This window comes from Spea bombifrons, chromosome 13 (genome assembly GCF_027358695.1).
Source record: "Spea bombifrons isolate aSpeBom1 chromosome 13, aSpeBom1.2.pri, whole genome shotgun sequence".
In the NCBI taxonomy this organism is placed as follows: domain Eukaryota; kingdom Metazoa; phylum Chordata; class Amphibia; order Anura; family Pelobatidae; genus Spea; species Spea bombifrons.
In genome coordinates this window covers 11,514,122-11,634,657 of record NC_071099.1, presented here as the reverse complement: position 1 = coordinate 11,634,657, position 120,536 = coordinate 11,514,122, and the positions used below count along the sequence as shown (strand labels likewise).

The 120,536-nt window shown below is 41.5% G+C and overlaps 5 protein-coding genes and 1 long non-coding RNA gene across 6 annotated transcripts in view; 2 read left to right on the top strand and 4 right to left on the bottom strand.

Annotated features, from left to right (window-relative positions):
- Nucleotides 1–2,365, bottom strand: part of PRELID3B (PRELI domain containing 3B) — a 3,454-nt gene extending 1,089 nt beyond the window's left edge. Inside the window, exons 1-3 of the mRNA XM_053453572.1 lie at nt 2,250–2,365; nt 127–295; nt 1–43 (exon numbers count right to left, since the gene is read on the bottom strand). The exon at nt 1–43 is cut by the window's left edge and continues 47 nt beyond it. Of these exons, the coding sequence (XP_053309547.1) occupies nt 1–43; nt 127–295; nt 2,250–2,281 (244 nt within the window). The 5' untranslated portion in view covers nt 2,282–2,365. The remainder of the gene's footprint in view (nt 44–126; nt 296–2,249) is intronic.
- A 7,273-nt stretch (nt 2,366–9,638) lies between these two features.
- LOC128471160 (androgen-induced gene 1 protein-like) lies at nt 9,639–13,612 on the bottom strand. Its single transcript, XM_053453029.1, has 6 exons — nt 13,348–13,612; nt 11,050–11,190; nt 10,840–10,941; nt 10,432–10,547; nt 9,956–10,107; nt 9,639–9,679 (listed from the first exon to the last, which is right to left on the bottom strand). Exons 1-6 carry the CDS (start codon nt 13,495–13,497, stop codon nt 9,642–9,644), a joined length of 699 nt encoding a protein of 232 aa, XP_053309004.1. The 5' UTR covers nt 13,498–13,612; the 3' UTR covers nt 9,639–9,641.
- An 11,420-nt stretch (nt 13,613–25,032) lies between these two features.
- On the top strand, nt 25,033–37,937 carry ZNF831 (zinc finger protein 831). The gene is made up of 6 exons (XM_053452746.1): nt 25,033–28,683; nt 29,066–29,089; nt 29,799–29,929; nt 30,612–30,763; nt 34,739–34,845; nt 35,641–37,937. The coding sequence occupies exons 1-6, from the start codon at nt 25,042–25,044 to the stop codon at nt 36,868–36,870; spliced, it is 5,286 nt and encodes a 1,761-aa protein (XP_053308721.1). The 5' UTR covers nt 25,033–25,041; the 3' UTR covers nt 36,871–37,937.
- A 9,577-nt stretch (nt 37,938–47,514) lies between these two features.
- Nucleotides 47,515–70,385, top strand: EDN3 (endothelin 3). The gene is made up of 5 exons (XM_053453826.1): nt 47,515–47,603; nt 48,354–48,681; nt 66,058–66,195; nt 68,129–68,227; nt 69,002–70,385. Exons 1-4 carry the CDS (start codon nt 47,552–47,554, stop codon nt 68,211–68,213), a joined length of 603 nt encoding a protein of 200 aa, XP_053309801.1. The 5' UTR covers nt 47,515–47,551; the 3' UTR covers nt 68,214–68,227; nt 69,002–70,385.
- A 7,098-nt stretch (nt 70,386–77,483) lies between these two features.
- Nucleotides 77,484–105,836, bottom strand: LOC128470887 (chloride channel CLIC-like protein 1). The gene is made up of 3 exons (XM_053452745.1): nt 105,405–105,836; nt 91,556–91,708; nt 77,484–77,747 (listed from the first exon to the last, which is right to left on the bottom strand). The coding sequence occupies exons 1-3, from the start codon at nt 105,810–105,812 to the stop codon at nt 77,484–77,486; spliced, it is 825 nt and encodes a 274-aa protein (XP_053308720.1). The 5' UTR covers nt 105,813–105,836.
- Nucleotides 105,837–109,506: 3,670 nt separating this feature from the next.
- Nucleotides 109,507–111,546, bottom strand: LOC128471115 (uncharacterized). Its single transcript, XR_008346094.1, has 2 exons — nt 111,269–111,546; nt 109,507–111,219 (listed from the first exon to the last, which is right to left on the bottom strand). It is a non-coding gene; the product is annotated as an uncharacterized LOC128471115 (long non-coding RNA).
- Nucleotides 111,547–120,536: the final 8,990 nt, after the last annotated feature.

Below are 120,536 nucleotides of genomic sequence, written 5' to 3'. Positions count from 1 at the left end.
AATGTTCCTGGATGTAGGTATTTGTTCTGGTGGCTCCAATAATCTGTTTCAAACACAAACATAATTAGGTTTAGATGTCCGCCGCTGACCACCGAGCTGCACGCCAGACCTCCAGCACATACTCACCGATCTAACGAGAGAGGGCATCCCCCACTCGGTGCTCAGGAGCCGGTCGCTGTGTAGCCTGCCGTTCGAATCCACGGTCCGGTTCAACACATCCACGCCCACCACGTTCGGATTCATGGGGTTGGGGTATTTCTGCATGGCGGCCGTTGTCACGGTTTCCCACGGGTGGCTGAAAATCAACAGGGAAAATTACCAGAAACGGTAACTGCGGCCAAAAAAAAAACCAAAAAAAGTTTAGAGCTGCATTTATTACATAACACCATTTAATAAAAGATCTGTCCCTTTAACTGCAAATCCCTAAAGCTGCCAAAGGGTGGAAGAGGACAGACCGGTGCCGGCAGCAAGGAGCGAGCCAGGTACTTAATTACCCCGACACGCTGGTTACATAACAACCAGCGCCTGAACATCGTGTACTGTTACTGTATATGCTCACGGCTACGGAACAGGGCGACGATGCCGCACTGAATGGATCTTTTACGGAAAAAATGCGCAGAAACAAAAGTGACATTAAAAAAAAGGTTGTAAAAAAATTTCTACCAACCACGATGTCCCGAAACCACATACCAGGAGCCCGACCCAAAACCACATCCCAAGACTCCCACCCAATACTGCGCCCCCAAGATGCACATCGGACAGCTGTACGTAAGTTCCGTGGAGATCCTTTGATTCCGCCGTCATTACTTTACGTGAAAGCTCTGTCCGCTGGGGACTCGGAGTCACACGCAGATACCGATCACACACCAAGGACGTCACGCTGTGACCTTCCACATTCCAACAGGACATGAATGAACGAAGCAGACATTCTCTCGCCCTGCAGAGGTTACAGTCTCCGATTGCCCCGACTCCGGAATGGGAGAAAGGAAGGGGCTTCATGGGAACGTTACAAGCCCCCCCTGGTCTATTTCTGGGGTTGAAACCCGAGACCCTCACTAGACGTCCTTGCTGCCCTGCCGCTGGCAACCCCGGGAGCTAACGAAATGTCCTCAAAGAGACAAAAACAAACAGCCCTGGCTGAACCTGCTTTTACACAGGTGGCTGTGATCAGGACACAATGGTGAGAATATTAAATACCAGCGCAAACCAGTGACGGCCACAAATCCCTGCTTAGCCAGGCTGGCTAGCTAGCTAAACGCGCGGTGCCACCTTACTGTGCCCAGAGCCACAACACCCGTTACCGTACACTGCACCGTTACATAACACTCGGCACCTTCACACGCGTGGCCCCTGCTACCCCCATTTCCGATCCCGGGACCCACGCAGAAGGACACAGAGACCTGGCGAGGCGTAACGCGAGCCGCTCTGTGCTGCGCGTGATCTCTGGGGAGAGGAATGCGGCTCGGCCACCCCTGCTGGCGGTAGATCTTTAACCACCGACTCTGATTTACAAGGCCAAGCCACGGAAGTACACAGCACAGAGTAGAGGATGGGCACTCATAAAGTACATGTCAGCACAATGCCAGGGGTTACCCCGGGGCAGATAGGGCAACTTCCCACCCATTTCTAGAGGTGGGGAACCCCTCTGTCTCTAGGATCGAGGCGTGTGCCCCTCTATGCCCCCATGCAGAACCCCATGGCCCCCAGTTACAGGAGGTCAGGGTAGTTATGGCACGGCAGAGCCGGATATCGGGGTCCGCGCGCTCCTCCTCCAGCACCCCCATTGAATCAGACCATTTCACCCAGTGACGCCCCACTGAACACACCAAGGGCAATAGATATAAAGCCACGAATGGAGCAATAAGTGACAGTCACCATGGAAACCAGCGCACTGGCACTGCTGATAGCTCCACAGTTCAGTTTTGCCCTGGTACATAAGGCGGGGGGGGGCATCTGTATAACAGCCCTGGTATAAAAGGGGCTACCTCTGGCGCAGTCACCATGGAAACTAATGGAATAGTCCAGAAAACTACCCCACATTGGGCTTTGTACCCCAATTCTACCCTGTCAAATGCCCCACTGCCCTGCCCCTCCTCCTCAGTGAAGGATCCCCGGCCTCTCCATAATCCCTGTGGCCCCCCCGGACCATTCTCTGGGCCCTGTGGCCCCATCATACAGCCTAAATCCCTCCGCCCCGGTATCAGGGGCACTCCCTATGCTTCCGCCCCCCGAGGGCCCCCGGTACCCACTCGAACACGTGCTCCGACGTCCAGATCTTCATGTTCTCTCCGTTTTGGCCAAACCCCGAGTGACAGCGGCGCCCGCAGCGCACAGACTCATGGGAACCGGCCTGGCCAATAGCCGAGCGCGACGTCAGGAAGTGCGTCACTGGCTTGCCACACCTCCTTCCCACCTTCCTTAAAGAAACAGGCAGTGACCTTCAGGATGGGGCCACTTGTCAGTGTGTGCAGGCTCTGACTCCCAGCAGAGGTGGAAATACAGCATACAGGGCCTGTATTACTCCAACCCATAACATTCCCCCCTCCACAGACCAACTTGGGGGCTATAATAACTCAAACATGCCCCCTAAGCCCCTCTGGGTCTAAATAGCGTGTGAATTATGATTAAGGGCAGGTCAGGGAGAGTACGGGGTGAGTGACACGGAGCCGGCGGCTGAGTACCGAAGTTACTGGTATTTATTATATCCACCAACCCACAGAAACCCTTACCAGGCGCCCCGACCCGTGACCTCATCACAGCCCCCTCAATGTCCTTTCCACCGACCGTCTCAGCCACGTTTTTCCTTTTTAAACCAGCTAAAGATTCCCACGAGCTCCTCGGCACGCGGGTGACGTTACGGCGTGTGGGTCGCCAGCGACCCGGCAGAGCCCAAAATAGGACGACCCCATTACTTTTCACTATGGGAACCGCCATAGCTCCTGCGCCCCTGATGACGCAAATCATTGCGGACCGCGATGCGTCACTTCTAACTGCATCATCAGGCGGCGAGAAAAGTGACCTGAAACTTTGATTTTAGATCATTTTCTTTTATTTGGCACTAAAAAATAAATTTCTTGGTTCTTCCACCATAGACATTGCATATAGTGTCTGCGAAGGGTTAAACGTGAAGGTTATTTAATACTGTGCGCTAGGAGGCGGTTCCCGTTAAAAAGCATTCGGCCCTGAGTGCCGAGGACGGACCGGTCCTGCTCATGATGCAACTGAGCCGGCGGGATTGCGTAACTAGGCTAAAGGTAATTGTCTGCCCTCCCTGGTATCGCAGAGGACGCGGCCTCCACGCTGCCCTCCGAACACACGCGACTCGTGACTCCGCCGGCACGAAAACACAAATGGCTTTTATTCTGTGTTTTTATTTTAAAACACGAAAAAAAATAATACAATAAATAAAATGACATAAAAAATTCATACAAAAAAAATTGCATCCATTATTCTACTCATAACAAAATATTATATGGATAACGTAGCAAAGATCTGTTACAAATGTGTCATTTTCTCTGAGGTTCTGTATATATACACTGTATATACGCGATTTATATATAGATATACACTGTATACACGTGATTTATATATATATACACTGTATATACGCGATTTATATATATATATACACTGTATATACGCGATTTATATATATATATATATATACACTGTATATACGTGATTTATATATAGATATACACTGTATACACGTGATTTATAGATATATATATATACACTGTATATACGCGATTTATATATATACACTGTATATACGCGATTTATATATATATATACACTGTATATACGTGATTTATATATAGATATACACTGTATACACGTGATTTATATATATATATATATATATACACTGTATATACGTGATTTATATATAGATATACACTGTATACACATGATTTATATATATACACTGTAAATATGTGATTTATATATAGATATACACTGTATATACGTGATTTATATATATTGATATACACGGTATATATGTGATTTATATATAGATATACACTGTATATACGTGATTTATATATAGATATACACTGTATACATGTGATTTATAGATATATATATATACACTGTATATACGCGATTTATATATATACACTGTATATACGCGATTTATATATATATATATATACACTGTATATACGTGATTTATATATAGATATACACTGTATACACGTGATTTATATATATATATATATATACACTGTATATACGTGATTTATATATAGATATACACTGTATACACATGATTTATATATATACACTGTAAATATGTGATTTATATATAGATATACACTGTATATACGTGATTTATATATATTGATATACACGGTATATATGTGATTTATATATAGATATACACTGTATATACGTGATTTATATATAGATATACACTGTATACACATGATTTATATATATACACTGTAAATATGTGATTTATATATAGATATACACTGTATATACGTGATTTATATATATAGATATACACGGTATATATGTGATTTATATATAGATATACACTGTATATATGTGATTTATATATAGATATACACTGTATACACATGATTTATATATATACACTGTAAATATGTGATTTATATATAGATATACACTGTATATACGTGATTTATATATATAGATATACACGGTATATATGTGATTTATATATAGATATACACTGTATATATGTGATTTATATATAGATATACACTGTATACACATGATTTATATATATACACTGTAAATATGTGATTTATATATAGATATACACTGTATATACGTGATTTATATATATTGATATACACGGTATATATGTGATTTATATATATATATATACACTGTAAATATGTGATTTATATATAGATATACACTGTATATACGTGATTTATATATTATTATTATTTATTGTTTTATTTGGCGCCATCAAATTCCGTAGCGCTATATATTTATATACACTGTATATACGTGATTTATATATAGCTATACACTGTATGTATGTGATATATGTCCTGTCCAGCATCACATGATGATTGCTTTCCGTGTTCCATCACTGCTTCATCTAACGCGGTGTTAGAAACTAGAGTTGTGCATCGGATTCACACCAATTTTAGCTTTTCCACTCTCACTCACGCTTACTCTATCTCTCTCACGCTCTTATTCACACTCATGTGGAAGGGATGTGCAGAAGCACTTGACTTTTGCAAACTTACAACACTCTGACCACCCTCAGCCACCCTGTTGCACACTTACAACACTCTGACCACCCTCAGCCACCCTGATGTAAACTTATAACACTCTGACCACCCTCAGCCACCCCGATGCAAACTTACAACACTCCGACCACCCTCAGCCACCCGAATGCAAACTTACAACACTCTGACCACCCTTAGCCACCATGATGCAAACTTATAACACTCTGACCACCCCTAGCCACCATGATGCAAACTTACAACACTCTGACCACCCTCAGCCACCCTGATGTAAACTTATAACACTCTGACCACCCTCAGCCACCCCGATGCAAGTTTACAACACTCCGACCACCCTCAGCCACCCCAATGCAAACTTACAACACTCTGACCACCCTTAGCCACCATGATGCAAACTTACAACACTCTGACCACCCTCAGCCACCCAGATGCAAACTGGAATCACTTACTGCTCTCAGCCACACACAAACACACACACCTCTCCACAATAAACAAATAAAAAAGCGCAAACAGTGTCCTAAACAAAGTGACGTGCACTCAAGCATATACATCAACACCACCACACCCAGACACACGCACCACACTCAGCCATCCAGATACACACTCACTCAGACATACACACCACATACAACTACCCAAAAAACAATCACTACACTCAGACACACTCACTACTTTACTGAGCTACACACACGCCACCTGAACACACTACAAAATCTATGCACCTTCTATAGAGATTTGGACAAAGGAAACTTATAGTTACAGAGGGCCTCTCCCATGATATATATACAGATAAAGTGGGTTTCTAATAAATTTTAATCTATAAATACTATTCCGAAGGTTTATTTAGTGTATAGAACTGTGACGTGTAATATAGGGGAAAGCGGCAGATCCGGATTAATGACGTAGGTGTTAGGTGTATGGAAAATTATTTGTTTTGTAATTGTCTCTCTATTTTGTATCGTCAGAAGAGTGTCTAATGGAAATTTACAGCCTTGTGATGACGTTATATAATATTCGACATAACAGCTGAATAAAAGAAAGAAGTGTTGTTTTTACAGTGGCCACTAGGGGGAGACAAATTGCTGCAATTCCCTCTACCCTTATCACTGCAGTTCCACTAAGTACATATTCTGGCTGTATTATTAGTATTATTATTATCATCATTATTATTATATTATTTTTTGACAAAGTAAGACAAATGGATACATTGGGTAAAGAAGGCCCTGCTTGCTGTATGAGGTTCATCTCCCATGCTGGAGGGGGTTTAAATCTCATTTATCTGATCAGGGTTTGGAAAACTCCGTCAAGGGAATAAGGAAATAATAACCGGCCCCTTGGTGAATAATCCCAGCTTTTTAATATGCAAGATGATGCAAAAAAAAATACGTTCTGCAACACCCATTTTCCCAAAGTGTGACACTTTTTAGGGGGTCACCGGTGGTTTGCCGTTTCATTTTATAATGCCTTTTTATTTAGTTTTTATAATAACTATACTATTTCGGATCAAAAAAAAAAAAAACACAGGAAGACAACTGTATATTTAGGAGATTTTCTTTAATTTCCATAGAAAGTCCCCACAGATCTTTGCCCGGGGGGGCGGGTGGGGGGAATAATAATCAAATCCTCTTGATCCTTGTTCAAAGCATTACATCATCTGAAAGGGTTAATTAGGCAGGCTATAAGCAGCTGCCAAATCAAATTTTTCACCCTCTTTTCCGTGAGCTCATAGCTCCATTGAGAAAAAAATAAAAGTTCGGAGGTTCTGCTTACACCAAGCGGCACGTGAAAGGCCCAAAGTACGCATCCCTGTCACGGGGTCCCAGTTTCCCACAGGGACTCAATTGGAAAGGGTGACGTATTTCAACTGTGACCGAGGACCACCCAGAGAGACGCCGGGCGAAGGGACAGAGCTTGAGACTACAGCCTTCAATCCAAAACAACTGAATCCACGGAGCTTTGCCGAAATCCTCAAGAAAGACAGGATGTCCGGCTACAGACTCATCATATAGGATTCTGAGCTTTATCCCGAGCCTAAGAGCTTACAATTTAATATCGACATTAAGTAACTATAGGGTTTGGGGTTCATAAACTCGTTTCTTTAAATGAGGTTCACTCTGACCCATTAGATTTCTACAATAACACGACCGGTGGGGGGGGGTAATTATAATGTAGAACGTTCATGTAACTAATAAAGCTTTAAAGGTCCCATTCAAAAAGAAATTATTTTCCTAGAACATTAAATACAGCGTGGTATAGAGAGAATCCATTATTTATAACCTGGAGGCTGCCACTTTGGGAAATCACATGTCATTAGGAGGCCACACCCACTCACAAACGACACGGTTTGTGCGGTTTGCTTTACAGTAGACCTAATGAAGTCCTTTCTCAAAGCTCATTCTCTATGGACCATCATCAGATGATCCAATTGGATGTTCCATGTACTGAAGACACAAATTCCACCGGCAAAAAAAGTTTTCCCAAACATCTACTTTTTTTTATCAGGTCCGGATGCCCTGGCAGCTTTGGAACTACCCCATGGTAGTAAATGACCCGAGCTAAGGAATTTTTTTTTTTATTAGAACAATGGGAAAAAATATCAGACGTAATGTAGAAAAGATGAGGATTACCGTGAATACTAATAAGGGTAAGTCTGGCATTAAGTGTCTTCAGAGCGGATGGGAGCTGCCCTCGAGTGAGAAGTTCCTCCAGACTGTAGTGATGTTGATGCTCCCAGACGCTCCGCGGGAACAGACTTCAGCCAGAAGCCACCTCAACAATTCCAAAAATATCAACAAAGGAACGATTATCCCTGCAACTCCACTGGTTTATATCCAGACCGGCAGCGGCTGTGTAAATGTTAAACGCTGCTAGGATCCTAATCATCTCCTGATATACAAGAAGCCTTAGAGCCAAATCCCGCCGTGCGCATCAACAATGACTTAAAACATGCCTTATAGACTAAGAAACACAAGTCCTGGGTGCAGCCAGGCGAGGAGATCCTTCTGACCCTTGGCAAGGTCTAGACTAGAGTGTTTCATCACCAGTGATCCGTCGGAGACATCAATACTTTACTTTCCTCCAATCCTCTAACACTGATAGTGAAGGCGATAAGGAGACTTCGTACAACAAAAATAACATTAAAAACTAAACTATGCATCTAGAAAAAACTGAATTTATAAAGCCGCTTCCTGCTGTTTCTATAGACATTATCGGGGCATTAGGGGGGGAGAGAGGTATCAGGAGAGGAGAGAGGGGCATCGAAGGTTTGAGTCCTGAAGAGGCAATAGTCCTGTTCTTTAATAAGCTGTCATTTGATCTCAGGACCCCACACCACCATGGGTTGTGTGACCTCAGATGGACACATGGTTCAGAATGATAAAAGACGCTAATTATTCCAGGAGATCCTGAAGGTCTTACATGATGGAAGAGCCTCTGCCCCACCGGATTAACGTTCATCGTTCAGGTGGCAGCCCATGGTGTTGAAGGCTCTGAGACCTTCTCTCATGAAGATTACCGGGTGGAATGGGAACGGACCTCTTCAAAAGCCGATTATAAAGTTGTGTGTTAGATATCACGAGAGGTTCTAGACATTAGTTCACATCGGGACGTTGATATAATTTGGCACGATGGGGTACGGGCGATACTGCAGAAATAGCACGCCCTGTGTTACACTTAAAGAATCACAAACACGCTCTACAGACAATTTGGTTTATTTTATTTTTTTTAAATTATTAACCGTGAAGAATTAGGTTGACGAGCCCAGTGGCTGGTCGCGACTTCGAAACTTTCTGATTACAATTGTTACAATGTATCACCGCCTGCAACGTCACCTAATGGGCTCACCAGGGGACCCAGGAGACCTTCCACTGCAGAAGATGCTGGTGGGTCTGGAATGGTTTAGCGTCTCGCATTGTCGGATTATTAAATAGGATGCTGGGTCCTATTTCATTCATTCCTGAATTGTGAAGGCTACAAGCTGGTGTCGTTCTTGCAAAGCATGCTGGGTGGTCCCAGATATTTAAAGGGGATTTTGGGGCCATCCTATCTTTACAGGGGATGCTGGGCAGGTCCATAGTAAGAACTAGGGGGAGGGGCGTTTGAGGTATATGATGGAAGTTGAGTACGAGGCATATTTGCATATCATTACCCAGAATGCCCTTCTGATAGTGATCATGGGGGGGGGGGGGGGGTTGAAGCATGTCCCTCTCTCCTCCAACTTGGTGGGAACAGACATTTGACAATAAAAAATCCCACATTAATTAAACTCAAAATAATTAAAAAACCTAGTTATTAAAAACGGTAAACAATTTTGATTTTATCCTTTTCCCTCCGCCAGCAAAGGGGGAAAAAATAAAACAAAGTTTGTATCTTTGTTTTGTTCTAAGTGGAACTGGATCCGACTGCTTTTTACTTCACCTTCTTTTTCTTGGTATTTTTCGCGCCGCCTGTATAAAAAAAAATATATATATATTAAAAAAAAAAAAAAGGCGATGGAAACAAATTGTTTATTTCTTGTTGAAAACTCTCATATTTCCCATGATTAATCACACAGACCTGCGATACACGAAGCTGCCGGGCGTGATATGAATGAACGCAACGCAATAAATGCTTCATTGCTCAGAAAACGATGTGATTCCAGTCGGGAGGATCAACCCCCCCCCACAACGACTCTTTCATTTGGCATAAAAATACCTTTCAGGTGTATTAAATGGACAACTTACCCCAACGTAACCTAGTCAAAGACTCCCCCATCTGGTAAAAAGGGACGGTGATGATAACGGACGCTGCAAGAAAAACCATCAATCCCACTGCATCCAGCTTTTGTAGGATTGGATAAACCCAGATACCGGACGCGTGATGCACCCACAGAATCCTGTAGACATGGAGGGCAAGAGTTAGTGTCCCCAAAGAGGCAAATCCAACCACTGTCTCTGACGTTTGGGGAGTAAGGAGCTCCTTAGATACACAACGGCCTTTAGGTTAAAACTCTGGCCAGTAATGCGGAATCCTCTCGCACGTCGCACTCCGTCAGAGATGGCAGATATGTACGGAATTTTGGGTAATATATATATATTGTTTAGTCAATTTGACAAGGTGAAGGGGGGAGACCAAACAAGCTTTCAAAAAAACTGTCTACACTACAATGTTTTTAAACAACAAGTTATAATTCATCTTAATAGCTGCGGGATGTTCTTACCACGATAAGTATGCAAGACAACAAATGCCAAGACCTAGAAGCCCCCGTTTCTTGCTGGGATACTGGTGGGAACAGACAAACAGCTCGACCAGAAGCAGCGGAAGGACAAACGTGTGCTGAAAACAGAGACGCTCATTAGTCCACCCATCGGAGACACCGTCTTCTTTACGTCCCGCTCCTTTCGGGAACAGAACATTCAACAGGAATCACATTTTCCGAGAAATAGGTGTAGAAAACCATCACACGTGGGACCTGTGCACCTCCAAGTACAACCCAAGATGAGGTCTGTACAGGTGACACACGTGGACATCGGAGAAAACGGCCAGAAGACTTAGCCTCGGCGTCATCTACAAAATATAAAAGTGTAACCCTGGGATGTGAAGCCAACGTGGGCGAATCCATACTTACCATGATGTGATTGAGCCAAGGGGGAATGAAACTGTCCAGCACCTTGGGGTAAACGAGTTCCCGATCATAAGCATAAATACTCCAGAAGGAGAACACTACAAACTAGAGAAGAAGAAGCAGCATTAGAATGTCTGGTGAAGGCCGGGTGATTGTATGTTAGGTATATGCGCAAATGCCAATGGAATATGTATTAAATATGGCGGTACCTACCACGCCAATGGGGAACGCCAGCACGGCAAACAGGTAATCTCTGATCTTCACCAGGCCGGAACACATTCCGTTCTTACTGGACAGAAATAATTGGCCCAGGTCGGCAAGAACACACACCCCAAAAAACACGGTCTGCAGCACCTAGAGAGAGGTTTTGGATGGTCAGTGAAAGGTCCCCGTTACCCATACATTCGGTGCGAGGGCCCCGTTACCCGTACATTCGGTGCGAGGGCCCCGTTACCCGTACATTCGGTGCGAGGGCCCCGTTAGCCGTACATTCGGTGCGAGGGGCCCCGTTACCCGTACATTCGGTGCGAGGGGCCCCGTTACCCATATATTTAGTGTGAGGTCCAAAACTACTAAAAAGTAAAGAACGGCGGACCTTTCTCTGTACAATGACACCATTAAAGGTGCTTTCATTAAACTTTTGCACCTAAACTCAGCATTAAAAGAATTATTTCTAGCACCGCGAAATGCTCAAACCATGCCGAGAACAGTTTGACTCATTTGAATGTTTTATTGACATGTGATGCAAAACCCGAACGGGCCTCTCAGATACATAATCAGCAGCGGCTGCGTTATCTGACGCGACGGAGACATAACTTCTCACAATGTGAACCGGCGGCAGGACGCGCTCGGCTCTGTTCGTCCCGAAGCTGTCAGAGGTCTCTGTCGCTGCAGCACCCCCAGAGTCACTTCTCGGATGGGTACGAAGCACGGCGCGGACGGGAAAGCGTTTCTGAAGAGCACGAGCTGGAATATCTGGTGATTTATAACGTGCTGGGCCGAGGAGGAATCCGGTAACTCGATACTTTCACACCGCAACAACACATCGATCACTTCTAGAGCTGCGTGTCTTTGGGAGCTCCTGAAACATCATATATCATAAAAAATGCCGATTTATCAGCCTCTTTCCAGTCCTGCAGACTGGGATCCAGTTATATACACGCAGGCACCTAACTGGTTTGATTGGTTTTACTTGGGGCACACAAGCTATTGGTGATCAAGTATCGGGGCGGATCGCTGGGTACCGAGAAGGACCTCAGTAGAGATTCCAAATCCTTATATTGCGCAGAATACATCTCCCATCATCCTTCTTCATCCGCTTGATGGTTGGATTTGGAGTCCAGCCATCCGTGACCCAAGGTTCTCATGTCTGTTCTTGGAGTCTTCATTCTAGAATACTCTACGTTATAGAATATAAAGAAGATGAAAGTATTCCACAAATTCTGCACGAAGAAGATAACAGAGCGGAGACGGGCTAAGAGTCCCCCCCACTTACGAGAGTGAACGCAGGAGATAAGATCCGGCTCGTATATAAATAATAAGAAATGTCTCAGATTCGGAGCCACGATACGCTGTAAATCTTTGAATGTAACGATGGGTTAAATGCTATAAATCCCAGAAGCTGCCGTCGGATCTAAACTCCCCGATGTAATCAGAACGAACCCTCTGGCACCGGCTGCATAACACTTCGTGCTGACCAAGGAGCGGCTTATATAATAATCTGATGCGGTTTCTACACCGCGCTGCATGCGATAAGCTTCCATTACAGATGAATGACGTCACTTGATTGGGGTGTTCTTGTGTGACATCATCAAAAGAAGGTGATCGGATAATGCGCTTAGCCGTTCCCCATGACCCAGCTGATCGCATGAAACGCACCAGCAATGTGATGTAATGACGTGATAACTACTTATTACATATTAAAGTGTAAATCTGAGCAAAACACTTTTTCACATTATATATATATATATATATATAAAAATATAAAAATAAAAATATAAAGAGTGATGTCACAGGGGTCATTAATGATGTCATAGGACAGCACTCAGTATGACCTATTATGGCATTATTATGATGCCTTAGAGGTCAGCGGTGCTCAGCATGCTGTCCCAGGAGATGGGGAACATCTGTGATGTCATAGGGAAAAGGTGATCGGTGTGATGTCAGAAGACATGGGTGTGATATCGCAGCACTCAGTGTTAGCATAAATTCAGTGTGATGTCGCAGGTGTCTGAGGCGGTCAGTCAGTGTGATGTCACAGGTGTCTGAGGCGGTTAGTCAGTCTGATGTCACAGGGGTCAGTGAAGGTCAGCATGATGTCACTGCTGTTGGGTTCCTACCTGGTTAATGAAAGTATCGCAGTGCTCAGTGTTAGTACAAATTCAATGTGATGTCACAGGTGTCTGAGGCAGTCAATCAGTCTGATGTCACAGGTGTCTGAGGCGGTTAGTCAGTCTGATGTCACAGGGGTCAGTGAAGGTCAGCATGATGTCACTGCTGTTGGGTTCCTACCTGGTTAATGAAAGTGAGGTATTTCCACCTGCCTCCATAGGTGTGGGCCCCATGGCTCAGCTCTGAGCCTGTCACCTCCAGATTTTGCCAGACCCCAAACACATTCCATGCTAGAAAGGCCAGGTGAAGGACAGTCTGAGCAGCCGCCATCTTGGTGCTCTCACTACTGCCCAGGTCGTACCACCTCCAGGCAGCTGAAGGGGAAGTCCTGATCTAAGTGCCTTCCTCCTCCTTCCGAGCGAGCTGCGGGGTAAATGTGACCCGGCCCGGGGATCAGCCTCACACGAGATGTTAGAAACGTCGCTCTTTTCCAGAGCTAGAGTTCTAAACACAAAAAACCGCAAGCCACTTCCTACCAGAGCCATACTGTTGGATCGTGCAGTCTGGCCACCATATAATTATGCGCTTCGGAAAGGCGACACTTCCTAAACCAGAACACAGCACCTTCCTCTAGTGTTTAAAACTCTGCACCCAGGACATGAAAAATAGCTTTTCAATACACAGCTTTTATTGAATAACTTTATTAGTAAATACAACACAGACATTAACAATAATTATTATATAAGTCACTGCAGTTCCATTAAGAAAAGCCACAGTAATGCATTGTTGCTGAATACCCCAAGGAATCTAAAGTGCCTGCATGACCACAGGTGACTCAGTTAGTGAACCCATTCTCATGGTTACAATGTCCAAGACCTAAATGGTGTCAATTCAAACAGCAAAATAAAAGGCACTATTGTAGTAGGGTGACCATAGAGCTACATATAAGAGTTATAGATTCTGATGCTTTTTGTACTAAGAAAAGTGATCATTTTGCTTAATCTCCTGTAAGCACTTTATATATATATATATTGTTTGGAACTGGAAAATAAAGTTGCTGTATATTTTTGGCCGTAAATTGGTATTATTGATTTCTAGCAGCTAAGTGGCAATTCTAACTATATGCCCCCCCCCCCCGGGCTGCTTTTTGTAAGACGCCCAATGGCTGCCACTTGGATTCAGGGCATGTTCTGGATTTCTGCGATGTGTCCTTGTACATTTCACAGTCATAAATCCTATCATTGTGTCTCTGCTCCTGCAGCCCAGCGGAGAAACAATGGGGGGTTTAAGTGAGTTTGATATGCCCCATGTGGGGTGGGGGGGACCTCAGACAATACCAACTTTATACGAATACACTAACGTTAAAGCACGGCGTGGCTCAGAGCGAGCTGCTAGATAGACTGGTAAAAAAAACCCTGCTGCCCCTCTCTCCTCCACTGATACCCCTCTTTCCTCCCCTGATGCACCTCTCTGCTCCCCTGATGCCCCTCTCTCCTACCCTGATACCCCTCTTTCCTCCCCTGATGCCCCTCTCTCCTCCCCTGATGCCTGATGATTCTAGATCATTCTAGTGCCAATCTTTATTTTTTTGTCTGGGTTTCTAATTCTCCTTTATGCATTGTAATGCCTGAGCATCTCTAATATCGCTACCACGGGGACAGCACAAACATTGCATCGTCATGGAAACGACAGTCACAGAAGATTTCCTAATATTAGACTTGGCAATGAGTGAGACGTTGCGTCATCCGCACGCCGTGATGTGTCTGCTCCGGAACGTGTTCGAGAACAATAAAAGTGCAAACGAACGGGTCAAGAACCCGGCTGTGTGTGATGTCACAATAGGATTGCCAAGGTTACAGTATCGTTGTGTCCTTAATAATGATGAAATCCACCCATAAGGATTTCTTTACCCACGTGGCCACCTCTAACCTTTCCATTCATCCATTTGGCAGGAACCGTATACCGATCAGAAAAGTAACCCTTGATAAATATTCTGCCTGCCGATAGATGCGGGATTAGGAATTTGCCCTCTTTGTTGGATACTTTGTAACTTGTCCTGTAACCATGTAGGAATCAAAAGAAAGAAGACAAGTTTGATTTTATTTGCCCAAATGTCCCTCAAATAATTGGTTCTATGATCTTGGAAGCTGTTATTAAAAATATCTAAAAACAACCCCCTGATCTGTTTTAAGAATCGTTAACCCGATACTATGATTGATCAGCCACACCGGACACGTTCCCAAACAAATCACACTTCTCTGTTTGGCTGTCTGATGGCGGGTCTGGGTTTAGCGGATGCCAGGAGAACTTTACCTTCCTGACTCCATTGCACCAACTGTAAAGTTTGGTGGAGGAGAGATGATGGGCTGGGGCTGTTCGGGCCGCTTACTTCAAGTGAATGTTAATGCTTCAGCATCAAGTCATCTTGGACGATGCTCGGCTTCCAGCTTTGTGGGGACAGTTTGGGGAAGGGCCTTTTCTATTCCAGCATGACTGCGCCCCGGCACACAAAGCAAGGTCCACAAAGACATGGTTGGATGAGGTGGTGTGGAAGAACTTGACCGGCCGCACAGAGCCCCAACCTCAATCCCATTGAAACACCTTTGGGATGAACTGGAACAGAGATTGTGAGCCGGGCGTCTCGTCCAACATCAGCGCCTGACCTCACAAATGCTCTGCTGGATGAACGGGCAAAAATTTCCACAGAAACTCCCCAAAATCTTGTGGAAATCCTTCCCAGAAGAGCGGAATGGTTACAGCTGCAAAGGGGGGACCAACTACATATTAATGTCTATGTATTTAGAATGTGATGTCATCAAAGTCGCTGTTGGTGTAATGGGCAGGTGTCCATATTGTGCACTTTGATGACATCACATTCTATACACACAGTATATATGCTACAGTATACATTCTACACGGACCCTATATAACATATGCAGACTGCTCTGGTGTCCCCTGAAATTCTCTAAAGTTACTGTCCCCGATAATTGTCACTTATACATTCTTCGGTTGTCTTGTAACTATGGCTACAGGAATGTTAGACATTCAGCAGCAAGAGGAAAAATCCAGCGTTTCCGTGACAACTGATGAAAGCAGAAAAAAAACCCACAATAATAATAAAGCAAGTAGGGCATCGTTTTAGATCTAAACCGCGCAGGAGAAGTGACATCTCCAGGAGCTGGAATGAAAGCCACGCAGGTAAGCCACCAGGTGCGCACAGTCTGAACCAGTTAATGTATAATGATGCTGCTTTAGCCGACTGATGCTGGGGCAGAGGGATATATCTGGCTGCCAGGCACCATGGGGTATAAGTTTAATTGCTCTACAGAAGACATGTGATCAGAAAAGGGGCAGAGTTTGACACCCTTCTGACAGCTTGCTTGTTCCAAATGCAATGGGCCTTATTTATAATGACCGATTGTGCAGCAAGGTTCTGACAGTTAGCAGTTGGTGAGAACATTCCAAATTTAGAACTTTACTCCAGAACTTTACCCCCCTGACCTCACCTCTATATAGGGCCATCGGGGTTATACATTATACGAGTCTGAAATGATTACGGAATCCAAGGCAGAGAATGGCTGGCCTGTATCAATGACATGTACCTAGGTGGCACGTTCCATGGCTGGCTTTGGCTTTTGAGGTCTCACCTTGAGAAACTGGAAAACATGGTGAAACAGGGGACAACGGAGGACTTCACTGGCGTTGGGCACAAAATAAAAACAATGCTTGACTTAGCAGGTCAACATTTTTAAACTTGGTCACAATAGTGTCTTGTAGACCAATGTTACAGAAAGTAGAGTTGATGGTATTTGTCTAGAATTCCCGAATGTGCCCACCGATGGTCCAACTCAACTTCTAGGTTATTATCTTCCTAAAGGCATTGACACAATTACTATGTTATGCAACGGACTAAACAATACAATCCAGAATTGTTACAAGGCAACTCAACTGTTAATACTGAAGCCCCATTACATGAACCTGTCGTTTCATCAATAAAACAGACTTAACCCCCCCCCGAGGTTAAACCCCATCCTTTGGAATCTCGCATCTCACCCTCCAAACTGAATATAAATGTATCAAAAACATTCAAACCAAATAGCTCAGAAATGCCTAGAATTTCAGCACATGAAGTATATGTTATTAATTCAGAAAAAAATGATGATAGCGGAGGATCTGTCCAACCTGGAATGTGTGATACAAAGTAATAAGGATCTAAGGGATTCTAAAGGCATGATTTATTGTTTATACTTTTTATTCGGCTTTTAATGTTTCATATCATATTTTATGAGAAGTTTGTGGCTTCCATTACATAAAGTTTTTACTAGTTCCTTCTAGTTTAAATGAATAAATGTATATGTTACACAGGTCTTCAAGTTGAATTTACTATAACATATATTTTGCTGGCAGATCATGCCCATATCCTATATGCCTATCCCATGCATGTTTATAATCCCTCACTGTATTACCCTCTACCACTTCTGCTGGGAGTCACCTTCATCCATTGATATTTGTTTATCATAGACCTTAACCCAAACCCTAGGACTGTATTATGATGTTATCTCTTTATTTTTACCCAACATCATAATTCTAACCCCAGATCTCTACTCAAACCCCAGATCAATATGGCGTGCTTATTTGTCACCACCGATGGTGTTTTCTTTTTTTAAAATCTGTTTATTTGGGGTTTTTTTGGCATATAAAAGGTATGTTGACAAAAATACAAGGTTGATACAGCAGTAAACAGGTAGAAATAATCGTGTTCACCGTTAGCTTATGTCGCACCCTGTTGCAAAGATGCCCAGAGCAGATGTGGTTGTGGCAAACTATCCCTTAGAAGTCAGATATTCTTCTCAGTGTGCGCATCCACCAAATTGTGTGAATTGGCAAAAAATGTATAAGAAATTGTAAAGAAACAGAAGAAAGAAGAGGTAAGAAAAGCAAAGTGAGGAAGAAAGCCAGCAAGAACACGAAGCCCCCCCCCCACACACAAAGCGCATTCTACAGCCGGAGTATTGCCTGGCCATATCCATGGATCTCATATAGCCTCAAATTGGGATAAATATAAATTTTGGCTGTGATTTTTTCCGTCGTTATCGGTTCCCACATAGTGGCTTGAATTCCAGGCAGAGTAGGAGCAGCTTCCTTCCAGCGCTTGGCCATCACACTCTATGGATTATCTTCTGGTTAGTCCTGGTTAGTTTTAGGGTGTCTAGTAGGAGTATGGCTCTTGCTGGGGAGAGTTGAATGCCGGTGGAAAGAGCCCTTGAGAGCTTCTCGAATAGTTTGTCCGAGATACGTTTGATTTCTTTGCACTCCCACCAGGCGTGTAGGTACGTTCCTACCTCTCCACAGCCATGAAAGCATGAGTCTTCTGCCTGAGGAGATATACTATGTTTCAGCTTCACCGGTACCATCTGGCAATTCTCTAATAGGCTCTCTCTTTCACCGGGATAAATGTATGTTGAGAAGCTCATCTCTGTGATGTAACTGAGGTTTGGTGCTAGCCAGTAAAATATGCTGATATCTGTTTCCCTTTTAGGAGCTACCGATGGTATTTTCTTCGATAACTGTGTCACCAAAATGAATAGATCAAAACATATATGGATCTAATTCTCTTTGTGAATTCTCCCGAGCCATGTTTGGTCTTCAGTGACTTTATGGGCCACGTTGCTCCGTAGTCAGTGGCCGAACTGCGATGGGACGCAGTTTTTCTTGCCGGTGCGCCAAGAACTTAGAATGCAGAACAGTAGACACTTGGCCCCATGGTCCAAAAAATCGACGTACTCCTCACGAAGAAAACAGCATCGTCTCATGTCGGTGCAAACATTCCGTAAAGCGTTTGCAAGTCTGACTGTGGCTATTGTTGGGTTAATATTTAAGACATTGTGTGTTCCAGATGCCTAGGTGGTGTTCTAGACATGTTCCTCTCGTCCCATGATTCCCAAAGGAGGATAATGCAGTCCTACTTTTTGATCCAAGGATTTTATATCATGCTTAGCTTCACAGGGCCAGATATTCCAGTTTTCGATGACGTTAACGTGGTAGACAATGCTAAGAAGTGATGGGAGCCCACCTTATTAAATAAACTGTATTTAACAGTAACCTGTGGCATCTGGTCTTCCAACACAGCCAATGTGGACATGTCTTAGAGACACAAGGTGCGTCACTCTGATTCTTAACATGCGGTTTAGTGCTTTTTCTGATCCACAACGCCTATCATGCTGTGTCATGTGACCTGAGGCATTCCATGACATAAATGACCATTGTGTTCGTTTGAAAAAGAATGATCAGACTGGAGAAAAAACGGCTTTGGTTGTCGATTTTTTATATGCGCAGACGTGGAAACGGAAAAAAGATGAGAAGTGAAACCTTTTGCCGTTCTATCAGCTCTGCGTTTTAAATGCCAAGGCGTTAACACTTTGATAGCCAGAGGATGGCACGGCACATGCTTTTAATTCCGACAGATCTAATGTGCGTGTAAATTAGGCAAGAATGTTAACTCTTTTGTGACTGTGCTCCCTGTGATGATGTACTCTGTGGATCTCTGCTGGTTTGGCTAACAATTAAAGGGTTAAGGACCTTTATTGGGGCTTAACCACCAACTCGCACCCTCTCACCGAGCGGCAATTCCCTTTAAACCAATAATAATCATTTTGTGGAGGGTCACAAGCTGTTCTTCAATAACCGCACAAGGATTCCGCCTTCATGAAATTAGCTGTTTCTGCCTGTTTCCTGTGGGGATAAAATGTGCGTAAGCATCTGACGGGCAGGCAAAATAATTTCAGGGGATGCCGGCAGATATGCCAATTTTCTCCACATGGCAGAGCTGGAAATAATTTTTAACCTGGTTCTGCGCAGGCTAATGAAGTGGGAGAAACATTTTCGCTGGGTAGCTCTGGAAAGAATTCCCTAATTGGTAATATTTTGGAAAATATTTTTCTCTCCATGTTTTGTCCGGGTGAGATTCGCCTCTGCAATGACCTTTAAAAAAAAGTTAACATGGTAGAGTGAGTTAATGTTGGCCCCCAACTAAACATGAATTATCATTAGGAGATGGTGGTTGGGGAGGCAAAAACTAATTTAGAGACCCCAGAAGACCCCTTTGTTTAAGTGTCCACTGTATGTTTGACAGTTCCTTATGGGAAACCCACCAAGTTCTTTCTTAGAACCTTTACACTTATTAAGTATGGCTCAACATTCCTAGAATCCAATGATCGAAACCTTCTTGAGGTGCAGATAGATTTAGCTTCCATCTCCTGATATTTAATACAAAGGTTAACCTCGGCACAAATTGGGCAACTGCTGAGGCTCAGTGGCAATGTGTGGGTTCCTTTCTGGAACCACGGATTCTCAATGTGGTCTTCTTATGCTGTGAATTTATTGTAATTTGGCATCCGGTCCCACTGAATATTGTTCTAGATGTTCTAAGAAAACTGATACTTGCGGTTCAGAACATCCATGTAGGGTGTCTCGTAGGAAGTGAAATATAGGTTAACATTCAGTTGCGTGACGCTTCGTATGCCCACGCAGAGCTTTAGTGGCAAACGTACCAAGCAGGGAAACCAGAGCTAGTTAGTTACGGTCATTAAACTCTACCCACACTATGCAAACTGGGGCCACTAATTAGTCTGACAAGGGCAGGGATCATGAAGAGGAGCTGTATTTCCAGGTGCCAGTCTCCAAGCCATGGGTGCGGGTTAACAAGAGCTTTAAAGGCTAATTAATACCCTTGACAGAAATCAAAGGTAAATGTAATCCCTGAAAACCGTGCAGGGTTTAATCTCATCCCTGAGAGCCCTGAAGGGTTTAATCTCATCCCTGAGAGCCCTGAAGGTCTTAATGTCATCCCAGGAGTTGTGCAGAATTTAATCTCATACCTATGAGCCCTGAAGGGTTTAATCTCATCCCTGAGAGCCCTGAAGGGTTTAATCTCATCCCAGAGAGCCATGCAGGGTTTAATCTCATCCTCGAGAGCCATGCTGGTTTAATGCTTTAATAGGAAGAGTTAATGGGAGATGGTTATTTGGAGTAATAGGGGTTAATCTCATCCCTGGGAGCCCTGAAGGGTCTAATCTCATCCCCGAGAGCCGTGCAGGGTTTAATCTCATCCCTGAGAGCCGTGCAGGGTTTAATCTCATCCATGAGAGCCGTGCAGGGTTTAATCTCATCCCTGAGAGCCGTGCAGGGTTTAATCTCATCCTTGACAGCCGTGCAGGGTTTAATCTCATCCATGAGAGCCGTGCAGGGTTTAATCTCATCCCTGAGAGCCGTGCAGGGTTTAATCTCATCCTTGACAGCCGTGCAGGGTTTAATCTCATCCCTGAGAGCCGTGCAGGGTTTAATCTCATCCATGAGAGCCGTGCAGGGTTTAATCTCATCCCTGAGAGCCGTGCAGGGTTTAATCTCATCCTTGACAGCCGTGCAGGGTTTGATCTCATCCCTGAGAGCCGTGCAGGATTTAGTCTCATCCCTGAGAGCCGTGCAGGGTTTAATCTCATCCTCGAGAGCCGTGCATGGTTTAATCTCATCCTTGACAGCCGTGCGGGGTTTGATCTCATCCCTGAGAGACGTGCAGGATTTAGTCTCATCCCTGAGAGCCGTGCAGGGTTTAATCTCATCCCTGAGAGCCGTGCAGGGTTTAATCTCATCCCTGAGAGCCGTGCAGGGTTTGATCTCATCCCTGAGAGCCGTGCAGGGTTTGCACGTGACTGAGTAGTGACTCACTTATTCAGTGCTGCTTTTTTACAGATGGATTTCATCCTCGTTGGAAACGGTTTCTTTGTTGTGAGTCAGCTTGTTACTCATAAGGAGAGTTGCCTCCCTCCGCTGCTTGTCGCAAGCTCACGTTTGGGGTTTGTGACTCATTGCTATGATCTGCATGAAAATATGAACAGTAGAGAGAGATACAGGGGAAAGGGAGGATCAACAAGATGGGAAAAACGATTACCTCCAGAGCACAACGAGGAGGTACATGGAGCCACGAGAGGAACCAAAGCAGATCTATGTAGGAAGCAGCAAGAGGAGGCATTATATGGAGGGGATATTTGGAACAGTGGGAGGAGCTATATGGGGTTATATGCTGTAATAGGAAGAGTTAATGGGAGATGGTTATTTGGAGTAACAGGGGTTACAGGGAGTTTTATAAAGAGTAATAAGATGTGTTATAGGGAGGGCTATATGGAGTAATAAGAGGGGTTATAGGGAGGGCTATATGGAGTAATAAGAGGGATTATAGGGAGGGTCATATGTAGTAAAAGGCAGAGTTTTAAGGAGAGGTTATGTGGAGTAATAGGAGGAGTTATATGGAGTAATAGGAGGGGTTATAGGAGGGGTTTTATGAGTAATAGGAGGGGTTATAGAGATGGTTATATGGAGTAATAGGATGGGTTATGGGCTGGCTTATTTGGAGTAATAGGAGGGGTAATAAGGAGTAATATGAGGCGTTATAGGTAGGGCTATATGGAGTAATAGGAGGAGTTATAGGGAGGGTTTTATGGAGTAATAGGAGGAGTTATAGGGAGGGTTATATGGAGTAATAGGAGGAGTAATAGGAGGGGTTATATGGAGTAATAGGAGGGTTATATGGCATAATAGGAGGGGTAATAGGGAGGGTTATATGGAGTAATAGGAGGACCTATAGAGAGGGTTATACAAAACTAAGTTACCAAATGCATCATATGAGTTTATTGCAATGGTTTGCCAGTATTGTTTGCCTGATTATTTTAGGGGTTAATTGAAAGAGCGGTTTCTGTTACTAAGTTACAAGGCTGTAAAAGCTGAAACTGAATTTAGTTTCCTCCGGCTTCCTCTTTTTACCACCGTGTCATTTTGCTGTCTTTTCGCGGCCTTGCAGGTGCTCGCTACTTCACCGCAGCAAACTTTTTGACGTCTCTGTTGATTTTTTATCAGATCGTTTTCCTGCGCTCTTCAGAAAAGCCGAATAAGGGAACCTTTGCCTAATCCCGGCACGTTCGGTGCCGCACGGCAGTATGGTGTGGGATGGATGGTCCAAGGTATAACTATATCAGATACAGACCCTGCGCCCGAACCGACAATGAGAATCCATTGTCAGACTTCATCTCAAAGGCCATCCGTAGGTGAGTAGATCGACCCCAGCATCTGTATACCAACAACCTATCAGCACTTGCTTTTGTGTCACATGACAAATTAAGCATTCCTGGCACAAATGAGGAATGAAGCACATTTTGCTTTGATTATTTCTTTCCGAAGAGTTTTTGGACAGGACTTAGTTACAAAAGTCTTAAATTCAGCAGAGCAAGTGGAACAGTGAATTTAAAATCCCCAAACCCTTGGATAAGAGCCCATCCCACAAAAAAAATAAAGGTTTCATAATCGGAAATCTGACCTTTTACATTAAATGTTGACCTCTACATAATGTTTTACATACATTCCTGGCTTCCTACGTATAACTGCCTTTATAAGCTTTCCAAAAATTAGCATTTGAGTGTTTTTTTTATATTCCCAGTTTCACAATCCAGGTGTTCCGTCGCATAAACCCCGAGATCCATTTATTTTTTACATTACTACATTTCCACAAACCTGCAAATATAATGGTTTTAGGGCTTTGAACTATAACTCACGATAACAGGAAGAGACGGAACATGAAGATTACCATCTGATATGTATTAAATGAGAATTTAGCACAAAACCGTCTTTTTGTTCTTGTAACCGTGAACAGATCTTATCTAAGTGTCTCCCTGTGCGCTTGGCGATGATTTACAAGTATAGAGGGCTGGAAACAACATTTAAAACGCGTCTTCAGAGCAGATGTGTTGCTCAAATAGAGCCATTCATAAACTATTCGCTTGCTTGGGCCAAGCAGAACAGTTGTTCCGCCAATTTCGAATTCTGAGTCGATGTCAAAACACCGCATAGCGGCTAATATGTTGACAACGTCAAGAGCAAAATATGGAACCCGTGGTGGAAAGTTATTGGTTCTCCGGGGTACATGGGTTTAATTGAGGAAGAAAGGTCTGTAACAATATTATCGGAGGGCTTGAAATTACCTGGAACCTTTCCCCCGCTGTGAATAGTAATATCTACTAATAACACATAGCTCATTCTTTTTGGTCACTCTACATGTTATGTTTAGCATATATCCTTTATATCAATGGAATGTTAAAGAACCATCTGATGGCCCCTAGCACTAAATATGTTAAGAAATATAAAAAAATGTAAAAAAAAACATTATCGACCCCCACCCTTTTCATCAAATTCAGAGCATTTCTATGAGAAACACTCTGCAGCCTGTCCAGCCCGAGAACCTCTGGGTTCATTATAGGGGATACAGGACATATATCATATGCATACATCTGTTTCATTTGTTTCTTTATTTAAGTGTCCACAATTTGAAAGTATATTTCCGGTGTATCAATGACGGCACAAATGAGTTTGTTGGGGTTCCAAATCGAGATTCCAAATCTTTACAGTTGCCCATCTCAGTTGTGTATGGAGTGTGTTGTGATTATCCACTGGTTTGTCCTTTCTGAGATATGTTCTCGAAGAAAACTTGCCTACTCCTTGTCCAGTTTGTGTTAGTAATACAAGCTTTACTAGCTGATAACATTTATTTTTAGTAGATGGGGGAGGTAGTTTACTGATGCGCTTCTTACATTAACTTCCTTCCCAGGAAGTGTTTGAGAAGGTTAACTACAATTTGGGAAATAAGTATGGATACTTCCCCAGACACTATTGTGGTTTCCAACTGTGTTAAAATGTCTATGGCTTTGGTTAAGAGTTTATTTTATACCTATGATAAACTCTTCTTTTTGCCTCCCAACAGGTCGGTAATTTCGATTTGCCCCAGAAGCATCATTCTTGCCATATGAATATCCGTGGCCTATGTGGTTGACCATGGCTGTATCTGGGGTCCATGAGAGTCCACCCAATGCAAAAACATGCCGAGTATCCCCCACAACTGGGCACATGAAAGCAGTTCCAATCCCCCTCTATCAGCTCCCCCAAGTGGATAGCTTACAGTCTGTGGTCAACTTGGGAACAGCTGCTCTGACGACAACCGTGGACAGCGTCAACTTATCTGTAGTGATAAGTTCTCCTCTGCCAACTAATATCCAGAAAAATTCCATCCAGACACTCACGCTGAACCTCGTCAACACTTTACCAATTCTGTCTCCTGGTTACTCTCCCAGCATTGCCAGTGCCAACCTGGCCAAATCGAAGAATGTAGGTAAACATGTGTGTTCGCATTGTGGTCGAGATTGCTTGAAGCCAAGCGTCTTGGAGAAGCACATCCGCTCACACACTGGGGAAAGGCCGTTTCCATGTACGACCTGTGGCATTTCTTTTAAAACTCAGAGCAACTTGTATAAGCACAGAAGAACTCAGACGCATGTGAACAACACCAAACTAAGTTTAGACTCAGATGTTGGCCGGTGTCTGGAGGACAACGTGACATGTAGTCTTCATGAGAAAAAAGAGGGGCATGTTTGTATAGATACAGGACAAAGCACACAATGTGAAATGACAAACACCAGCTCTAAACAAGAAAACAATTTAAAAGTCTTTATAAGTGAAGACATATCTTCTCAAGCAAACAGTTTGCAACCTAGTCACGGGAGTTGTGGTAAGACACAAGGGGAGCATGTCCCAGTGGCCATTATCTCTCCGACTGTACTCAACCAAAGGAGGATGCTAAAAGACCAAAGGTCCCCCACTGCCGGCCGACAGATTCAGTTGCAGCGACAGTACGAGACCTGCGTGGAGTATACACCCTCCGATCGCAAACTGAAGAAGTGTGAAAGCACCGACTCTGGATACCTGTCACACTCAGACAGTGCTGATCTACAAATGTTTTCGGGGAGCCCCCTTCACAGCCTAAGCGAGTGCAGCATTGAGTCTGAGCATGTACTCAGCAGAAGCTCCCTGCACGTAACAAGTGAGGACTATGATGATAAATCAGTGACCGGGAAAAAAAGATTGGAAGAGCATATAGCCATGCTGATATCCCAAAATCAAGCAGTGGTTGAAGACACGCACTTGGACAACGTTCGGCCACGGAAGACGGCTCTGTCCAAGCAGGGGAGCATCGACCTTCCAATGCCCTACACTTTCAAGGATTCCTTTCATTTTGATATCAGATCACTGGACATGAACAGGAAGAAGGTATCTCTGTGTTCTGCCAAGTCGACATTCGCTCCCATGGAAAAAACAAGGCCCCTCTTTTTTCATTCAGTGCCCACGCAGTTCTCGACGACCACAGAGCACATGACAGTGACACGTTGTAACTCTTTGCCATTTGCAGAGAACTGTAGGTTTACTCAAGAAAGGCAAACATCGACATCGCTCTCCCCAGTCAAACAGCCTTTGGACACAACTTTAGCAAAGGCTTCGGCGTTGACGTTGGATCTTTCAAGCAGCCACCCACGAGGGCTCGTTAGACAGACCGCTGTGGATGAGATACCAACTAACCATTTGTCTGAAGGTCATATTCCAGAGGAGATGAAAAGCAAGAAGAAGCTAGCTGATGATCGGACCACATCGAAGTGTAAAACTACTAGTAAGAGAGGTGGCCCTAAAAAGATGTTTTCTCATGAAAAGTGGCAAATGTATGGGGATGAGACATTCAAGAAACTTTATCAAAAAATGCAAAAAAATGAGAATGCCAGAAAGGCGAAGCAAGGGGTTGCGGAACAAAAGATCTTGGGCAAGAACCAAAAACATCCAACGGCAGTGGGTGGCACCGTGAATTTCAGTGACAATCGTCATTCTTCTGTGAAAGTCTCACCATTAAGTTCTCAAGAAACAGCTTCAGTTGAAATCAGCCAAGAACCCATCAAGAACATGGAAACACAGACACAAAGTGAAAACCTCCATGACTCTTCAGATTGTATCAAAAAAACTAGCACAATGCGATCTGGAATTGATTGTGATGTTACCCAAAAGGATGTGCAGGAGTGTGGCTTGGAAATCAAACTCGCTACCAGCGTATCATCTATACAGACTGAATTTCCGCAAGCTCTTCTAACAGATCAGGGCGGTGACAGTGACTTAAAACATGTGGGCATCATTTCACCCGAGGTACAAAGCAAAGTCTCTTCTGTTTCATATACAGATAAGAACACAGCGTCTTTCCGTAAGGAATCCTTTAACAACTCTAAAAGAATTTACTCGGAGAGGAAAAAGTTAAAGGTTACAGAGGTGAAAGACATGTTTTCTGTGGTTAATTCAGAGCACTTTGTAACAGATAATAATGATGGCAATGACCAGGTGCTCTCTTATAAAAGTTCTGTGGATCCTTTGCAAAAAGAAGAGGTACATTCTGAAAGTATTGAAGATGGGAGGTATGGTCATCATGACAACATGACACCCTTGTTAGGTGACCCACAACTGTTGAAGGAGAATAAACCAAGCTCTTCTTCTCAGCCTAATCTGAAATATATCGCCTGGAGGTCTTTTGGTAGACTGTCAGCCAAGAACCAGATTATGGAAAAAGACACTCAACAGTCTACTGAGGTCTCACCAACAATGGAAGAAAATATTTTTTCTCCAAGGTATCTAATAAAGCTACCCTGTGTTGGACAACCTGTTGAGGTATCTCAGGAGAGTGACCACAATCTGTCTTTCGAAGAGACTATGGTCGGCTCTGTGAATTCTGTACATACTGAAGACGGTCCACCATCCATGTCTATATTCCCATGTCAAGTAGATCCACTGTATACATTGCCTTCAGAAGACAATATCATCATGATGTATCCCTGTGGCATTAATTCCCATTCTCTGAAGGCCCGTCTGAGCCAACTGACTGTTTCTGTAAACCAAGGACAAGAATTGACACCGGATTACCAGAAAGGTAATAACCACCATGACACATTGGACAAGACCCAAAGCACAAACATGGAGCAGAATGAAGTCCAATTAGTAAATTTTGATCCTTCCTTTAGTAGAAGCTTTTTAATATCGTCTGAACTTCATTGCCCAGATGACATATTACAGCAGCCCAGAGGTAGTAACCATATGATACATTCAACGATGACACAGAGCATTAATTCAGGAGAAAAATATGAAATGGCATCTAGAAGTGGTGACCATGAGTTGATCAGTCTGGTTACGGAACATTCTCGGGAGATAAGGTTACATAGTGTAGACAATCTGAAATCCGACCAGGCTTCCATGAGCCAACAAACCAAACTGACGGGCGCTCAGGGAATGGAAAGCTTAAAAAACGCTACAAAGCCTCTGACTGTGGCCTCTGGAAAATACAATGGGCAAGCTTCCCAGGTCAGCTTCTCGCTTTTAAACACAGAAGCATATCCTACTTGGTGCTGGCTGAACAAAAGGGTCCCACTTCCAGCCGAGCAAAAAGAAAAGACCTTTTCAGTTTATGCTTCTTTAACAAAGGAGACTTTGAAGGAGAAGAGTCTGAGATCAAGAATTCATACGCCTTCTCAGGAAGAAACACTCAGTGTCACTTTGACCACAACTGGTAACGTGGAACCTCTTGTGTCCTCAATTCCATGGAGGTCACAAAAACACAAGGTACTATGATGATTTGGTTCTTCGGTTACTTAACGCTGTCGGTGTCCATCACACATTGCCCATGTGTTCTTCAGTATATCTTATAAACATTAAGTAGTATGGTTAAGTACAGAACACGTGTAATGGACTGTAATACAATGTAGAATGTTCACTCAAATTATGTTGATGTCACATATTCTGAAACGTTCCATTTAGATACTTAGAATGTTTGTCTTGGTACATGGGCATCATTTACTAAACAGAGATGGCACAGGGATTTCTCCGGTTTATTCGGCTTAAATGTATATTTCATTCCATACAGAACCAGATGATCGAGTTATAGCTCTTAAAGTACACAGCTCGGTATTATTATTTACCACGCTTGTTTTATTTGCCCTTATAGGAAAATGTTAGCACTGTTTTCCAGGTGAGTGGAGACATCTTTCAGACGAGATCCTTTGATCAGAACAGCAGTACACGATCACATCACACAATTCCAACTACTTTTATCTCTCTGTTTCTTTTTTCTCTGTGAATTCACGACTCATCTCTCTCTGTCTCGTCATATTATCCGCCCTCAGCTCGGTCGCTTAGAAATTAATGCCATTTTCGTAGGCGGATGTTTAATTTCAACAGCTTTAGATCCAAGAAAAGAAAATCATGAAAATGCTTAGTGTTTAAGGCTTGAATATCTTCCCTTAATACTCTTTTGTGCATTCAAATCAAGAAACCAAGATGACAGTATAATTCTAATCCAAAATCCAAATTTATTAAGGTAACATATCATAAAGAAAGAAATCCCTACAAAGCAGACACCTGCATTTGAGATATATCATCTACCAGAGAAGGGGATGGGATGGGGGGCGCCAGAGGAGTAGTCCGCACAGGGCGCCAGAACACTTAAGGCTGGCTCTGGTCATAACATATAGGTTTATAAATTATATTGGATTTTTATTACTTTATTTAGCTGTTTTTCATTGTTACCATGCATTAAAGTTATTATTTTTGACTGCCACAAGTCAGTGGCCTTATATTTTCAAACCTTTCCAGGTTTCACAGTCTGTTCTAAATGCGATATCATGTTCCCTAGGTCATAGATACATTTAACGTTCATGTGTATCTTATGCTTCTTCCAGGATCCTTGGGAGGGAGAAGTCCAGACGCCTCATTCCACAAAGTATTTGGCCCCAGAGCGGGTAAAAGAAATGGATGTTGCCAGCCGATTTAGCAGTACGGAAGCCCAAATGAAGATGAAGGCCCAGAAAAGGCATGCTGCTTGCTTAATATAGGAATGTAGGAGCCCCAATAGAGCCTCCAAAAGTGAGGAAGAATTTATGTATCTGAATATCGGTTTCAGAGAACTTGAAATCTCTTCCAATACATTCATAGCTAGTTAAAGGGACACTCCAGGCGTCGTACGCACTTTAATTTCCTTTTAGTGATTGGCTGTTTTGAGCAGCCAAACTGGCTGAAAAATTGGACAATTAGAGGGGCAGAGCACGGAGGCTTCTCCTTAAAATAAGTCTTTTTCCCTTCGGTTAAAGAATGTGTATTCAAGTGCTTTAATATGCATTCTTTGTTGGTGAAGCTGTATGGGGCACTGCAGTGGCAATTAACACAACCACCTAATTGCTGATAGCTAATACGCAACCTTGTTCCTAACACAGCCATCTGTCCGACTGTAACCAGCTCACAGACACCGTTGGCTACCACCAAGTAATTGGGCCCTATCATTAAGACAAGTGTCCTAAATGGTCACTCATATGTTGACCACGCGCTGGATTCACATGGCCAATGGTACATTTAGACAAAATTTTAGGGTATAGAGGATTATCATCTTTGCAGGCAACACTCAATTTTAGACACAAGAAACTGAATCGGATACAATCAATTCAAAGAACCTCTTCTAGAAAAGCTCTAGAATAAAGTCTGGCTTGTGTTTCATGCAGGTGTGATGCGTTTCGCCAAGAAATTTCCAACACTGGGGCTGAGAACAAACCGGCGGGGGTCGAAATCCTTCACTATAAAACAATTTACCAAGTGACCAGCTGCGATCAGGATGACCATTATCGACCATGCAAACCTCCCGAGTCAGGTACAGGTTAGTCACTAACATCCCCCCCATTTCTGTCCAGAAGATTTCCTCCTATGCGAAACGAGAGGGTCAACAAGTCAGCATTTCAGATATTGCAATAATTCTAGTTATTTACAGTAACCCATGGTTGGTCAGAGGAACATCGGTTATGAAAGACCTCCTGTCTGTTTGGCTCCAGAATCTCTACATAAACACTTCCCTCTTCATTATCACATCCAACAAGTTGACAGAGGGATTATGCTCAAAGATTTGCTAAATACCTTAAATTTCATAATCCCTCCAAAAATCCTCTGTTATTTAAAAAAACAACAAAAGTATCTCAGCAACTCAGTTTTTAAAACGCGATACAATGTTACATCTTAAGAGTTAGTAAGGAAATATAGTAACTTATAAATTGCATTTCAGCATTGTCTCTTAAATGTTTTTTGAAAGAACCGGAGTGGAGAAAAAAAAAGTTTTTACTATGTTTTTGCTTGTTATGGAAGCAAGGAGATTGAAAAACGGAAGGGTGCCAGGTTATGTGTACGATAAGCAGGAACAGATTGTATGACGAGGAATGCTTTCCATTAGTAGATCGACTAGCGTCTGGAGTTGCCACGAAGGAATCATTCCTCTGGGCATTTTCTCCTCTACATTGAAACTTCCTACAAAGACAGCCAGGTTCTGATAATCTTCCTTTTTTTTTTTTACGTGAATGGAATTTCTCTTTTTGGTGAGAAATGTAGAGGTTGGACCCATTATGTCCTTCATCATGGCCAAAAGGATAAAGCGACTGGCCATCTGATTACTTATCATGTCCCGGACACAAACTGTGGGTTTGGTCGATGACCAAAATACGTTCTGCACTGAAAGACCCAAAATAGTAATTAAGCACAAACCTGGGTGATCTCCAGATTGATAAAGGTCTTGAATAACAATGGTAGTCCATTGGTGTGCTCACTGTTGTGTATTCGATCCTGTCTCCAAGCCACAATAGCCGTATCCTGCTGGATTGTGTTACTCTCCATTCTGATTTGGAATACTGAGGTTTCAAAATCAACACCAGTTGTACCGTTCGCGAGATTATTGCCTTCTCACAAACATACATACACATTCTTAAGCATACATACATTTTATATTAATCATTTTAATGGATTAATACCAAATTACTAGAATAAGTACATTCATTACTTCATATGGTTCTAGACCTGCGATAGATTGATTTGGCTAAGGACACTGAATTCTTTAAGATGAAACACGGGAAATGTTTGATAGAAATAGAATATGATTGTTTCACTGGAAGGCGGGTGAATGAGATGTTGTTCAGTCTGGGTCCAAAGCCGAGCCAGATGCCCTAGTAATGTAAAGCACAAGGTATATAACGCATAGTCCCGTAAAGGATTGCTTACAAAATCAGCACAGAAAGGATACAGTCAGGGATCATTGTTACTGCAGACACCCTAGTGGTTATATGTGGAATTGCTATTACAATTAAACATTAAATCTTGCCTCCCCATCAATACAGCTCTGTGATTGAACAGCCCTGTTGGTTTCAATATACTTCAGGGTCGTTTCTAGCCTTTTAGTAAAGGTTATATATGCTTATACAACACAGTAGCCCAGACACAGATAAAGGCGTAAGGTTCATATATCACCAGCCTAGGCTGGAATTTTCCCACCAGCAGCAGCAGCAGAGTACAGCACAGCAGGCATGCCTGAGATATATACGTTCCAGACAGTATAGATACGGGGGGGATGATCATCTCTAACAGACGATGAAATAATGCAGTGGAAACCATGTAAAATACGCCTCTATGGTGTCTCTTTTATCTACGGATTGAATGCCAGTTTTACTGTAAAATATCCAACTGGGTTTCCCATCTGCGGAATTTTAAGTACTTTAGAGAGAATCCTGCTTTGGTTTATTGCGAGATGCAACCTGCACCTTCGCTGCTGGGTGTCGGTAATGGGACTGGTAACATGTGCTGGGATTTCCAACAAAGCCTCGGATTTCAGACACCTGTAACATGACAACAACATTCTTTATAACCTCTGCTATTATCGGGGTCATTCATATATATGGGTCAGAGGAAGTGAGAAAAGCAGTTAGGAATCTCTTCTCCTTGGGAAAGAGACATGTGCTAGAAATTAGTGGTTATTACACTAAAAACACATTCTGTGCACCGATAAATATGTGCTTTATGGAATGCCATGATATACAGCAAAAATCAGGAATCAAAAATACACGTTTTATAGTGAATTAGATGCATATATTCTCTAGCAGATAATCAATAATAATAATAATAATAATAATAATAATATTCTTAACAATTCAATCTTAAATAAAAAAGGCTTAAGCATTGGTACTATGGCAACAAATTCTATCACACAATCAGCACCTGCCCCCAATGTACAGCCTAAGAATTAAGGAGAAAACGTGAATGAAGTGACATTTTAACAAAAATATTTCAAATAACGTTTTTTTGGGCAAAATTTCCTTGGGCACATAATGATCCTGTATTTAATTATAAATGTGTAAAAAGTGAGAACTGACAGAATAGCACCTCCAGGTTCACTTAAATTCTTGGAAGCAAAATGATGTCATAAAGGCTGCCTGTCTGGATACCAGTCTGTCTCTCTTTGACTGGGGTAACCAACTGGTAATCATTTAGCCGTAGAAACTATAAATACCACAATACATTATTGCATAAAAAAAAGAAACTAAGCCCCAAAAAATTATGTTGAGAGTTCTATTGGAAAATGATACCTACAGATACATCTGGTATTTATTTGTATGATATGGGGGCCTTTTGACCCAAAATGTTGGTTTTTTAGGCTTGTTAGTAGAATCAGGACCATACGTGGCTTGTGGGAGCTCAGTAAATAGGCGCAACAATTTTACGAACAGTCTGGAGCAATATTACATATCTCTGCCAATACCGTTAATGTGGACCTGGCCCAATTATAAAGCCACAAAGCTGCTGAGGGTATCGGGTCACGATATAGAGCGCATACAGTACAACAAATAATATTAAAACAAGATGGGAGGCTTGCAGTGGATATCAGCCTGGTCAAGCTCTAGCTATACAAATTAGCCGATTTCTATGGGAACATATGTAACGTGATTACAAACACTGTTCTTTAGAATGATCCTAACCAGTTCAGACAGAGGGTCCATTCCGTGGATTTCTGTCGGCGGCATAAAACATCTGGATGGCTTGGCCTCTCTCCAGCGGGAAACGTGCTGAGAAGGAAAAGAGGCCGGTGCATCTGCTTTGAGTCTTGAAAATACAGGGGGGCTCAAGTGTCACTGTTCTATGACTTTCTCTCCAAAACGAATGATCCTAGTCCTACTCTCGTCATGAAAAGAAGGGGCCATATAGAGCAACTGGATACATTTGTACTTAAATGATCGTCGAACCTTCAGTGGGGGTACCAACACTGACATCGTGGATTGGATCACAGATAATGATCATGTTGGCATTCTAGATTAATTAGTAGTAAGATCGTTATCTTTCATGTTCTTTAAAGGACTTCTCTGAGTGTAGAAGATCCCAAACAAATTATTGAAGCCTACTGGTTCTACTGGTGGAACGTCTTCATGTTCCATTTCGCTATGGTGGTATAGATACAAAAAAATGTGACCACAGATAGTGTACAGTTGGGAAGCCCTGAAATGGTCTTGAACCTTGTTAATGATCTACCAAAGGTCAAGTGAGGCCTCTGGTTAAAAGAGGTAGACCGAGCTTCCAGAAGAATATGCATTGAAGCATGGTCTCTCTGGTTAGCTAAAGTCTTGATTGGGGTTGGATTTGGGCCGTGGCTGGGCTTATAACTATCGTAGTTACTCTTATTTTGTTTTGGTTAGCTGTACATTGGAGGCTATATCTAGGCCTGAGCTTTGGTAATGTTACTGTGTACCTCACCGTGAGGACTTAACGCTAAAGTACTTCTGCTTTACTGGAATCCTATGATCCAAACCTAATTTTTATTTATTTTCAGAAGAAGCTACCCTTGAGCAGACAATGGCCAAGCAAAGTGCAGGAGACACGAGCCCTCAGGTCGTGGGTTCTGGGACAGTAAGACCCTTCTCAGTCAAAATGGAAGAGGTAACACATCTCCACGCATTTCTATATAAAATGCTACACACTGGGAAATTTACTGACCTCATATCATTATCACAATTTACAACGTCACACAAGCATTGAAAGATGAGTCTGTGAAGCCATGTGTTACGTAAATTTGTAGTAGGAGCCCCTTGGTCATCCTCGCTCACTCCTGCGGAACCCTTACGACCCGGTATCCATGCTCATGGCGCCTGACCGATGTTAGATTAAACTCCAAAAAGAGATATATTTGTAAAGAGATGTAACATTTCACATCTTTCATTGCCTCTCCTGCGACCTTAATTCCTCCCCCATTACGTCCCACGCCTGACCTGCTTCCTCATTGTCGGCCGTCAGAAACAGGAAGCTGTGGTTACATTTCCATGTTCTGTATCAACAAATATCTATTTTAATTAACAAATGCATTTCTCACATTGTGTTCATCAGCACGCAGGTTGTTTTTAATTTTTTTAATTATTTTATGCTGTCAAATATATTTGGATTTATCAGATTGAACCAGTTGAGGCTGTACCTAATTACGAGAATGATCTGAATTTTAGGTCAAATGCAATTTTATCACGTCCAAAGTCCTCTGTTGTTTTAAAATAATTGTTTTAAATAGATATGTTGCTGAAAAACTTTGCCAAAAAGTGCAATAATAATTCACTCTAATCATTAGGTCGCAGGCAGGGTACAGAACCGTTTTTTATAGAGTTTTAACTAATTTACAATATAAGTAGTTTAATAGTAGTGTTATTGTGTTGACATTGGATATTGAATAATGTGTTATTTTTTTAGGGTGGTTCCAGGGATAAAAAAGAAGATGAAAGGATAAGTGAAGATATTGTAATAAAAGCTTCATTATCGGCCTCTATCCGTAATGACCAGTCTGCTCGGAGTGACCGTCTGGTCAGAACAGAAACCATTTCTGAGCTAGAAAATCCGGAATTCCTCCAGGAAGCTTCCTTTAACCTACAGAAATCAACATCTTATACGCAGTCCAAGGAAATAAATCTTCCAGAACGTTCTTTAGACTCCCACGATCTGCCCACCTCAGATGTAAAACGCGTTTACCCAAAACAGGGCCTCAGAGACTCCCCGCCTCAGAAGCACATACGGAGGGTACTGCAGAGGTCGAAAACCATGGAAGCGGGGTTAATTGACCATACCTTCAGTGATAGTTCTTTATTTCAAACCGAACACATTACAGTTAGGCCTACCCTTCCACGCTTGAACTCTTTGGCTACAACCGTAGCTCCCATGGTCACACCGTGCTTGAAGCCTTTTACGGTACCTGCATCACCTATGGACACATTGTGCTTGAAGCCCTTATCTGTACCTCCACCATCCATGGTCACACCATGTTTGGAGCCTTTAGGGATAGTAACTACATCTGTGGTGGCTCAGAGCATGGACTACCTAGTGGTACCTACCACACCTAAGACTATCCCATGCTTGGACCCATTACAGATTCCTAAAGCAACCATGGCCACACTAGGCTTGAAACCCTTTACTAAAACTACAGCACCCCTGGCCGCACCATGTGCTAGATCTTTTTCTGGACATGAAGGACCTATGACTACACCCTGTTTGGAGTCTTTGGGAAGATCCGCAGGACCTGTGGCCACTTTGTGTCCAGAAGCCTTCATTAAAACCACAACATCAATGACCACACAAAATTTCCCCATGACCATTCCTAAAAAAGATGTGGTCTCGGCTTGTCCAGAACCGGCATCGAAACTCCATACTGTTCCCGTGGAAGGAATTGGCAGACCGACTTCCTCCGGCTCGCATGATCCACAAGGGGCTACAATTTCACAGCAGACTTGCGTGCATCCTCAGAGATCTGCAAACTTACCCCAAATGGGGCATCCTCCAGCGCCCAACCTTATGCATCCAACTGTCTTGCAGTCGGTAAATTTTAAATCTCAGAGGAAGCTTAGCCTTCAGGTGATGAAGAAACACACGCGCGTCGAGTACAGCGACACCAGCAGCGATGATGAAGATCGCCTGGTCATAGAAATGTAAGGACAAATTTTGTCAGAACACCTTTTTCCGCTGGCACCCGCTGTCGACACAGTCAAGCGTTACCTATCAAAGCGACATCCTATATTTCTTCCCTCTGTCATCAAATCAGAGATTACCAGCAGGATTTATTTCCTAATTCAGAATCCCCAGTTGGAGAACAGCTGCTTACATTCTGAGTTTTATAAAATGCTCGTGGATCGCGTCCAATCTCCAAAGGTGGGATTTCTTCCGGCCCGTTCCCAATCATATTTCACCTTATTTTGACTCGTATATCCAGCTCTGAACAATGTGACCAAAAAAAAGGCGCATAGTTTATAGTCTAATGATATAATTATTTTCCTGATGTATCTTTAAACCCAAAAGTCATTCCCGAAGGACTCGCAGAACCGGTGATATTACAGGCGTACTGGGGCAGGACCAGATGAATTTGCTGTATCATGATTTTATGTGTGATATACTGTCAAATATTTTAAGCATTTGTGAACTTTAACCGCTGCATATTAACCCCCTAATTGCTGCCTATTACTGCAGAATGTACAATGTACTCTCTCCCGATGTTGTGAAACGTGAGTGTGGTTGGTCGGGTTAATGACTTTCAGAACCCTGCACGCATTCCTGTATTTTTCAGCTGAATAATAATTTATTTGTTTATATTTGTAAGAAAACAATGGGTTTTGGAGAGAAAAAAGTCAGTGATATTTAAGTAAGATAGTGGTTCCCAACCCAATCGGCAAGGCATTCCGAAATATTACCATCGGAAAACGTCTGAATGCCTGGCTGGAACCCACTGAGGTAAATGACACAACACTTCTTAGTTGCTTAATATATATGTTTAGGACCACGGCACTTTCTCAAAGTGTTATTAAGTGTCGTATCTATAGTTATGATATACTGTACTTTTGTGGTCATAATATACATTGTTTCCTTTCTTTCGATTGAGTTCATCAGAATGGAGTGTTCTTGATAAGTGGTTTTATCAACTACATGGATTATATTGGGTTTAAAGGGGCATTGTGGTAACGCCAGCATAGGTTACATCGTGTAAAATTTTTTTGCGGAATCAAGGATCGTGGATTTAGTAGGCCAGGTCAGTTTAATCTTGTTCGGCTTGAAAGTATTGATTAGTAATTTATTTCCAAAAACTAAACATGCCCCACTATGGCTTTATCAATATCCAGTATTGGTTTCCAATCAATAGATCTCTCTCTCTCTATATATATATATATATATATATGGAAGTTAAGTCAAATCTGTCCTTCTATGGGAATTCTTTGGATAATCAAATTGCCCCAAATTTATTTTAGCACATCAATTAATCATATCCACAGCTTCCTAGTTCCATTCCTTAAGGTCTTAAACGTGTTTAAAGGTACTATAAATGGGGCTTTGCAATGCATTCATTGACCTAATTAATTGAACCATGAACGTTCTAATCTCTAATCTACTACAGTCTATTACAGTCTACAGGTTATTCTGGAGAGCAGGTGCGGAGGGACACTTTACAGATAGAACATGTAACAGGAAGGAGTGATGTCACTTCCTGCGAGCATTGAATCCTGATGCCTTATTCCTTTTTGATAGTGGAATTACCCCTGCTATGAATTGATATTTACTAATGAAATGGAATTGTGTACAAAGAAAACCCCATAAAAACGCGAAAACAAATCTATAAACTAGAAAAATAAATGTTTGATACAGGATTTCCAATAAACATTTATGACCTGTAAAGCAGCCTCAATCCCCTTCATTCTGTTCGAGGCAGACAAGGCATTGACACTCCTTTCCTATATAGATAATAATTATAATAATAATAATAATAATAATAATCCCCTTTATGTATTGAAATGTTTCCATCCCATCCCCTCTCTCTTCTCTCCTCTAATCTCTGTTGAGATCCCCTGGTTTTTCCTCCTATCCCAAGAGGCGACCTTACGTAAGATTTATAGCCCTTGGGATACAGCACTCTCCAAGACAGACATTTGTACGTCTGTGGATTATATTTGTATAAATTAGTGACATCCAACCCCACTAAAGGTGTCTTTTTTATGTAAACATGCATCATTTGCCTTGAAGGTTTGTAGACGTCTGCCAGCGACTCCTCCAGGAAGCATCAGGGAGGTCTTCATTATTCTGAACGGAGGGTATCCCGTGATATTTCTGTGCTGCCCGTCACATCAAGACCCAATTACATTCTGTCCATGGCTAAAATACAAATAAATTAAACATTGGTCGCAAATCCAAAAACAAAGTGAAGCCATGGACATTTAGTCCTTGATGCTACCCGAAAGGCAAAGCTTGGCAAATAGTTTGCCTCCTGCAGGAATCATAAAACGCAGTTTTAATATTGCGTTATTAACTCCAACGCGCAAAGAGTGTTGGCCAAGAGACACATTTGATGTGTGCGCTTTAGACACGAAGTTGGCCAAGTGACAAGTGAAGTCACTGGGATATAAAAATTTGAGAACAATTATCTGTGTTACAATGTATCACTTGGGTCCTGTTCGTTATTCTTTATGGTGGCCTTCTGGACTCGCGTGAAAAGGATACGTGCAGGATTGTTTTATAAAATTCCAATCTCGGATTATTATAACCAATGGGATGAAATATCTTTGACCCAACTATAGTAAAACTTTGTAGAAAGTAGGTCTCTAATAGCAAAAGGACTGTGTCATTGTGCAAGAATGTTAGTGGCCAAATCCACATTCCCGTCTTTTCCCACACTATCCATCCGAAGTTCATAATTGCGCTGGGAAATAGATGAGAATCGCTGAAATACGAGTTAAGGTCCGTAGGGTTCCTCATACCAAAGAAATGACACGTCTGTAGCCTTGACGATGTAATTATTCTGACTATCACATTCCATATATCGAGCATACTCAGCTGAGTGTTCCCTTGATCATCATTAAAGGTCTGTGTATTATGGGGCATAGACCTCTGCAATGGCTGTAGAGCTTCTGAAAGCTGGTCCGTAGTTAAGTATTTTTAAAAAGGTGGTGGACAATTCCATTGGATTAGTCCACATTTTAGGACACTTTAATGAATTACCTCCTTCTGTCACAGTACGAGTTGAAATTTCATGATTTTTATAAAATGTTCCTGAAAATAAAAAATATAAGGAGCTGCTCAGACCCGTATAAACTAAACGATATGTCGAAAGGCAATAGTGTTGCACGTCTGTGTTCTAACACCTATGAATCCCAGCTCACCTCTTTTCGTGATACACTTGAGGGAAATTGTAAGCAGTAAATTGTACTAAGAGGGACTTTCCCTACCGAATAGAGATAGCTGAGATGTATGCTTTACTGAATAAAGGGGGGGGTATTAAATGAGAACGTTCTATCACCCTCATACTCAAGCAGAATACTTTTGTTTCAATCCATAGACTGCTATAGAATATTCACGCAAGTCAGTGGGAAGAATCCTGACTGCTGTTTTTTTCCACCCCAAGTGGAATGTCACCCTGTAGTCACCCCTCGTCCGGGGGGCCAAGTGCCAAAACATATACAGTTCTTCCAAGCTCTAAGGTTTGTTCTTTTCCTTAGAAGACTTGACTGGAGCACCAGCTTTGTGGATACAATAAGGTCACAGTATCCTCTTTCACACAGTAAAATATCATATTTGCCTCTCGCAGGGTCTACGAATCCTGCCGACAGGAGGCTGAGAGTATCAAAGCTTCGAGTCCTGCTGTGTTCAGAGCTGGTATGGCTACAATAAGCAGCCTGCAGCCACGTGGAGAGCCGAGTTGTGTAAGGAGTCACCTGACGCGGGGGTCATGGGGGCCAGAGCTTGGCGGAGACCCTCGCTCATATCTCAGGAATGCCAGAAAGTAGCACTGTTGAAACTTGCGTCATTTGTGTCGTGTTGTGACAGCGCTTCAGGAAATGTCACATGGTTTGTGGCATCGGGGGAAAGAAACTTTTTTAGCAGGTTTAATGGGCACTACTGTTCTCATGGGGGTTGCCGCAGAACAGGCTGAAAACAATTTTTTTCCCAGTAGGAATGGTAACTATGGGGAAATGTAGGGTACATTTCGATGTTTTTGCAGGAAAACCATCAGGAAATGGGTAGTGACTTTTGTTTCCATCTTTCTCTGGAGCTTGTAACACCATAAAAAAAATGAATAGCTATTTAACGTATCAAATCTCTGAATATGGTCTTTATGGTAAGGCGCAAGGCAACTATGGCGCCTCTTGAAGAACCAGAACGACAGATACTTTGTAACAAAATTATTGAAGGAAGCTGGGGAGAGGAAACATCGTCCTGGCTACTGTCTATTGTAAGCGCAATGATCTTTTACATATCCTTACCCCTGAAAAAAAACTATTAAGGCTTAAAAAAGACTGGGAGACATTAATTATGAGAGGATTCATCCACAGGAAATTAAGAAGACCCACGCAAGGGGATGTCCTTCAAAGCTTGTGTGGTCCCACCATGCGAGAAAGCAAGTGGCCGTAAAGCAAGCCCACTCTGGGCTTCTTAGAACAGACTGGCATTTTGTACAAAGCAGGGGAAGGGGATTTATCTTTTGGGCAAACTGTGCAGAGAAAAACAAATTATACAATATGGAAAATGATAGCCAGCGATCTGCAAAACGTTGGCCCCTCTCCAATACTCATTCAAAGCAGATGTGGACAGGCAGAAGGGAATCGATGGAGACTATACAGAGAATGAAGGCATTGGGTTCATGTGTAATTATTCATCTTGGTCTCTGGGAAGCTGCTTATTGTCCAGATGAAAGATAGCGAGGGGAGCCTGTCCTAGTCCACGTGCATACTCCATCAAATTCAGGGGCTGTCTATCTGTCCGGCTGGATAATTACTACCTTGCATATAATTGATGCACTCGGATGGAATGCACAGGGATCTTCCATTCCATTAGAAGATAGGTTTAATCCGGTGGAAACTCATTCATTTGTGGTGTGTGACAAGCTTATTTTGACCAAAATGGAGGTTTCTTTAAGTCAGACACTGATACAGTTGAAGTTAACTTTGAAATGATCATTACCGTTGTTTTTTTTTGATAATTCAGACACCAAGCTAGGATTCCATCATCGTCTGTTTCCCAGGCCACATATACACTATAAGAGAACCTTCTAAAGTATCTGACCCCATCACACAGATTCCATTGTAGCGACTCTTGAATGGTGGCATTCGAATGGTTCTGATAACGGTCCTTATGGAAGCCATGACTTGTCAGGAGGTAAATGAAGTCACCTGAATTGAAGCAGAGGACAATATGAAAGAGTTGGCTCCGGACTGTGTGATCCGGGGTATCTGCCCATCCACCCTGAGACCGGAGTAAAAATGCTAAGACTGGGGGCGAACCCTGACATTTCCAAGACAAAGTCAGCAAGTATAAAGTCCAATACCATGCGTGTGTGTGTGAAATGCATGGGCATCATTCACTGATGCATTGGAGCTGCATGACATGCAACGTTCATCATTACAGAATAAATGGGACACAAATTCTTAAGATTCATCTTCAATTCATTCAAGTTGCTAAAAAATAATAATAAAATTAGTTTATATTTCTTTAATAATTCCCTCTCATTGGTATAGCACACAACCCCTTTGCAAGGGTGTAAAAGAAGAATCATACTGGGCCACCGGGGGGCGCACTTTACAGGCATTTATGAGCGATGTATTACACTGCCTAGCTACAAGTGTAACTATAAAAATATATCAATATATTATAATAATTAGTAATATATGTATATATATATATATATATATATATATATATATAAATGTACACATACATATCCAAAACTATAAATGATATTTTTTAATATCTCATGAAAAATCCTAATATTTCTCCCCATTTTTAGACATTCATATATTTGTAATATTCCCCAAATTATTTGTAATATTCCTTTTTTTTTTTTTTTTAAAGTCAGGTTTAAGAGAAACATAAACAAGGTTCCTGACCGGTTTCATAAGTTCATTTATGTAACGTGTAGAGTCATCGTAGTTATATAACATTCCAGATGTTTTGCAGAGAAAAGATGGTGAGCAAACAGCTCCATATATCACCCGATAAGAAATAAGGTTTCATTTAGTCCGTGTCAGATATGGTTTTTTTGGTTTATGGTTTTTACAAACAGCAGCTAGCGATATAAGGGTTAAAGGGCAAGACATTTATCTGCCAGCCTGCCCGGTCCATGCACTACAGAGGTGCTGACAGATCGCGGATTCCATCTGGCAGTCATTCTGCAGACATCTCACTCTCGACATTATCAGCTGATGCTAATGTTGCGTCTGATTGTCCGTCCGGATTAGGCGATAATTAGCTCTAGAAAGTGTTTACGCTTTCACTAAAGTAGCAGTGGTGATGTGGTGAGAGATACGGGCAAGCCGCCTGGCCGAGGGGGTGCGGACGCCATTAGGCTGAATGGTCCTGTTGCATTGGACGGTCTTCTTCAAGCCTGGTTTTGGGTTTCATAATCTCATGTGTCTCCGGGTGGAACCGGCCAAAATATTTTTTTTCTTAGTTGTGAATTCCTAACGATTTTTCTACTTCGAAAACCTCCCATTGAATTGCCGACACCTGCCAAAGTAATGCAGAAACTTCTGCTCACTGACGTCACGACGCATATGACGACGTCACGACGCGCCTTGTGTAACGGGGCTCCAGAAACCCTGAACAGACGTGTCTTCTGCAGAATATTGGCTGGGTGAAAGTGGCATTTTCTGCTGTGTTGGGAACGTGGGTGATAATGTTCACCCACCTCTTTTCCCAATTATGTATTTCATACGAACGTTGGTTGACAAGAGGCATTTACAGGTCCCTACATAGTGGCGAGTTAAAGGAGGGCGGCTTCTGATGTAGTCTAATAAGCCCCTTAAGCTTTACTTTAAGTTTTACATTCCTATACAGCAAAACCTCATGAAACCCATCAATGAGCCCGTCACATAGTGATGTCTACAGACAATAAAATACAGAGCAAGACAGAGTCCTTGATACAATTATAACAAACTGCGAGGATGCTTCCTATGACCTGTTTTGTACCCAGTTAATAGTTTCAAAACCTGAAACTTATTAGAATGATCTATTGGAACCATTAGGCAATCGGCGAAGATGACAACTCATGGTCTTATATGATTTCAAAGTAGTAAATCCCCATTGTGTCTTGCAGGTAAATGGCCTAAACCCATCAATAATCTATTATCTTCATGTTTCCATTAGAAGAAACTAGTGGTGTCAGACTTACTGGTTTGTAGTTACCCGACTCACTTTTGCAACTCGGAATTCTAAAAAATGTAAATCCAGGTACTTTATAAGATGTTATTGCAGGATATGTATAGCTTTATGTAAGAAATCTCATATACATGCTTCATATATGTCTTTCTTGTGTCGTGCCTTGTAGAAGGCCAGTAGGTCGATTTTCTTTGTATACTCAAGGATCGATGGGATGAAGAAACACGTGGGATTTTGGGAGTAGTGACAAGGATTGCCAAACATCTCATAGGGAAGCATTATGTAAACAAAATGTAACTTTTTCCCCCCAAATGTGTATTTTCTTAGTGATCTCTGTGGGGTGTGAACAGGAGGTTAAAGGTCTAAGAAAACCACATGCAGTTTAAAGTTACTGTCCTTTACTGACCCGAGACCAAGGGGACAATTTTTTTTTCCGGCTGACACATTGAATCAATACTTCAGGCAGTGTATAGCAGAAAATAATTAAAAGGAGACCTGACACTCAACAAAAACACACACTAATGATAATTACATTACACTAATGAGCATTACAAAAATTGTCCAAATATAGCGGGATTATTTTAATTGATGCTATTCTGGATCTTCTAATGTGGGGTTCTAGTAACACAGCAGCTTGGGCTTGCCATGGGATGCACATGGTACCCTGATGTGTGGGTCAGTGGACGGTATGATACATTGTTGCAAACGTTCTGAGTTGATCCACCAAGGCATACTTTGGAGAGGACATCACAGGCGGTCGACAGCATCTTGTTACATCGCGTTGTGTCCGTATATTGGTCCTGCTCATTCGTGGAATGCGTATTCATTGTCTATGGGTGATTGTGACTCCCATTGGATACAATTCCCTTGTATTTGGACCAGTTTGCAACATTTAGTCACATTTAGTCACACGGCAGCAGAAGCGCTCTTTGTTGGTTTAGAACGATGGTGAAACATCTCCCCCCAAGCTATTTCTTGGTACCAGCTCAGCCGCGCACAGTAGGGTGTCTCTGGACTGTGATCAATGACTATCCCCTTCTGACACCAGTTGTAGGCAAAGAATTGCAGCTTGTTATAAGACCCACCACATGAAATAGAAGAATGTGTGCGGTGCAGTGTGTTCCCATTGTGTTGTCGTTACAGACTTTGCATGAAAGCGTTCTTGGATTCCATTCTATCGACCCCCCCTCCAGAGTGCAATAAATATGTTGTTTAAGAAGACAAACCATCTGCCCCATGTTTGAAACATTAGAGAATCAGCTGGGGAGGAAGCGACACAGCTAGTGCAATTCTCAAATTAAAGGGATAAACTGATCCCACTGGTTTTTGCTTAAACAGGTAATTCAAGGTGCCAACTATCCGGCGAATGAATGAAATTCATGCATTGAACGGAGCGAACGGACATTACAATAAGACTTGGTTATGTTATTAATTTAATTGCCATACCCTTTAATTCTTTGGTTTCACATAGCCCATTTGGAAGTCAGGAGCATACCCTGGCTAACTGACCCACTGAGTTACAATGTATTGACCCCACCTGGGATTGCTCTACTGAGCCTATTTGCTGCAGGAAAACGTGAATGAATGTATTACAGCTTTGCACATTTTGTTTGAATGAATTCTACAATATCAGGTTGTATATCAGGTGAGTTAATCTGTCCCACTTTCATACATGACCCACCTTAATTCAAGCAGGGATTATCATTAGAATCTGACCTCCCCATAGTGACCTGGGAATGGTTTGGGTTACATGAAATACTAGAATGGCCTCACAGCAGGGTCCTGGGTATTTAATACACCCCCAGGCTGTATGTGTCTGGTTGTGATTTCAGATGAAGGAGTGTGATGCTCTTCCCTGGCACACCGAGAGTTAAATACCTATTACACAGACAGAATGATTTTTTTTTACACAGCCCCCCAGACTCGTAGGATATTAACGGTGAGTACAGTGTCTCCAGTCTCAGTCACAATGCCAGGAATGGTGTATTTCACACCTGTGATTAATGCCTTAGCTGCTTGTTCACACCTTTGCATTCCACAGCCTGCAAGGGCTTGGCTCGCTGACAAACGGTAGCCCAGGGATCCTGATCGCAACATGTTTCAGACGGTGCTGTTGTTAACCAATGGAATAAAAATGCTGCTAAACCTTAATGCCTCCATGATACAGAACAAGTAGGGTATGTTCTGTGGTGTGAATGGTACTAAAGCTAAGGGGCAGGTATAATAAATCAGTACTGTGTGAAGATAGGGGTGAGAACTTAGCACTGTGAGAAGGTAGGGCTGGAACCCCAGTGCTGTGTGAAGCAAGGGGTGAGGACCTGACACTATGTAAAACTAGGGGTATTCACTCAACACTGTGGAAGGGTAGGTGTGATAACCCAGCACTGTGTGAGGAACCCAGCACCGTGTGAAGCTAGAGGAGAAAACCCAGCACCGTGTGAAGCTAGAGGAGAAAACCCAGCACTGTGTGAAATTAAGAGAGAAAACCCAGCACTGTGAGAAGCTAGGGGAGATAACCCAGCACTGTGTGAAGCTAGAGGAGAAAACCCAGCACCGTGTGAAGCTAGAGGAGAAAACCCAGCACCGTGTGAAATTAAGAGAGAAAACCCAGCACTGTGTGAAGCTAAGGGAGAGAACCCAGCACTGTGTGAAGCTAAGGGAGAGAACCCAGCACTGTGTGAAATTAAGGGAGAAAACCCAGCACTGTTTGAAGCTAGGGGAGATAACTCAGCACTCTGTGAAGTTAAGGAAAATAACTCAGCACTGTGTGGGGTTAAGGAAAGAACTCAGCAGTGTGTAAAGCTAAGGGGAATATCTCAGCCGTGTGTAAAACTAGGGGACAGAACTCAGAACCCAATGCAATATATATATTTCCATTTAATTTACATCAATCCTTAGCGTGAAAAATAGTAAAATATGTTAATCCCTGGAGGTAATATATAGTCAGAAATCCTAATATGTACAATGAAGTCATTTCAAAGGGGGTCACATCCTCAACTAGTTCCAGAAGAGAAGGGGTTAATGTGCACCTGCAAGCCTCCAGTCAGAAAAGTGAACATTTATTTTTCTGTAAAAAAAAAAAAAAAGTAAAACAAAGGGGGAAAAATGCATGTGAGTCTTCCGATTGCTGCTATTCTATTCCAAGCATTTGAGAGGCTTTGCTTTTTTTTGTCCCATCCTCCTTGGGATTATTCTCCTGTGGGAGGTGTCTGAGTCCAGGCAGCTTTTAAATGAGGTCTCTTCTTACACACAGCTGCAGGACATCCCCACTTCTCCTTTGACAAGTCTTCTCCCTCCAGGACTCAAGGGGAAGGAGTGTAGAAGAGATCTCAGAAGTAGTCTGATCTAACAGCTCCAAGTTCTGGAATATCCATCCACCCAGGCATTATCTGAACACGCATCTTCCAAGAAGGGGATTTTTTTTGGGGAGGGGGAGATCTTCCCATTTGGTTTTTGTAGAGGGATCTTATTCACACCTGACCTCATGGAGCCCAGAATACTGATCTTACTGGGGATGCTGGTTACCTCCAACACAGGTAAAAATTATCTAATACAAAGCGACCGTTTCTATATAAAGCGTGTGGGGTGACAACTCTTGGGCAGTATAGTTTTTAAGTCATTCTATTTAGAATCTTGGTGTTTGCGATATCATTGGGGGGATTTTACTTTAAGGGGAGGCATAGGAAGGATCATGCTTCCACGTTATAGAGGTAACTTTTTGGGAACCAATATAGGAGAATCAGTCTTTTTTCTTTACATATTATAGATATTTCCGATAGGATGCAGGCTAGTGATATTCATAAAGGAATTAAAGGGAATGAAACAATGGGATATTTTTGATGATAAATAATGTTTCTTTGTTGTGTCAGGTAGACGGGGGTCTTTCCATCGTGTTAAAGGCTCTATGAATTTGGATTTAAGTGAGTTAGTCCTATAGAACATTGGGGTGTGTTTGTATATTGAGGTCGTAAGGTTGACTGTGACCCCCAAAACTCAGCTGTTAAGGAAGTTTGATACCTCTGGAATTATTGCGTCATTCACAAAGATTGCTGAATGTTTAATTTTTTTTATTTATAGTAACAAGATTATAAGACAGGGTCAATGGAGAGCATGTGGGCGAAGGCATGACGCGCAGGTTTGAGTTAAAGTCTGGTTTTTATCAAGGACCTACCTAATTGTATTAAATAATAATGCGTAAAGTCGAGTACCAGGCAGGGCAAATATGGATTCAATAAAACTAGCTATGACCTAATACAGAGATTTTGCCTTTTGCCTCTGTATTACAGGCTTCGCGCTCACATCTCACATCTCCCGGTTGCCAACCACTAAACTCATCCTACACTTAAAGGAAGGGGCAAGAAAGGGAAGCCGGGGTGAGAAAGCGCCAGGAGCCCCCTCTGTACAGCCTGGCGTGCCCCTATCGCTCGCCACAGCTTCACCAGGACCCCAAGGTACCCCCATCTCTGGATATGAGCAAAGAAGGAGCAGTTTCCACCTGGAGCCCGATTCTGGTGGAGCCCACAGGAGGGCACGGAGGTGCACATGTTACACGTATAAGGACAAGGAGTGTGTGTACTACTGCCACTTGGACATTATATGGATTAACACGCCTGAGTGAGTAACCTATATCTATCTAGTGTCTGTCTATACATCCGCTAACCCACACACCAAGGTGGACATTCTGGGTGATTCCACCATTGCTCTTTGTTCCGTCCCCTCTTGTACCCCTACTCTATTTTCTCACAACCATCTATATAAGTTACCCGGCCAGCATCCAACAGCAAATCATGTGAAATGTTGGCGTAAAAGGCCTTTTTGTATCAATACTGTATTATTTAACCACCGTCCTCATCGTAAAAAGAATGCAGAAACTCAATGTTTAAAAAAAAAAAAAAAAAAAAAAAAAGGAAATTAATAATTTATGGCGTGATATTCAATATGATCAAATCATATCAAAGTGATGACAGGGCAGGTGGAGGGGGTTATTGTGATTCGTTGGCTACGGTAAAAGATTTTATCCAATAACCTGCGGCGTGGTCGCTTTTTTTTTTGTGGCTTTTTTCAGGGAGCCGCACAGCTGTGATAACTTTTTAACAAAAATATTTTCCTTAAGTGTATGTTTTTGTTGTTTCTGGAAACACAATGTTTATCTTTGGAAGCTCTTATTCCAAAAAAGGAATAATTACAAAATTTGTCCATGTATCCGTGTATTTAACCAGTTAAGGGGTAAGTCACATTTTGGCTGACTCGCTATATAGTGCCGCAAAGCCTCAGAAGGCTATTTTAAATGACACTTTGTTTCACAGACTATGTTCTTAGCCTTTGTTACATATGTCTCCGTAGAATGGGATATCTGTCTGTCTGTTTTTACATGTGTTTAGCACTCCACAGGTATGTGGGCTGTCATATCTGTTACACATTAACCACACGGTGTGGCCTGTAAAGGGTCAGGGGCCTATCTGCTAATTAAAGAGATGGATGTTGCTTAGCAATAGAGGGAATTAGAGTGCCAGAAAAAAATGAATAAAAAAAAATAATAATGAATATGGTTGTCTTGTCAACTTATTATTGCTCCCTTTTTTTCAAGAAAAACCCCTAGCTAGCATTTTTTACTTTGTTAATATAATTTTTGTGTCGAATTGTCATGATCTGGGGGTCTTTAGGAGACTTCTGTGTCCTCCACGACCCACCTTAGTTACAAACACTTACTTAACTAATGTACATATCGCTAATATGTGCCTCGTCACATATGTACCAAAACCACGACTCGTGTTTAACCCCCTAGACTGCAGATTACTGCGCTCCATGTACAGGTTGGCACATGAATTGGTTTATGTTCCGAATGGATTCCCCCGGTGAGAATACAAAGTCGAGATTTGTGAAAATGATACATTTCATTCCCCGTTTATAGATTTCTCTCCTCTAAGCGTGGGAATTAGGAGCCCGCGTGTTTATTGCAGACCGTGAGATAAGATTTTAGCAACTCGACAAAGTAAACCACATTGCGACATTGCTTATGGGTTATTAAATGGTGAAAGGGAACGGAAGGGTTCTGAAAATTTAACCTTTTCAGTGCTTGTCCACTTCATTAATTCGGCTTAGTCGATATTGTCCCTGGAAGCATAGTTCCCATATGCAAAACCTCTCTTATTGTTAAATAAAGTTTAGATTTGGTTGCCTGATCTGCTGGTTGCATCTTGCTTATACGCCGCTGAAAGCTAATAGGGGTGCTTAATCTCAGCATATAATTGGAGCTGATCTGAGCTCATTCATAGTCTGTGGGTTTAGACGGTTAACATAGACGTGCTTCAAAAACTAGGCTTCACCGAAATATGAACCGGGGTGGGTGGTCCATAGACAACTCTAGCCACGGCCAATGGGCTCTTCTGGAGCGTGGATAAATCAGGACATTTTTGTTTTCCATGGTTTGCGATAAAACTTTTTTTATTTGACAATTTCTTCACTAGTTGATCTTTTAAACCGTTTGTAACAAGCGACTTGGCCGATACTTTATCTTAATGTCTGATATTACCTACTCCTTGGAGCCATTAGTTTAATCTCATATGTGCAGTTTCTGGCCAATAGCCATTATTTCACGGCTAAAAACACCAACAAGCCAATCAGCATTCAGCTTTAGGATTTAAATGTATCATTCTTTTGTCTTCTGCATTCCTTGAACAAACTTATTGTTTTGGACATTGTTACATTTATATACTTTATATGTGTGCTATTTTTTACTTAAAAACGCATTTGTGGTAGGGCATCTATTAAAAAAAGATTAATTACCCACCATCACCCACCTTAAATAGCCTTTATCACAGCAGATGTGCGGGGTTGGTATTTGGGGCGATTTCATCCCAGGACTACAATATGTTTTCTGCGTTGCCAAGATTCTAATTCGTTTAATCCTGGTCTTTTAACGCCTGTTGTGGGAACGATTTTAGGAATGAGAGCAGGGATTGAGCAATCGATGTTGGAAGTCTTATCTGTTCTTCCTACAGTGAAAATTAACAGCCAGTGGTTTAATACTTCCCCAGGTGACTTAATCTTTCAAGAGTCCATGGAGGGGGTCGGGTTAACAGCCCGAGAGCTACGGAGAGACTGACAATTCTCTGCCTTAGTACATTCCTACAGAAGGAAGCTGCTTTATATGATAACCATACTGTAGGGCATGTAATTTCATTTGATGGGATTAGCTGTTTAGTTATCAGTAATGTGTTACTCACCCCCAGGCAAATATTTGCTATATAGGGTCAAACAGATTTCATTATCACAGTTGTTTCCAACCTGTGGTCGTTGGACTACTAGTGGTGGCCAAGACCTTTCAAGATGTCTTCAGGATGAAAGATGTCTTCAGGATGAACATAGATTGTACCTTTTTAAAAATAGTGCTGTTAGATTATAAGTGCAGTCCCTTTATACCATCTGTAGGGATTTGTATTAAGGAGACCAAGTAATAGCTTAAAGCTATTTTATCTTTTGTGATCATGTAAGCACCTGGGATCCACTGACCTTCTAAAGTAGCTACAAAGATGGTGGTGCCAGCTTGGTTGACGTGGCAGCCTAAGTGCAGCACAAGATGTTATCCAAGTACTGACCGAGTTAACTGGTCGACGCAGGTGTGTCTTAAGATGGTTTAGGGTCAGTCCTATTGATGAAGGTACCAACGGGAGATGCTATGTAAGTCGGCCGGTCAGCTCTAAATAGAACCTGAGCCCTCAGTTATGGCTGAGTGTGTTAATAGGACTGTGAATGGGACAAAACTGCGAATGGTTATCCTGTTTTTTGACATACAGACCAGGAACATAAGATTACTGGATTATTGTGTCAGATATCCCTGTTTTTCTTTTAATATGAATTCATTTTTGATGATGTATGTCCTTTTCACAGACTCCCCAGGGTATGATTAAATTGCTGTTAATTTCTCACCAGGCTGTTTCCCACCATACATTATGTATTTTTGTCACAGTAAATCAGAAGTTTGGAATTTCATCTATTGTCAGATGCTGTAAACATTCTTGGCTCTCTGAGAGGATCCGAATTAACCAGGACTGGTAGTTACTCAGCATAAATTCATAGAAGAATTAACCACCTACAGGCCGTATGATTTTAAAGCACGTCCAAACTTCGTACTGGTGGATAATTCACTACTTAGGCAGATGGAAACATCAAATGTTGTCTTTCCTAAGTCACAGGGGGTTGAGAATACAATTATCCCATTTACTTCAACACTTAGCAAAGTTCTAAGTTATTTGGTGGCATGTTCGTATGCTGGAACAGTTGACATGGTTGCGTTTTCCATCTTTGGTTGGCCATAAAAGCTGAAGTCTTCATTCAAAGTCAAAAAGCTTCATAATAGAATTCGAGGCACCAGTTAGATCATTCTCATATTGGAAATATTTTTGTTCTGAGCAGTATAAGGAGCAGTATAAGGCTAACGTGTGTTTTTTTTTGTGGGTGCATCTGGTTATTTAGGCTTCAGTATATTAAATCCATGTAAAGGCTAAAGTGATCCCATTGTATTCCTCAATGGGACTCCATAAAGCTGTTCTTGTCTCTTGTACTCCGTGGGAGAGAAGCTTTATTGGAACGTGTGGAAGGAGCTTTCTCTTTGTTGTTGGAAGGGGTCCAACGTGAAAGTCAAGGGAAGCTCCATAAAATTTTCTAAAATTGGTGGGGCTTCGTTCTGAAAAGCTGAAATTGTCCTTAAAGATGTATCCATCTCATGATTCTCGCAAAGAGGTCTAGGCTGAAAAGTACATTTTTGTACGTAGTCAATAGTAAATGGTCTTTACGTCTTCCTTTTAGTTGAATGGTAGTCAAACCACAAGTTGGCCAACTGCGGTGGTTCGGAGAAGTCATTCCTTTCTTTTCTAACAAATGCTTGAAATATAAAATAATTTTATCTTATCATCTGAAATGAATAACATGGATTATTATGAAAATTATTTTCAGAATTTGTTTGGATCAGGCTCAGCAGCTAAAGATGGCCACCTTTTTTGCAGGCTTAATTGTCTAAATTATGGGTCAACAACCCTTAAATAGGATGTCCATCCTCCTAAAACTTTTTTTCTGCGTCTTTTCTCCGTCTGGACTCGTCCACCGTTCTGGATTCCGGACTTAATGGGCCACCATCAAACCAATCCCGTAAAACACGATGATAGAAGTGGAACCAAAGCATTAGGATGATGAATAATGTCCTCCTAATTTTTTTTCACCATCCACTGGTTCATTTTTATATTTAATTTTTGATAAATCCCCAACCCCCATTCCCGACTGGTTTCAATCAGAGTTAACATCCTTCATAAATTCCTGATATTGAATTAGAGCAGAGAAACCTCACAGCGTTTTCCAATTAAATTCCAAATAATCTGTATCGGGTTCCTAAAATTCTTTAGTCTAAGTGCCTCTAAGGAAGGTTCTCCGAGGGGCAAAGGTGGGGTACACCCTAAAGTTAAGTCTTACAGCGTGACGGTAACCTGCAAGCCACCGGCAAGTGTCAGTTTACGTCTTGCCATCCTCCACGTCAGAACGTTCTGTGTCTAAGTGTAGTCATGCCTTCAGTAGAAGTGGAAGCTATAAGCGGTATTTAACTGCTAGACTTGCGTTCCCCTTGTGGAACTTACTGTTAGAATCTTACATTACATCATAGATTTAGTAAAAGGATTTATTTTGACATAAGTAAAATAAGAAATTCTACTTTTAATCATTTAGTACGGTGACAGAGGGCAAACAGATGAAGAAGAGATCGGGAGGTATTTGGAGACCCCGCTGAGACATCTGACTTCTGTTTGTAGTACTATACCCCTTTAAAGCTTTCTTTAACGATGTGGTCGTCAGTGATTTAGGCTCCGAGGCCCCCCGGCAGTTGCGTGAAAGCTGATAACGGCGCGTTCCTTCCAATGTTCAGATGGAACATGGGAACGCAGACTTGACACGCAATGGCTAGGGAGCCCCGTTGGGAGCTGTGAATTGCATCCTAAATATTCCAACTGCTTGCCAAAATATCTCGGGCTCGCTGGAACAGGCCTCGGCTTTGGGCACTCAAGGGCATGTGAAGATTAAAATCATGGAAATTTGGGGGTGTTAAGTAATTTCTTGGAAAACTTTTTGTGTGATTTTTCTATTGGAGCACCTGGCGAGAAATGCCTTCTTGGATTCACATTAACAGGTCTCCAGGAAGAATCACCGGATACGCCTTCCAAAAAAACTGAAAACATATTTTATAGCTAAACAGTTTGAAAACAATACTAATGCCAAAAATATATTTTTTTTCTATATATGTTCCCGCATATATATTAAACATGACCAGCTCAGCCCTCGTTGAAGGAGAAGTTTTCCCTTCACAATGCATGGTGAGGTTAGTCAGTAATTCAAATTCCTGGTTTCATTGATAAATCCCTGACCGATCGCCTGTCTCGGTTCAAACTCTAATCCTCCGACCAGCTCTGGGCAAAGAATTCTGGGCTAAAACGGGTTGAATCCCAAACTTTCTGTCTCTATAAATAATGAAGAACGTCTCAGCGATTCCACCTGGTACATTGCTACTTTGTAGATATCCGATACTTGAAACGTCATGTATACTGACTATATTTCTAGCGACCTTTACAGATACCTGGCGTGTGTCAAATTAAAACTCTACACATTAAACAAGACTCATTTTATTCCTGCATGCTTCTACCAAAGCAGGAAGTGTACTTAAGTATGCTTCCTGTATATGTACTGAAACCCATGGGAGTTTAACACTAGATTGTCTACTTAATGTTTGTCCAAAGTAACTTCCCTTTTATAGTTTAGTTATTTTTTAACGTTGCCGATGAGTCTGACAATTAGCCTGAGGTTATATAGTTATAGAATACATTTAGTCGATAGAAAGGTTGAAATCCTGGGGTCTGACTGGGGCTGACGCTTTAAGGCCGCCAAATGATGTAAGTTATATCTTTACATCGTAAAGCGTGCGGCCGCGCATATCCAGCATTTGTCTCATGTGTCAAATGGCAAGTCCAGACCTCATGTCCCGGCGGCCTAGCGGGGGGGGGGCTCTGTATGTGATGTCATAATGTCGAATGCCAGGTCTTTGCCCAGGATCCCTGGCTACTCCGGTAGTAAAGGAACTAAATGTCCTATCTTAAAAGTATATTGCAGTTGTTTTCAGGATAAGCCAGTGAGTTACTGTTCAAACACAAACATTGAAAATTTCTGTGTTGTAAACAAAGGATAAAACTTTTCCATGAGCTTTGCGTCCGAAGTGCTGCTCCTGCTTTCACCCTTACCCTGCATATGAAACTTTAAACATATCGGAGATTTTCACCTTTATTCTTTGTGACATCTCCACCCAGTTCCATTCGGCACTATCCAGGCATTCATCGTCCCCCCTCCAGTCCTGGTCTTATCTAGAGCGCCTTATCAATAGCACATCTTATCTGTTAGATATGTAATCTATTGATCTAACCTCGCGAGCGTGAAACCAGCCTGACCCAGTGATAAGTCACAGCACAGGCAGCTTCGAGACGAGGAATATCTCTTGCCGTCACGTTTTCCTGCAAGACGTCGGAATTCTTTCTCTCTTCATCAATCAGCGTTCGATAGCTGTTGACAGCTTAGCTTGGTCGTGTCGTGGTACAAAATAAATTTTGCTACTAGGGGGTAGCAGATTTTGAAACTGTAATCTTTCATGGAAAAGATGAATGAAAGATTTATTCTTTTACTAAAGTCGAAAACCAGAGGTTCTATATCCGAAGCTCAAATTCTATTTCACGTTCACAGGGTTCTTGCTAAAGGCAAATGGAGGAGAATGTTTTTGTAGATATTTTTCCATCTGTTTATGGCTACATTGTGAAAGTTTACATTGTATATTAGCAGAATCAAGTTATTTTGGCAGAATTCCTGGGCAGTCTACCACACGGGATATTTTTGGCTACATTATCTGTTGTCAAACTCTATCACTTAATATACTCCCCAACGGCGCCACGCGGTAAATTTGGACCATAAACACCTCGGGTGTTATTTTTTTGTTTGTTTGTAATTTTTCACGTTTCGGTTGGAATTGGGGAGTTGAGCGAGAGGTCGAAGGGACTTTTGTGCGAGTCGAGTTCACTGGCACTGTACGAAGCTGGTTCTGTGTACTTACGCTTGAGGGAGCATTTTATTTCTGCGTTTCTGAAGTTTTATTGCTGTAATTACAGAAACAAAATATCATAAAACCGGGGCGGGTTTCAAATTCATTAGGACACAGTTGGCCTCCGACATGTAGGTGAAGACAAGCCGCATGCATAGGAAGGAGCTGTCTTCAAGCAAAAACTAATGCAAAGACGATGCCGGAATCTGGAAACGTTCAATTTGCAAGATGAAACTGCCTCCAAAAACACAATTCTTTTATACAGATCCCAGGGCTGCTAACTCACAGTGTGCTTCATCTCAGGAAGGGTTATCTGGTTCTTGGGTGTGAAAAGGCCACAAAAGAGTTTTAAGTAATTCCATAGATGGCTTTTCTTTTAGTTGCCCGAGTTGTAATTTTACAGTTTTTGGCCCCTATTGGGGATATCTGAAATACATTACATTTTGACCCTAACAATGGACCTCATACTCTACCCGAGCCCAAGGTCTCTGCCTCATCTGAATCAGTGGTAATTGTGGAGCGTTCATTCATCGATTTTCCAAAAACATTGTTATTAAGAATTTTAGCCAATGAGGAACTAGATTTGGAATCAACAAATACATTTCTTCAACCAAGAAGGAATTGTTGCCATTTTCTCCCATTTTCCTGCGTTAACATTGTTCTTTTTCACTTATTGTCCTTGAGCGGCCAATTTAATGTGCTGTGGGCCAAGATGGCAAGAGATTCTCAGGGAAAAACGAGCACAATTACCAAAACTCAAGGCTAAAGGTAAATTGGACGGGGCATATGGCCGGTTAGAATAAAAGTTTACCAGTTGAGAGTGTTCAGGCAGAATCAGGACATTTGGTACCTATGTAGGTATTCAGCCTTTTTTTTATAACACATTAAATATTTAGCATAATTTTCTAGAACTGTTGGAATTGTTTTTATTTCGAAACCTTTCCTTGTATTTTGAATTCCGAGGTGTTATCTTGGATGGTGAAACGAGGTCATCTAAAAGGGTGGAAGTCTTACTCCTGAAACGGCTCAAATTAAAAAAAGGGTAGTTTATTTGTGGTTGGAGTCTTTCTACACCCATCTAATCGTCCTACTCCCGCGTAACCTGGAATCCCTGTGAAAAGAGGCTGCGGACAAATGTTTCTCTTGGAGGTCGAGACCCGTCTGAGGGTGAATTCCTCTAGCTTTTTAACTTTTGAAGAGCCCGAGGTGATTCTATTCCTTTTCTGGACCGTGGATACAGCTGAGAGGAAGATGGGGTTTATGACACCACTTCCCGGCACACAGCGTCAGTAAGGGGGCTACAAGCCAGAGTACTTACCACATCCTGAGAGGTACGGGCCCCTCACAGCTCTGGGGCCATGCTCTGTGTCCTCCATGGTTAATCCGACCCTGATTGTATCCCAACAATTTTTTTTCTTCCAATATTTAATATCATGTTCTCCATGTCTTGTCCACTCATGCCTGAGACCACCTGTGTTGGTCCAAACCACAAAACGACATCAAATACCCCTTTTAACTAATAAAAAAAGGCCCTTTTTATTTCCCCGATCCAGTTATCGCATTAATTGGATGTTTAATTGCTGTCAGTGTTTCTGGGAGTGTTCTAGGCTAGAGAAACACTATTATTTTATTAAATCTTATCCTTCTGATCATAAATTGTAGTATTCTTTATGCTAAGGCAAAACTCCAGAACTATCTCAAAACGTCATACGCTAATTTGTGGTTTAGTCCCAAATGAGATACTTAAGGGAACTCCTGGGGAAAAAAGCACCTTTCTATTTGCCAATAAATATATTGGAAGATGTAAAGATTTTATCACTTGTGCACAATATGTATAAATCTCTCTGGAGATCCACTTGGGTGACCCATCTCGGAGGCTATGGGCCCTGAGTTCCATCATGTATCCATTATATAATTCCTTTAGGCCTGATCTAGGCATGAAATATGGTTTGGGAGCTGCTGCTTGGTGCGATTCATATAATAATAAATTTGTTTATTTTCTGTTTCCTTGTTATTTTAATTAATTTGTGCTTTTTTTTGCAACTTCCAACATGCTTTCTTGGATGAGTTTCGGGCCAGCTATTGCGGGGAACAGCTGTTCTCTCCGGAGTTCCTGGCTGAAAAGGTTTTGTATTGGATCAGATGAAGTGTTTCGAATGTCAAAATCTTTTAACATCGCAGCTTAATGGAAAACAGGTGGAATCCTGCAAAGCATACAGGACGCAGGTTTTTTGCTGCCGGATACGAGTATGTTTGGAATAAGTGGATTTATTAATCTGTGTTTCTGTGGAGCATTAGGCTGGGGTTTTTGGGTCACAGCATGTGGGTTTCTGGGAAGTTTTAGAGCTTGGTGTGTTTCAGGGAGCATTTGGGTATAACTGTGTTTTTTAGAGAAGTTGTTCAATGTAATTTTGCACAAAGCCGTTTCCTGCTGTTTCTGTACACATTATTGGGGCTTTTAGGGCTGTAGAACCCTGTAATACCCCCCATACCCAGAAAACATTCCTAGAAAAGAGGGGCATCATGGATTTGGGACCCAAAGAGAGACTGGATGAATGAAACAGGGCCAAATGGAGGTATATTTGAGCTTGGGGTGGCTTGGAACATACAAGTTCTTAATTATTTTAGAAGAAAAATATTGCAACTTTTTACAATATTATTTATCTATTTTTAAGAGAAATGTGCCTTAAAAATGTTAAGCAATACATGTAGAGCTCTAATCCGACGTGGCACGGAGACATATTGCTTATGGACCTTGTTCCTGCCACTTCTACGCTGGTTTTGATACTCAAGTACAAGATAAATTAACATCGCCTTTAAGAATTTGGAGAATATTTTTTTTAATCTGAAAGAAAATCTTTGTATGCTTAGTCTGGAACATATTTACCAAGCCAGAAAAAAAGCACTGATTTGGAACAGGTGCAATTTGTTAAAGCTTCAAATCCAGACAGGTCCGCTCTTCTTTGAAGACTATTAGGTTAGGCTACGTTTTCATCTATAGTATATGAATGCCGGGGATGTTTCCATTTACAGAGATATAACCGCCTACCATATGCAACAAGTGTTTCAATAGCCCTAAAACTTCTAGGGAAACTCAAAGAAAGGGGCACAGAGAGGGTCCGGTCAACCCTAGCGTCTGTATGCGGAACAGCCAGTAGAACATACGAAGGTCAAAATGTTTAATCGGAGTGGAAATTGCCCACTTGCCCCCTTGCCAGACAACTGCCCCCCATGCCAGCCCTGTTATTAGTTATTGGATATTTCCAAAAATCGTATGAAATGTGGGACGGTCTAGCAGTCATTGGGAATTCATTTTCTGCATCCCTGTATTCCGCGAGTAGAAATGATTTCCGTCTGATGGACCAACGCTAATCCCTTTAATGTTCACATGTGGCGTTCGCTGGATCTGCTAAAGATTCGGAGTTTATATTTTGAGCACTTCATAAACGGAGTCTGTTTTTGGTTAAATAACATATATATATCAAATAGGATGAAGGGTATAAATGCTCAGTACTAGACCGCAAAATAATCTGTTTTCATTCACCCATGTTTATTGTGATTGTTAAAACAGTTTTTAATACATTTTGCCATATTTCAGGATACAACCCTTTTTCTCGACTTACTATTTTGTTTATCCATCTCAAATGGCGTATTAAAGTGAAATTGTCACCTCCCCAAAAGCTTTTTTTTTTTTTTTTTGCTTGGGAGACCATCTTGGTTTACTTTAGCCAATTTATTCCTCTCCATCCTTGGAATATTATGTGTCCAGATAGCTTTAGAAGAAGAGATTAGCAGTTTTACTGAGAGGGTAATAGACAATTGCAAGAGCCTTCCAACAGAAGTGGTAGAGGGTAATACAGTGAGGGGATTAAACATGCACGGGATAGGCATATGGCTCCTGAATCTAAGAAGAGACTGACCACTGGTTTGAGTCTTTACAGCAGGAGAAACGGGCTACTAGACGGGGGCCGAATGGGGCCGATCTCCCGGCAGGTTCTATGTTTTCTATGGACTTTCTATGCGGCGCTCTACTTAGTCAGGTCACTGGAGGGGTCGTCATGCATTTTGTTAATGCCATAGACTAGGATACCCCGTCTTACTCTTTCTAAAACCTAAGGAATTGATTTTTGTCCTTGGAATGTATTTGAGTTGGCACAGCACGGATGACGCATGCTCTTTAAAGCCTCTCACCACATGCATTTTTTTCATGTTCAAAGTGTTCCATCCTAATCTATCATCTTCATTGACAGCAGGTTGTCTTCAGCCTTCAGCAGGTCATGAAGATGGAAGTGAAAAATCTCTAATAATTTGCGAACTGTTTGGTGACGGCTCAATAAGTGGCAGTTCTTCAGCCAGAGGGAGAAATCTTATCCCTCGACCGTTTTGCAAGAAACACGGATTCTACCCATCCTTCCATATCAATAACCATAACTCAAAGCTTCGGCATGACAGAGGTTTATTTACTATTGAGCTGTCCCATCATTACGTATAAGAAAGACACGCTTAAGTTAAGTTTTCCTCCCGTTGCCTTGAGGTTTATTCATAAATTGGAGGTGAATTGAGGCAAAAGGCCATCCTTTCCTACACGAAGAGTCAAGTTGTCAATCAATTAAATTTCCTTTTAATATTAAACAATGGCTTATAAAGAGCCAGTTAAATCCTTCTTGCGGGATAAACTAATCAGACCCTTTATAATGGCCAGTTTGATGGAATGGAAATGTTTTCACGCCCTGTTCTGGTGAATAAGTCTCGTTGTTAGTACTTCTGTCCTGAACGCTCTCTTATAATCTTCTCTCCTAACTCAGCCATCCCCAATTATTCTAACCATTTCTTCCAGTTGTTTTAATTGTTAATCTTTTGACCAAAATGCTGCTTCCCATGACTTTCTGAATAATAAAACAATCGTTCCACCTTTGTCGATAGATATCCTTGGATCTTGCGTTGCATCGCTCGCCATTCTGTCGCCGGTTTCGGTTACTCTTACTGTTCGGCCAATCCTTCGTAATATGTTACTTTTCATGTCTAAATTGACATTTCTCGAACATCAGATAACTTTGAATGTATTCTATTAATATTCTGCATTATCAACACTAATGTATCGTTACCATTCTTTGAGACTTTTGGGACGTAAGTAAGTTGACTACTGTCTACTATCTAAAAATCCATGTCTCATTTGTTCCATTAAGATAATCCTTCAGTTAATAAACCATGTAATGTTTTTGCTAAAATTTAATTGAGATGTATCCACCCTGATTCTTTGTCCTGGTTAGGTTAGTTACGCGTTCTGCTTCCTATACTGGAGCGTTCTTGTCTGTACCTGTCCGCAACATGAATATTGTCGATCGTTAGAAGTCTGGTCTTCAACCGTCCCCTCGGGAAAACATTCAAACCCCCTTGCTCTTCTTGATGGATACATATTGCTTCTGTCGTTAGGAGATCTGCAAATCAACTGAATCGGGAGGCCGGGACCACGGACAGTGAATGTATTTTTTGTGGAGTCATGTCTATACGATAGAGGTTGCTCTTGAAGATCCACCAAGAGGATCTCCTCTTATAAACACAGGTTTAGGCTCCCAACCTCTTTAAGGGGAAGGGCCATCTTCGGTGAGCTTCTTTATAGGAAGGTATCAGCAATTCGCTATGTATGGTCAATGTCTTATCTATCCTTGTGCAATGGAGAAGACTGTAACAACACTACGTTCTTGGAGGTCCAGGAGGCTGTCTATAAGACCATCTGTGGCAGAGCGTTAATCCAAACTCAGCCATTCACTATGGGGAGATGTGAGATTACTCAGGTTGTTTTGCAGGGATGCCAAAATCATCCGGTGCCAATAAATGAATCCACGTTGTAAAGCATGTGTAACGAAAAACAAAAGTATCACATTTTATCATATTTCCGTTATTTTCTCCTTGCGTCTTAAGAAAACATTTTATCTGACGAGGAGAAGTATCTTAAGTTTTCCTCTATAGATACTCTACTTTCACGGTACCGGATCTGGAAGCTTTAGGGGTAGGAGAACGGAAGGCGAGTCCAAGGCCGGGCGAATATTTAACATCATTTGCCACAGCTCAGCTCTGTTTATTTAATACAGTACCCCGCATTTATGGCAAATATTTATATTTAAAACAGCTATACCCCTCCAAAAAAAGCAAAGAATTGCCAATTTTTATCCTGGGATGTAAAACATTAAGGTTTATAAATCCAGATCTTAAAGATACATTTCTGTGATTACTGGAGTTTAATGCCAAAGTATGCACATTACAGATGTGACCTCTTTAAAAGAGGAAATACGGCAACCCTAGTTTATTTTGGCAAACCATAATTACTCACTCCATAGTTTACCACGAATCAAATTTGGGTTTTGGCAAGACGCGCTGCCAAAAATATAGAAATATCAACGACAATATTAATACGGCTCTTAGAATACTGGCTATGATTTCATTAAAGATCGTGCATGGCGATTATGAAGGTAGAGTCTCAGCTTCCACGTTATCAAAAGACACGCTGTATCGGAGGGTCTTAACGTATCTTGAGTGTTGGCGTTCATTTTCACTCTCCCTATTTTGATAGCTTTATGAGATTTGCTGGAGCGCTATGAATTCTATGTGATTGAGTATGAAAGGGTGTCTCCTATGCTCGTGGATGCTTATTCTTTGAAACTGGAAATACTGTAACAGTTTCCTGTAATCTATGACTCTGCGTGCTCCATGTTGTGTACCTTCATGTAAACAGAATGGCTGATAACGATGGGGATAACGAGACTTCCCCGGCACGTTAAAGCCAGCGGCAGCCTAATGACGTAGATGCGGCCAATGGCTGGATATGACAGGCCAGACATTACATTGTTATGCTTACATAGCGCATGGCCAGTATGGGGTGCTGTCATCCAGGTCTTTGCCCCGTGTGCCCTAACAGCCAATAAAAGGCTTCTTATGTTGTTAAACATTTTTTTTTTATTGCCGTCCACCTTACTTTGTTCCTCACATTATGCCATTTTGTGGACCACAAAGCCAGTTGGGCTTAAAATTCTAGCAGGCTCTATGTAGGGTTCCAAATTAGAACCTCGTTGCTTGCTTCACTTCATTCACTATTTAAGAAGGTTAGTGAAAATCTGTGGAAGGACCTCGACTTTACCAGTGATGAATGCTTTGGTTTAAAAACGTGCTAAATGGTTATTCCCATGCTGGCCACCATATGTTCTGGCGATTCCTCATCTGGAAACCACGCATAGCGTGATATGTGTGGAGAAAACAACGAGGTTTTAGTTTAATATACACTGTAAAGGAGCGGGTGCAGGAATGGCCGTATACAATATGACCCAGCATGGTGTATTCTCTGCGGGAAGAAGGGTTGACGCGAGTTCCGTTCCCGGTTGTCTTCGTGCGTATCCTATCCCCGATCACAAGTGTTTGTGATTCCAATCTGATGACCGGACTGGGAAGTGTGAGTTTAATCTTGTCCATATGACATATGTGAGGTTTTTTTTAAAGAAATTTTTGGGGATATTTTATCATTATCGGGAAAAAACCTTAATCTTTCTCCTTTACTAGAATACAGAAACTAGAAGGGTTCTGAAGATGACTTTCCTCTCCCGACATGGATAATATTTCTGTCCACTTCTACAGTGCAATGTCTGTTTAAATATGACAGTGGCCTCCTCTTTGTCTGCCAGAGCCCAAGGAGGCCTGAAGAACCTGACCCCTTGAATTCCTAATTCATACCAGATATCACTTCTACAAGACCTGGGGTCCCTTTAATATAAATGTCTCCTTTTGTAAGGGAACAACAGGGCTCCAGCGAGGCGGCCAACTCGGAAGTGTTTCCGTCTGCCGTTGCCAGCGTCCCATCGCCCCGGGCTGGGATTGGATGTCAAGCAGCTTCCCGTAGAGTCGGCCTGCGCACGCGCTTCTTGCATTCAATGTTGACTTTCAAGAGGCTGTACCCGCCGGCACTGGGGAGCACGTTAGAAGTAACTCTAAATGAAGACGAGTTCCTCTATCCTCAAGATAATTCACGTTGCAGTAAAAGATACTTCGACTATCGCTTCACCCTGAAAATACCAAATCTGGGGTTTTTTTTCCACGTAGAATATAAAGCGAACCAGACAGATATATGGGGCCGGGTAGAATACTTCATCCCTCACGTGGTTTTATTTGGATAATAAGATGCAGGCAGTGAGGGTCATATAGATTATATATAGGTATTACAGCGTAAATGTCTAACCCATGTATATGACACTGGAATAAATATTCTAATAATTCCGTGGGTTTTCTTAAACAGTTTAATAAGTATTTTTAAATATTTCGTTCCATGGCTCTCATTAGCTCCGGTCAGACCTGCGTATATAAAAAAGTAATATTCTTCTATATTGTAAACTTTACTGAACATTACATGTAAAGTCCTCCTTACTGGCGAATTGGCGAAGCCGTCCCTATTGGCCCCCAGGGTGATTTTTTTTTGGGGGGGGGCTATTTTCTGTGCTGAATCTCTTGCAGATCCATCTGGTTTAGATCTGGTCTCGTATTAGTTGGCTTTTCAAGCTAATATGTTTTAGATAACGTCGTCCCTGCACATTTCAAATATCAGAGAGGGGGGGGTTCGTGTTGCAAACATCTGGACCAACGAGTCCGATTTTTACAATAACCGTGAACTGGCTTGGCACGGCTGCAAAGGACGTGTTTTCAGATACATGTCAAACAGGGTTATCGATTCGTCGTGTTCTCCATGGCGACACGTTTGAATTCATGGAAAATGTTCACAGCCGAGAGGGCCACATTAACAAAAAACACTGAGAGCCTTGATGCTAAGGTGCTAATAAAACGTTAATTCCACTCTCTAGCAGATCCAGCAAATAACCCTAAGAAGATCTATCATTTCTATCCATCACCCAGTTTTTTTTTTTTTCCAGTTTCTATGGCAATGACCTATCAGTGCTTGCTTGTGCGTCACGTGACAATTTAGTGTTCCCGGCCGAAAAAATAAAAAATTAGACAAAGTTTAATTTTAAAGAACTATCGCTGGGAAGGGTTGGGGCATTGAATAGTATTAGGAATTATGTTTCTAATGCTAAATTTAGTTACAAAAATGTTCAATTCAGCTGACTTATGTGGAACAGCATCTTTCATTTAGGAGCATTTTGGGTTTTGGTTTATTTCTGATCTGCGGATATTCCTGATCGATCCGGAGCTACTAAGCCCGTTTCAACATGTGTTTCTGAATTCATAAAGGTAAAGTGAAATGTAATACTTCTTTTAATACAGACTGGCCTCCTGTAACCTAAGACTGAGCCTCAAGGTGTATCTGTCAGAGTCGAAATTCAGTAAGGATCAAGTTTAAAACGAGAAGGACGTGTTTATGGGAAACGTTAAAATTTTGTGTTCCAAGTGTTTTTTTTGTTCCGTCATCGATTCCTATACGTAAATAAACATAACCTCCTTTTCTTCACAAATAAAATGGAAATATTAAATTCTCCCCTAATCACCCAAGGGGAGAATAAATTATCCGGCCTCGATGAAGACCACTTCTAGGGGCGATATAAAGAAAATGATAATTTCACGTCCATTGATTACGTTTATTAACTTTATTTATAATGACCACAAGGCGGAAACCATTGTGTCGGGTAACGGAATCTTACTATATATTCTAGCTTCTCGATAACCGTTTATAGTAAACGGAATAGGAGCAAAAGTCTTCTCTGTGAACCTACGTTCAGGAGGTTATAGTAAATAAAACCTGAATAAACAAGATGCTTGTTGGTTCTCCGATAACCTCTCAGTTTCGTAACAATATGGAGGGGAGTCCCAGGGGGAACCCACATAAATATCTGTATGTTCTCTTTGGCTTAAAGACTATGCTTTTTCTGTCTGGGCAGGAGAACGGTGCCATATGGACTTTCCAATTACAGAGCGAAAAGGTCGACTGAAAACGCACAAGGTCATTCGGAGACAATGCCACGGTGTTCGTGCGAAGACGCCGCCGACAAGCCGTGCACGCGTTTCTGCAGCAGGAGGTAAATCGATGGCACGTTAATAAGTGACCTTGCAGCAGAATTCCAAAACTATGTATGAGAAGCTTGTGTTCTTACAACGTAATATGGCATGTGCTAAGGCGGGTGCTGCAAGTGTGTGGCACCCATTCACTCGGGAATGGAGGCACCCAACGTGACTCGTACCATGTACCGTCGTGGTAGTAGCGGCAAGTAGAGTGTAAGCTTCACTGAAGACAGAGCTTTATTTGCGGTAAGATAGAAGGGGAGGAAAAAGAGGGAAAGTTGTGTGAGCTGCATGGATGATGGGAGATGGAAAGGGGAAGAGGAGGGAGATTAGTGGAGGGAGAGAGTGTAGGTGTATATTGTAAAAGTGAGTCTGGGAGTGTATGGTGTGTGTGTGTTACTGTATAGCGTTATGAGTGGTGTCAGAGTGTCAAGGGTGAGTGTAGGGTTAGTGGCGCCTGGGAGATGGAGAGGAGGAGCAGGAGAAAGTGTGTGGTATTACAGTAAGCATGTGGTGTATGGTGATAGGGTAAGTGTGTGTTAGTATGGGTTTGCTAATTGTAGGAGGGGGGGGCACCAAGGAAATACTGCCTCTAGACTCTGCTAACCCTGCTAATTCCTGGAATACTCCGTCCCATTCTACAGAATGTAATGCTCAATGTTGGGGTATATTCTGTATTATTGTACGGTGTTGATGTACGGAATATGATGGCCAAGCCTGGACGTTTTTGGCCTGGTGGCCCACTTGGCCAATAACGCAGTATACTTACCCTTACCGTGACTTCAATGGTAGATTGGGTCCTGCAGTGTGTGACCACGGGTTCTACAGCAGAGCCAGGGCCATTTTTTCCCACTAGTTGGTCCTGATGATGGCGCCATATAAATCGGTAAATAACAACAATATACAAAGCATATTCAGAATAAGGATATGATCTGGAACGTTAAAATACACCGTATAATGCAAACTATAAATACGCTATTACAAAGTAACCTGGACTCCTTATAAACCCTAAATCCCACCATACCCTTACTACAAAGTCAAAAAAAAAGAGGATTAGAACCAGGATTAAATCTGTTTACTGTTAATGTGTGTTTTATAAGATTTTGATTATTTCAATGCAGGGATTTAATAAAAAGTTTTATAGGCCTGCTGTTTTAAATTTTTGCATTAAAATTACAAAAAAGAACTTCAATCTATTTTTTTTTAATGTGGAGTTTTTCTGACCACTGCCTCCCTGCTGCGCATCTTCTGATATTTTATATATCTGTGTGTGTTTTTACAGAACTTATGTTTTTGGTTCTATACCAGTTTTGTTTTGTTTTGTTTTTTTTTGGTTATATAGAAGTTGCCTTATTTGACTTTGCATTTTTTTATTTTGCCAATACCCAGAAACTTTGTTTATATCGGAATTCTCAGACTGAATTGATATTCCCAAAATCAAATTATTTATTTTGAAGTTTTAAGATAAGACAGATAAATGTGCAAATAATATATTTTGCAAATGATGCTTTAAAATCTTTATGATTATGTATTGATCAGAATGTTTAAATGTATTGAAAATACAATAATTTTCATTACATTTAAGACATAAGGGGCTGGGTTCAAAGTAATTGCATAGATTACAATTGGCCCATAATTATTCCCTGCGATAAATCTTTCTCTAGCATTGAATCCAGCCTGTTGTATCTTTTTTTATCAAGATGAATCAGTTGTTTTTTTCAGGTTTCCCATAAAGTCTTGTATTTATTTTTCTGGCTTAAAAATAACATTTTTAAATTTAAATTCAGCAAAAAAAATAATCAATTTTTATTGCTATATTTCTAGCTGTATTTTATTTTTATTGAAATAGAGAGAGGTTTTTTTTGTTAATGTAACCTTTAAACAATTTTTTTTTTTTTTTTTTTGGAATGTACTGTAAAATAATCCTTTGCTCTGATCTGTTGTTCCCAGTTCCCGATCTTCACAAAGAAAGAGGAGAGACAGACAATTAAACAAGAGGCAAATTCACGCAGTAGCCCGACCACCTGCCGTGTGAAGCCTTCAGCAGAGGTGAGGCGCGTGATGAATAGGGGCTGATTTGGGAGGTCACATGACACACGGACATTCTTCGTGGAGAAAGTTTTTAGACTTTTTGTTTTTGCCTTCAGGTTTAAACATGTTGGCTAATCTGCTAAATTGCGTTTTCAAACTCTACGCTACAAAAATTCTAGACGGTATATCGGTAACATTCTTTTAGAATACCGTTCTTTATGATGACGTGCATTCTCCTGTAGACCTATATTAATCGTCGCTTTTATTGATGAAATCATTACAGGAGAAATGTATGGGGTGGTGCTGGGTTTTAAATGGTTTGGCCAAAGATGATACCCACTCGGACCTCTTCTTTCTCACTCTAATTGTTAATGCCGCTTCCTAAAATCCTACATTACGGTTCTAAAGATATATAACGGTGTTTGAAGATTACAATAAACTGTATATGTATTAGAAACCCATCTTAAATGTATCCCATCTATCTCTCTTCTACGGTTGCCGATTGGTTCAGACAGCCTTTGTAAGCCTCGGGGAGGAGAAGAGAGAGAGAACCTGAGGACGTGACTTTGATCAGATGATGAGTTCAGATAATCTAGCTTTCCCGGGGTTGAAAAACTTTTAACAAAATATCTCCATATTTGAATAGCAAGAAATAGGCGTCATGGGTGATTTGATAAGTTCGTTCTGCTAAAAGCTATGAAGTTGATAGTTGTCCTTAAAAAAGCCAAAATAAGGTTGAGTGAGTGGGAGCAACTGGTTTTTCTGAGCGTCTTCTGTTGTTTATTTTTTCAGGTTTGGAAAAGTCATCAAGGACAAATGAGCTACGAGATACTCATGATTTATGAGCCCACGAGGCTGTCGTAGGCTGACACTCGGACAATGGACAAGTCACCCCTGTTAAAGCAAACGTCAAACCTTTTGGAGAAGACGCAGACTTTACCTTACCTCACACACAGTATTTCTGATTCACTGAGGCGATTGTCGTAGAAAGGGAGGAACAAACAAACAAAAAAATTCAACCGAACCAGAAGCGGGTTCATAACCAACCAGCCGGGATGTAACATTATAATTAACCCCATCAGCCCCCAGAACTGACTGGGTTAATTATAATTCCTGGGAAAGCAAAATAACTAAATGGAGTTAATACAGCTTAAAAAGCATGCGTATATACGACTAACGTCACCAAAAAAATATGTATCAATGCAAAAGCGCTTGTGTACCTTTTTAAGCATACAATTAACCCAGTTCTTGGCTAGATGTTTATTGGAACATTAAGGGACTTTAATCTGAAAGTTAACCAGTCTTTCTGGGCGCCCCCCCCCCAAAAAAAAAACAACCCCTGTGCCTTTTTAAAGCTTTGGCGTTTTTCTAAGGTGCTAACATCAACGATCTCAGATATCGGACTTGGAGAAATTGACCGACAGACCTGTGAAGGGTTAAAAAAAATCATTCCCGGACCGCAGGGACATTTTTCTAGGAATTAATATTTTATGGCGGATCTTTTCCGATGAAGGACGTCCTTGAGGGAGAAATGGTGGGACTATTGACGTTGATGGTCTTGGAGGAATGAGTGATGAGCAGCCAAATGAAAAGAAGAAAATAAACATGTTTTTTGGGAAACAGCATCACGTATGTGCATGAATCCTCCGCTCGGAGTCTCTTCTACCACTGGAATGATAACGTCCACCTACATGTGGCTATCTTTGGGATTACAAGATCATAGGACGTGCTCCAAAAATGTGGATCGATATTGATGGGGGTTTTTTTTGTAGATATCCCAACATTCTAACGTTTCAGGAGAATAACAAATGCTAACCATGTCAAGGACACTGTTTTGTGAAGTAAAAAGCACGTGATATATATCATAAAAGGCACATATTAGCACACCCGGGTGCAATCCACAAGAATAAAAAAAATGTAAATCCGGTTAAATAGTTCTAGATTGTTCACAGGATTTAAATACAGTTGCAGTAAAATGTAGGTCCAATTTGGACTGTTATCAAAAATTCTTGTACTTTTTCGTTAAGTTTGTCCATTTATTCTCTGCCTACTTTTTACACCCAGATTTGTATTTAAACCCTGTGTGTGTTTTTGTATTATTCTTTAAATATTTTATTATATATATATTTAAATATATATATGAGTATTTTTTATCATTAAAAAAAGTATGGTTTTACTATTGGTGTGAGTACAATAGTTACGGATGCATTTTCTTTAAGTTATACGTCTTCTATAATTCCTAAAATCCTGTATGAGTAATAAAGTAACTTTCCCCCCTGTTATCTTCAAGGTCCATTAATCAATCATTTTAAGTGGCCCTGACAGCTAAATAGCTTTACATTAATCAGTAGTCTCCAAAAAAAATCCCCAAAATTTTTTACATTTCTAAAACAGTTCATCGGTTTGAAGACTTCTTTGAACAATAAGATAAGTTGTTCGTATGCCAACTGAGACACATTCGGTTAAACTCCAATTCACTCCATTCTGCACGGATTTTATGATATGTGCCGCCAAAGAGGCAAGGGAATTTGAAATATTTTATGTAAGATAATTTTAGATGGCACACAATTCTAAAAATTCAAAGAAAAAAAAAATCCAGCAGCAAAATGAGTTTCTGGGGAAACATTCCAAGTCTGTATGAATTCTAAATCTGTCTAAATAAAAATAACCCACTTAATATTCCAATATAACCATCAGGGTTGGAAGATTTTTTTTTTACCCCCACATAAAAAATTGGACAATATCTTCTTGTTTTTGGATTTCAATGTATTTAAACCTTTTTTTCCATTTCTAGTCACAGCATTGTTGAGGAGGGGGGGGGGATATTTATTATGGTAAATATTTAGGGTATTTAAAGTATTTTCCCATTGTAAGCCCATTATGGACATGGTATCCAACATTTTTAACTATACTATAGGATATATATATATATATATATATATATATATATATATATATATATATATATATATATATGTATATATGTATGTTCAAAGTATAAAAAGTGGTCTTATTCCTCATAGTAACCAATGGCTGCTATAGCGATCGATTCACAACTTTTGCCCCGGAATCACATTTTTTTTATATAAATATATATAAACTCCACTATGTCCATATTTAACTAAAATGCTTATTTCTCCCACTGTATAAAGTGCCTTAAAAAATCCATTAATCCGGCTCTGCCAAAAAAAATGTATATTCTTAAGAGAATGAGCCATTATAATACACATTGTATCTTTCTGCTATCACATTTATATTTGTGTTATCTGCAGGCATGTATATTGTACAGTTAAAAATATGGACTATTTATTGTGCAAAACAATTCAATATTTTCTGGTTTTTTTGTTTGTAAGAAAATCCTTATTATAGCTATTAAAAATCCATCTTTTTTGTTACAAAGAAAATTGTCCTCAATTGAATGCTTTAAATTGGTTAACAGTATAAAATATAACTGCTACCCCCAAACTGATGTATTAGGGTCCGTAGTAGTGGAAGCCAATAGGGAGCTGTTGAAAGGGGTGTGGCCAATCCTATATTTGATTGGCACCGCTACAAAAAGGGGAGGGACTAACAGATTATAAATTAAAATTGTAACAAAGGGAAGTTACTATGCTTTGAAGGGTGAGGAGATAGTTGTTAAAGGGACAGTCATGCTCATATTTATGGATTTTAAATTAGTAAAAAAACAAAAAATGCAATTACTGTTCCTTTAAGGAAGCAGGGCTCCAACAACATGATTGCTTGCAGTTGCCAGACATCCCCCACCCTCATTGGCTGTCACAGAACTACCCAAGGAAGATGGAACAAATCATTGTAGAAAACGGGGGAGTTTAGAAAAATATTATCCATATCTGCATTTAACATGAACACCGCCGCTGGAAAGATCTTGGCCTACCCACAATTATTTTATTTTGCACAGGATTTTCCTATAATACTTCACATCAGGAAACAATAATACGTTTGTCATTTCATTTGTCAACTAATACAACAAAATCTCACCGGATATGAATTTTCTGAAATTTTAGGCTAAAAATAACATTTTAAAATGATCTCTGGTAATTCTTGCTTATACAGCCCCACGTCTGTCCGGCACGGCAGTCAAAATAATCTCTGTAAATACCAAGCACTCTATGAACAGACCCGAACTTCTGAATTATTAAAACAGCTTCCAACTCATTTAAAGCGGATTTATCATTTTCCCAAAATCCTTCATTTTACAGATCTATATGCTACATAATCACATTCAATGCCGCTTCTGTGAAAACAATGAATTGGATTTGTAAATCTTTCTTTCTGTGATTGGACTATTACTTGCCCACAGGTGATGCCAGTTTTGGCTAGAGAATACTGTAACGGGTTCACCAAGAGAGCTGTAGTAACTCCCAGAAATCACCCACATGTATCCTCCTGTTGTCCCCGGAATCACTTCCAGCACCAGTCAGCATGCGCACCTTGGAACCATGCTATGTGTACCCAGTAAGTAGACATACAACTACCTTGAACTGAGTACAGCAGGAATGAACAGTTTATTGTTGTAAAACATAGACTGATATAGCCACAGAACATTAACATAAATTAACATTGATAAACAGGTAGACAACCCAACCTTTAATCCCCTTTAGCTACTGAATATCCCCCTGGTAGCCATCCTGTTAATGGGATTAGTCTAACAATGGAGTTCCTGCCTGTTTGGCAGCCAGGCTGGAGCCATCTCTGAGTACCTTGGGCCCCTGGATGACAGGTCATTCTGTCACATATCTCCCCTTTTAAAAAGAAGACTGAACTGGGGCCAGACCCGAACCGGGTCTGCATCCAGTTCAGTCGGGGAGCACAGTAGGGTGCACTTAGAGACTGGGGAGTTCAGGTCCCAGACGAGGACAACAGTCCCACTCGCCAGGGCAAGTAGACAGGGTCCATAATCTGCGGGTAGCAGGCTTGCTTTCAGTCCTCTCCAGGGGCCCCAGTGATGGACAGTTCCGTCACACACTCCATCACATATCTCCTTTTTCTGGGGGAGACTGACGTCTGATAAGACCCCACATGGTTTGACTCCAAAGTCAGTCTGTATATCCGGACCACCACTGCCAGCCACAAATTGGTACTCCCCAAAACAATTTAACAAAGGACCAGAACTCACCCAGCCGCATTCTGCTTCTCCAAAATAATGTAACTGCCGCTGGGGAGAAGGGCCAAATGTGCCTTCTCCCTGGAGTCCTCTCAGCCGCTGGGGAGAAAACAGAGCGGCTGGGGTCCCTTCCATATGGGGTTCTGGGATGACTGCTCAACACCTCTGGGGACTGCAGGTGGCGACCGTGGTCCAATCCACCTGCATGGTACAAATGTTTGTATGATCCTCGGCGAGGGGAGGAAAGCCACATGCATCACCTCCTGTATACTCCATCTGCTGGGGAGAGATGTCGATTTGCCTCTCTCCCATTGCCAACACTTCTGCTGGGGATACAGGATCCATAGAAATCACTGCCTCTGGGCAACATTGGGGGGGTAAAGCCAATGGAGCTGGGGTCACAGAGGGGAGCGGGCAGAGGTCAGCGGCACTCTGCCCCGAGGGCAGCGCTTCAACTGCATTTGTAAAATCCAGTGGCACCACCAACTCTGTGGCTGCCCGACCGGACCCTCCTTGGTTACTGCGGTCAGGCTTGGGAACAAGGGGAAGGGGTGGGCAGAGGCCAGCAAAGCTCTGCCTCGATGCCAGCAGTTCAGCTGGGGGATCTGGCTGGGACATGCAGGGGAGGTCTCGGTCAGTTTCTGGGCCATATTGCAGGGAATAGGGCAAAGTGTCTGGGGTGAGGGAAGGGAGTGGGCAGAGGCCAATTGCGCTCTGCTCAGATGTTTGTGCTTCTGGTGGGGGCACAATACTCACAGGATCCACTGGGGCACACTGCTGAGCACGGTCAAAGAGTTCTCGGTAGGCCTGCTCCAGGAACCATTCTTGGTAAACCAAATAATCAAAATCAGCCCACAAGTCGGGCAGGTAACAGAGCACATCTGCGAGAATCCCTTCCCTGAACTCCCGGATCTCCTTGCACCGATATTTCGATGGGCTCCCAAATTCTCGGTCCTCTTGTAGGCTTTCCATTATCAATCCCGGGCCGCCAAAGTCATCGCCCTCTGGCATGTAGTCATCCTTCAGCTCTGGACACCACTGCACGGCCTGCCAATACAGGGCCCGGTATCCACAATCCACAGTCATTTCAAGTGGAAGCAACTTCTCCAACTCAGCCACCATGTCTTCTTGAGGCTGCTCTCCCAGGTACTGCATTCGCCAATCTAGTTGTAGCACGTACCATTCCTTGGAGGATGGAAGGACTATTCCCCGGACACCCTGGTCCTCTCTGAGAGCCTCCATCCAGGCATTTATGTAACTTGCAACTCTGCTGTACACCAACACGTCCTGTAGTGCTGGAACCATCTTTGGCTTGCTGCTGGTATACCCGCTCTTACTCCGCAGGATCCACATAGACTGATATAGCCACAGAACATTAACATAAATTAACATTGGTAAACAGGTAGACAACCCAACCTTTAATCCCCTTTAGCTACTGAATATCCCCCTGGTAGCCATCCTGTTAATGGGATTAGTCTAACAATGGAGTTTCTACCTGTTTGGCAGCCAGGATGGAGCCATCTCTGAGTACCTTGGGCCCCTGGATGACAGGTCATTCTGTCACAAATACATTTTATCTTCTATAAAACACATCAGGGTTCGAAGATTTGTTTTTTTTTACTCCCCACATTAAAAATGTGGACAATATTTAATTATTATTTCATAGTGTTCTGTGTTTTATAGGCACTCCGTGCCTTCTAATGCCTTGTATTGAGTAGCACCCAAGAGGGCGATCTGCCGCACTGTTGGTTTTGCGTCAGTGGGACTGCCCCCCCACGGACCCTTAACCGGGGTATATTTTCACATCAGCATCATGATTCCTAGTTAAACACTAAAACTTCAAACCAAGACGACATAAGCGGCTACATGATGGATATCCTAGACACCGGGCTTTAAGGCCAGGCCGGCAGCATAGAGACAGATGCTGCTCTCCTAGGTAGTAAAAACAATATAAGAGCTTCTGTATTACATCATTAATGACTCCCCAGTCTGCAAGACTGAGTGATATACAGTATATATATATATGTATATAGACCACCCAGCTGTTTTACTGGATTAATCCTAAACCGCAAGTTCCATGACCTCTGAAAACTGAAAATCAGATTCCGATGGAAAACCTTCTTCTTCAAGAATTCCAGTAAAAAACGATTACCTTCTTCAGGTAAATGAAATTCTACACCGTACGTGGACGTTCTGCATTTCTCGTTCAGATTATGTCGTTTGGGGTTCCAGTTTGTAAGCATTGGTTATTGTAACATTTTGAAGAATCAAGCCATTTTTTATGCTTTCCCAGTAGACTATGTTTCTGTCTCTTCGAGATCTGAGCCCCGCGTTGGTGAGAAACAATTCCTGATAACTCACCTGGCGGTTTGCTGCTGGCATTTCCCAAACTCCCAGCGCATCCACGTCTCGGGGATAAATTTCAGGGACGGACCCGGTGGCGCACAGCACCGTGGTAGAAAAACTCGGGTGCCCGGACAAGGAAGTGGTGGTGCTTGCTAGTCCTCTACGGCACAGAGGGGCTTTGGGCACCTTAGTTTTTAATAAAATGTATTCAATTGATTTGTTTTACCAGCCTTTAACTAAACCTGGCTATGAAAATTTATCCATCTTTGAAAATTGGTGGAAATTGCTTTTTGGAAAAAAAAAAATTAACCACTTGTGGTCTCTCGATTCACGTGATAGTTCAGACAATTAAAAGGAAAACTTACCAGACCCAAGTCAGAAAAAAACCCGATGATAAGAAGCTCAATATTTCTGGAAAAGTAAAAAATTATTACATCATATTGCACTGAAAAAAACTTAGGTTCCTGATTAAATAACGATCATGGCAGAAACACAAGAGATTTGAACAAGTCTCGGTTGGGGCGAGTATTTTAAAACCAGACTGCATTAAGAGTACCCCCCCCACACACACACACCCTTCAGCTCCAATTTATTTACTGGAGGGATGATGAAATTATGATTCTCTCAGGGCCTACAAAGTGCTTGTATTTCTTTTAATGATTTTTGTTGCTTGTTTTGGAACGGCTCGAAAATTCTTCGGATCCAGCTGCAGAGGAAGAAACAAGAAATTCTGTGGTTTGTGAAAAAACATCACAAGGAGGTCTCGGACACTTTTTTTTTTTCTCAGAGACAATTTATTAAGATTTCAGAGACAGCTCACGACACGAACAAAAGTCATAGAATGTTGCGCATCTCCTCAATGGGTTTGTATAACTCGATACAAGCTACCTGCCCCATATTATAACTGAACCCGCTGACCCCCTACAAGCTGGAATGACTCAGTCTCATCTTACAATAAGGGTTTAGAGCCGCTCCATTGTTCCAAGTCTGTAACATCATCCAAATTGTTTAATAACACAAATAACCTTTAATAACTGGAGGAATTCTACGAAATGACACAATTATTTTCTCGCCTTTGAAGCTGCGTGTCCTCCTGTCACAAGACATGCGTGAAGATTTAAAACACAGGACCATGACATTTTCAGTTATGGTTACAATCCCCCCCCCCCATCAGACAGACATAATTAATCTCTTCCTTTGATGGCTAATTTGAAAAAGTTTGGTTTTGAGGATCTCCGCACACTAAATTACAATGCTATTAGCACTCATCTAGGTCAAAAAGCTGCCATTTGCACTCCAAATAAATTAAAATCAACCCCCCCCAAAAAAATTCCATGGCTTCACTCGGGAATTATAGGAATGCGAAATGAAGACTACGCCGCACACCGGCGAGGAATATGTCAGAGCTGCACAAACGAAGGCATAGACTTAATTGGAAAAGACAAGGGACATCCTGGTCTCTTTAGCTAAAATCTCAATGTTTGAAAGTCCACGTATTCCTATTCCAAGATAGTAAAATAAGTACACATTATGCGATGCAAAATGATAATTATCATCCCAAAATATCTCCTATTTTCACTTTACCTAGACCTTAAAAAAGCTACAAAAAGTAAAACAAAAAAACAAATATTTAAAACCCCAGTAAGAGTTGATAATCCTTTTGTAATCTCCAAGGATTCTCCTTCTCTTCTGTTGTTGATGTTGATTGGAATTTTTGTCTTTTTAGGTTCGATTGAGGATGAGCCTTAGTGCCACCCAAACGTTTACAATCCGTTAAATTGGCCACATTGGCCTTTCTTCACACTAAGTCCTAGACTGAATGGCACGTTTAAAGCTCTTGGACCTGGTGTTCGGAGGAGACACCTGATAAGTGACGAAGGCCTTTTGTCTTCTTCTGAAATAGGCTACAGCCAAGACTGTGACGCAGACGAGTGGCACCAACAGGAAGATCACCGGCTGCCACTGGCTGGGAATCTCCTTCATGACATTGCGGATGCTCCTTCCAACCACGTGGCTGATCGTTTCCATGGGGTGCAGGATGATTCTCCCCATGACTGAGCTGATTGCCTGGGGACGGCACATAAAAAAAAAAAGAAAGGGTGACAAAAATTTATAACAGGCAGAATAAAAATAATCTTTTAGGAGAAACCGTTTTCTTCTTTCAGTTGGCTTCTAGACTAGCTTCTCCATGGCCGCTTTCCTGGTATTGCCAGGAACGGGTCAGTAGAACGCCGTTCCCTGCTTCGCAAACCACACATAATGAAACAATTCCACAAAAGTGAAACAAACGGCTGGGTTTTTGCCATGCGTCCCGAAGATGGGACGTTTAAGGAAATTGCTGTGTCGAACCAAATGGAAGTAATTTGCCTCTTTTAAGTATCTATACTGACATGTAAGTTTTCCGTTCCGACAAAGGGAAGCCATATTAGTTTTTTTTTTTGTTTTTTTTTAAGCAAGCAAATATGTTTTTGATTTTTGTTTATTTCTAGGCAGCCAGTAATATTATCCTTATTGCGCCTGGATTCATTTAAAGGTTATTTTATAGTTTTTTCTTCCATCTGAATACTATTCTGCACCTTAAGAAATCCAGAAATAAACCATGAAATATTTCATTTGCCATGGAATATATTAGTCTTTTTGGGGGTGATTTATTTCTTTTACAATATTGATCAAACTCTGATTAAATTTGTAACGTAAAGCGTACACACCAATATAATTGGACTGGTTTGTCGCCTAGTTTTAGATTAGAATATCCGTGGTGTTCCTGCGCTGCATGAAGGGCCGATCTGATTTCTGTGTAATACTGAGCATGATACAACATTTAGGATAGCAGGACAATCCATTAGAAGGAGAAAAGGATTTCATGTGACTTGAAGTAATTCAATTGGGAAGTAAATATTTAATCTTTTCTTGAGCTAGACGGAGAAGCCACGGTATTGGAACACAAGACTCGGGTAAACATATTCAGACGTAAGGAAAGTGATACCGGCCAATAATACTTGGCCATTACAAGCTACGAGAAGGTTGAGGTCTCCTTGAGTTGAAGACTGATAGTAATTTGCAAGTAAATTGAAATAACCCCAAATTATATACAGCGCTGAAATAATCTCTAACGTAAATTTCCATTTTTACTCTATCTATATTTTTAAGCTCAGGCACGTAAAAAGAATAGCCGTTGGCATTTTATGGAATTCTTTCTCCATTTCCCATAATCCCTCCCACCAGCCCAAACAGGAAGTTGTAAGCCGCGTCCTGTTCTCCTGTTGCATTGTTTTAGCTCTAGTGCTAGATATTGTTTCTGTATGAGCAGCTCCTCTGTAACGCTATTATCACAGATATTTCAGGGTGAGGGGGCGATTTAACCCTGTGAGGGGGCAACAAGATGGCAGCTCCTGCATAGAGCGGGGGGGGGGTAACAGAGGTAACAGAGGGGAGTATTATACACTCTTGTATGTGACAGTTTCTCTGTAAAGAGGTGGCCATCTTTATAAGTGATTTGTGGCCCCTTAAGCAGGGATCCCTGTGACTATAGGCAGCTTTTATAATCATACACCATGCTACCTCCTGGTGATGCCGGATTGTCTGGAATGTTATTGTTCTGATAATTGCAGATGAGGACTGTGTGGCTATTACATGTGACAATAGACTAATCACTTTGCTTTAAGGTGGTATATATATTCTCCCTGCAGGGGGTTAGGATATTGGATAGATTATATACGGTCACTACAGTCATTAGCTGGGAGCCTTTACACTCCAAATATCACTAAACACAAAGAAAAGCATTTGCGTGCCGAGTGTAGTATAACCCCGTATGTTGTAGACCCTTGTAAGTATTGGAAACGTTATTAAACTGACATGGAAAAGAGCTGTCCCATCCCTTCATGGTTTTGAATCCTTCAGGTGATATACCTGGGAACGGTCAGTGATTGTTCATCGAGTCTCAGAGTTTTTACCCCAGTCTCATGATGAATGGGTAGAATGGGCAGATTCTCAGGGTAACTCAGTCTAGAGGTGACTCCTTCCTCTGATTTAATGATATCTGAGCATCCCGACTGGTGACCTTCTCACAGCTTTACCTCCCGACAAGTCCTAGTTTCCATAAGGACCTTTATTAAAACCACTAGGCTTCTACCATTAGTGAGTCTCTACGATACGATCTGTGTGATTGGCTGTGTGAAGATTGTCGTGATCGTCTCATTTTTAAAGTTCCTATATACAAACAGTATACATTCACTCAAATGTACTCTAAATTTCAAATCTCCCATGAGGAAAGAATGTGGTATTCCTGATGTAGCAATGAACTGACATATATTCTCACCTCAATCAGATGTTTTGATCCATTATCACATGATTTCTCATTGAAAGGAAAATTTACATAGGATACAATTTAAGGAGGAAAAAAAACACCTTTGTATAATTTTTTTAGAAAAATCAGACCTCCCCCCATGGACTGCTTTTGTGTCGCTGCCTTTCTTAGGGGTTTGTAAAGCCCCAGGTCTGACTTACCCTTTGAAGTGTTCAGACTGCTAGTAGAATGTGTGTTAATGGCCCCAGGGACTGAGTTTTCAAGTTGTGGGTCAGTAGCAGGTCAGTTCTCTGCAGGTTTAAAGCTACAACTTCTGCATTAAGTTGCCAAGTTAAACCCAGGACTTTCACGCCCTGAAATATTAACTCAAGTGGCAGATCCCTGCAGGTCTAATAAAAGGGAACGCGGCAGACCAAAGATCAATAAAGAGTTATTTTATCATTCACTGGGTCAGTTTATTTCATTATTTTGCCCTATTTCCATTCCCATTTAGTCACTCTCCAAAACTATTCCTCCCAGATCCTCCAACCTCCGCAGTCGACATCATTCTCCAAGGTCATCACCTAGTTTTTGCCCCGGAAACTGTCCTTACCAAGTGACACCAAGTTCTCTCTTATCACCTGTCCTGATCTCTCTGCCACATTTGACATGGTTGACTCTCCCATGTCCTCTGGCCATCCGTGGTCTGTCTTATGCATGGCTCATGTCCTACATCTCCAACAATCTCTATCTGTGGTGTATTCCAACACCCTAATGACTGCTTTTCAGCACTGGCACCCCAGAGTTCTGTTCTTGGTTCCCACTAATCCTTTCCCACCTAGACTATTGTAACTCCTTTCTTACTGGTCTTTGTGCTTCCTATATTTCTCTTACAAAATCTATTTTCAACTTAGCTGCTGGAATATACTTATTGTTCCCCAGAACATCGTGTGTACTAAAAATCCTGGAAAATGTTCCTTATTGCCTACAAGGCTTTTCAGCTGTCATCCCTATTCTATATGTAATGTCCGCAAACGCAGACAGGTATTTAGCATGCGCTACTTGGATGATATTGTAAAATAGTCGTAGTTTGCTCCAGGGCATCTTAAACCAAGTATTGTTCTCCAGAGATTAGTGCTTTATTAAACTTCATAATTTGTATCGCTCGTTTAGCGTGCCCTCAGGGTGTTGCAATCCGGCTGTGATACTCTGTATCGGAATTACAGACAGCGTTTAGTAGAATGGCCGAGGGTGATAGAAACTTCCACAAGGAACATTAAACTAACCTTTAAATGACTGAATGGATCTGGAACTGGAAAACTGATCACTTACTTCCAACAGGAGAATAAAACATTAAGAAAAGGATTGGATATAAAAGCAAAATCCAAACCAGATGACTTTTACTTATTTGTAACAAACAACTAATTGAATCCACAGAATTTTGTGACAAAATTAATGAATTATGCATTTTCTCTTCCTTTGCAAATAATAAAATCTCTTTTTTTTTGTTTTCATGTTATGAAGAAATTCCTTATTTACCCCAAAATATTCATCATTAAAGAAAGAAGGAAAGAATTTGGCAGATTTCTGGAGGTTGAAGGTTCCGTTACAATCTCTCTGTGCATCATCCATGGAATATCTGACTTCAAGGAAATCAGTCTTTATCATCTCTGGCTGTTTATCCCAAGCACACAAACATTTTATCCTGAATATTTCCCTCTTTTAAAACCTGAGGGGACAACACGTAATGCAGAATAACATTCACATTAAAAATATATTATATATTTTATATATTATAATATATTTATATTTTCCTAAAAAAAGAGAGATAAACCTAGGTGTGCCTGATAAATATCTATTCCTACAATGTACCTTCCTTTGTCTAGATTAAGTTTTAAGAATATTTTACCTGGTTTATAAAACATCTTATTGGAGCTTATTAAAAATGGCAGCAAGGACTATCGATGAATTAAAACTTTAGAATGAGGGTACGGTATATGGAATTATTTCTTTTTTAGACTATTAAAGAAAGCACAACATGGAAGATGTACCCAGAGCAAAAAATAAATAACTAAAGGACACAGATTGTTAGGGTGCTTGTAAGAGGCAAAAGCATGATGGGACTGTGCTTGCTGTGATTGCTGTTAGCAGACCCCATACTCCTGGCAGCATCAATACACAAGGGGGGCAGCTAGCTAGGTTTCAGCATGTACTGGCTGACTTCGCATGATAGGAGTGTGATCGCTAACAGCAATCATAGTCCCATCATGCCTAGGTTCCAGCACTTACACATCCATGTTATCACACACACACTCATTCATTCATATACTCATTCATTCACAGATTCATTCCCTCAATCACGCACACTCATTCAAACACCCTCCCCACCCCCTTACCTGCACTGCAGCTCCTCGATGCCGCTCACAGACTTCAGCAGGGGGCGCGGCCTCCCTCTGCGTTCTCTGGTACTGCACAGAGGAAGGATGACTGGAGCAGAGTCATGTGGTGTCACGTGAACTCTGCTGGGTTCCGCTTCCTCTATGCAGTACAAAAGACCCTCCCACAGGTAAGTAGCAGGGCTCTTGTTGTAGCAGGGCTCAAGGTGCGGCCCGCGTAAGATCGGTTGCCCTGGCTGCCGATCATACGCGGGCCGCACCTGTTCTAGTGACATATTGGAGGTAGAAAAACATGTAAATTGTCTTCAGCCATTTAAAAATTAACTTTTTGTAGTTGTCAAAATTCTAGACTTTTCTGTAAGTGTGAACCTTCGTTACCTTGTTATGTCCTCTTGCAAAATCCTGGAAAATACGTGGCTTTATGTGACATCCATTGTGGATTTACCCCAAAAATATGATATTGTGTTTTCACAGGAGATCCATCGGAACTTTCTGATAAAACCACACAATGGGCTGAAGATAGGGACCTTTTCTGCTCGGAATAAATTGTTTATGTTGGCAAATGTAAAAATCCTAAGGGCCGCAGCCAAATGCCTAAGAACACAATTTAAGGAATTTTGTGACGGTTGTAAACAGATTGTACGGCTCTGAGTTCCCATCAACAATTACACTGCAAAAGGCCAATATTCATATTGCGTTAGTGTTTTGTCCAAACGTCTGGGGCGGGCTCATCAAGTAGTAGGTAATTTAGTGTAATTAACAGCTCGTTAAGTCGAATCTTGGAGGAGGCCTTTGCACATTTGCTTAATTCCAAAAAAAAAAACCTCAATACACATAGTATTCGGAAAAAGCGTTTTGAATCAACCACTCATCTTGCTAGAAAGAAAAACATCAATATAATACAAAATGTTGGACCAAAAACGCTGAATTCTTTGGATAAATTCAGACAACTAATTTAGTTTCCTGAATTTTCGGTTCGGACGAAATTAAAAACCTTTTCCATTTGGAAATTCGTTGTCACTCACTCAAGCTCTCTCACAGTCTCATTCTCTTGCATGCTCTCGCTCAATGTCTCCCTATCTTCTCCGCTGACCGATTCCATGTCCCGGTCTCCTTTTCAGCAGCTCCGCTTCTTCTCTTGCCTCTTCTTGTTCGTCTGTCTTCTTTCATTGTCCGCTTCTCCCTGGTACCAATTCCGTTAACCAGGCCTCCCGGTTAGCCTCTCCCAGTTCCTCCAATAAGCTGATACCAAGGGGAAATGTATGAAGAACCAAGACAGAAGATAGAAGAAAAGAGTCAAGAGAAGAAGCAGAGCTGCTGTAAAGGTGGCAGGGACATGGATGCGGTCTGCAGAGAAGGTAGGTAGAGTAAGAGTGAGTGAAAAAGCTAAGAAAATGAGGAGCTCTCCGCTTCCTTTTCATTTGTTTTGTTGGAGGTCCCTCCTTGTTTTTGGTCATTAGCAAATTTAAATAGGAATCTGAATGCACAGAGACTTTGGACACTGTTAGATTTATCCCAGAAAAGTCAATTTAAGTCTATATACTGCGCCAATGCTTTAGATGTTCTTGTTGGTGGCATCAACCATCTAGAACCCTAAGTTGTCCTCACTCTTATGAAACCACAAGTGTAGTACACAACCATCTAGAATACTGAGTTGTCCTCATCCTCATAGAACCATAAGTGTCAGATACAACCATCGAGAACCATATGCGGTCTTCTGCATTCCAGAATCATTTGGAATATATTTCTCTGTTCCCCCTTCCTCAATGGTATGAGGTTTGGTAAATCTTATGCTTATTGAGTCACATTTTATTTTCTATAAAACAATCCTTTGTCGTGAGATATTAAGCTCTGCTTCTGACTGATCTCCGAGTAAATAATTTAGGGGTGTAAGATTCCATTGCCAAGTTTATCTTTTATTATTTAAGGAATTCAAAGCAAAACTGACTTAAATCCCTAAAGAATGTGAATTTAAACATTTTAAGGTTTGTTCTCCCGTGTTCCCAGGAAAGAGCGTGAAGTTGGGTATTTGAAGCCAACACACTCAGGCATGAATGTTCCTCCCGTATCCACAGCCGTTAGCTTCTGGAGGGGAAAGACCATGGACCTAGGAGACCCCTTTATCTGCTGTTACCATCAAGACAGGTGATTGCATCATTGGTGAAAAAAACACCATAGAGGAGAGGTCTAGGATGTTATATAATGGGCGTTGTAAAGTTTGGGTTAGGGTCAAGATGATTATTTGTTTCGCAGTGGGAAATTGGGATATCAGAGCGCACATGACAAGGAACTGACTAGATGCTTAGAATGTAAGCATCTTGGAACCAAACGCATCAATTAGTGGCATGTGCTGGATCCCTGGATTTGATCTGGATACACATATTCACTAATACATGCCCAGACTGTCCCTTATACGACTTTCTCAGCAAAGGGGCACATCACATGGGTCAGCTGCACGAACATAAAAGATTCCATATTGTTCCAGAGGGGAAGACAGATCAAGAGGCTGGAGCAAGATATTTTCCTGAGAACTCTCCACTTCATGTAGTGTCTTATGGCAGCCCCTGTTCACAAAGCCTAGAGGAAACCAAGCGTGGTCATATCTCTATCTCTCTCTCCGTCTGTAGGTTAATTGAATCCTTTACGTTGACATCAATGGATGTTACTAAACCTTCTTATATGCAAGTTTAAGCAGAATCAGGTCCTTAGTTTTCCTGTAACATCCGTTCCAGCTGTAGAACGCTGGTTTACTTAATCTCGCAACATATTGCCAACCCTGCCATCTGCAACGCACATGGAGTCCGATGATTTATTAGCGGTCTAGAGTTTTTGTAATTTTATTTTGTTTTATTATTTTTCTTTTTTTATTTATTAAGTGACCATATGTTTTTAAGCAGTTCCCAAACAAAAGCACTTCAACGTAACATAAAGCGACAGTTTTTCTGACACATTTCCCCATTTCTGAGTTTGTGGGCCAAACCTCATCAGTTTTTTTTTTTTTTTTTTTTTTTTTGTACAAACATTCTAATTAAGGAACCTAAATGTAAATTATAGGCGGGAACCATCCAAGAATGCACATAGAATGGGGAGATTTTTCGTATCTCTACCTTTATGGATAGCCAGCTTGGGAAACTGGTAGGAGCTCAATGCTTGTATTTCAGTAACTTCCCAGGATGCAGCCTCAGCCAGGACCCGCAGCTTCTATTTAGCCCTGTTGCCCCTCTGAGCAATGTCTCTGAGGGCAAAGAACATTCTTCTGCTGTTTTCTTGCAATTGGCAACAGCGTTCCTTCAGTAACAGACTCATACGAGAAGTAAGAAAGATATGTGGCATCGGGAAACTGTTTCACGTTATATGATTGGGCCCAGAGACCTCTTCCCCCCACCATTACCCGGGAGGACAACTAGGTAACCAGAAGGAAAAGACACAAAGATGGCAATGGAGGAAGCCCAAGAGACCACCCTGAAATGGGTCATGAGCTGCTCAGTTACAACTCTGTGCAGTGGAAAATGAGAATGGAGTGTATGGATTGGATTTTAATAAGTTATATTACATTCAATTAATTATATATAACGTATATAGGCTTACAACTATTATGTACATTCTCCATGTCTTATTTTTAGTATTTGTTCTACTTTGTGGCTAGACCAGGTGACTCGTTTTATAGATATCATGTTCAATCAGGTTGCCATTTAAAAATCCTTAGAATGACTCAAGGTAGAATTCTGTCCGCCTTCTCTGGGAAGCCGTATTCCACAATGAATATGTGAATGAACCATTTTTATTTTCACCTTTCCCACTCTATCTTGTTATTTTAATCCACTTTTTTGAGGCGCGTCTCAATCACGTGACTTTTCCCCAAACCTGAAAAGCTTCTCTCCTGGTCCCAGGTGAGTATAAGGTAAGGTCCAAGCAATAACCCAGCTAAAAGAAGCTAAATTCCCATCCATTCAGTGAGTCGGGATACCTCCGACCTCTAGCACCGATGACCCAAAGACAATTCAAAGCACAGCAAACAGATCGGCCAACTTAATTTATTTGTGTAAGCAGACCTCTTATCTCAAATATCCATCTCTCTGCACTTTCTCAGCGAGCGTTTGCTATCTTTGGGGAATTTCAGACACAATGTATAAGAATTCCCAGCTGTTTTTAACACATCTTTTGTTTTTCTGATGAAAGCACATGAAATGTGCACCAATCCTGGCACCGCCTGGACTTTCAATTCTCCAAGTGTCCGTTTGCAAGAAAAATAAATTGCGGTTTAATGACCAGCAGAAATCAACGTTTATCTACTGGACACAATAAACACACTCTCGCTCTGTTTGGGATTTCAGTAAGCGCTCTAATCTATGCCAGCCCCTCACACACTTGGAAGAAAAATTCAGTAATAAGACTCTTATCTGGATAAATATCCCCAAGTGTAAAGAATGTTACAACGGGGCTGAAGATGGAAAATTTCAGAAAAGGTGCTCTCGGGTAGGTCACAGTTGGATCAAAAATAAAGGGAGGTATGGAGGTTTGGAGTGGCAGAACGCAATGTGGAAGGTGACGCTGGTTTCAGGACTTGATACAGTCAGAGAGACCTCTAGCTTTCATTTTATAGTTCTATACACACGAGATGAACCCACTGGTATCCCACCTGATACAGGAGCCGCCATATTGGAAACGCAATAAAAGTTGGGAAATCTCATAATGAGAACCATTGAGAATACCTCGGACTGATCGTTGAGGCTGAGGATAAGAGAGAGGTTCTGGATATATTTCATTTTTATAGAATACCTGCTGATTAAAAAAAACAAAACAAAAAAAACAAACAAATATATTTTAAAATAAATAAAAGATGGAATTTAGAATTTGTACATGAATTATCTTTAAAAGTGGCCAGAAATAGGCAACTGTCTCAAGCCACGTTGGGCTGCAGACGAGGATCATGGGCCGTTCCAACTTAAGAGTGCCCATGGTGCCTGACAGCACGAGGATCCACAGAAAAAGCCATATGAAAAATAAAAGGAGGGGAAACTGGTGGCTCCGGTCACAATATGTACATGAAATATCAATAAAAATAGGCAAGTGCTGCAAGCCAGGTAAGGCTACAGATGAGTAGCATGGATGAGTCCTACTTAAGAATGCCTACAGTGCCCGACATTGTGTGAGGCACTACTGATTAAAAAAAAAACATATTACACCTGCGCAGGACTTTCCACTGAGCTTTTTCTTATTGGCCATTAACTAATTCTGATTAATTGCAGTGTGTGGATTAATTAAAAACAGGATATTTTCTTTCACTATAATTCCCTGCGCTGTATTTCCAGTATACTTTAGCACAGAGCGTTGCTCTCAAATTGCATCCAGCCTGATAGGTCACGGGTTCCGAAAACCCACTTTTATTTATAACAGCATGAATCTCGGAGCTTAACTCCCCACGACGCTTTGTTTTTTAAATATATGTTAGAACGAGAGGGTGCGGATGGGAAAAAGAGAAGGCAAACAGACCGCTGCGAAAATGATCACAGTGACCCATAATCCTCGCCTCGACCCGTAATCCTCGAGCGTTTCATCTCGTATTTAGTAGCATTACAGGTGGGATTTGCCGGGAGAGTAACGGAAAGTCATTACAAACACAGAACACATGGTTCCCATTCCTCCGGCAGATATGAATTACTGAAACAACTTTCCTTAACTCGTTACAAAACTTAATTGCGTGTGTAATTGGGACTTTTTATTCCTTCTGTCAGCCGTGCCTCGGTACAAAGGCTTTACGTCCTTAATACTAATTTCCTGTGTAAGTTACGTTACACATACTTGCAGCTTAAGTGCTTAATCTTTCATCAACATTTAGAAGCCACCTCTGGAGAGATCATTTTTTCCCTTTTTTAATTTATTTATTTATTTTAATCTAAAATCTCAAATTTTTCCCATAAGAAAAAGTAAAGAGAAAAGGAAAGAGGGAGAAGAAAACAAAACTTATTTAGACTACTTAAATTAACGTCTGGGCTATGCATTTGATGTGATAAAAACACGTGTAAGGGGTCTTTAGGACATGCACCTTCTTCAGCATTAGGTATACTGACATGCATTATCTTTAGTATGTATGCGCTTTACAAATCTATAAAACAGATTCAGAATTTTTAGACTCAAGAAGACAAATTTGTTGCCTCGTTCTCATTTAATTGTGACATATGTTATATGTGAATTTAATGAACAGAATGAATTGATGTAAGTTCAACAGAATGCAAAGAGAGTTCAGAAATTGGAAGGCCATTTTCAAATGTCTTCAACGATCGTACAGTCTTTAGATATATGATGGGTCTTAAATATCTATATTATATATATATAACATATATATATATATATATATATATATATATATATATTTATATATATATATATATATATAACTATATACAGTATCAAAGCTCACCTAGAGCTTTCAATCTACAGCCACAAGGTAAGGTCAGTTAAATCACAAGGCCACACATGAATGAATGAAACATTCTAGCACCTCGACAGAAAGTAACAGTGAATCAGAAAAACCAGCCCTAAATACAGAGCTAAATATTAAAGCCTGTAATCCTAAGAAATTGTAGGCCGCCCTCCAGCCTTCGTGTAAAAGGAGGCTTGAGAAAGACTTGTGCTACTTTTTCCCATCTCGACGGACCTCCCGCGCTGTCTGAAAGTAACAGAAACCATCGTAGAAAGAAATGATCGGCTTGCGATAATTTGGGTGCTGAACAGTTCCTCGTACAAAAACACAGAAGACTTAATACGGATAAAAAGTTTCACTGGAGGGTTCAAAATAAATATTCAGATGCAAAACGAATGCAACCACACACGCCGAGACAACCAAAACAATTGTTTCCGTTATACACCAATATGCTGACAACCTGTTGATGTTTTCCCGGAGGAGCTTTTTAATAAAACATTTACGTGGCCTTTACACTTACAAAAATACATTTTCTATTCAATGAGGGCAATAGTACAAATTCCTGTTTTTTTGTTTGTGGGACCCTGAACCCATGAGAACGAATCATTGTTTTTACACAAGATGGAAGTCACCCAAATCACGGCGATTACTTCCTCTAAGTCTTAAACACCATTTCTACCAGCGCTTCTTTTTTCATTTTCAGGGTTTAGATGTTGAAGTCATTTCGCTTGGGTCTTTTTAATATTTCTCAGTTAGTTGGTAGAATTACATTTACAAAAAAAAAACACAAAAAAAAGTAACCACAGAAATTTCTCATGTGGGGAAGGAGGCGTGGGGTTTGGGTGGGAAAAACCACAGGAACGTTGACTGTTTTTTCATAAATTGGTGATATAGAAATATCTACACCTGGAATATTCAACTGATTGGCTCTACAAATTCAACTAAATCATCAAGTTGAATGACCAGGGCAATCCCTGCTTGAACACAGGAGACGTAGCACAAGCATTTATTAATTATATGAAGGTAGAATACATTATATTAACTCCTTTTCACTGCCTAGAATTAACTTTATGGTTACAATATATCTAAGTCTCAGGGAGATGTTTATCAAATGGTGATGGTCACAAGCTACGCTGCAGCCAATGAGATCATGAATTATGTTACATATAGTATTTTAGATTTGTCTTGGGTTTGTACCCTGTGGTCATGTGATTTACTGATTGGTTGAAGACCCAACACATAATGCTGCCTATGGCGAAGTTTAAAATGCCCCCCCCCCCCGCCGACGCTAGGGGGTCATTATCTACCCTTCCTCTCCCTCCCTCCCTATTATCTACCCTTCCTCTCCCTCCCTCCCTCCCTCCCTCCCTCTTATCTACCCTTCCTCTCCCTCCCTATTATCTACCCTATCCCCCCCCATTGTACTTCACTTACCTTTCAGCAGTTTTGCGTGGAGTCTCCCTGCTCTGCCACGGTGCGCGCTGCTTTACTGCTGAGCGCCGGAAATGACATCATATTCCGGCGCTCAGCATTACAGGCCGGCACCGAGTCCGAGCTAGAGGGCTCGCAGAAGAGAGAGAGGGGCGCCGAGCGGGTACTGACAACTTGGTAAGCGAAAACCACTCGACGCCCCTCTCTCTCCTCCGCTTTAAAAAAAAAAAAAAGGCGCTTGGGGCCTCTTCAAAAGTGCCGCCTGGGGCAGTTGTCCCACTCTGCTCCATGGTAGGGCCGGCCCTGTGTGGGTTCAAGTCTTCAAACCTGTTTCTATGCCCAGAGATAAAAAAAATACTTTTTCTACTTTAAAAATCGTTCGAAAGGACTTTGAGTCATCAAGATGTTCCTAACATACACGTCACATAGAAATTGCACCTCCACACTCCTGGTTATTTACTGTGAAAGAAATTCGAGTAATGGACTGACAGCTTGTAAACAGAGAATGAAATAGACATTGATGAACGACTTAATTAAGTACTTAGAAGCAACGTATACAATTAACACAAACACTTTCCTTCATCGTGTAAAGATTAAGTGTTGAAAGCATTATAAGCCTGAGGAATTATCGTCTGAGAGATTAAGAAAGTGAAAGAAGGTTTAAGATGCTTAAAGTTTTAGAATCTCTGAAGCATACTAAACGTTCCTGATGTGAGGACAGAAATAGGAAGTTGGGAGGTTCCATATCAATCATTTCTCGTCTTGGGAGATTTAGGATGGACAGGGGCGATGGAATTACAATTCAATTGAGGTTCTAGGAATTACTTTATGGTTACAATGTATCTAAATCTCAGGGAGATGTATATCAGATGGTGATGTCACAAGCTACGCAGCGGCCAATGAGATCATGAATTATGAACATCTCCTTGAATTATAGGAAACTCTTCATCAAGGAATAAAACGCTCAGTTTTGGGGGAAATATGTTTGTTACGGTCTCTGTGATGGGGGGCAGCTCACAATGTTCTTTCCACGTTCTGATTGTCCTCACTACAGTATGAAAGGCTTTTCAGATATGATTAGGAGTGATAAAAACAATGCGCAGGATAGTGGGAATGTTGTAAGAATGACCTTTTTTGATTACGTTTTTTTTGCTTTCCCTTACATCCAATATAACGCTAATAAAATGGGATATTCTTGTGTGATCAGAGATGGGCAGATAAAACAAAGCTCTTTCCACAGCCACATACTGATGGTCACTGAACTACCATGTATACCGCAGACTAGCATTACGATCAAGCGTAGAAGTTAAGGCATAACCCAAGCTCAGGTACTACTCACCATTACTGGGGTCACTTCCCAGAACGGATCCACAAGAAGAGCTTTGTAATAATCTTCACAGGCGTTGTTATTCCAGGAGAAGTTCCAGGAGAGCCAAACCTTCACTGTTCCCCAGAAAGACAAGTCTTCTCTATGGCAGCTGTTTCCATAACCCTGGAGGGGACACATAGGAACATGACATTTACAAATGAAAAACTAACGATCTGTCACCCGAATGAACTGTAACCAGTGGGGTAAGTAGAAGATTCTACCCAGGGAAGCGTTACTTAACATCTAGGCACCATTCTACAATAACATGAAATCCTATAACCTTATACCTTGCTGTGACCTGAGAAGCTTCTTCAGTTCATTCGCTTTTGTCTTTCTGTAGTTGTCCGTCTGATTGTAATGGTCACGTGGTATGCATACCTACACAAGCTTGGTTATTATCGATGAATTAATTTAGATAAAGTGTTGATTCATGCTTTATTTTTAAATGCTGGTAAACATTCTCATTCTGGACAGGATCAAAATTCCATCTAAACTTGTTTTCACACAATACATTAAAAAGAACAACTTTATGAATGTTACAGCTTTAACCTGTAAACTAAGGAGCTCCCGCTTCAATTTAAAATTCTGCCTGAGCTCTGGACTTTCATGAAACTGCATAAAAAGCTGTTGTTGTTTTTTGTTTTTTTTTACCAAAAAACGCAACTGTGAGCATCCATCATTGCTCCAGTGGATTGTAAGCTCTGTGGCATAGGACGCTGTAAAATGGCTCAGGACATCATGGGTTAGTATTTTTACCAGGAAGTATTAATTAGCATGGTTTAAGATTTCACAAGTTTATCCTCAAGCCCCAAATACATGCTAATTCTCCAAGAGCATCAGCCTTTCCTCAAGACCCGAAACACATTTGCATTGGGAAACTGCCCACTGTCTCATTCACCTCTGTAGGCATCTTACAACTACTCGCCCTCACATATACTACATATATAAATTTGCTGCTTATACCCGCACTGAGATAACAGCTGTAATGGGATGACTGCCAATGCCTGGGGTCCTCCAATGGATGAGATTTCTGATGGCTCTTATCTCATTCATTCTACAGGTTCTCCTCATGACAGATGAGAACGAGACGTCTCCTGACGAACACATGTTGAATTCCTATTCCAAGTTACACTGCGGCCAATGAGATCATGAATTATGTACATCTTCTCTAATTATAAGAAACTATTCATCAAGAAATAAAATTACATATTCACCTAGAATATAATGTGCATCATGACACTGTCTGGCATAGGAGACACTCAGATTTTTTGGGGGAAATATGTTTGTTATGCTCTCTGTGATGAGGAGGACAGCTCACAATGTTCTTCCCACGTTCTGATTGTCCCGACTACTAAATGAAAGGCTTTTCAGATAGAATTAGGAGTGCTACAATGCACAAGATAGCGGCTATCTGGTAACAACGTTGCAAAGTACTAATATGAAAAAAGTACCCATCAGCTGTTATAACCTCCGAGTGACAGCGGGTTAATGCTCAAAGATACAGTGTAACAGACAACGGTCCCCAGAATTCATCTATGTTACGCAATAATCATATGAAGATTGAAAAAAGAAGTGTTTTGGTGCTATTGGCCGTGTTGACATCCAACCTAACGACAATAAAAATAGAGGGAAATGTGATATTCACTTAATATCGACTTCTGAATTACCATCCACCATATCAATCGACAACCTCCCAACAGCCCTTCAGAGACCTCCGAGAGACCTTCCCAGGACATTCTAGCTTGATCAGGGATGGGCAGATAAAACAAAGCTCTTTCCTACGGCCGCATACATGTCTGTGGAGTACCAAATTCATATCTCTACTCCTAAGCCTGTGGATCAAAGTGGATTTCCCTGATATAATGAAGAACAAGGAAACAGATGCGAACGTTGAGTCTTTTGGCATTGAATGAATCGCGCTATAGTTTTGCTTAATGTTATGAGATTTTAGCATGTTCCTTCCGGGGGTTGCATGGGAATTATTTTTTTTTTTAACGTTCTAAAAGGTTACAGATTGTCTGTTTGGAATGCATGATGGAGAAATGACACGAAAATGAAATGTTACCTTTGGGTTGGGGTTCTGATCTCATCTGGGCATCAGGCCTGGGCGATAAACTAAAAGACACAGTGGGTCAGGACTGTTGATCATGTGCTTCTTAAATTAGGATCATAGAGGGTCTGAAGGAGATTTGAGATGGTTCTGACTGAGGTTTTAGGAGGAGGCCACTGTCTGACCTGAACATTTTGAAAAGGAACATGTGGAGTCCTGCAGTGAGTAACTAAACTGAATTGAAGACCTTAAAGGAGGACAAGCAAAACCAAGAACTATGTTTTATGCCGAACGTCTAGGACCTGGGCCCAGACGTGAGGACTTCTACACGTGTTTTGGCTCATATTTTGTTCATTATAGATGGCTGCATTTCAGTGAAGCATCCCGACTTTTCATAAAGATCACACTGAGCCTTCACACATGTTCCCATCAAACACCGTCTGCAGCTTCTCCCCGTTTAAACAATCAGCGGAGAGCTAGGAAATGTGCTCCGATTTAAAAACAAAAACAGCTTAATTAATAGCAAACTATACTGATTCGGGCAACAAACCAGAACATTTTGTGAAATTGCGGGGTATGGTTTCCACCAAACCAATATTTTAGAAGGTGGTGTCAAGGATCTGAGTGATTCCGTTTATGAGCCATTTGTTTATTCCTCAAATTTCCAAATCTTCCCAGGATGTTCTAATTATTTTGCCGATTTATAGGAGCACATATTTAATATTATGACATGCAAAGACTTATTGACCACGTCCATCCTTTCTAACTCTCCAGGAAGAAAGAACTGTTATCTATACATAACATATACATATAAATACTTCACATGGCCATGGAAGAACCTTCTTTTTTCAGAAAACCCATGATTTACCCTTCACAAAGTTTAGACTCAAAGAATCTTTATGCTCAGTGAATGAGTAGATTTGGATTCAGTTATGTAGATATGGGAGCTAAAGCCTGAAATACTTGTTAGAATAGTTACAATAAGTAATGTAAACCCAAAATTGAGATAAACGGGAGAAACGGACTTGCTGGCTCGATAAAGAAACCACAAGCTGCACGGATAAGACTTCTTCTAAGAGTAAGAACCAAGGGACTGTTCATGCCTGACACGTGACGTGAGAGGTCATCAGAAGGTTTCAGCCTCAAACTAACAGTGAAATGACCTTTGGGTTTGCGGTCAGTAGGTGAATGTCCGTGAGGATCGTCCCTTCTGAGGATGCAAAGCAAACTCCAGATGTTTACGTTTGAGCTGAAGAGCAGCGAAGCAAGAAAACAGGAACTCAGATTGCATTAAAGGATATGAGGTGTTAAATGGCATCCAAAGGTGGAACCTGCAGACCGGGCTTTGGAGAACCTACCTACACCGCCAATCAAAAGTTTGGGGTCACTTAGCAATTTCCTTGTTTTTGAAAGAAAAGCTGATTTTGTCCACTAAAATAAGATGAAATGGATCAGAAATCCAGCGCCGATGGGGTTAATGTTGTAAAGGACTATTGTAGCTGGAAATGGCTCATTTTTAAGAGAATATCTTCATATCACTCCTGTGTTCCAATGACTCTTTATCACTCCCATCACTCCTGTGTTCCAATTGCTCTTTATCACTCCCATCACTCCTGTGTTCCAATGGCCCTTTATCACTCCCATCACTCCTGTGTTCCAATGACCCTTTATCACTCCCATCACTCCTGCGTTCCAATGGTCCTTTATCACTCCCATCACTCCTGCGTTCCAATGGCCCTTTATCACTCCCATCACTCCTGTGTTCCAATGGCCCTTTATCACTCCCATCACTCCTGTGTTCCAATGGCCCTTTATCACTCCCATCACTCCTGTGTTCCAATGGCACGTTGTGTTCGCTGATCCAAGTTTTAGGTTAAAAGGCTGATTGATCGTTAGAAAACCCTTTCATAATTATGTTTCAACTAGAAATGTACTTTATGTCTCCTATTCACAAGAATAAAAAGTTGTGTTTTCTTGTCTTGTAGATTTAACCAGAATAAATTTATATCTTTGCTTATGAGAAACTGGGTAGTTTGGGGCATGTGAGAGTCTGCGGAACGAAGACGTCTTTGGTAACACGCTAATGAGATTACTTTAGCATTCTGGCTGGTTATGTCCTTGTTTGCACCTTTGTTGATGTAGTACGTATACGATATTATAGATTATAAGTTTTCATCTACTTTCTTATATTGGAAACATTTAAACCCCCTTCAAACCTCTCATTTTACAGTGTTAGGAGTATAATTCTTTCAGCAATCTGGCCGTACTAGGAGTAATGAATAGACACCGATACCACAGTAGATTTCCCCAGACGGCAATATATCTTCTCACGCTGCTACCTCATTTGCCACCCTAATTATTTAAAAACCTTTTGTAATGCCACAAGGGAGACTTCAAGTAGATTTTGTGCAACAGACATTGGAACGCTATCAAGACAAAATGGTTTGGTAAGGCCTATGACCCCACATGATCACAGATCAGGGGTCTCTTCAAGGGAAAAAGGACACCGGAAGATGTCTGTAAATCCTGTCTATTGATAAAAACCATTTGGAAAGTTCAATGAGTTGGGTGTTACGATCAGCTGCAGCAGCCAAAGCACGCACTTCCAATCTCAATAAATTATCTGAATCATTCGATTTGACCCGCGTCCGCAGAATTAAGAATGTACATTTTTTACCAATGAAAGAATTTGAAAATGACTTTATTTTCCACTGTAAGGAAGACTGGACCCAAAGCATAAGTGACAGTAAATAATCGCTGTAATTTGATATGAAAATACAATTACAGAGACAGTGTGAAGGTAAAGAAAATAAAGTAAATCAGTTTAAATTTAATTTAAATAGCCTTAATTTAATACCTGGAGGTTTTCTGTATACAGCGCTGGGGGTGTTATATTACTGAGGGTTGTTACTTTATACAGCACTGGGGTATATTACTGTATATAGCGCTGGGGGGGTCATATTACTGTATACAGTGCTGGGTGTTATATTATTGTATACAGCGCTGGGGGTTATATTACTGTATACAGAGCTCGGGGTTATATTACTGTATACAGGACTGGGGATTATTATTGTATACAGCGCTGGGGGTTATATTACTGTATACAGCGCTGGGGGTTATATTACTGTATACAGCGCTCTGGGTATATTACTGTATACAGCCAGGCCCGGACTGGGACAAAAAATAGGCCCGGGCATTTCCGACTGAGCAGCCCATTTTTATGAAAAAACATATATGTACATACATATACATAATACTTGGTCATTCAACATGGGAAGCCTGAAGCCACAATTTAGTACAACTAATCCTTTAAATAAATATTATAGAGTAAATAACACAATACCTTTTCCACTAAATGATTTCAGGGCCTTGAATGTTTTGTCCCCTGAAGTCACTACAAATTCAGGAGGGCATTTTATCTCTGGATAAGTAAAAATGAAATAGTTCCTTCTGTAAATTAAGGAAACAGATAACCAAACACACACACCAGGACAGGCTTTTCCACACCGACACCCAGACACACACACACACCAGGACAGGCTCTGCCACACCGACACCCAATCACACACCAGGACAGGCTCTGCCACACCGACATCAAAACACACACCAGGACAGGCTCTGCCACACCGACATCCAAACACACACACCAGGACAGTTAAAAAAAGAAGAAATGGTTCAGCACTCAACTCCCAGGAAGCTGGGAGCTAGCAGGAAAAAAGGGCAAAACAAAAACAGAAAGCATAACAAAAATAGCAACGTTTGGCCGAAACGTTGCTTTTTTGTTTTGCTTTCTTTGAAAAAAGTAACCTAAGGATTGGAAGCTGATTGGAGTGCTGGGGTTCTTTTCTGTGTTCCTACACACACCAGGGCAGGCTCTGCCACACCAACACCCAAACACACACCCCAGGACAGGCTCTGCCACACTGACACCCGAACACACACACTAGGACAGGCTCTGCCACACTGACACCCAGACACACACATCAGGACATGCTCTGCCACACTGACACCCAGACACACACACCAGGACAGGCTCTGGACAGGCACACCAACACCCAAACACACCAGGACAGGCTCTGTCACACCGACACCCAAACACACACACCAGGACAGGCTCTGTCACACCAACACCCATACACAAACACACACAAGGACAGGATCTGCTACACTGACACCCACACACACACACCAGGACAGGCTCTGCCACACTGACACCCACACACACACACCAGGACAGGCTCTGCCACACCGACACACACACACACCAGGACAGGCTCTGCCACACCGACACCCAAAAACACACAGACCAGGACAGGCTCTGCCACACCAACACCGAAACACACACACAACAGGACAGGCTCTGCCACACTGACACCCAATCACAAACACCAGGACAGGCTTTGCCACACTGACACCCAATCACAAACACCAGGACAGGCTTTGCCACGCTGACACCCGCACCCTCCGCCTGCCTGTGGCATCTTTGCCACCAAAACAGCCTGCCTGTGGCATCTTTGCCACCAAAACAGCCTGCCTGTTGCATCTTTGCCCCCCTTACACATCCATGCTATCACACACACATATTCATTCACTCGTTCACAAATATTTTTTCACTAATTCAAAGATAATCATTCACTCATTCAGATATTCATTCATACATTGATTCCCTCATTCAGATACTCATTAATTCCCTCATTCAGATACTCATTTGCATATACTCATTCACAAACATTCATTCACTCACTCCTTCACATACACTCATTAATTAATTCTTTCATTCAATCTCACATACTCCATACAACCTCCCTCACCCCCTTACCCCCTTACCTGAACTGTCTGTACGCGCCGCTCGCAGACGCCGGCAGATCTACACAGGGGAAGCAGACGCGCAGCAGGGTCATGTGACGTACGTGGCGTACGTCACATGGTTCTGTTGGAGTCCTGCGTCCCCCTGGCGGTATAAGAGACGCTGCTCGCGCGCCTGCCAGGTAAGTTGCGGGCCCGCTGCTAGAGTTGCGGGCCCGGTCGCAGTTGCTGCGGGCTTAAGGGGCAGGTGCCCCTTTTGCCCTGCATTAAGGACGGCCGAATAGGCCCAGTCAGTCCGGTCCTGACTGGGCCTATTTTAAGGTAGGGGCCTGGAGCTGCAGCTCCATTAGCCCCTAAATCAATCTGGCCCGGCCGCGGCCCACCGGGCAAATGCCCGGTGTGCCCGATGGCCAGTCCGGGCCTGTATACAGCGCTCTGGGTATATTACTGTATACAGCGCTCTGGGTATGTAACTGTTTACAGCTCTGTGGGGGTTTGTAACTGTATACAGCGCTGGGGGGGGTGTTACTATATACAGCGCTGGGGTTTACACTCAAGGGGAATATTTTTTTTCCATAGGACTTTTTCTTTAATCTTACAGCTGGAGGAATAAATTATGGTTTTCGTCAGAGTCTGATAAAGAGTTAATCTGAGAGAAGAGCCGCAGCAGGAGAAACAGTAGAGCAGTCACTGTTTGTCTTCTAATTTTTCAGATATTGACATGTTTTTGTGACCTAACAGAATGATTTAAATTCTTTTATTTTCTCCTTCCAAGTCTGTAAATGTTTCACATCATTTAAAAGTAATTAGTGCTTCCACGGATCCATCGTAACATTTCTCGGTGGCTGCTTTCCAAGTTCTGCAGAGCGCAGGATGAGTCCCGAACGCGGACTCTGGAATCACGGTGTGGCTGCGCGCCCTCTGCAGCTTTGAATATTTCCAGCAGACGATGGTCCCCGGGGGGCCACGAGATATAAAAGGATGAAATCCAGAGCACTGAAAAATCCCACAGCTGCAAAGGAAGCCCAGGCAAGAAACAAATCAAGATGGCCTGAGCATGTATGCATTGTACGTCAGGGAGGCACTAAGGAGGTCAAGGTCAGCAAGGTCACGGCTGATAACTGAAAAGTCTGTACCTCCTACTGCACAGGTAGCCATGGGTTAAATGTGAGACTTCCTCTTGTATTTATTGTTTTATATAGCGCCATCAGATTCCACAGCGCTGTACAAAGGGTAGACAGGACATAACAATAAGTATATAACATGACAAGATGACCTACAGAAACAACAGGCGAGGAAGCCTCATAGGAGCTTACAATCTTAGTATATTTGCTTCAGATATCCGAAAGGCTGCAATGGAAAATATTTAGAGCCTATTATATTTCAATTTATTAACCAAAAAGGCAAAAAAGGAGCACAATTTAGAGACTCAATGGAAAGGCTACGAAAAGATAAGGACGTCTTCCTGGTAGGAAGGGGGTTTGTTCACTAAACCACAAGTTGAAATGTCAACGCTTACAAGATTCACCTTTAAGAAGAGCCGAGTTGGTCCTCTATAACGTTTTGTTAAATTGTTGAGATTTCTCACATATTTAAGTATGCATTATACAGGGCCAACCCTTCGCGCAGGAAACTCTTGCTGGGGATGACCCTTTCGTAATGAAGAGTGAAGTCGGGGAGATGAAACGTTTCAGCTCTTTTGCAAGCTCATGGTTTCGTGAAAAATCCAAAGTCTTCCGCTGCATATTGCCTGTCGTTTGTAGGGGTATAAGTCATGTCAGTGATAAATACTTCAGAACGTGGATTATAAATCACACGCGCTGTCCCACAAGGTCTAGGAGAAGAAGGTAACATGTCGGCTCTCTGCAACCTTATTATCTGTAACATCTGAAGACGGCAGCCACTTCAAAACGAGCGCCGTCGGGAAAAGCGCACGTTCTGAAAGCTATTAAGATGCACGCTTCACCTTTCCGTGCAATAACTTATCCAGTGTTCCTGATCAGACACAGTTGTTGTTAATTTCATGTCAATATGGAATTTTGGAAATAAAGATTAGCCACTGGGGATTCCAGATCTCTTTACAAACTGTCATTTAACATCCATAAATTAGAGGGTTCAAAAGTCCACGTGGCTCCACCCTGCGCATAAGTAGATGGAATTCAAATTACGCACATTAGTGAAATAACCATAAATTAAAAACCTTTTTATGTACATTTACACACACACACATATAAGCTTTACATACGACACACATGTGCGGGTCGGCATTCATTCCCAGGCTTATGACTTCACAACCAGACACTGGACACTGTTGCTGAAGAATATATAAAATGTATACATATATATTTGATGAAATCAGGTCCTGACTGGTCATCGGGCAAACCCGCCCACTGACAAGTGGGCCAATGGACAATGGCGCTTCTTACGTTCCTTTATTGCCATGTCTTCCGTCGGGAAAGGCGCACAAGTGTAACGTACGGCCGCTTGCATCGAGTGTACCTACGCCTGCCAGGGCCGATTTTAATACCCAGTCCATCCCTGTCAGACATGATGTGTCCCCAAATCCACAATGTCACCATTGCTAGCAGAGAAATGTTCCTTTTCTGGATATAACCAGCAGACCAAGTGTGTCTGCCCAAAGGTTGGCTTGGTCCTACAACATTCCTATATCTAATTTGTCTGTGCAGTTCCAATAATGGAATTTTCCTGCAAAATAAGTCAAATTTTGTTGTTTTGTTTTTTTTTAAAGACGGCTACTTGCCTAACGAATGACAAAACAGCTCATTCATTGGAAGGGCTTCGGAATATCCCATACACTCAAGGTCTCCTCAGTTCATGCTTAGACGGGGTTTAAATTCCTGTATATGATTATACCTTCAGGAACATAACCCAAACCCGCCATACTCTAAGACAAAACACTGCATTTAGCATTCTGGCAGTTTTCACACCTTCAGGTATCAGAAAAAAAATACATAAAGATTAATTGGGTTTTCGGGCGCAAGAAAAGACTTGTTTTGTCTGAAGAGTATTGTCAGATGGTTAGAAGAACACATTTGCATTTGATACAAACTGCTTAAGGGAGTCCACGATCATTCCATTTGTAATAAGAAGATTAGGCCAGTAGTAACATGTATTATTTCAGCGCAGCCTGGTTAATACTTTTATCAGTACTCAAAAATGAATAGCTGATATTATACACAGGCAAGCTTATATATATGCGTGGGGGAAACACATTCCTGTCTTCCAAAGTCCATGCCCCAAGTAGCCTTCGACCCTCGGAGAAGAGTAACATTCCATCCATCTATAAATCCATTCCCGGGAGCGCGAACTCATATTTATTTACCCTATATATTTACTGGATAATATAGTAATTGGCTGGTGGGATTTGTCCTTGTGTTGGACGGCTTCTATGGGGGATATTGGCCACACGATTTCTTTAACTAGGCTACTGGCCATATACAGATCAGTCGGTGATCCTTATTCCAATCTATACAATCTGTTGGACCCAGCTGCCCTCGCCGAATGTATTTTTGCATGTTGGGAATTATTTTAACCAATCTGGAAAACTCTACAAAAAGGATTCACTTTTTTCCCCCAGAATCCTGTATCCTTCCTCTTTAAAACGAACCACCTGCCCCAGGCTGTGTACTGAAAGCACTTTGTAAGTGTCTCTCAAAAACTGGAAAGCTCTGAAGGTTTATCACCATTGATTCGGGCTCTTGTTTCTTCTAGGAATGTCTGTAAACCATGCGTTCCGCCGAGAATGTTTCATACAAGACAAATATTAGAAAACCGGGTTGGAGGATTTTGTGGAAATTACTGACATAAAGTTCTGTAATCCACACACTTTACTTGACCCTTGGTCTTATCTTTTCTAGGATTTAGTTAATAAGTAGCACCTGGATGGTTTGGAGAGTTGGAATCAGCTGCTAGAAGATGTTTTTCTTAAAAACACGTCCATGATTGAGTAACCTATCTCAGCTATGACATTCTATTCGGAATCTCAAGTCAATGACGATGAAATTATGAATGAAGAGTGTGAAGGACCCGACTCTGGGATGTCTCCAGATGTTGAGAATCTATCCAGATGCACTTTAAATTAAGTAAAAGATTTAAATGCCTGGCGCATTAACAAGGGAAAAGAAACGATGGAGCGGAGGATGGGATAAAATGGGGGTACTTATCATTTGGGCTGTGGTGATTCAGGGAACAGGAATCCGGTACTTTGATGCCAGCTTTATTGTATGGAACCTAACCCAGTGGCTACGTTTCCTGGTGCAGTTATATGGCGCCCATGGGCCAGGCTTGCAAATTGTCACCAGGAGTATGAGCGCATACACGCTGCCACACAAGGAGGTCAGCAGATTTGTAAGAATATGCTCAGATACGCGTCAGATGTGCAGCCAATATGTCATCATCCATGAAGCAGAGCCTTTCTTCACGTGCTGGTAAGACTGGCTCACGCTGTGCTCTCGATTAATGCAAAGAATGTTTTTTATTTCACAAACTTTGTTTGCCGTTATAGACACAGACAGAGAGTACGGCGCTTTAATCCTCCTCCAGAAACACGCAGGGTCGAGGCAGTGAGGAAATTAACACTCTTATTGCTGGTAGACCACTTAATAAAGACTCTTTTTTTGTTTGACGGCTAACGGGCTTTACTTGTCTGTCTTTAACTCTCACTAAGTTAAAATGCCTGGCAAAGACAGAAACCAAGGGCTTCATGAGTTAATGCATGGATGTCCTCCATTTATTTAATCATTAATCATTTAATTAAAACAACTGAAGTTTTGTAGCACTGGAGAGAATGTTAAAAGATCCTCAAGAGCTGAAATTGGCCGTCCCCGCATCAACGCAATGTATCCTTTCACATGGACTTGATACACTGTTGTGTATGTATTAGAATTAGTAAAATTCCAAAGTTCTTAAAACCAGCAGAAGGGAGAAACAGGGAGAATGTAATAGCTTGTCTTTAGAAAGATCCCTAGACCTAGACGTAGTTAAATTATTTTTTTTCTACTCACGTGTGGTATTTCAAAGGAAAAAATTCTCCATAAGCATAACAGACAGATCCCACCCGTAAGGTTCGGTACAGACCTGAAGAACAACATTATCTGTACAAGGGAAACAATACCAGGTTCTCGTCTTGGCCTCTCCTCATCAGTGAGGTGCAGTTGACAAGGACTACCGGCTTGATAATCTGACAATCTGGAGTTATTTTAGGACTGGTTTAAATGGAATTCATAGATTTTGTGGGAAGAGACATGCGATGCAGAGAACACTTTCAACCCTCAAATATCACTAATATTAAGCTGTGAATGGAAAGCCTTTTTTTCTCCGGCATTAACAAGAGCCAGCTGGGTCCCAGATGTATTTCAAACCCCGTGGAGTCCCCTGAACTGCCTGGCACTTTGTGGTAGAGTTTGGTCAAACGGCGTCCTTGAATAACACATTAGGAATTGTGTACAAGTGCTTTGAACCACTTAGAAGGCAATCACCATGAAGAACATTATTCTTTTGGGTACAATTCAGAAATGTCTTTTGAGCCAAAAAAAGTATTTACCTAATAAGTTTGGTCATGGGAAATATGTTGTATTGGTAACGGATCATTCATACTTTTATCTTGGGGCTGGGGCATTGGTTTTGGCTTGAAAATGCTGAATGTTAAGATTATTTCATTGTTTTTTCTCCCCAAATCCACTTTTAAAAATCAAGTGGCTTAGATTAACCCCGAGGTTGGACATACCCTGAAAAAAATCTACTCCTGGAAGATGACAAATTGGATGTAACCAAGTATCTGGCACGAGGGCCGGAATCATAAGAGCTTTAGGTGCGGAGTGGGGGGGGGGGAATCCCTCTGAGCCTCCTTCTAAAAGAACCGGTAGGAACACATCCAACATTAAGTACAAACTGTATTTTGATATGATGTCTAATATTTAACCAGACCTTTTTGGGTTCCTTTACCTTTAGCCGATGCCCACAAAACAGGGGATTATATTGACAGGTGACCCTATCCACCTTTTTTTTTACATTTACCATTAAATCCAATATAACGTGTTAAACATTTATAGACAATATACTTGCATGAAGAATTATTGGGAATTGTTGGAATGGTGCTACAAGTCTTAGAAGCGTCTTTTCTCTGGTGTGTTATAAACTAACAATTATAAAATAATTTATAATTAAAGGCCTGCTGTACCACATCACGGTACTTGATGTATGTTAAAATCTAGATTTAGAAGTACTCTCCTGGACTGATTATTCCATATTTTCCCCCTGGTGTCACAAACTGGCTCTCACTACACAGAGAGACGGACTGTTGCGCAATGTTTGGGATGTGGTTGAATGTTCCATTCATTGTGGTCATTGTGAGATTTCATTTTCTCTCTGTGTGATCGCTACAAGCATGCAAAAGTTGGCTGTTTACCGCGCCAGGTCTCCTTGCAGATGTGAGAAGCACCTACATATCTTACTAGATGCAAGATGTTAAAGGCCTCCCCACCCACGATGCTGAAATGATACACAGACTCAAGAGGCTATTGATAGCAGGGACATAGAGAGCAATTGGCCAGGACTTTGTTTGGCTCACTCTATGAGTCTTCTTCCAGGAAGACATTAGCATATTTTCTAGATCAGAACTATCTGTAACTTCTGCTTCTCAAAAGAAACAAATTGCCTTTCCTCCTATGTTGCGTGACGGGCCACAGAATAAATGCCCTCAACAATTTCCTTATCATTAAAAACAAAAAGGTTTGGTGAAAAACTGAATAAATTCTATGTGATTTTGGCAAACTGAACAACAAAGCAAGAAGGGATAGTGGACAAAGCATTATAACTGCCGATTTCTGGTTTGATTTAGCATAGTTACGAAAAACAAAAATGGTATCAAAGATTAGAACCCAGCGTTTCCTTTAATTACCCCATTAAATACAGTGCAGAGCTAATATTTATAGCACATCTTACCGTGGAAAGAATGCTTGTCTTCTTGGCTACTTCAATCTGATACAGACGGACCCATTCCCAAGGGATAGATATAGACAAACACACAACTAGAAGGAGAGATAAGTAATATAGCCAGGTGTCCAACTGATGGAGGTCTTGGGCAGGCCAGACTTGCAGTCTCGGAGCAGATGTTCTTCTGGAAATGGCCTTCGTTTCACTTTTAGTCCGGCCACAGCAGTGCAGAACAATGAAGAGGGTGAAGAAAACTAAAGCTACCAAAAATGATATTTTGGAGTAAATATTCCACTTCTGGAAAGGAGACGTCATTGACCACGGGTCCGGTAGAGCAGGTTCTGCTTCTGGGAAACCAAACACAGCGTGTTTCACGACGTGGATCTTTTTCCAAAGCCATAGATGGATGGAATCCATACTCTTTGTGGGTTCTTTTGGTTGGGAGAGCTGCAAGGAATATGTATGAAAGTCAGTTTTAAAGTCAGTATATATGTTAAAAAAGCTGAGTAGGCAGTGATGCAAGGCAGTGGGAGAAGCCGGTCGGATGCTAGGCCGTGGTGGGAAAAAATGTTTAGATCACCAGGTAGAACGCATTTAGAATTCTGGGTCCGTGGCTTCAGAAAGAAATACATAATTAATAGATAAGGCATACTGATGTTAGCATTGAATTAAATTGAATACGAAATATAAGCAAAAAAACGGGCAGACTAGATGGGCTAAGTGACTTCTATTTGCCGTCACATATTTGTTTCCATAGGAGTTACAATATGTCTCCTAATTCGCTCTATAACTATATTTTCCTTCGCCAAACATATTTTTATTTCTACGCCTGATTACCGAAGACGTGTTCCCTCCTTTAAAGCATTTACACAACCTATTAAATATTCTTCTGCTTGGCTCTTTGCTAAAATAATAACAGACGTGCTTGAACAGTGCATGTCAAACGAGGGATGAGTAACGCGCTCCTCTGCGCTTCCAGATACCAGTTCTAAGGGCAAATCGGATCTCGGCGCTATAAGTATTTAGCATTGATGACCCCTGGGGCCTGGGGCAAATTAATCCACCAGTTATTGATTCCATTATGTATGTATATATATATAATGTACTCAAGATGACCAGGATAATTAATAAGACGCATTCTTTTTATGTTTGACAGACAGTTAAATGTTATAAGGCATGCTCCAGTGCTTTAAATCATATGATAGTTGAGTGTGACCTTTGCAGGAGGTACTTCGGGTCTCAATAGTTAAAATACATTTTAAAACAAACTATGCAGCTTTTCATTTGGAATTCACACATAAGGCTCATAGTTTAGAATTAATTAAGCGTTCCATTTAAGTGCTTTAATTGCACAACTGTGCTGAAATACCTACCCAGGAGCCTTAAGAAACGTCTTCTGGAATTCGGTCAAAACATATTACCAAAAAAAAAAATTATAATAATAAAGGTTACAAATTAAAAGAGGAATGCCCATGGTAGGAATGAGAAAAACAAACGCAGATGATTCATCTTTAATTGTTTCATAAAATTCTGTTAAATCAGAGGGATTTTTGGGTCGTTCAATAAATTTGTTTATTGAAAATGTCTGTTTTGGAGTTACTTATTTTTTTTATTGATTTATATAGCGCCATCACATTCTGCAGACGCTAAACAGGACATAAGGAACTTTTTCTATACCATGGGAAGTTGTCTCCTAGGGACGGAAAGTAGCGAAATTTTTCTTTTTCGTACCTCCATTAGCGAGAAGCTGTAGTAATGCGGCTTACTTAGCGTTGTGTTGCAAACACGTAACATAGGAGACGGAGGCGTTGTGTTATTTCTAATACCCCCCCCCCCCGGTCGGATGATGCACCAGCTTCAGTTTTGAAGAGAAGCTGTAAATTATTTGGGGATTATCAGTCTGAATGTACGGACGCCCCGTGTGATCGAACCGCGACCGAAAGTGCTTCCTCCCTCGGTCGAGAGAGAAAGGGATTGTTTCCATGTGTTGGGATTGGCTTTGGTGCCAGTAAATATGTTATATAAAAATTAGGTTGGGAACGGGTTCAAAGCAGTTTTAACAAAAAGTGTTGGCAGAGAACCCCATTTAATAAACTACGGGTCACGTAATCGCCGTGTGAGCTTTATTTCAAAACACAGAAAGGATACGTACCGGAGGTTACCTATACATGCGCAGTAACCTCGGGGGGGGGGGGGCAAAAACTTTTTGCATGGGAAGAAGTAGGTATTCCCATAAGAATATAATACTTTTAATGTGGTATAGATCCTTTGCATCATGCCCAGAATAAAAAAAAAATATTATTCCTACGGGGACAATCATTCTTCCATGCATTCTAACACATCTGATGGCCAGAGGGGCACTTTTGTTTTAGAGGGTGTGGTTAGAGGTTTGGCTGGAGGTGTGGCTTTACCCAGGGTTTTTATGTGACTTTTTGCCCTATTGCGGGGTATTTGTATAACTGAGTGGGGAATTTATTAGAAGAATAATGGGGTTTATTTACTCCGTGTAATTTATAAAGCTGTTTCCTGCTGTTTCTATACACATTATCAGGGCTTTTAGGGCTGTAGAGCCCTGCGATACCCTCACACCCAGCAAACATTCTGACCTCCTAGAAGAGAGGGGCATCAGGGGGACATCAAGAGAGAGAAAAGGGGCACATACATATCGAATGACACCAGACTCACTTTGTCCACAAATAAAACCATGAGCAACTAAAGATGCTTGGAATAAATAGCCGGAATAAGGGATGCAAAGTGTCTCTGCATCTTGTCTTCAAAAAGCACTGAATTACCATAAAGAATCCTTTTATATAAAACTGGCAGACTCAGATCAGAGGCCAGCAGACAGCTCTCCTCCTGCGCGATTAGCGCTTGGTTCAGGTCCTGTTCTGATGTTAGTCCAGAGACTAGATTACCAGTATCCGTCTCAAAAAAAAGCAGATTAGTGATCAGGATATTGCCCTTTCACCAAAGCAGCAACATCAAAATGTTATTGAAAACAATAATAAAAAACATTTATGGGCCTGTCTGTGTCGGAGAACCCACCGAGGGGCATGTTTGTAGGGCAAATGGTAATAACACTGGAATAAAAACAAGTCACAGCCGTCCACTGAAGGATAAACCATGACGAGTCGTTCTGGACAATGGACTTCTGGATAATTCTGTGATAATGTTTACCTTTACAGACACAAATCCATAATAGGACCCCCACGGCGGATTCCAGCAGGTACGGCTCCAGAAAGGAACCTTGAGAACGTTTCACATGTTAAGAAGAAAAACAAGGATCTCTAAAACTCAACAAATCCTCTGAATCACTACTGGTTGTTAGGATCATGTGATATCAGCACAGACATTATACATTCAAACCAAAAAACTGTCACAAATTCAATTTTTATTAAAGCGTTGCTACTTCAGGCTCGTGTAGTCGATATAATCTCTGCAGGAATAATTGTTTCCAGTAATCGTTAGCAAATGGTTACTATATACTGCGCAGCTTTAAAAGGAAGGTAAATAAACATAAGCTTCCATACGAGTGTTGGGGTCAGAATAGAAAAGAAATGTTTGTAGTTCCCAGACCTTGGAAATTCCGATTTCATGTCCATTGATATCTCCAACAGACAAAGCAGTTCTGGAAGGCAGGAACAGAGCAGGGTCACATAACGTGATGTTTTGAGACCTGCTGTAAAAGAGAGGTGTGCAAGCAGCAAGAAAGAAAGCTGGAGATGAGTTAAGGAGGAAGTATGTATGTGTGTGTGGGAGAGGGAGTGTGTGTGAGCATGAATGTGTGTGAGCATGAATGTGCGTGTGAGAGGGAGTATGTGTTGGTATGGGTGTGTGTTTGTGAGCATGAATGTGTAAGTGTGTGTGAGAGTGAGTGTGTGAGTATAAATGTGTGTATGAATGTGTGTGTGTGTTTGAGAGGTATAGAGCAACACATTAACACACAAACCCAGATCAATTGAAATTCACTTGTGATCTCAGCACTGAAGGTATATATCAAATAAACAGAATCAGACATACAAATCCTATATTTGCAGGTATACAATAATAATATATGAAACGTAGCATTGCAGGTATAGCTCAAATAAATACATGGAAACAGCATTGCAGGTATTAACCCCTTCGTGACAAAGGCTGATTTTACTGTTTGTTCCCCTGGTGACAATGGCCTTTTTAACATTTCTGCGCTGCTCGCGTTTAGCTGTAATTTTCTTCTTTCCCGTTTACTGAACCCACACACATTAGATATTGTTTTTTTCAGGACAAGAAGGGCTTTCTTTAGATGACATTGTTTTGATTGTATCATATTATTTACTATTAAAAAAATTATAAAATATGGTGAAAAATTTAGAAAAAAATGACTGTTTTTAACTTTTAGTTGAAAAATCTTTTACTCATCTATAAAAGGTAATGAAAAAACCTGCTAAATAGATTCTACTATTTGTCCTGAGTTTAGAAATACCCAATGTTTTTATGTTTTTTTGCTTTTTTCTACCCATTATGGGGCAATAAGTACAAGTAGCGTTTTGCTATTTCAAAGCCATTTTTTCCAAATCTGGTAATTCTTCCCCCCATGTGCCATTTCGGGTATCTTTGAACCCGGCCAATGCAATTTACCCCATCAAGTCATATATTTTTGAAAACTAGACAGCCCTGGGTATTCCAAATGCTAGTATTTTAACTCTTTCCATGCACCGTATCTACCACCAGTCTTTGTCAAACTTTGTGGTAGTCATTTTTTTGCATTTGTTTTGTCACACACATTTTACTTCAGGTAAGAATTAAAATGTTCTCGTTTATGTCACTATCACAAAACACCCCAATATGTGTTCAGCAACATCTCCTGAGCGCAGTGATACCCCACATGAATGATTTTGCCTGGCTGTTTGGGGGCAAAAGGGCCACATTTGGGGCATGCGCATTTTTCAATGTTGAACTTTGGCATTTGGGGATCCACTGCCCATGCCCTATTTGGTACATCTTTGAGCCGGGCCATTTCAGTGTGCCCAATAAACCCATATATTTTTCAAAACTAGACACCACAGGGTATTTTAAATGCTGGTATTTTAACTCTTTGCATGCACACATTTTACCACCAGCATTTTTTCAAAGTTTGCAGTAGTATTTTTGTGTGTGTATTTTTCCCACACACACCTACTTTATGTATGAATTTACAGTTCCTGGTATATGCCGCTGTCACACGACACCCCATAATGTGTTCAGCAACATCTCCTGAGTGCAGTGATACCCCACATGCATGGGTGTGTCATTTTTTTGGGGAACTAAAAGGCCACATTTGGTACGTGTGCATTTTTCTAATTGGAAATTAGATGTGTGGCCATCCTTCCCCCCGTGTTAATTGGGACGTTGTTGAACCTGGCCAATTCAATTTACCCCATCAAATCATACATTTTTTAAAAGTAGACACCCCACGGGCATTTCATATGCCAGTATTTTAACTCTTTCCATGCGAGAATTGTTTTAAGCTAATATCCTAATTTTAGGACTTGCTCACAAAAATATATTTTTTATATATATTTTTTTTATTTTTTTTGTCTTTTTTTAAAAAAATTTTTAACATTTTTTTCAACTTGGAGGTTCCCCTGATAGTGACATCAGTGGGAAATGATTTTTACATTTTACTAGTTTTTTACTATTTTTTTTTCTAATTATTATTAATTTTATTTTATTTTTTAATTTATTTTTACTAATCACACTGTGATTAGAAAGCTGGGCTCCATTGACTTGCATGGTGAATGCAGTACCTGTATTCAACCTGCAAGTGGAGCCAAAGTTCTCTAGATGGTCTGGACCATCTAGCGAACTTTTAAAATTTGTGGTTCCTGTTACAGGACGGCGATCGCCTCCTAAACGCTTTTAAAACGGGCGTCCGCCGCCATACAAAGTATGGCGGATGTTGACGCCCCGTGGAGGGGCCAGAGATGGCCCCTTCGTTCCGATCGTGGCGTTGCTGAATGCCTCGAGGTCGAGGCATTCAGCAACGTTTTTTGGGAGCAGAAAGCGAAAACAGATCGCTTTCTGCACCCGTTTAATGACGTGCCGGTCCTGGCACGTCAATTGTCATAAAGCACATGCTTTTGCGTGTCGTGCCAGGACCGGCAATTGTCATCAAGGGGTTAATCAACTGAATAAGACATATTATTCATCCACACATTAACTCATGCTCTCCCTCATTCAGACAATTTGTCCACACATTAACTCATGCTCTCCCGCATTCAGACAAATCATCCACATATTAACTCATGCTCTCCCTCATTCAGACAACTCATCCCCATATTAACTCATGCTCTCCCTCATTCAGACAACTCATGCTCTCCCTCATTCAGACAATACATCCACATATTAACTCATGCTCTCCCTTATTCACTCAGTGCAGCCACAGATTAATTCACACTCTTTACTTATATCTCCCCCCCTCCCTCCCTTGTCACTTTCTAACTCCTTTCCCTCCCCTACTCAACTACTACCCTACTACCCTCTTCCTCAATATCTACTTCCTCTCCCCCTTTCTCACTAGCTACCCTCTCTCCCTCCCTTATCACTTTCTACCCTCTCTCCCCCTTTCTCACTATCTACCCCCTCTCATTCCCTTATCACTTTCTAACCTCTCTCCCTTCCTTATCACTTTCTAACCCCTCTCACTCCCACTACTCACTATCTACCCTCTCCCCCTTTGTAGTTCTCTCACCTTGAGGTCCAGCAGCGGGAGCACGAGGCTTCTGTCTTCCTGCTCTGCTGCGGTGTCCGCTGCTTCATTGCTGAGCGCTGGAATATGACATCATATTTCGGCGCTCAGCAGTCAAACAGCGGGCACTAGCAAGCGGCTTTTAAAAGCTGTCTTTTTTTTTTTTTGATGTGGGGGAGAACGAGGGGCGCCGAACGGTTGCTCCTCTGCTTCACTGCTGAGCGACGAAATATGACGTCATATTCCGGCTCACAGCATGAAATGCTGGCACCGGGACAGAGGTAGAGCCCTCATGGAGGAGAATGAGGGGCGCCGAGCAGTTGCTAGGTGCCCCTCTCCTCCGCATCAAAAAAAAAAAAAAGACAGCGTTTATGGCACGAGTCATAGGTGCCATACCTTAGATACGCCTCTGTATATAGATATATACACATACAAATAGGGTTACATGGGAAAAATAAATACATTTATACTGCTTATGTATTTCAAGTAGCAGTTAAAAGAAATTTCCATTAAAAAAATTGTTAACTTCGTATTTACTTAGCAACTCATCACCTGCCAGTCAGCGGAGAGAGAATTTATTTAAAAGGATGTCTGGGTTATACCTAGATAGGGGCCGTCAAACATATGGACGTGCCTTTCATCCCGCTCATAAATCATTTTTAAAGATGAAATTCACATGAACGGTTTGGAATATTGGAATGTTTCATTTGCTCAAAACTGAAAGTTAAAAGAGAGTCAGATATTAAGAAAATGTCAGGATTCACAATTTTTATACAAAGAGCAAGTTCCATTAGTTGCTATGGTGATTGCCCCTTAACTGCTTGTTGGTACAAACTGTACTTGATTCACTGACCCTGGCTTGATACAATTCTGACACATTTTTACATTTTTAAAAGTGAATTAAATCAAGTTTTTGGGCCAAATTCTAGCTACATGTATACGGTGTAATTATGTGTCACATTAAGTAAGGTAATCAGGACAGCTGGCAGCTATGCTTAAATATTTCTTCTTTTATATCATTAATCCTGTAATAGCGATGCTCATTAGAGTTAATTGGCCGGTGGGGATTTTTTTTTTCTTTCATAACTTCTATTCAGGACTGTCCTATTTATATCAGGACAATTGGCAAATAAATATAATATGGGACATATTATTACACATATCACACTGAGGTGAAAAAACTAAGCAGTTAACTGACCCTGAGTTGCTATCGGCCATTGCACTTCAAGGCTCTTCTCCATGTTGTCCAGGGGCCGCAGGCCGCTCCTCAGCGGGGTACAAACTCCTGCGCAGTCTGTGACTGGACACAAAATGGAGGGAAAGCAAACTGAGGGAAATGCAGCACAGGAAGAGGAAGCTGGCTGGGCAGCCAATCAGAGCGCACTGTGTGACTTAAAGCCCTCCCACTCTTGCTGCCTGGGTGCTGAGGCTCACTGTAATGGAGGAGCCGCTCTGACTGGATTCATCAGGTAATCTCCGCACCGGCTGTAGAGACGGCTCCTCTCTGCCAGTGTCTGACACTCACATCACTCACAGCCAGCACAGGGTGAGGCGGAGGAGCAGCTCAGGACACTACAAGCCAAGAAAGTCTACTACAGTATAGGGGCTCAGGGCCTCCTGCCTCTCTGGGAGCTGGGAATGTTTGCTGGGTATGAGAGGATCGCCGGGTTCTACAGCCTCCCGGCCCATATTATATGTTTCGAAAAAGGATGATTATATAAATAATAATAATAATAATTTATTATACAGAAATGACCATTCTCAGGAATTCTCAGGGTTTGCCCCGGAGTCTCAGGGTCAAAAGAGGCAGATTCTCAGAGTCACACAGTCTACCCAGATCTGATAATACCCGTGCCTCCCAGTACGTCGTGGCTGATATCCCTGCTTGAATGCGAGTGACCCACATTAGTCTACCAATAATGTCAAGTCAAGGGTTCAGAGCCATTTCGGTAACACATTTGACGAGTTGCCATACAGAATCTTCATATTGGGCTATTAAAGGGTTAATATTAAATGAGTCTCAGGGTCAGCTCGTTTAGAAAGTTCCCAGGTATGCGATTGGCTGGGAGGACCCATCTGCGCTGTAGGCTCCTCCTTAAGGGTCCCTTTAAACGGAAGAAGGTCACTCCGAGCAGCTCCGGATACAAACAAAAAGCAGATTACCGGCCCGACGTAAGACTTCTTCTGCAAGCCTGTGAGCTGAAACTCACCGCTTTATTATTATTTATTGGCTTATATAGCGCCTTCATATTCCACGGCGCTGTACACACAGGAAGTAGTCCATAACACAGTTAATTAGCCTGAAAAAGACATCTAGTCCAGTAAATTAAACCATTACGCAAACCCAGATTAGTTGATCCAGAAGAAAAACCCTTCAACTTCTTCTCTCCGAGGAGGTCGGACTCACCCGGATCTCCCTCTTCTCATGATAGCCCTGCATGCGTTTCACATCTAGAACAACATCGGACGGCTTCTCTTTCCCCAATTTTCCCGCCGTTACAGTAAAGAAACCTTCCCTATCTCTACAGACTTAAACCTTCTCTCCAACAAGCTGATTGATGCCCCGACCCGAGGAAAAGCTGCAGACAATTATGGAGAAACGCGACGCGGAGCTCTACCCCAGGCTGGGTTAAAAATGCCAAATATTATACATGCCGACGAGAGCAGACATAACAGCAGCTTTGGTTATACAGAGATGGGCTCTCCCTGTCATGTATCACAGTCAATAAAATCCTCCATCTGCAACGAAAATAAGAGCAGGCGGTATTTCCGGAGCGCCCCCCGTTGGTGTAATAGAGAGCATTCCGACAGCCGTTGGATGCCAGCCTTTAAAGATTTACAGCCACCCAGCGGGTGCCCAGTTGCCGCAGGATAACATCACGCTATTTCACACCGAAATGATTTGCGAGTTTGCAGTGGGCTACTTTCCCTCTGTGCGTCAAAACGGCCTCTACAATGGGGCGCTGTTAAAACGTAACAGGAATTTAAACACGCATGGGATAGACATACGGCTCCGGAATCTAAGATGAGGACAACGACTGATTAAGGTTTGAGTCTTTACAGCGGGAGAAACGGGGAGACTACATGGGCTGACTGGGGCCGATCTGCCGGCAGGTTCTATGTTACTACCCATAACAATTCTCTTTCCTGGTTAAATATGATGTGTAAACCCCTGTCTAAGGAAGATGTTTGGAGCAATCATGGAACCGCTTTCCAGCAAAGGAGGTACATGACCACGCTAGGAGCCTGGAGCACAAAAGAAATTTAAGACTGAAATTTAAGGACCGTTTACCTAAATGCTGTGGGCTAAGTGGGTGAATTATTAGCTGTTATAGACCATTAGATAACCACACTTGTCAAGTTCCTTGATTTACTCTGGTAGCTAGCTGCCGTTTTGGCTACTGTAATATATGCTTCCTAAGCATATAGGAAGTGGATGGGATGTAGATCTAACATGGCATGTGATGTCATGATGCTGCAGATACATGACATCATCGGGCCAGCAATGGCAAATACATACCTTTTATTTTGGTAACTATTTTAATGCGATAATTTAAATTCTTTACTAAACTCTTAATAGAATATCGTTGGGTGAAGAGAAAACCAGAAATACAAGTTGGTGTTTCTTCCTAAATTCACAAAATTCCAAATCTACATGATCAGCTCCAAAATATACATCCATATTCTGTAATAATAACAACAACCCAATAAACATTAAGTGTCTTTTTTTTGTCAAAGCCAGTTAGAAAACTAAAATACACACTATGGTTCAAAAGTTTGGAGTCACTTCGCTGTTTTTATGTAAAACAAGGAAATTTCTGGCTGCAACATAATTGCGAAAGGGTTTTCTAACCATCAATTAGCCTTTTAAACTAACAGGAGTGATGGGAGTAATAAAGGGCCATTGGAACACAAGAGTGATAGGAGTGATAAAGGGCCATTGGAACACAGGAGTGATGGGAGTGATAAAGGGCCATTGGAACACAGGAGTGATGGGAGTGATAAAGGGCCTCTGTAGCTTCAATAGTCATTCCAGCTACAATAGTCATTTACAACATTAACCCAGTCTGCGCTGGATTTCTGATCCATTTCATGTTATTTTAATGGACAAAATTTGTTTTTCTTTTAAAAACAAGGACATTTCTAATTGACCCGAAAGTTTTGAAAGGCAGTGCACATTTAGTCTGCATTGTACAAAACCCGCCAAAAATTAGTAATATAATTATTACAGGAAGACGGGGATGAAAGCCGATTTGCTAAATGGAAGATCTAGTGAATGATCCGTTTTGAGGAAGACGTAATAATAATAAGAGCGGTAATGCAAGCTGACCCCCATTCCAAGGGTCTATCGAGGAAACCTCAAATGTCTCCAAACATTCCAAATGTAGACAGACTAGAAGCGTAATCTGAAGACCCGTTGCTTGGAGCTTCTAATTGGGCTCCTTAACAGTTACAGGACACCTCAATCACCGCAAACTTCACAATCCCAAAACAACTGCAAGATTATACAGTTGTGAGCAAACACTGCTTGGCGAGCGAAGCCCTTGAAATGTTCCACAGTCTACATTACTAATTAAATTTAATCCAATTTAATTCCCGTAATGACACACATCACAGATCTTCTTTTGTTTGGTTTAATTTTTACAAAAAAATTCCGATTAATTTTTTATCTCCCAAATCCACCTTGATGCGATCCCCGTCTCCTCCCGCCCATTTCACCCTTTTTTTTTGGCTTCTGTGTCAGAACACACTTTAATTTTGGAGGAGACAGGAGCAGCGCACTCCATTAAACCACATAAGAGTAATCACGGCTTTTTGACATTAATAGCGCGTGAGCAATAACCTAAGATTCCCCCGCAGGTCAAATAAGAGGAAGATGTAAACACTAGGTGCGAACTCAGCAAGGAGAACACGTTTCTTGGAGTCAGGTTTAAATACCTTCAGAACTGATGCATTCATCCATTGGGTGGATACAGTGTATAAAACGAGTACCACGCCGACTCATATTTAATCTTGTGGCTTCCCCTAGTGGCTGCCTCCTGTAACTGCACACAGTAACATTTTCTTGTTGAATTTAAGTAAGTCACTAGACTAGACCATAGACGTAAGATGTCACTAAGCCATAATTTACAGCGGTTAGAAATATTTCAGACATATGTGGACATTGTTGGCGCCATATAAATAAAAAAAAATAGGCTCATAATTACAAAGAGTACTTTTGGGTTAAGTGGTGTCGGCAGAGCAGTAAGCGGGGGGGATTCCTTTGGTTGTTACATTGTATTTCTGGTTCTGATAGATATGTTATAGCTCGAATATCGGTCAATTAACATTCTGGTCCCTTTAAACACAAAGGCTTGTGTGGCACCCTGGTTGAAGAGGGGTGATCTACTGAAAATGGGAGGGGTTTCAAATAAAGTATACATGGCTGTGGGTGGGACTACCATTAAGCACCTCCCCTTTGTTGCCCCAACACCTTTAACACCTTGATACTTTTAGCCTGTTTTATGTAGAAACATGCACATTATTGTGAATTTTATCATAAATTTGATTTCAACACCCCAGATTATTTCTCGCTTAAATCATATAAATTCAAATGTTTAAAATAGGATATTTTTTTTTGAAATGTCGTTTCATAGATCTGTACCAGACTACATATAGATATATATATAGATAGATAGATAGATAGATGTGTAAGAGATGTAAACACTACTACATAATAATTTGTACTGGAACAGAGTAATTTACCAGACAGTAAAATATCTGTATGTGTAAGCATGTTAATATTGTATCCCTGAATATCAATGACATTATGTATTGCAGAAGGCAATGCTTGTTACAATGTATAAAAGTAAATAAAACACATTTATTACACTTCTAGCTTCCTACAAACCACAAGATTAGACCAATAATAAAATAGCATTGCATGTTATATTGTATTTCTGGACATAAGGCAATATTTTAAACTATTTACTGTTAGGCAGGAATATTTACAGTAAAGTTGCTACATTGTATCACTCACTGTGTTCTGAGATGGTCTTCCTGTTTGAATGAAGCGCTTCTACGGGTTCCCACTCGGACCAAAAGTTTTCAGCACGATAACAACTATTTTCTGGGGAAATAATATGTCTCCGAGACTATACTGCCATCTTCAGGACAACAGCGGGTACTGCAGCTGCTAATGGCACTTGCTTTTAAGATGTTTATTCCTTGAGTGTTTTAAGTATAAAATATTCATATATAACCCAATATTCATCCATGTCATCCAGGGGCAATAAATTCAGCTTTCATATACATTTTATCAAGTCTATTGGCATCTTATGGGAGAGGGGCATCAGGAGAAGGAAGAGGGGATTTGGGGCCCAAAGAGGAACTGGCCTAACAGAAAAGGGAGACATGGGAGGTATTAGATAAAGAAAAGATCTAGCACAAAAAAAGAACACACAAAGGAACATAAACATTCTATGCATTTGTTAAAAAATATAGTTTAGTAGCATTTGATACATTTGAGGTATATCTTTCCATTCACACGGTGAGCAGGAGCATCCAAATCTTTGTTCAAACATGTCATAGTTTTGCAAAAATCGACAGGTCTCGTCCATTGGGCAGCTCGAAGCAGGGCCCTGTTCTCAAGGGCATGGAACCCAGCCACCTGGTAAGCAATGTGCCCAGATGTAATGCATTTTATGTGACCCTGATGTAGTAGCGCAGCAGCTCGCACACAGAATAAGAGCTGTTCTCAAGACAAGGCTCCGTGCAAGCTAAGAGGGAGAGGGAATTAAGGAGAGGGATGGTGGGCTCTATGAGCGGCACATATGGGACATGGAAAGGAGGTGGAGGGAGAGAGTCTGTGTGTATGTATGCATAAGTGTGTAGTGTTAGGGTGAGTAAATGTATGGTGTTAGAGTGAGTGTGTGTGCATGTATAATAGGATATGGTATTAGCATGAGCATATGATCTTATAGTGTAAATGTGTGTACCTGTTACTGTATGGTGTTAGAGTGTGTTGTAGTGTATGGTGTTAGCAAGAATCTGTCTAAGCGTATGGTGTTAGTGAGTGTGTGTTACTATAAGGCATTAGTGTGACATTGTGTATCAGCAAGTATGTGTCTGTTCATGGTGTTAGCTTGAGTATGTGTGTTAGTATTTGGTGTTAGTGTGTGTGGTGGTGAATGATGTCAGTGTATGGTGTTAGAGCCTAGGGTTATTAGCACCTAGGACAGAGGAAGATGGAAAGAAGGAGCTGAAGAAAGAGTGTCTATGAGTGTGAAAGTATGTGGAGTTAGAATGTATGTATGGGTGTTAGTGTATAGTGTTACACTTAGAGTGTAAGAGTGAGTTTGTTATTGTGATGGAGGACAAAGAAATACTGCACTCAGGTGCCACTAGCCTTAGACTCACCCCTGTCGGCCCTCTACAGAAATCACAGAATGAACCACAAAACCCCCTGCTTCACTCTCTGTGGTCTATCGAGTAGAGCTGAGCAGGTGGTCAGGGATGAAGGTCAGATGTACATACAACTCACATTAATGAAATGAAACTCAGCTCTAAACTAAGAAGTAAGTGAGCATTCAGGTTGCTTGCCATGATTTGATACATTTTGGGTTGTCCCTTTTTTGGGATCTCAAGGGGTTTTTGTCGTCCCCCCCCCCCCCCGCATTCGCTCTTCTTTCCTCTCCTGATGACAACCTTTCCTCCCATGTGTCTCACCACCTAAAACAGAAGCGCCCTCTTTTTGGCATTTGTAAGGTTGGGGTCACGGCTTGGCGCCACATTTAGTTAATTGAAATTATCTGTTTCTGTATCTCTTCCTCTTTTTGTATGCTTCTCTTTCTCTAGAAGACACCCCTCACCCCCCTGTTTCCTCCAAAGCAAGAGAGGGATAAAAAAAAAAACCTCATAAAATCATTTCATATCTGTGTGGATCAGAATTCCAACTGGCAGCTTCCCAAGGCTGCTGTGATGTCCTCATCATGCAGGTCATAAAAACGTTTCGTTAAAAGTAAAGCTGTGTAAGTACTCTGTAAGTACTCTTTATTTTCATTTCATATCTTGCGAAATAATTCTTCTAGTGGCCGGGACCCTTTAATATTTCCTCACTCTCATGCAATGGAAGGAAGGGGTTAAGAGGAATCTGAAATCAATATGATGAGTGATCCTGGTTAGTTTGATTGATCTGGAGTCTTAATGGGTGATGAAGACATGTCTGCCTTACTCCAAGAAGGTTATTAAATGTGAAGAGCTACAAAAGCACCCTGGAGAATGCAGAATTAACCCCTGCAAGGCTGGAGGGTGAACCACCAGTGAATTATTCACATTTTAGCCCATTTGGTCCCAGCTGCTAAGCCAACAAGTTCAGGGAGGAGTATGCAATGGGCTTTTTATGCTCTTTAATAGGGGAAAAAAATATTTTCTTATATGGCTTTAGATATACAAGT

What these genes read in the sequence shown, in the direction of transcription:
- LOC128471160 (XM_053453029.1), bottom strand. Translation starts at nt 13,497, where the DNA reads ATGGCGGCTGCTCAGACTGTCCTTCACCTGGCCTTTCTAGCATGGAAT. An exon ending in ACCTCACTTTCATTAACCAG is followed by an intron (nt 11,191 to 13,347) that starts GTAGGAACCCAA and finishes ACCTCTCTCTAG; the next exon opens with GTGCTGCAGACCGTGTTTTT. An exon ending in TTTGACTAGGTTACGTTGGG is followed by an intron (nt 9,680 to 9,955) that starts GTAAGTTGTCCA and finishes TTTTTTATACAG; the next exon opens with GCGGCGCGAAAAATACCAAG.
- ZNF831 (XM_053452746.1), top strand. Translation starts at nt 25,042, where the DNA reads ATGGCTGTATCTGGGGTCCATGAGAGTCCACCCAATGCAAAAACATGC. An exon ending in ATGTTAGCACTGTTTTCCAG is followed by an intron (nt 29,090 to 29,798) that starts GTGAGTGGAGAC and finishes TGCTTCTTCCAG; the next exon opens with GATCCTTGGGAGGGAGAAGT. An exon ending in ACCTCCCGAGTCAGGTACAG is followed by an intron (nt 30,764 to 34,738) that starts GTTAGTCACTAA and finishes ATTTATTTTCAG; the next exon opens with AAGAAGCTACCCTTGAGCAG.
- EDN3 (XM_053453826.1), top strand. Translation starts at nt 47,552, where the DNA reads ATGGAGCCCAGAATACTGATCTTACTGGGGATGCTGGTTACCTCCAAC. An exon ending in ATATGGATTAACACGCCTGA is followed by an intron (nt 48,682 to 66,057) that starts GTGAGTAACCTA and finishes CTGTCTGGGCAG; the next exon opens with GAGAACGGTGCCATATGGAC. An exon ending in ACGCGTTTCTGCAGCAGGAG is followed by an intron (nt 66,196 to 68,128) that starts GTAAATCGATGG and finishes TGTTGTTCCCAG; the next exon opens with TTCCCGATCTTCACAAAGAA.
- LOC128470887 (XM_053452745.1), bottom strand. Translation starts at nt 105,812, where the DNA reads ATGGATTCCATCCATCTATGGCTTTGGAAAAAGATCCACGTCGTGAAA. An exon ending in AGACAAGCATTCTTTCCACG is followed by an intron (nt 91,709 to 105,404) that starts GTAAGATGTGCT and finishes TGTCCCCTCCAG; the next exon opens with GGTTATGGAAACAGCTGCCA. An exon ending in GGGAAGTGACCCCAGTAATG is followed by an intron (nt 77,748 to 91,555) that starts GTGAGTAGTACC and finishes TGCCGTCCCCAG; the next exon opens with GCAATCAGCTCAGTCATGGG.